Genomic DNA, 121,896 nt, shown 5'->3' with positions numbered 1-121,896 from the left:
GGGGAGGCTCAAGGGAGGGAAGAGCCCCAGAAGAAAAGACCTCTGAATTAATTCAGTAGACATACGGAAGTTAGCCAGTTCAGGGGGTGAGAGTATCAGGAGTAACCACCAGCGCAAGGGGAGGAGGCAACATAGATAAGCTCCAGGAATAGCTGGCAGTTTTACTGGGTAGAAGCATCAGAAATATGAAAGGGGAGGGGCAAAATAGGAGGCTAGGAACGGGGATGGGGGGTGGAGGGTGGCAAGTGAGCTGTCCAATTTATGTAAGAATTTGGATGTCAAGAGAAGAACTTAGGCTATCTTTGGTGCACAAAGGAGAGCCCTGGAAGATTTTCATCCATGAGGACGCCATGACCGGGTCTGCAAGATAGAAAGTGCCCTGTGGCTGCTTTGGGGAGGTTGTCTGGGCCAGCCAGGGGGGTGGGAGTGGGGGCAGACAGAAGGAAGAAAACACTCTATTCTAGATGGTTAGTTCTAAATAGGACTCCCGGAGGAGGCAGGAATTGGGTCTCGGTCTCTACAGGGCTTGGATCACTTCCTCGACTCCGGCGCCACACCACCCCGAGGGTTCAACTTTCATTCGCTTCTCGCGAACTCAAAGTTTGCGCCGAGCAAATAATCCTGCTGGAACCCTAACCCTAGACGAGGGGTCCGAGCAAGAGACTACAACTCCCAAAATGCTTCGCTTTACAACCCCGGCGGGTTGCGCATGCTTTAAGGCGGCCGGCCGGCTCGTCGACGGGTGGGACTCGTCAGCGGGTAAGTGCGGGAAACATAGAGACCGCCATCTTAGCTTGGGGCAAACCAATTGTACGCCTATGGGAGGTTCGTCCTCTCTGCCTCGTCAGTTCTTAATAGGCACTGAAAGAAAATGCGTTTAACCATTGCAAATCTCCTTGTGTGGCTTTCCACTGAGAATTTCTTCCATTCTGAACCCCGTCCGGGACCGCACCTGCACGCAAACAGTAGCACATCCCAGCATGGCCGCGCTCAGCCGGATTCTGCTAGGGGCGGAGTCGGAAGCGGTCCCGCCCCGCCTCCTGGAAGGAAGGGGGTTTCCGCTTCCGGCAGCGGCGGCTGCAGCCTCGCTCTGGTCCCTGCGGCTGGCGGCCGAGCCGTGTGTCTCCTCCTCCGCCGCCGCCATATTGTCTGTGTGAGGAGAGGGGAGCGCGGCCGCCGCCGCTGCCGCTTCCACCACAGGTACGGTGGGAGCCGCTAGGCGAGGTCGTTGGGGTGTGGATATGGGCCCAGGATGGGACAACGGGGCGCGGTCTCCCCTCGCGCTCCCAGCAGACTCCCGAGCGGCCCGTCGCCTTCCCCTGCCCCCCCCCCCCCAACACACACCAGCCGAGGCCCCTGCAGCCCATCGGGAAGGCCTGGGGCCACCCTTCAGGACGGGGAGCGAGACTCGGGGTGCAGAGGCTGATGTGAGGGTGGGAACTGGCTTTCGGGAGTCCCGCTTACTGCGGGGGGAGAGGACTGGACTGGGGCGGGGACTAGGGGGCAACTTGGAGGAGGGGGTCGCGGGAGGGGGAAGGGAGCCTGAGGGGTGGGGCCACAAGGGGATGCTGGGGGAGGGTGCCTAGGGGAGTGGTGCTTGCTGGGTAGGGTGGAGTGAACCCTCCGCGGAGCCGAGCGCTGGAGGGGGGCCTTCTAGGGGTCCCTTTGGGCCAGGCTGGGCTTCCCACCTGCAGACTGGGGTGCAAGGGGGGGGAACCCCGGGCGAGGTCGCTGAGGAGAAAGGGGGAGGGGACCACGAAGTGGGGCAGAATGGGTGGAGTTGGAGTTACGGGTTAGTTGGGAGCCTGGGTGGAAGAGAAGTATGCAGAATGAAAGCTTGGCCCAGCGGTATACGTGTTAAGTTTGTGACCTTTTTGGAAGAGTACGACTTTTATTTTGGTTTTGTTTTTTGTTGTTGTTGTTGTTGTTTGTTATTTTGCAGCGTTGGAACGTTCCTAGTCTAGGCAGGTGATGGGTGGAGCTTCAGTAGTTTGTTTTTGGAAAGCAAAGTCAGGGTCGGAAGAAGTCGCTTCTTGACTATTGCTATCCTAGGAAAGGAAGAGTTCGGAAAAGAAGGTGGTAAATTAATTTGGAAACACTTGATTACCTTTCCACTGCTGAGTTCTAATGAGAATGGGGGCATGGGGAGAGGACATGAAAACTGGAAAGGGAAGATTTTTCTGGGGGTTGGAAGACTGCGTTACATTTAGGGAGTGACGATACAGGCTAGAGGTAAAAAAAAAAAAAAAAAAAAAAAAAAAAAAAGAATGCCTGGGTTCTCAAATATCAGTGCCATTACTACTTAGCTGTGTGCCCTAATCTCTGTAAGCCTTGGTTTTCCTATCTGTAAAGTGGGGGCAAAATTTCCTAAATCGTACATTTATGGTGAGCCGTAAATAAGATAATTTGTGTCACACAGTTAATTTGTTTACCACAGTTCCTGACAGGTAGTGTTTGATAGATGAAGGGGACTAGCTGGTATACTTGGGCGTCCTCTGTTCTAGGTAAAATTTGTTGGTCAAGAATCTAACAGGCAAGACTTCAGAACACTTTCTTCGTAGTACTTGTTGCAGTTTATTTTGTTGTAAGTCAGTTGAATTAATTGGCTTGGTGAACCTTTGACTGAAAGACCAGGACCAATAACTCGATCTTCTTCCTCGTCCTTTAAAAAAAAAAAAAAAAAACTACCTGCTGTTTTATCTGGGCAGGTTTATCCTTCTGTGACTTTGAAATACTCAGCTTTCATGTGCCACTGGGGGAGGGTGCATGACTTTAAGAAAGAATGAAAAGATCTGAAGTTTGCTTAGCTTGATTTATCAACTGATTACAAAGTTAGGTTACCCTGGGGCAACTTTCTTTCCTTTTTTTTTTTTTTAAACAAACACGCACAGTTATGTTCTCTTAATATGGAATAAAATAGAGAAGAGAAGCACACATTTAAGGGGAACATTGAGTTATTTCTGCGAAATGGGTTTATTGCCTTGTTGTTTGGGGATGAAACAAGTGGCATTTTTTCTATAGTGTATTTTTAGTCTCCTGTTGCCTAGCCACTGTTACAGGATGAGTCTTTGATTTTACCCTGAACAGACACCTTTACTTCACATACTCTGGGAGGAAAGAGAAAATTTTTTCAGGAACTGAGTTTAAAGCCCTTCATAGTGTTAGGGTTTGGGTTTGTAATAGAATGCCACCCCTCCCAAAAAAGATGTCCATACTCTAATTCCCGGAATCTGTAAGTATGTGACATGGTAAAAGGAACTTTGCAGATCTAAGTAGGGTTAAGAATCTTAAAATAGGAGGATTATTCTGCATTTCATGGGCAGGCCCAGTCTAATCATGTGAGGCCTTAACAGGAGAAAACTTTCTCCACCTGGGAGTCAAGAGAGCAGAAGGGTGAAATCAGAGATTCCAATCATGAGAGGGACTCCATTTGCTGTTGCTAGCGGGGGCCACATGGAAAGCATGAGAAGGAATATGGGCAGCCTCTAGTAACAAAGACCAGCCCCAGCTGACAACCAGCAAGGAAATGGAGACCTCAGTCCTACAACCACAAGAAACTGAATTTGACCAACAACCTGAATGAACTTGGAAGTGGATTCTTCCCCAGTTTCCAGCAAGAATATACTTTGATTTTGGCCTTGTGAGACCCTAAGCAGAAGACCTAGCCACGCCTACCTAACTTGTGACCTACAGAAACTGTGAGATAATAAATTTCTATTGTTTTAAGCCACTCCTGTTTGTGGTAGTTTCTTAACTGCAGCAGTAGAACACTATAAATTTTTGGTAACAGGAGTGGGGTACTGTTACCTAAAAATGTGAAAGTAGTTGAAGGCCAGAAAAATTTTGAGTATGATAGAAAAGGCCTAGAAACAGATTGTAGAAATATGGATGTTGACTGTTATTTAGGGCTCAAGTGGAAACAAAGTAGGCATTGGAAACTAGAGGAAAGAGGATCATTGTTACATAGTGGCAAATAAGTTTAGAATTGTATCCTATGGTTATGTGGAAAAGAAAACTGATGAATCTGGCTTGGCTATCCAGCAAAGGAGATTTCCAAGCAAGGTGTTGAAGGTGTAGCCTGGCATACTTGTTTGACTAATGGATTGAACCCCTGTGCAATTTATGTAAAGTATGAAGTCCTTTAGGGTTTTGTGCTATCAGAAACAATGTGGGCAGTCCGGGTGGCTCAGTGGTTTAGCACCACCTTCAGCCCAGGGTGTGATCCTGGAGACCCAGGATCTAGTCCCACGTCAGGCTCCTTGCATGGAGCCTGCTTCTCCCTCTACCTATGTCTCTGCCTCTCTCTCTCTCTCTCTCATAAATAAAAGCTTTAAAAACGGGGGGGGGGGGGGGGGAGAGAGTAGGTGGAAAGTGTAACAATGCCAACTTGGATTGAAAGACCCAGTGGAAAGTTAAAGAGGGCTATTAAGACCCCCAAATTCTAGGCAGAAAATGGGCTGGTAAAACTCAAGTGTTGAGTATATTACTTTTCATTAAGAAAAGTGGGTGATTCAGGGTGGAACCAAGAGCCTAGAGAAATGGAGCTGAAGACTACAGAGGATTTTCTGCTGACTTTGAAATGGATTGGAGTTTGCCCAGATTTTGAAACTGCTTTGGACCAATAGATCTGTTTTTTCTTCCATTTTTCTTATTGGAACTGGAATGTCTATAACTATTGTCCTGTTCCTGTCCTACTCTTGTATGTTGGGAGCAGATAACTTTGTTTTCAGGAATTGTGCCCCATGGGTTGTACTTAATGTATTATTCCCCAGAGCTTCATCTATGACCTGGTTTAGATGATGAGGTTTGGGACTTTTTTTTTTTTTTTTTTAAGATTTTATTTATTTATTAATGAGAGACACACACACACACACACACACACAGAGAGAGAGAGAGAGAGGCAGAGACGCAGAGGGAGAAGCAGGCTCCATGCACGGAGCCCAATGTGAGACTTGATCCTGGGACTCCAGGATCATGCCCTGGGCTGAAGGCAGGCACCAAACCGCTGAGCCACCCAGGGATCCCGGTTTGGGACTTTTTAATTGATGAGCTTTATGTGAGATTTTTGGACTTTGAATTGATGCTATAATGGAATGAGACCTTAGGATTGGATGGATGTATTTTGCATTTGGGAGAGATGTGAATCTCTGGAGGTTGGAGTTGGCTATGGTAGATACTCTGCCCCCCCCCCCCCCCAGATGTCTATACCTTAATCCCTGGAATATGAATACGTTAACATTATGTGACAAAAGGGACTTTGCAAATGTAATTATGGTTTAAGTATCTTTTTTTAAGATTTTATTTATTTGAGAGTGAGTATGAGAGGGGTGAGGGGCTCTCGCTGAGCAAGGAACCCAATGTGGGGCTCCATCCTGGAACTCTGGGATCATGACCCGAGTAGAAGGCAGATGCTTAACTGACTGAGCCACCCAGGTTTCCCTTGGTTTAAGTATCTTAAAATAGGAAGGTTATCCTGAATTTTTTGAGTGGGTCCAATCTGACATAACAGTAGAGAACTTTTTTCAGCTAGAGTCAGAGAGATGGGCAGAACAAGCAGAGATTTGAAACATGAGAGGGACTCAACCTGCCGTTACTGGAAGGGACCTCATGGAAGGCATACGGGCAGCCCTGGTTGATAGCCAACAAGGAAATAAGGGCATCAGTCATACAACCAGAAGAAACTAAACTCTGCCAACAATCTACATGAGCTTGGAAATAGATTTCCATTGGAGTTTCCAACAAGGAACAGAACAAGGTGGACACTTTGGTTTGTTTTTTTTTTTTTTTTAAATCTTGCAGGACCCTAAGCAGAAGACCTAGCCAAGGCCACCTAATTTCTGGCCTGTAGAAACTGGTAATTTGTTATAGCAACAATAGAAAACTAATAGAGGGGGTAAGAATTTGGGGGGGCGGATTTTCTAGAGCACAAAAGTAGCAAGGATTATTTTGCAAAGTGATTTGGTCCTATGAGACTTCACAGAATGATTGTGTTGAGTGGGACCTGTCTTTTTTCCTTGGTATTTAACTATCCTGTTACTGTCCTTAAATGCAATTTGAATTGGCTAGATGACTAGCTTGGTAAAATGTAGATTCTAGAGCCCTGAGCCATTTTGGTAGGATTTCTATAAATAGGTGATTTTTCCATGCCGGTAATGTCCTGGATAAATGACATTTCTTCATTAATTTTTATTGATTAAATAAAGCAATGAGTTTATATGACAGCCTCTTAAAAGACTTATTCCAACTTTTTAGAGGAGATGGAAATGTGAATTTTTTGTGAATTGATAACCACCTATATACAGGTGAAATCTGTACTTTTACCACCTCCTACCTCAACTTAGAGTTGTTGTAAGGTCTTTTCTCCCTGTTGTTAATCATTTGAGGTTACAAGTCAGTTTTGGGAATTATAATTGCAGAATGGAGTTCTGGCTTTTAAGAAAGGTTGTTTTTGTTCTGCAGCAGTATCCTATTAGAGTCATACAATGTGGACTCTCAACTTTGGTGAGGGCTTTAGAGGGTGGAGGAAAGGAGTCTAATCCTTTTTGAGTTAGTTACCTGAATAGAAAAATGATGACAAAATTAGAACAGTTCAGGGTATGAAGGACTTTCGAGATTCTGTGTTTGACTTTAGGGGTTAGAATAAAGGAAATTGGGCCACGTGAAGGTTAAGTGGCTCAACCAAGTATCAGCCTTAGAGCTGGCCTAGAATCCTGGTCCAGACAGTGGAGATTATGGCTTTTTTTTTTTTTTTTTTTTTTTGAGATTATGGCTTTTGAAATATATTCCATGTGCACCCCTGCCTTGCCCTTTTTCTATATTTTACCTTGGACAGATTTTCTGTCTGTGCCTCACTTTCCTCATGGAGGCATTCAGAAAATTGCAATAGTGGATATAAGACACTTAGCATGTTACCTACTGTATAAAGTGGCCCAGATAGAGAGGTTAACTGTTAAAAGTTTATGATAATTGTTTTGGCAACTGTATGACGACTTCTACATAATACAGTCAATTTGTATAAGTTTAGAAACTGACAACTGATATGACTTGGCATTGGATTAGGTGTAGTAAGGTAAGGTTTTCTCACACTTTAAGGTAATAAAAATGTTTGTGATATTTGATTTAAAATGAGAAACTGGTTGGGGCACCTGGCTTGCTCAGTCAGTGGAGCATGCAACTCTTGATCTTGGGGTTGTGAGTTTGAGCCCCACATTAGGTGTAGGGATTACTTAAAAATGAAATCTTTTATTTGTTTTTTTTAAAGATTGATTTATTCATGAGAGACACAGAGAGAGGCAGAGACACAGGCAGAAGGAGAAGCAGGCCCCCATCAGAGCTAAAGGCAGCCGCCCAACCTGCGCCACCCAGGCGTCCCAAAAGATGAAATCTTTTAAAAAGAAATGAGAAAGGGATTTGATCCTTGGTCTATCACAATTCATTAGATGGCCTAGGCCAAGTTTGTTTCCCATGAGTATTAGTGTATTTGTACACCTAAATGTCTTTCATCTCCTAAGATAATTTCAAAAGTGGTATATCATTTAGTTTCTTAATAGAAATCTGGGCCAGCTAGCTTTTCAAACAAATTTCTTCAGCGTTGAGGAAAAGAAACTGCTGTCATTATAACAAAGGTATATTTACCTTGGGTTACAGATAATTGGTAATTTTTCTTAAATGTTTGATATATTATGACCTACTTGTTCACCAGACACACTCCCCCCCGCCCCCCCCCACATAGAAATCAAGGATTGAGTCTTTTTTAAAAGTTTAAGGTGAGGGGATCCCTGGGTGGTGCAGCGGTTTAGCGCCTGCCTTTGGCCCAGGGCCCGATCCTGGAGGCCCAGGATCGAATCCCATGTCCGGCTCCCGGTGCATGGAGCCTGCTTCTCCCTCTACCTATGTCTCTGCCTCTCTCTCTCTCTCTCTCTCTGTGACTATCATAAATAAATAAAAATTAAAAAAAAAAAGTTTAAGGTGAAAATTCACAGTATCCTGCTAGGAGTGGTATTTCGTTGGTTTCTGCAAATCCAGTGTCTTTCAGCCTTAGATATGAGAAGCCTACGTAGCAACAGTTGCTATGGTGGGCAAGCTTTTTTTACATTAGCAGTGATAGTGTTTTCTTGCATAGAAAATACTGGGTTATATGAAGTGAGGATTTTAGGGTTCAGTACCAGGGTACACTTAGAATAATCTTTTATAATTTATATGTGTCATATCTTAACTTCCTTTATTTGGGCCACGTTTTTCTTTTTATACTTTCTGGTCTTGTGGATTTTTCTGACAGGTTTTTATTAGCTGAAATGTTTTAATCTGCTTGGAAAAGTGAACACTTGTAATTTTTCTGAAGTTATGACTAATGCACTAATGGGCATTTCTCAATTTAGCTATCTCATTAATGTTCTATAAATTTTAAGAAAGCAACCCTGTTAAAAATGAATGGGTATATTATTTTCCTAAAAAATTGAATCATGTGGTATCAGAAGGTACAGAATAGCCATTTTAGGTTACTGAATTTATAACCAGTCAAAAGATGTTACTGGACCCTAAGTCTGGTAGGTGCTGTGCTAGGGATCTCTATAGACTGTCCCTGTAGCCAAGCTTATAATTGAAAGATGTTTTGTAATAATGTATATATCATTTCATAATTTAGTAGCTTTCTTTTTTTTTCAAGATTTTATTTATTCATGAGAGACAGAGAGAGAGGCAGAGACACAGGCAGAGGGAGAAGCAGGCTCCACACAGAAGCCCCACGTGGGACTCCATCCCATCCTGGGACCCCAGAATCACACCCTGGGCCGAAGGCAGGTGTTAAACCACTGAGCCACCCAGGGATCCCCCAATTTAGTAGCTTTCTGAGATGTTTTCTTAGGAAAACTCCTATTGGCTTTGGATCTTAGGAATAGTTTCTGAAACAGCTACAGAAATCTGGGTTAAAAAAAAAAAAAAAGGGATCCCTGGGTGGCGCAGCGGTTTAGCGCCTGCCTTTGGCCCAGGGCGCGATCCTGGAGAACCGGGATCGAATCCCACGTCGGGCTCCCGGTGCATGGAGCCTGCTTCTCCCTCTGCCTGTGTCTCTGCCTCTCTCTCTCTCTCTCTGTGACTATCATAAATAAATAAATAAATAAATAATTTAAAAAAAAAAAAGAAATCTGGGTTGAGAGATTGAGAATTTCTCATTATTAATGGAATTCTTTAACTGAGATTGCCAAAGGTGAGGGGAGGCAACAGGATAGTTGGGAAGAACTCCAACTTTGGGGTGAGGTGATCAAATTTGGAGGTTACTTAACCTCTCTCAAACCTGGATTTTGCCATCTCTCCAATTGGGATAGCAACTACCATGGACAATTTCTTGACCTTCAGTTTCTTCATCTGTAAAATGGGGATATTGGTAGTATTTGCCTCAGAGTGTTCTTGTGAGGATTCTCTTTTTTTTTAAGATTTTATTTATTTATTCATAGAGACAGAGAGAGAGAGAGAGAGAGAGAGAGAGAGAGAGAGAGAGAGGCGGGGACACAGGCAGAGGGAGAAGCAGGCATCATACAGAGAGCCTGACGTGGGACTCTATCCAGGGTCTCCAGGATCAAGCCCTGGGCTGCAGGCAGCGCTAAGCCGTTGCGCCACCAGGTCTGCCCCTCTTGTGAGGATTAATAACTAAAGCACCAGCTGATGTTTTCTCAGGGTTACTGTGAAGATGAAACGACTTACTTTATAAAATGCTGGGTACCTGACTAATATGAGTTCTTTCTCCTTGCTGTCAGTGGAGACATTGTGTTCATTGCTGTGCTGCTACTCTACTCTGTTTTCATTTTCTGCCAGGAGTTCTTATTTTTTAATGAGGCCTTTTGACCGGTACTTCCTGTTTCCGGTGTGTCCTGCTGGGTGAGGTCCTGAATTGGTGCTGCCTAGGGGTGGGTCGGTATGTAAGTAAGTTACACCCAGTGTAGATTGCCTCAGTTGCTCAAGTACAGTGTATATTGCCAGAGTGGTTATCTAGTCTTGGTGAATCTAGGGTTCTCTTCTAGATAGAGAAGTGAATCTTCTCATCTCAGACTCAGGGAAGGTTCAAAGTTTGCTCACCCTAGAGCCTTGTGGACCTGGATCAGAGGTCTTATTGCCAGCAGTTCTTTGATCATAGTTTATTTGTACTTGGGTATTAGAAATATATTTGGAGAACTTTTTCCTGTATTAACATTCATATGGGGGCACCTGGGTATCTAATTCAGTTAAGTGTTTGCCTTTGGCTCAGATCATGATCCTGGGGTCCTGGGATCAAGCCCCACATAGGGCTCCCCGCTCAAGCAGAGAGCCTGCTTCTCCCACTGCCTTTCCCATTGCTTGTGCTCACTCTCTCTTTCAAATAAGTAAATAAAATCTTTTTAAAAAGTAACAGTAATTCTATGTCCTATTCTCTCAGGTCATCCACTAACTTTCTTGTTTGCTGTGTATTTTTAGTCACTCTGTAGGTAGAGCATGAACCTATCTTTATTAGTACTTTAAAGTGATTAACATGCTATGTATTTATGACTATATAGACCGAATACAAATAACCATCTGCTTTGGAGTTGTTATTGTTTGTTTATTTGTTGATTTATTTATGAGAGCATGAGTAGGGGTGAGGGGGCACAGAGGGAGAAACAGCCCAACACAGGGCTCAATCCCAGGACCCTGAGATGATGACCTGAGCTGAAGGCAGATGCTTCAGCCAGTTGCCCCAGTATTCCGTCTTTTAAAACCCAATTTTTATACCATTGTGGTCTGGTGACCTGCCCATTTAGATAAGAAATTAATGAAGAAGGACGCCTGCCTGGATGGCTCAGTGGTTGAGCGAGTGGGCGCCTTCGGCTCAGGTTGTGATCCTGGGGTTCTGGGATTGAGTCCCACGCCAGACTCCCCATGGGGAACCTGCTTCTGTCTCTGCCTCTCTCCTTTGTGTCTCATGAATAAATAAATAAAATCTTTAAAAAAGGAAAAAAAAAAACTAATGAAGACTCCTGATTGGGACGCCTGGGTGGCTCAGTGGTTGAGCATCTGGCTTTGGCTCAGGTCGTGATCCTGGAGTCCTGGGATCTAGTCCCACATCAGGCTCCCTTCATGGAGCCTGCTTCTCCCTCTGCCTATGTCTCTGCCTCTCTCTCTCTGTGTCTCTCATGAACAAATAAAATAAAATCTTAAAAAAAAAAAAAGACTCCTGATTGTTGAAACTCACATTCCCCGTCCTCCATCTTGCCTCCAGATTTAAATCAGTCCATTTCATTGTAATATTTATGGTAGACTGTTAATAGAATTAGAGGAATAGTGAATTACTGAAAATAACCTATTTAGGCTTTGAATCCTAAACAATCTATAATTCAAATCTAGCCTGTATCTTTTAGTAGTTCTTTGATCTTTGGCAGGTCATTTAACCTCTGAACCTGTTTGTCTGTCTTTCTTTTTAGTGTGCACATGAGTGTGCCCTGCGGGTGGGGGGCAGCAAGAGAGGGAGAATGTAAAGCAGGCTCCACACTGAGTGTGGAGCCCAACATGGGGCTCAGGCACTTAACCCAGCTGAGTCACCCAGGCACCTGTGAACTGTTTATTATTCCTCCTCCTTTGGATTTATTTATTAGGGAGAGTGCGCGCTTGAGTGTGTGGGTGTGGGGGCGGTGATTGGGCAGAGGGAGGAAAGAGAATCTCCAGCAGCTGGATGCATGGCTCGATCTCGTGACCTGAGTGGAAATCAAGAGTCCAACACTTAATGGACTCAGCCACCCAGGTGCCCCTGCATTTATTTCTAAAATGGGAGTTTACATCTTCTTCCATGCCTGGTTTATAAGAGGCATTCAAATGGAAAGCAGTAGTTAGTTATTACATACATAAATGCTGGATTATACTTTAGATCTCAAATGAAATTTTCTGTCTTTGGATTTTAGAGGGTCATGGTCAGTGGAATACAAGTTTCAGGTCGTGAATTTATTTTGATTGTGTTACGTGACTAAATGATACGTGAAGACTTCTTTGCCCATGATTTATTATATTCTGTATTATTGGAGACAATACTGGACTTCAAACTTTTGTCAGGTGGTTGAGGTAGAGCTATGTTAATTCAAGTCATACTGCTTGGGTTTTCTTATAATGCTTTCCTTCATTGGAAGACCTCCCAGTGTTGCTGTTATTTATGTAACATTGACACTTTGATTCCTTTTCTGGCTTAAAGGTAGAGAAATGATATTCACACAGAGAGCCCAAATGCTAGTGTTTTTTGTTATTTCATACTGGCTGGTTTGTTTTATGGAAAAGCTTAAGTGTATCGCCTTTTAAAACAAGAATGTTGTAAATTTTGTAAATGGAAGTAAAGACAGGAGGCCCAGTAATGTGTTAGGGTTTTAATGTCTTAAATATCCTGTAGATTTATGTAAGCAATAGCTTTGTGAGTTAATCACATATTATTGTGAATATCTATATTCCAAATTTGGACCCTTAACAGGACTAGAAGAAACGTACACTTTTGGCTTTGAATAGGTAGTTTTCGGAGCAGCCCCGATGGCCTAGCGGTTTGGCGCCGCCTTCAGCCCGGGGTATGATCCTGGAGACCCGGGATCGAGTCCCACTTCGGGCTCCCTGCATGGAGCCTGCTTCTCCCTCTGCCTGTGTCTCTGCCTCTCTCTCTCTCTCCCTGTGTGTCTGTCATGAATGAATGAATAAAATCTAAAAAAAAAAAAAAAAAGAATAGGTAGTTTTCTTATTCATGTGTACTTGGAGTCTTGGGATTTGAAGGTTGGGGTTGGTTAAAGGGGTCAAGGAGCTAGTTGTTAACCTTTTGACCTGTATATTTTCCCCCAATTTAAAAAATAAAACTCCACTGCTTATATGGCATTAGTTTGATAGGTGAGAGAGTCTGTTGTCCATGACCTTGAGACAAGAAAGTAGAATCATAAAGTGGAAGGGGAAAGAACTTCATTTAATGTTACATTCATGTTTACCATTAACCTGTTTTCTTTTGGTTTATTCTTCCAAGTTAGGGTTGGAAGGTTTAGTTTGTGTTTGTTTTTGTGCCAATGACCTCTGTCCAAACAGATGGTCTCTCAAAAGAAATCGTTGTTCATTAATGGTATATCTGGACTAGAAAGCTGCAAAAGATGAATTATATGCATATCTCTTGAAACAAGGGGAGTTATGAAATAGGTTTTTCAATCTGCGTTTTAGCAATTTCTGCTGTTATTTAAACAAGGATTTTTCAGCCAATGAAACTTTCAGTGAGAGATACAGATGTGCTGAGTTACTGATCCTCTCAACCCTCTGGCCATTCATTCAGGCTACAGGGCATCCAAGCCAAGACCTTAGGTCCAAAAATCTTTGTCGCTCATCCCAATGTGCCTTACAAATACTAATTTCTCTTGGTGCTTTGACTTTTAAAAAGGTAGTAAGCACTGATTTAGAAAGTTTGGTAACTTTTTTTTTTTTAACAGTTTTAAGATACAAAAGGCCACGAATCTTAAAATAATCTTGGCTTTAAGTTTAGAAAAGACTGTTTTAAAGTATCTCTCAGACCCTCAAGTAATTCTTTTTCCACATATTATAATTCAAGATATATACTTTAGGGGCACCTGGCAGGCTTATTTGGTAGAGCATAAGACTTAACTGAGGGTTGTAAGTTCAAGTCCCATGTTGGATATGGAGATTGTTGGAAAATAAAATCCTTTAAAAGAGAAAGAGAGATACTTGAAAAAGTAAGACTCTAGGGTGCATGGGTGGCTCAGTCATGAAGTGTCCAGCTCTTGATTTCAGCTTAGGTCATGATCTCAGGGTTATGAGATGGAGCCCTACATTGGGCGCTGTGCTCAGCGTGGAGTGTGTGCCAGATTCTATTTCCTCCTTCCCCATCCCTCTCCTCAGGCATGCGTGCATTTTCTCTCTCTCAATAAATCTTTTGAAAAAATAAGGCTATAAACTACTCAAGTTTAGATACTTGTGAAGTTCAGGTTCTTATTTTTTTAATACAGTGAGACAAAAACTAAAGTACACTTGCTTAGAACTTGTCTTCACCTGAGTGACTCTGGATGCCACTAGGTCTTTTCTGAAGCTTGACATTTTGTTAATCATTTGTGGAGCTTCCCTCTCATGCTAAAACATAAATTGAAGCCTGGGATACATTGTCCTTTTCTCTTCCTTCAGGAAAGAATGAGATATAATTAGAGAAATTTAATTGTTTAATATTTATGTAAAATATCAAGTTAACCTTTTAAAATGGATATTTTACAATGTTAAAAATGGGCATTACTGTTTGTCTAACTCAGTGATTTTTAATTCAACTGGGATTTACAGATTGCTCTGGTTCTGTAACTGAAGCTACAGACATTTTCTTCAAAAAATGTAACCTGCGTTTGCCATTTTGTATATACTTTCAGGGAGTTTCATGGACCTCTGATCTCACTTATGAATGAACCCCATTTTCACTGCCATAATTTATGTAGCCCAAATAATAGTTCCCCTTTTCATTTTTTTTTTTTTTTAAGATTTTATTATTCATGAGAGACACAGAGGCAGAGACACAGGCAGAGGGAGAAGCAGGCTGGCTCCATGCAGGGAACCTGATGTGGGACTCGATCCTGGGACTCCAGGATCACACCCTGAGCCAAAGGCTGACATTCAACTGCTGAGCCACCCAGGCATCCCCCCTTTTCATTATTTTTAGTACTGTAACATTTGCCTGATTTATCACTTGTCACAGTATTATTCTTTAGACAAACATTTCTGGACCATATGCAGCTTCTGTGATAGACTCCTAAGGATACAGAGACACTATTCTCTGCCCTTGGAGTTTTTTGTTTAGCTAGAAAGATGTATACGTGACAGTACGGTGACTATGCTAGATGGAAGGAGTAAACAAAGAGTGCTGTTGGAGTGCAGAGGAAGGGTCTTAACCATTAGAATTTCTTTTGTAAATCCATATTTGATTCTGCATTGTTTTGTTTTTTAAGATTTTATTCATGAGAGACAGAGGCAGAGACATAGGCAGAGGGAGAAGCAAGCTCCCTTGCAGGGAACTGGATATGGGACTCCATCTCTGGACCCCAGCATCACAACCTGAGCCAAAGGCAGATGCTCAACCACTGAAATCATGACCTGAGCCGAAGGCAGACATTTAACCAACTGAGCCACCAGAATTCTAAGCCTTTAAGTTAAGAACGTAAATGTGCTTGCCACTGCATGTAATAATGCTGGATATTTTCTTTGCCCATATTTCCCACCAGTTACCTTTGTAAAATATGTAGAATTAATTTTCTAGTCTTGTGTATGTATCTAGTACAGAGCAGGCTTTGCTAACCCAAATAACCTATAGGAGTCAGACAAGTAAAAGAATAGAGTTGTCCAAGTTTACCTGTGGCATCTCCATTGGATAAGTTTTAGAGCCCATTGTTGGATAACACAGGTTAGCTGATCCAAGTGATTTTTATCAGTGCAGGAATATAGAATTATTGTATCTGACAGAGCTACTGACCATTTCTTCTTGCTTCTTTTGAGAAATAGAAAGTTAATTTTTTTTGTTTTTAGTGTTGGCAGCTAAGTCAACTTAAATATTTATAATGAAAAATTTTAACATGTAATTCAGCTTGATAGAGCTTAAGAAGCATTACACTTCTTTTTAAAGATTTATTTATTTTAAAGCAAGAGTGCACGTGCACATGTGAGTTGGGGAAAAGGCAGAGGGAGAGGGACGAGCAGACTGTGCTGAGCAGGGAGCCCAACATGGGCTTGATCTCACAACCCTGAGATTGTAACCTGAGCTGAAACCAAGAGTTGGCTGCTGAACTGACAGTGCAACTCAGCACCTTATAGCTATTCACTTTTTTTTTTTTAAGATTTATTTATCTATGATAGACATGGAGAGAGAGAGAGGCAGAGACAGAGACACAGTCAGAGGGAGAAGCAGGCTCCATGCCGGGAGCCCGATGTGGGATTCGATCCCGGGACTCCAAGATCGCGCCCTGGGCCAAAGGCAGGCGCTAAACCGCTGAGCCACCCAGGGATCCCCGCTATACACTTTTTAAAAACACTGTGTGAAAAATTTATATATGAAAGTTCATAGCAGTATTGTTCATAGTGGCCAAAGAAAGGAAACAGCCCAAATGTCTTATAAACTGATGAATGAACAAAATGTAGTATATGCAAACAGTGGATTTAGACATACAAAGGAATGAACGACTATGACAGAAACTACAACATGTCTGAACCTTGAAGACATACTAAATGAAAAGCCAGGGATCCCTGGGTGGCGCAGCGGTTTGGCGCCTGCCTTTGGCCCAGGGCGCGATCCTGGAGACCCGGGATCGAATCCCACATCGGGCTCCCGGTGCATGGAGCCTGCTTCTCCCTCTGCCTGTGTCTCTGCCTCTCTCTCTCTCTCTCTGTGACTATCATAAATAAATAAAAATTAAAAAAAAAAAAAAAAAAGCCAGACAAGGTCACATTGTGTGTTTGATTCCATTTACATGAAATGTCTAGGATAGACAAATCCATAGAGATAGATTGGGTTGGGTGGTGTTAAGAATGACTGCTATGGAGTACTAGGTTTCTTTTTGATGTGATAGAAATGTTCTGGAATAAGATAGTGGTGGCGGTTGCCCATTGTGAATATACTAAAAACCACTGAATTGAGCACTTTAAAACGGTGAGTTTTATGTCATGTGGATTTTATATCAGTTTTTAAAATTGAAAAAAAAATTAGTGCAAGCCAAATGGGAACATTATTTGCTATAGAACAAAATGAGTTGGCTGTGAATCTAGATAATAAATCACCACCTCTCTGTGACCTTATAGAGATTACTCTAATTTGCCTTCTGTAAAATGAGGAAGGTATTACCTACGTCTTGAACTTCTTAGGTTTGAAAGTGATGAATATAAATCCTAAGAAGCAGTAATTGACCCTCCATAGATAGGCATTCACATATCTTTAGAGTTGAAAGCCAGCCAGTGTTTGCTGCCCTGGGTTCCATCTTGTTCTCTATTGTTATTGGTCACCTGTAGGAAGTATGGTTGTCTCCTGTGTAATCTCCATGACCATAAAGGAAAGAGTAGGAGAGGGTATTAATCCTTATATTCTGCAATTTCCTCACTATAATCAGATAAGTTAAATGACAGAGCCAAGGTCATATTTAGTCTCAGTGGTTCCAGCGTTCCCATTCTTTCTATAAGCTCGTGATGCCTTATAAATCCAAGGTTCATGTCTTTCAGTAATAACTTTATGTGGCTCTACTGTGGATTGTCAGGCACTGTGCTGATCACATGGGTAGGTCACATGGACCCATGAAAGCTTGTGGCTCCAGGAGCACCTGGGTGGCCCAGTTGGTTAAGTGCCTTCAACTCAGGTCATGATCTTCAGTCGTGGGATGGAGCCCTGTATTGGGCTCCCTGCTCAATGGGGAGTCTGCTTCTGCCTCTCTGCACCCCCATTCTCTGTCTCTCTGTCTTGCTCTCAAATAAGTAAAATTTTACAAAAAAAAAAAAATCTTGTGGATCCCTAGAAACATCATTCACACATATTGACTGGTTTCATATCATTGGGAAATAATAGTATGACTATTTTTGGTGTTGGTGATAGATATGATTTACATAGAAGACCAAAGAGCATCTTTTTTTTTTTTTAAAGATTTATTTATTCATGAGAGAGAGAGAGAGAGAGAGGCAGAGACACAGGCAGAGGGAGAAGCAGGCTCCATGTTGGGAGCCCAACACGGGGTTCGATCCTGGGACTCCAGGATCACGCCCTGGGCCAAAGGCAGGTGCTAAACCACTGAGCACCCAGGGATCCCCAAAGAGCATCTTTAAAATTAGCTGTAGATCAAAAATATCCATCATACAGCCAAACTGCTTTTCTTAGTTTTGAGCATGAGCATGTCCATGTGCAAGCAAGGTTGATTTTTGCCAAAATACTATATATTACCTCCTTAATATTCAGTCTGTAAAACATTTATGGAACACATCACCAAGCTAGGCACTGTGATAAATACGGGCCATATACCAAGAGAAATAAACTATGGTTTAGGTCCTTGAGTTTATAATCTATTAAGGAGAGAGAATTGCATAAATAAAACAGTAATATAATGAGTATATGGAGGTGCTTTGGTCCTATAGATTAGCACCTGGCTCATTTTGGAGAGGTATAGAAAGGCTTCATTGTGGATGTAGAACGTTGCTGATTCTTGAAGGGTGAGTAGAGTTTCCCCTAGCAAGCATTATTGGAGGTCATAAAATTAAGATCACAGAAAAGAAGGAAAAAGCAAGTTCAGTACTCATTTGGTTAATGTTTTAAAAGTTTGTAACTCTTTAAAAGTGTTAAGTTGGGGATCCCTGGGTGGCTCAGTGGTTTAGCGCCTGCCTTTGGCCCGGGGTGCAATCCTGGAGTCCCGGGATCGAGTCCCACGTCAGGTTCCCGGCATGGAGCCTGCTTCTCCCTCCTCCTGTGTCTCTGCCTCTCCCTCTCTCTCTCTCTCTCTCTCTCTCTCTCATAAATAAATAAATAAATAAATAAATAAATAAATAAATAAATAAATATTAAAAAAGGAAACACCATTAAAAAATAATAAAAATGTTAAGCTGTACAGTATAAAGACATTTAATAGAACAGAGATTGTAAACTGATGTCCAGTTACAGTACTGATTGAACTGGTTATGGGGCTACTCAGGGTTTTCGTTTCTTCTTGTTAGTTTTGCCAAGTCTTTCCTCTAAGAATGTCAAATTTACTGGCATAAAGTTGATTGTGTTACCCTATGTTTATTCTTGTGCTTTAGGATAGCATATGATATGTTCCCCCTTAAAATTTATTGTTTTTAAAATTAAGGAAAGTTGGTTCCTTTTTGTGTGTACAGTTCAGTGGATTTTAACACACACAAACACACACAGATTTGGGTAATCACCATAACAACCAAGACACAGAAATTGTACCCCTCCCTTAGGTACCCTCAATAGTCACATCCAGCCTCCCACCCCTATTCTCTGGTAACTACTATTCTGGTCTCAGTTACTATAGTTTTATCTTTCAGAAATGTTATATAAATGGAATCAAACTATATAATATTTTGAAACTGCCTTTTACACAGCATATTGCTTTTGAGATTCACTAAAGTTGGATCAGTGGTTTGTTCCTTTTTATTGCTGAATAGTAGTCCATTGTATGGATGGAGTGTGCAGTTTATCCATTTAGTTAACATTCCCTGGTGATTATGAATACAGCTGCTGTAAATGTACATGTATAGGCTATCTAGGGTAAATATCTGAGTGGGATTGCTGGGTCATGTGAAAAATGTAATTTTAACTTTATAAGAAACTGCCAAATTGTTTTCCAGAACAGCTGTACCATTTTGCATTCCCATCAGCATGTATGAGGGTATTCAGTTGTTCCACATCCTTTCTAGCACCAAGTATTATCAGTATTTACTTTTAATTTTGAAATAATTTTAGATTTACAGAAGAGTTGTAAAGATAGAGTCCTCAAATGCTCTTTACCAATTTCACATAACCATGACACTTGATTAAAACTGAGAAATAAGGGCACCTGGGTCGCTCAGTCAGTAAAGTGTCTGCTTTCAGCTCTGGGCATGGTCATGGAGTCCTGGGATCGAGCCCCACATTGGGCTCCCTGCTCAGCAGATAGTCTGCTTCTCCTTCTCCCTCTGTTCCTTTCCCCACTTGTGCTCTCTCTCACTCACTTTTTCTCAATAAATAATTTTTTAAAAAACTAAAAAATAAACACTAAAATGGACTTTATTTTACCAGTTATCTGCCTTTTCTGTTCCAAGATCTAATCTAGGATACCACATTACTCTTAATCATCATGACTCCTTAGTCTCCTCCAGTCTGTGACAGTTTTTCAGTCTTTCCTTGATTTTCAAGATACTTTTGGAGAAGACTGTTGAGATTGTAGAATGTCCTTCAACTGAGGTTCGACTGATGTTTTCTCATTATTAGATTGTGGTTATGAATTTTTGAGAAGAATACCACAGAAGTGGCATGTCTTTCTCATCACCTTGCGTCAAGGTTATATGATGTCAATGTAATTCATCTTTAGTGATATTTAGGTTGTGTCTGCCAGGTTTCTCCACTCTAGAATTACTATTTCTCTGTTTATATACTGACTCATTAGAATGGTTTTCCTAAGTCCAACACAACTTCAAGGGGAGGAACGTTAAGTTCCATCTCCTTAAGGGAGACATACCGAATAATTTGTGGACTGTGTTAAAGCCACCAAAGTAATTTATGAGGATTGGAGGAGATTCGTAAAGGCTATGCGGATAATCCTGTTTCTCCTAAAAGTTTTACTCACCAAGTTTGACATTTGTCAGTAGATCTTGGCTACAGCAATTACTGTTCCCAGTCTAATGGTAATTTTCTGTTTTTTCTGCATATATATGTGAGTTCGAATTCTTAACGTAGGAAAGATTTTCAAAATTTAATTATATACTGTGAATTCATGGATATTTATTTTACTCTTTAGGGTCACAATCTAATCCCATCGTTATTACTCAAATTGTTCCAGCTTTTGCAGTTGATGTTCTTTCTGATTGGTTGCCATGTTCCTTTGACTACCAGATTTGCCATGCCATCTTGTATTTTTTCTGCCTCCTTCTAGAATCAGCCAGTTTTCCAAGGAGCTATCCTTCCTTTTTTTGGAGAAAATTATTGAGAAACCAAGATTTGGGCACTAGTTATTGCCATTGCTACTCATTGACACTGTTTCTGGGTGCTCTCAGTGGACAGAGCTAGGAATTTGCATTCAGTAATATTCACTCTTTGTTATATACAGTTCTTTGGGTTTTGACCATGCTTAGAGTAGTAAGTCCACCTCTGCAGTATTACACAGAACAGTTTCATTGCCATGGGGCAATCACTCTCTGTTCTGTCTCTATGGTTTGCCTTTTCTAGAATATTCTACAAATGGAAATATACAATATGTAGCTTGTTTGAATTTTTTAAAGATTTTATTTCTAAGTAATCTCTACATCCAACAGGAGCTTGAACTTAAAACCTCAGGATCAAAAAAAACAAAAAACAAAAAACAAAAAAAACCTCAGGATCAAGAGTTGCATGCTATACCAACTGAGCCAGCCAGGACCCCAGTATGTAGCTTTTTGGATCTGGCTGCTTCACTTAGAGAATATATTAAGATTCATCCATGTTGTTTGTTTAAATCAGCAGTTTGTTTTCCATTATGTGCTTGTACTACCATTTGTGTATCCATTCACCTGTTGGACATCTTGGTTGGTTCAGTTTTTTTGCAATTATGAATAAAGTTGCTGTCAACATTCACATACAGGTTTTTGTGTGAACATTGGTTTTCAGTTCACTTAAATAAATACCTAAAGAGTGGGAACACTGGGTTGTATGGCAAGTGTATGTTTAACTTTATTAGAAACAGCCAAACTTTCCCAAGATATATACCATTGTTGCATTCCAATCAGGAATGAATGAGTTTCTATTACTTTGCATCCTCACCAGCTTTGGTATTCTTAGTTTTTTAGTTTTTAATTTTAATCATTTTAGTGAATCTGTAGTGTATTTCATTTTTATTTTATTTTTTAAAAATATTTATTTATTCATGAGAGACACAGAAAGAGGCAGAGGCACAGGCAGAAGGAGAAGCAGGCTCCATGCCAGGAACCCGATGTGGGACTCGATCCTGAGACTCCAGGATCATGCCCTGGGCCAGAGGGAGGCGCTTAACCACTGAGCCACCCAGGCATCCCTCATTTTTACTTTAATTTGACTTTCCCTACTGACTGGCAATATTGTGCATCTTTTCATAGGCTTATCCATAGATCTTCTTTCGCAAAGCATTGGTTCAGATCTTTTGCCTGTTTATTGTTGAGTTCTTTAAATATATGTATGTTTTTTATTATGTGATTTGCAAATATGTGATTTTCCTTATTTGTTGATTACTTTTTCATTCTCTTAACAATGTTCTTCATAGGGAATTACTTTAATACTTGTTGAAGACGTCCAGTTTATCGATTTTTATTTTTATGGATTGTGCTTTTGGCATTATGTTTTATTTATTTTTTATTTATTTATTTATTTTTTTGGTATTATGTTTTAAAACCTCTGCCTAATCCTAATTCCAGGGTCCCAAATCACAAGATTTCCTTCTACTAAAGGTTTGAAAATGTTAGATTTGGGGATGCCTGGGTGGCTCAGTGGTTGAGCGTCTGCCTTTGACTCAGGGCATGATCCTGGAGTCCAGGGATCAAGTCCCACATCGGGCTTTCTGCATGGAGTCTGCTTCCCCCCCCCCCCCGCTTATGTCTCTGCCCCCCTCTCTGTCTCTCATGAATAAATAAATAAAATCTTAGGAAAAAAAAAGAAAATGTTACATTTTATATTTAGAGCCATCATCCATTATGAATTGTTTTTATGGTGTGTGAGGTGTAGGGTGAACTTCTGTGATTTTGCATATGGATGTTCAAATGTTCCAAAACTTTTTACAGAAAAGATTACCCTTTCTCCATTGAACTGCCTTTTGTACCATTGTCAAAAATCAGTAGGCCAGATGTGTACAGGCATTTTATTCTGTCTATTCCCTGTTCTGTTCCATTGATCTGTGGGGTTTTTTTGATCTGTGTTTTATCCCTTTGCCAATACCATACTGCTTTAATAACTTTAGCTTTGTAATAAGTAACAAAATTAGTGATTCCGCTAGCTTTATTTTTCTTTATCAAAACTGTTTTGGTTATTCTAATTCATTTTTTGGATTTTTTAAAAAATCTAGTCTGACAGTCTTTATCTTTACCTGGATAATTTATTTCATTTATATTAAACATAATCAGTCATATTTCACTTAAACCTTTCTCTCACTGTTTCTTAGCAGTTCTGGAGTTTTTTCTTTTTCTCCTTTTTTTGGGTTCTTTTTTATCATTCCATTTTCCCCCCCTTTCTAGTTTTGAAATCCATGGCATAGGGACGCCTGGGTGGCACAATGGTTAAGCGTCTGCCTTCAGGCCAGGCCGTGATCCTGGAGACCAGGGATCGAGTCCCGCCTTGGGCTCCATACATGGAGCCTGCTTCTCCCTGTGTCTCTGCCTCTCTCTCTGTGTCTCTCATGAATAAATAAATAAAATATTTTAAAAAAATGAAATCCATGGTATATTTGTTCTGTAAGTAGATATCATCATAGGTACTATAACTTGGAGCCATAATTTACCAAAGTCTAATCTATTTTTTTATCTTTCTTTTTTTAAAGATTTATTTATTTATTTATTTATTTATTTATTTATTTATTTATGAGAGAGAGAGAGAGAGAGAGAGAGAGAGGCAGAGACACAGGAGGAAGGAGAAGCAGGCTCCATGCCGGGAGCCTGACACAGGACTTGATCCTGGCAGGAGCTAAACTGTTGAGCCACCCAGGGATTCCCCAAAATCTAATTTAATAGTTAATGTTTGCTTGAACTTTTCCATACTTTTTTTTTCCTTCTCTTTTCTCTTTCAACACAAACCTTCCAAATGAGATTATTGTTCTTTATCTTCTTTATTTAGAGGTATTTCCTGGATATAGAATTCTAATTTAACAGAGTTTTTTTTCCTTAGCACATTGCAGGTATTAAACTGTTTTCAAGCTTCATTGTTGCTTTTGGAAAATCAGCTGTTCCCATATTGCTTCTTTGTTGTTGTTGTTGTCGTTTTTAAGATTTTATTTATTTATTCATGAGAGACAGAGAGGCAGAGACACAGGCAGAGGGAGAAGCAGGCTCCATGCAGGGAGCCTGATGTGGGACTCGATCCAGGCACTCCAGGATCACATCCTGGGCCAAAGGCAGGCACCAAACCGCTGAGCCACCCAGGGATCCCCATATTGCTTCTTTGAGTGTAGTCTGAATTCTCTGCTTTGGTTTCCTGCTGTTTATTATTCTATGTTTAGTTGTGGGTTTCTTTTATCTTTGGAATTTGTTGGCTTCTGGAATGTGGTTGTGTCTGATTACTTCTGGGAAATTTTCAGCTATTACACCTCTTTCAAATATTTCCTTTACTCTGTCCCATTTTCTCATTTTCTTGTAGTCCTGATCAAAAGTATATCAAACCATTTCACAGTTTCTTTTTAAAAGTTTTGTTTTGGGATGCCTGGGTGGCTCAGTGTTTGAGCCTTTGGCTCAGGTCGTGACCCCGGGGTTCTGGGATGAAGTTCCACATTGGGCTCCCTGCTTCTCCCTCTGCCTATCTCTGCCTCTCTCTCTTTGTGTCTCTCATGAATAAATAAATAAAATTTAAAAATAAATAAATAAAAGTTCTGTTTTGGGGACACCTGGGTGGTTCAGTGGTTGAGCCTTTAACTTTGGCTCAGAGTGTGATCCCGAGGTCCTGGGATCTAGCCCCACATCCGGCTCCCTGCTCAGTGGGAGCTTCTCCCTCTGCCCTTCCCCCTCCCCCTGCTTGTGCGCTCTTTCTCTCTCTTTGCCAAAGAAATAAAATCTTTAAATTAAAAAAGAGTTTTAGTTCTTTTCACTTTTTGAAATCTGCAGTATCCTGTTCCCTGCATATATTCTAAAGCTTATCTCCTGCATATATTCTAAAGCTTATCTCTTATTTCTATAAGCATATTCAGCATGGTTGTTTTGAGTTTGTGTTTTGATAAGATCAGGGGCCTATAGGACTTTTCTGCCAGTTCTTACTCTTGTAGTCTTTTCCTTCAGTGTCGTTATCTTTGATCACAGGCTGCATATTGTATTTGAAAAATTATTTGTAGGAATTGTTTGAAGCCCATAATAGCAATGTACTTTTTTTTTCCACAGAGAGCTTAGTCATGTCAGGTATCTGGACATTGCAAGTCCAGGGATCACCTTAAAACAAGCTTCATACATGATACTCTCTCCATAGGGATATAATTCTTTCCTGGATCTTCCATGTCCCATTCACTCTCATCTAAGGTTGTAACCATCTGAAGTCAGTTTATTACGAAGGTCTCCTTTTTAGACTCCTCTCATTGTGAGAGCCCTGTGCTTTGATTTGTCAGGACAAAATGCTAATTTTCAAGGATCAACAAAGACCCTTTGGGCTTCCTTACTTGGTTGCTTCTCTGGGTTCTCATTTTTTCTTCACTGTAGGCTATAAATGTTTATCTGTTTTATTTATTTAAGAGAGAAAATGAGAATGTGTATGTGTGTGAGAGAGACTGTTATGCATGTTAGTCCATTCTCTTAAAGCTGTTCTCAGTGGAAAGATTGACCTAAATAATGTGGCCAGCCGTTACTGAAAACAGGAAAATTACCTGCAAAAATCTTTTTTTCTTACTTTGAAAACTGAGACTCTCTAGTTATATTTCATGGATCTACACCCCCTAGCTCTTTGCCCTTTCTAGGCATTTTGCTGTGTGACCTCTGTGGTAGAACATAATTGTATTAGTGGAGAAAGGAAGAGGATGAGATCTGAATTGCAATGGTTAGGAGCTAATTTTTTTTAAGGCACATGGAAACTGTTGAATAGAGTACTAGTATTCTCCAAATCAGTTATAAAAGGGTTGTTGATCTGATGTACTTACAGGGAATGAAAAGGTGTGCCAGCCTTTGGTTATTTTAGGGTATAATGTTTGTTACAGGTCTTTACAATTCTTATTTAAAATCTTGTGCTTTACAATTTCTTGTTTTACTGTTTTTCATCTGAATAGTTCCTATGCATCCTTCAAAACTAAGCTTAATGTTTTTTTTCCCCCCCTGGCAGCTTTCCCCAAACGTTTCAGGTACTCCATTAATATTTACTGAATGAATGATAATGGGTAGGTGACTTAAATCCCCTTCAGTGCCTGCAGAGCACCCTGACTTAATTCCTTCAAGCACTGATCACTGGATATTGTGATGGTCTATTTTCTTTGTCAAGGGCATAGATGGTTTCTCTTTATTCTCCAGGGCCTAAGGAAAGCATCCCTTCCTGGCAATTGGCACTCATTTCCTGGTACATAGTAATTGTTTAATAAATGCTTACTGAGTGAACATTCTGCTCTTGATTTGAAAGGAAGAATGATGAATTAAGGGCAACTATGAACACATGAAACAAATAATGCAGGTAGTATTAACTGCTGCTTTTTTGTGTTCATTTGGCCTTCTGGGCAATGCCACTATGAAAGGGGAAAAGGTAGGGTGCCTGGCTGGCTCAGTCTCTGGAGCATGTGACTCTTGGGGGTCGAGCCCCATGTTGAGTATAGAGATTATTTAAAAATAAAAAAATCTTTAAATGAAAAAGGGGAAAGAGCAAATTTCTATAATTTGTCTTTGCTTCTATAAGGTGCAGGTATATAGTTCTGTTCTCCCTGAGTTTATTGTACAAATCCTGTTTTTCTTGCCAGTTTATGCTGCCTGATTGCTAGGAAGAATTCATTCTCTGCGGCAGTGCTGAGAAGGTGTTATTTTCCTTATACAACTGCCTTTCCTCTGAACAAGCAGTCTTAAATCATGTGGTTAGTGCAGAGTAAGCACATTCCTCATTCTTTACATAGAAATCTTTCTTTCCCCTGTCTGGATGATTGTGAGAGCTTGTTCATTCACTATGGTTGATCTAGGGATAGGAGTGTGTGTGTGTGTTTAAGATGGAGACTCTAATAAACATTAGAGTTAAAAGAACTAATAAAATTGTATTAACATTTAAAAGCAGGGATCCCTGGGTGGCGCAGAGGTTTAGCGCCTGCCTTTGGCCCAGGGCGCGATCCTGGAGACCCGGGTCCCACGTCGGGCTCCCGGTGCATGGAGCCTGCTTCTCTCTCTGCCTGTCTCTCTCTCTCTCTCTCTCTCTCTCTCTCTCTCTGACTATCATTTAAAAAAAAAAAAAAAAACATTTAAAAGCAGACTTAACTTTTTAAATTTAAAATTCCAGAATAATCTTCTCCAGTTCCACTAGGGAATTCATCTATATAAACACACTTTGGCACAGTCTATATAGTTCACTGGCCCAAATCCAGCATGTAACCTGATTTTGTAAATGAAGTGTTACTGAAACATTAAAAAAAAAATACATTGGCATAAATGATTAATCAGACATGTAGTTTTCTGGTATTGGACCATTTACTAAACCTCTAATTTTCTATTCAGTTGCCAGGTCGAAAAACAAATAGGGAGTAGAAGAGATTAGAGGGAAAGATGGATTCGTTGAGGAGGGCAAGAGGAGTTTTTATTGCAATTTATTATTTCTGTATTCCATTTATATTGATAAACATTTTGGCAGATAAACATATTTTAGCAGATATGATTTTGGTAATACACATTTTAACCTTATTGTTGTGTATATATTTTTTAAGATTTTATTTATTTATCCATGAGAGACACAGAGGGAGTGAGAGGCTGAGACAGAAGCAGGCTCCCTACTGGGAGCTCGATGTGGGACTTAATTCAGTGACCCCTGGATCATGCCCTGAGCCAAAAGCAGAGAGAGGCTCAACCACTGAGCCACCCAGGCATCCCTAACCTTATGATTAGATGGAGTTTTCATTTCCTTGTATTTTATTAAAGAATAGGACAAACAGAGCAGAGCCATATGGCTTTGATTGTAGGTGTGGTCTGACTTTAGTAGGGAAAATTTTGTTTTGTTTTGTTTTGTTTTTTTGGGAAAATTTTGTTAACAAGAAAACTTTTCAGTTGATTAATTGGCTTCTGTTAGGCTAAGCATTAAAGAAACAAAATATAGCCATGTCTTCAGAGACAGACTGAAGGCTTTTTAGGTAGAAGTAGTCCTATGAAATCATTAACCAATAAAGTTACACCTCATTTTATGCAAGTACATGAGAACAGTAAGGATGAAGTTAGATCATTTAAAATGGAAATTATTGGGAAAGTTCATATTTTTCCATAAGTCAGATTTTCTCATGATATGCTTGTATTGTGTACACTAGATAGGAGAATTGACCTTCAGGATATTTAGGACTCAGACACTTGCCCCAGCTTCTATTTTATTTTTTAAAGATTTTATTTATTTATTCATGAGAGAGACACACAGAGAGAGGCAGAGACCTAGGCAGAGGGAGAAGCAGGCTCTATGCAGGGAGCCCAATGTGGGACTTGATCCCGGAACTCGGGGCTCACGCCCTGAGCTGAAGGCCGACACTCAACTGCTGAGCCACCCAGGCATCCCTGCCCCAGCTTCTAAACAAGCTCTGTGTAAAAATTGCTAAAATTAAGTTTCTCCAGTATTCTGTTTTAATTCTTGTGGGGAGAAAAAGACAAATATTAAGTGTGGCCCTGTTATTTAACAGAGGAAGCTATAATTCTAGGAGAGAACACGTGTGCCAAGGGAACAGCTACTCCAGAGCCCTTGAGTTGGTCTTCCCATTCCCCTAGCATACCAGATGGACACAATTTAGCTTTTGGAGGCAGACTTCAAGTTCATTTCATTTTTTGAAAATAAGCCAATCTTGATTTAATCATTAAGTAATATTTAGTGAACATTTTATAAGATGTAGAGCCTTGAACTGTAAAGTCAAAAGACATATCAGACCTGAATCTTGACCTCAGAGAGCTAAGTATCTAATAAGGAAATTAAGATTTGAAGACTATACTACATGAAATTCAAAGTAGTAAGTTCTATAGGAATGAAAGGACTTGAATCTTTTAGGCCAGCCACCTTGGCTTTGAATCCCAAATCTCTCCTGGATATTCATTGCCCTAACTACTGAACTTATTTAGGCTGTTTTCTTTTCTTTCTTTTTTTTTTTTTTAAGATTTTATTTATTCATGAGAGACAGAGAGAGAGAGGCAAGACACAGGCAGAGGGAGAAGCAGGCTCCATGCAGGGAGCCCAACGTGGGACTCAATCCCAGGTCTCCAGGATCATGCCCTGGGCTGAAGGCAGCGCTAAACTGCTGAGCCACCGGAGCTGCCCTTTAGGCTGTTTTCTTACTTGTAGATAAGGGATAGAAATGTCTGCCTCATAGAATTGCTGGGAGGGTTAGATATTTAAAGCTGAGAGACTCTTTTAGCTCCAGACTTAACAATATCTGGTTGCTTATTCAGTATCCTTTTTAATATCTCATCTATTTTAGTATAAATCCAAAACCTGACCTGTGAGCTCTCTTCCAGAATGTTTTCTGTCGGGCAGCCCGGGTGGCTCAGCGGTTTAGCGCCGCCTTGGGTCCAGGGCATGATCCTGGAGACCGGGGATCGAGTCCCACGTCAGGCTCCCTCCATGGAGCCTGCTTCTCCCTCTGCCTGGGTCTCTGCCTCTCTCTCTTTCTCTCTCTCTGTGTGTGTCTCTCATGAATAAATAAATAAACTCTTAAAAAAAAAAAAAAACACAAATTTAAAAAAAAAAAAAAAAGAATGTTTTCTGTCTCCATGAATGGTATCAAAAAGTCTTTCTAGAGGCACCTGCGTGGCTCCATGGCTTTAGTGTTTTGACTCTTGATTTTGGCCTAAGTCATGATCTCAGAGTTGTGGGATTGAGCGCTGCATCAAGCCCTGCCCTCAGCAGGGAGTCTGCTTCTCTCCTCCCTCTACTCCTCCACCCCACCTTTTTCATGTTCTCTCTCTCTAAAATACATTTTTAAAAACATCTCTAGCCAGAAATCTGAAAGTCACTTCCCACTTCTAACCCCATTATCCAGTCTACCCAGAGCTATTGATTTTATACCATAAATTTTCTTCCTCAGATTTGTGCACTGCTCTCCATTGCTAGCACCATAGGTCAAGCTTTCATCATTGCTCTTGCATAAGCTACTGTTAACAGCTTTCTTTCTCCCTAAATCTGTTCCTCTGCTTGTCCCACACCCAGCCAAAGTGAACTTTTCAAAATGTACATATGGGTCACTTTTCTGCTTAAAACTCCTCAGTGAGTATCCATTATCCTTAGTCTTGCAGATAAAACCTTAAAGGCATGTTTGTCTCACCTTTGTTCTGACTTTTATTCCCAAGGTCTGTCATAGTTCATTTTTATAGATGTTCATATATTTAAGAGATGGACAAAGGAAGGAATATATGAAAGAACCAACCAATTATTGAGAAATTTAGGCCATCCTTTTCTTTCATGTTAGTCTGTACACATTTACAGAGGTGGTAAGTGAAATACTCTTTCTGAATAAAATAATGTTTACCTTTGATGACTTACCTTTCCTCCTTTGACATCCCTCCTTTATCCCCAGCCTATCACTCTCCCCCATCCTTCTTTGCACCATTGTATTTATCTGAGGCTACTGAGGTACAGTTCAAGAACTCTCAAATTTCTTCTCCTGGTATAGTTATTAATGAAGGCCAACCATTTGAAATTCATATGAACAACTCTTCCTATAAACACATTATTTGGTATGCATGATAGTAAAGTGAAGCACCTCTTCGGGTGCTGCAAAACCGCTAGTAGTCTTCCCAATGGAGAATCATTGTCCACCAGTTCATAAATTAGGTCCCAGCTGATGAGGCACAAAACTGCAAGGTTCAGTCACAAATAGTTGGAAATCTCAGGAGTTTCATTAGTGAATAGTCTTGCTCTGCTCTTCACAGAGAATGCCAAGGCCTTAAGAAAGCATAGGAACACTGGATGATACGACTGATAGGTACATGAACTAGTAAATGGGAGTTGGGGAATGTTTTCCATGTGACTCAGGTGATTTCCAGGAAAAAATGAAGTCTTGGGCAGCCCGGGTGCCTCAGCAGTTTAGCACCGCCTTCAACCCAGGGCGTGATCCTGGAGACCCGGGATCGAGTCCCACGTTGGGCTCCCTGCATGGAGCCTGCTTCTCCCTGTGCCTGTGGCTCTACCTGTGCGTGTGTGTGTGTGTGTGTGTGTGTGTGTGTGTGTCATGAATAAATAAAAATCTTTTTTAAAAAAATGAAGTCTTGTTTTGTAATGTCACGTCCACCCATGATTTGGCCCTCCAAGGTGGGGAGTTAGCTATAGTTCCTATTATTTTTGTATGTATGTATGTATTTATTTATAAAGATTTTATTTACTCATGAGAGAGACAGAGAGGCAGAGACATAGGCAGAGGGAGAAGCAGGCTCCTCACAGGGAGCCCAATGCAGGACCAGATCCCAGACCCTGGGATCACACTCTGAGCTGAAGGCAGATGCTCAACCTCTGAGCCGCTCAGGTGTCCCTATTTTGTATTTATTTAAAGAAAATATGGTTAAATTGGTAAATTTTATGTATTACTACACTTTTTATAAATAGCATGTTTTGAAAAAATAAGAGTGGTACAAAGAACTTCTGCATCCCCTTTGTTCAGATTCACCTATTGTATTTTTTTCCTAAGATTTCATTAATTTGAGAGAGCAGGAGCTGGGGGAGGGAGAAGCAAACTCCCTCCCCACTAAGCAGGGATCCCAATATGGGGCTTGATTCCAGGACCCCTGAGATCATGACCTGAGCAGACACTTAACCAGCTAAGTCACCCAAGTGCCCCTACCTATTGTGACGTTTTATATTTTTACACCATTTGTTTTATCAGGTGAATGTACACTTTTGTACATCTAATCTACCATCTAAATGTTTTGTCATTTGATCTGATAGTTTTGTGTGTTTGGTTTTTTTGCTTTGGTTTTTGGGTTTTTTGTTTTTTAAAGGGGATAGGTTTTTGTTTTTAAAGATTTCATTTCAGAGACACAGCGTGTGCACATGCATTGGGGGGGTGGGGGCAGGGGGAGAGGGAGGAGCAGAGCAGGGATCCCAACCTGGGGCTCAATCTCAGGACCCTGAGATCATGACCTGAGCTGAATGAAGGCAGACACTTAACCCACTGAGCCACCCAGACACCCCTAAAGAGATAAAAATTTATTGAATACACTGCAAGGGAATGGCAGGCAGGAGAGAAGAGGCTATCTGCCATGGGGTAGTAGGTTTTGATAGTATGATTTTTTTGTATCATTTAACCCACTCCAGTGCGGGATACAGTCTAGGTATAGGACAATATGTATAGTCCCGTCTCTTCTAACTTTCCTTTTATGTTTTATAATATTGACATTTTTTAGTTCAGTGTATACCCCCCTTTTTTATTGAAGCATCCTCGTTTTCTGTTTGTCCAATGTTTCCTTATAATTAAGTTGAGGTTACACAGTCTGGGCCAGAAAACTGAATAGGTGATTTGTTTTCAGGTTATGAAATCTGGAGACTCAATACTTTTTTTTTTTTTTAAGATTTTATTTATTTATTCATGAGAGAGAGAGAGAGAGAGAGAAAGGCATAATAGGCAGAGAAGCAGGCTCCTCCAGGGGAGCCCAACGTGGGACTCAGTCCCAGGACTCCAAGACCATGCCTGAGCCAAAGGCAGATGCTCAACCACAGAGCCACCCAGGCTTCCTTGAGACTCAGTAAAACTTTAATTAAATGCAGAGTAAAGGGAATCAGCAAATGCTGTAGGAATCGCTGAAAGGGGATAAAGAGACTGGAATGGTCTGGGAAGACATCACAGTTTACCTATTAGATAGACTTAGTTTACCAATTTGGTAGAAAGCATGTTTCTAAAATTTCAACACTTTCCCTTCTGTGTCAAATTTCATATTAGTTCAGGCAAATGTATTACTGTCTTCTACCAGTTTTTATTAAGCTTGCTCCTGTATTAAATCAAGAGGAAATTATTTGTTTTTAAATATAATGAAATTGTGTCTTTCAAATGGTAATTAAGGACCTGCTGATTATTGTACAAGGTTCTCCAAATGATTTAGATCAGTATAAAAAATATTAAACTTTGATATATGAGAGAACATGTCTTTATTCCCTTCCTGCTTTCATCAACCATAAGAATCCGTTCAATTATTTGTACCCCCGGCTTTGCCACTATTCTGGAGCCTTTAAACCTTGCTACTTGAGTTATATAGAAAGCTTTTCTTGCCAGTAATTTCTGTGGATTGTATAAATGGTAGTAATGTTGTTGAGTCTATCCTTGATGCCATTTTTCCTTTCCAGGCAATCTTATAAAAAACATCCAGACTTTAGATAAGGAGGTAACAAGCTACTTTGCAGAATAGAATTAGAGCTAGTTTAATTTTAAGTATGTTTCTTGGGTTTTTTATTATTATTTTCTTTCCAAGTTATAGGAAACATTGTGGTTAACACAGTTGGGATCTACTTATTGGTTAACAGGTAGAAGAGCCAGAGGTATATTTGAAGCCGTTGTTATAATTTTTTTCTTCCCATATGTTTTTAAAAATAATTCCATGGCCTTTATGCATTTTGTGTTTGCAGTTTAAAGAAAACAGGTCTGAAACAAAGTCTTACCCCCAGCTGCTTCTGAACACAGTGACCACCAGATCTCCAAACATCAAGTCCACCTTCGTTCGCCAACCTGTCTGACATGTCGGGACCCGTGCCAAGCAGGGCCAGAGTTTACACAGATGTTAATACGCACAGACCCCGAGAGTACTGGGATTATGAGTCACACGTGGTGGAGTGGGGGTAATTGTTTCCTTTTACTTTACTGTCCTTGCTCAAAGGGCTGACTCTTGTGGATTTGTTGAGTAATTTGTGTCATAAATCCTTCCTGGCTGTGCATTTATAATCCTCAAGATTAAGACCTGATTTATTAAAAAAAAAAAAAAAAAGACCTGATTTATGTTTTCTTCTGCTGTGAAGAAGCAAGGTATTGCTTTGGCAAATTAACAGCTCTGATGGGCTTATCATTTAAAAACTATTTCCATCTCTTATTCTTTCCTTGGACTTATATATATTCTGGATAAAAGACTGGTAAAGAGTTACTGTCAGCTTATCTCAACATCTCAACTAAGGGCTTTGCAGTTTGGTGAGAATTAATAATTGAGAGACTTGAAAAACACCCAACTCTTACATAAAGTATTTTTGAGGTCAGAGAATGTTGTCCCATGATACTGAAGGATGAAACGGCTCTCTAGAAAGATGTCCTCTTTCTGATAGAAGCAAAATTAAACCCTTATCAACATTTGCCCTGATCATTAGGCTAGCTATGTGTAGCATGGAATTCCACCCAAATTTCATTTTGAACAGTTGCAGTCTACCTGAATAGCTGTGTTTGCCGCTCATTCTCTGTGCAGTCTCTTTTGGATGTTTGCATCTCTTGTCCCAGCATGCGTATATTTAATTGATCAGGTTGTACTTATTGTGATAAAAGCATTTTGACATCAAATGCAAAAGAAAGCATTATGAAAATGCATAAAGCTACAGTTCCCATATGTTACATTTTATATCTCTTCACACGTGATATACATAACTTGTAAGTGGTTAAAGGTAGTCTTCAAAATTGGCATAAGGGTGTAGTGTAATGCTGATGGTGCCATGATGTTTAACAGTAAGTACATTACGTCTGCACAGAGAAGCACAGTGTGCTTCAAAGATTCATCAAGAACCAGCAATGCAGTATCAATAAATGTCATTATTGATAATCTAACAATTCCCTCCATATAACAAGCTTTAGATTCTAGGAATACCTGTGTTTTGTTAAGAAAATTTCAACCATTCTCTTCAAGTTGAGTGCTTTGCACTTAGTTCTGCTTAAATAACATTAACCACCCTTTCAAGGTTTTGGCATGGTGCTATTATTTGCTTGCTTGCATTTGTTTTCTGAGCCCATCCCACAGGAGAATTGAACCAAAACGAAGAGCTTCCTTGCCCTAGATCTGCCTTAATACATTGTCCATTGTCCTTAGTACCTTTTGCCTTGTCTGTTCATTCCCTTTCTTTTTAGCTGCTTGAGGAAAATGGATGGCTAGTTTGTTACTTGGATTTTCATTGTCTCCAGCAAGAGTAGATAGAATTTAGGCTTTATTAAATGGACCATGTTTGTCATTCTTTAAAGCAAAGTCATGTAAGGTATAATTAGAGGCAGGGAAAAAATGTTGGCATTTCCCCTATTTTTTTTACCTCTGATCTTGCAAGTGGTCAAGGAATATGGGCAAAAGTAAGGAAGGGACCCCTAACTATGGTTTATGATATGTGATGTGATTTGTAAACTCCATTACATGGACTATTCTCAGGGCTTGCCTTAGAGGACAAGTGTGAGGTCAAGCTTATATGTTTGAAAGCCACTTAACTGCAGAAAGGCCCATTAAAAATCAGCTACTTCCAAAGTGTGGCTGAATTGAAATATTCTTACAACACGTATTGACTTCTCCTAGGTGTCAACACTGGGCCAGGCACAAGAGGACAGGAATATATAAAAATTATTATCCAGGGGAAAGTTATCTGTTTTTGGACACAAACACACATAACAAACCCTAGTATAAGCTAGCTATGTGTGGTATGCCAGTAGAAATGAAATAATTTGGGATTTGACAGAATAATTAAAAGGCTTAAATTTCTCTAATTCTAGGATTTGGAACATACATTTTTAATTAATGACCCAGTTTTTAAAATACAAAGAAACCAATTTGGGTATTATTTGAAATACCTTTTATTTCTTTTACTCCTCCTGATAGTAGAGTTTTTAAAGTTAATTAGTGCCTTATAGTTTGAACTTTTTGAACTTTTAAAATCATTGTGACTTGGACTCTTTTTGTTCACAGTAATCAAGATGACTACCAGCTGGTTCGAAAATTAGGCCGGGGTAAATACAGTGAAGTATTTGAAGCCATCAACATCACAAATAATGAAAAAGTTGTTGTTAAAATTCTCAAGGTGAGTATAAGAAGAGAAAGATTATCATTTCAGAGGTGTTTGGAATTTAGATTTTTTTTTTTTAAGTAATCGTACTTAAAAAAATTTTTTTTAATACCTTTTTTTTCAAGTAGCATTTGAAAGGGTTTTTGGAGTGCTTTAACACTTTTATTTATTGTCTGGTGAAGTGGATAGAAGAGTTTCTCTTTATTTGACAGATAGGAAACTGAAGCAAGAGAAGTGATTTGATTCAAGCCATATAGCTAGATTGTGGAGGAAGAAGGGAGTAAAGGTTCGATCTTCTCTCTCCTAGGTCTTACCTAATACTGATTCCCTAGATTTTTAGTTATAATCCATCCTTTTGTTTTCGAGAAATTGTTACCTCTTCTGTGTAAGGATGAGGAGTCAGAAATGCAGACCTTTAAGTGGCAGGCTGGTGCCATCCATGCAGTCAGTACTCATGATTCGGGAATGTGAGTGATGGGTACTTCTGCATGTGCTCTAGCTCTAGCTGATAATTGTTTTGCAGTAGTGCAATTTTAGTATTACTTGATATTCTTTTGCAAAAAGAAAGTAGAAATTTGGGATCCCTGGGTGGCGCAGCGGTTTAGCGCCTGCCTTTGTCCCAGGGCGCGATCCTGGAGACCCGGGATCGAATCCCACGTCGGGCTCCCGGTGCATGGAGCCTGCTTCTCCCTCTGCCCGTGTCTCTGCCTCTCTCTGTCTCTCTCTGTGTGACTATCATAAATAAATAAAAATTAAAAAAAAAAAAAAGTAGAAATTTATATATATATATACACACATAATACATAAATATATATAGTTGAATGTTGGCTCAAGATTGTTGAATTTATTTATTTTAAAATATACGTAATATTTATTATGTATTTATTTGACAGAGAATGAGAGCAAGCACGAGCAAGGGGAGGGGCAGAGGGAGAAGCAGACTGTTGAGCAGGAAGCCTGATGTGAAGCTCAATCCCGACTGAGCCATTGAGGCATCCCAGCTCAAGAGTTTTATTTATTTATTTTTTTAAAGATTTTTTATTTATTTATTAGAGACACAGAGAGAGAGAGACACAGGCAGAGGAAGAAGAAGGCTCCTTGCAGGGAGCCTGACACGGGACTCAATCCCAGGTCTCCAGGATCACGCCCTGGGCTGAAGGCAGTGCTAAACCGCTGAGCCACCAGGGCTGCCCTCAAGAGTTTCTTTAAAAGCTCTACAGGCCAGGTTTGGCCAATGGGCTACCAATATGCAACTTCTAAGTTAGTTATAACTGTACTCTGCACTATCATATGTTAGGAACTTAGCATATAATTCCTTGCCATCGGAACGTATACATATTTGACACTGATAAGCAGAGGTTCCCAGGCTTTCTCAATTTATAGCCACCCATATTGTCTCAGTAACTTTTAAGTAGTTATGTCCAGATAACAAAGTGTTTTGACATGGGTGCCATTTAAAATGTTACATACAAGGATGTCTGGGTGGCTCAGCAGTGAGCATCTGCCTTTGGCTCAGGGTGTGATCCTGGTCCAGGAATTGAATCCTGCATCGGGCTCCCTGAGAGGAGCCTGCTTCTCCCTCTATGTCTCTGTCTCTCTTTGTGTGTCTCTTGTGAGTCTGTGTGTCTGTGTGTTTATTGTGAATAAATAAAACTTAAACAAACATAAAATGTTATATATTAGAGATTTAAAAATTATGTAATACTTTTATCCTTATATAACCATAATTGATTAGTATTGGGATATGTAACCTGTCGATCACTGCACAGCTTCTCAAATGTTGGCATAAATTGGACACCAATAGCTTCATTTCCTTTTCAGCTTTTTTTTTTTTTTTTTTTTTTTTTTATTCATGATAGAGACACAGGCAGAGGGAGAAGCAGGCTCCATGCAGGGAGCCCGACGCGGGACTCGATCCCGGGTCTCCAGGATCACACCCTGGGTGAAAGGCAGGCGCTAAACCGCTGCGCCACCCAGGGATCCCCAACTTTTTTTTTTTTTTTTTTAAGATTTTATTTATTTATTCACAAGAGACTCAGAGAGAGAGAGAGGCAGAGACACAGGCAGAAGGAGAAGCAGGCTCCCTGGGCCGAAGGCAGGCTTTAAACTGCTGAGCCACCCAGGGATCCCTCCTTTTCAACATTGATTTTTGTATAGTGTTTGCTTTTTATCATAGCAACGACTGAAAACCCAGCTTCACAAAAATGTAGTGCAATCTAATGTTGAAACTATGAGCTACCTCAAGCTAATAGTATGCTCTGTTTCTGGTGGATATCGGGTGTTGATTGGTATTTCCTTCAAAAATTGAAAATTTCATAGAGCGTCTATGAACTTGCTGAGGTGCCATGGCACACCTTTTGGGAACCAGAAAGTTTATTGATATTTGTGTTACCACATGTAGAGGATGCTAGGTGGCTTAGTGGTTGAGCATCTGCCTTTGGCTCAGGTAGTGATGCCAGGGTCCTGGGATCGAGTTCCGCATCAGGCTCCCCAGAGGGAGCCTGCTTCCCCCTCTGCCTAGGTCTCTGCCTCTCATGAATAAATAAGTAAGTATTAAAAAGAAAAAAGAATTAGGCTGGAAATCAGAACATGTGGATTCTAATTCAAACTCTAAAAGTAATTAACCTTAACAGTCCTTTTAACCAATCTAAGGTGTTCGCTTATCTGTACAAATGAGATAATCCTGCTTTCCCTGACTTTCTCAGAGTTGATGTGAGGATCAAATAAATTATATATAGAAATGTACTTTGGAGGCTGAAATTCTGTTTAACTGTAGGATATTTATATGGAAAAGGATATGATAAAGTAACAGGTTATTTTATTTTAAAGATTTTATTTGAGAGAGAGAGAGCATGAGTAGGAAGGAGAGGGAGAAGCAATCTTCTCGCTGAGCAGGGAGCCCGATGCAGGGCTTAATCCCAGGACCCTGAGATCATGACCTGAGCCGAAGACAGACACTTAACCAACTGAGCCACCCATGCACTCCTAAAGTGATAGGTTATCTAGAGTCATAAAAAAGGTTTCACAGTTCAGAAGAAGGTGGTAGTTAGGAAAAGCTCCCAGGAGCTATTTTCAGGCCCTGAATGGAAGGAGGATTTGAGTAGGTGTAGGTGGAAGTGGAGAAGGGGGAGGTATGATTTAGAATGCACAAGATAAGGAAATAGGAAGAAACGAGTGAAATGTTTCATGTGGAAGATACTGAGTGATCATACTTGGGAGGTGAGCTTGGAAAGGGAGATTAAATTGGTGGTCACCTGGAAAAGATCATCTCTGCATTTCCTTCCAGTCTTAAAAGTTAATGTATATCTCTTCAAGGTTATTGGGAGTTATTGATGGTTTTGAGTTAGGGACTGACAAGATTGTTTTCAGCTCAGTCTTTTCCTAATTGTAATGTATATTTTACTGTAATTATATAGATGATTATAAGTATAGATGAAATCCATTCATAAACACTTTAAATTTTTTAATTTCTCCCACCTATTTAAGACAGAATAGTTGCATTGATCATATTAAATTTAAGTCACTTGCCTAGTCTATCACAAACCGGTTTGTAAGTTTATAGATTTTAAGGATTCTATAAAAAAAATTTTTTTTTACTTAAACCGGCAGTTGAGAAATAGTGATTTAGTAGAAATCGGGATAGATTGATGGTTAGTTCCCGGAGGGTAGAAAGATCTCCCAGATGCTCCAGCAGATCACAGAGATCTGATAGTTGAAGCGAAAAGAGAAAACTTCTGATCAGCCTGCTTCGCAGTAAGTGTACTGAGTTCTAATAGCAAGGCTAAGAGTTGTGAATTGAATTAGATGTGGACTGTGGTAGTCTCTATTAGCACCAGTTTCCATTTATTGTCCACTTTCAACTGGCCTCCATTTTAACTTGGGTATTTATGTTACAATAGTTCTTCAAAGCAAGCTTAAATTCAGAAACATATAAGTGCTTTTCCCAAAACTGCATAGCTACAAAGCCAGATTTTGAAGATGGTCTGTATCCAAGACCTGCTTGCTTGTGTTCTGTACCAGGTGCTTAGGACTTAAGGAAAGGTTAAAAGATTTTGCGGTATGGTTTGGTAGTTCCTTGACCTGGATTATCAACCTAGGATACTTCCTAGGTTCCTATCTAAGAATAGCTGTCTAGCTCTATTCTCAAGATTCTGATTCAGCAATTCTAGGTGGGACCTGGGAATCTGTATGTTTAAAAATCAAGGTGACTGTTGATCATGAGGTTTAGTAGCCACTTATCTTTTTGATGAAGAGATGATACATACTTACAGCAATTTCTAAGAATCACATGCAGTGTATCAGTAGTCTAAGGTGACTGACACCCTAGGAAAGACCTGCATAGTCTAGGGTAGCAGACATGGGCCATGTGTGGCTATAAGGTTTGGGATATATTTTGTTAAACATACTAATTTTGTGTGTTTCTTTTCACTTTTTTTTTTTTTTAAATTTTTATTTATTTATGATAGTCACAGAGAGAGAGAGAGAGAGAGAGGCAGAGACACAGGCAGAGGGAGAAGCAGGCTCCATGCACCGGGAGCCCGATGTGGGATTCAATCCCGGTTCTCCAGGATCGCGCCCTGGGCCAAAGGCAGGCGCCAAACCGCTGCGCCACCCAGGGATCCCCTCTTTTCACTTTTTTATTTTTAAATATTTTATTTATTTATTCATGAGAGACACAGAGAGCGAGCAAGGCAGAGACACAGGCAGAGGGAGAAGCAGGCTCCGTGCAGGGAGCCTGATATGGGACTTGATCCCAGGACTCCAAGATCACGCCCTGGGCCAAAGGCAGGCGCTAAACTGCTGAGCCACCCAGGGATCTCCATCTTTTCACTTTTTTAATGTGGTTACTAGATCATTTAAAATACACACGTGGCTTGCATTGCATTTCTTTTGGACCAACACTATTTTAGATTATTTAGAAGGAAGGCTTTGTGGAGGAGATAGAGTTGGACCAAAGCCTTCCTCAGAAGAATGAAAAGGATTTCTGTATGAGAACAGATGTAGAAATAATGGTTGTGGACAAAGGAACATGGAAGATCTACTCATGGGACTCTGTAGAGTGGTCTTTTTTAAATGGAGGAAAGGGTTCATTTATAGAAATATTGGTGATGAAACTAGACAGATATTATGGATTATGTCCCAACCGATTCAGAATATATATATTCTTGTTGATTATTTTTACCCATAATGAAAGCCTTAGAGAACTTAATTTGCCCATTGGCACAGAGCCAGCAGGTAATAAATGTGCCATTCATGTTAGGCAGTCTCACTTCAAGGCCACATTTAACCCATAAAGTTACACTGCACAAAGATGGTTTGGGTATCCCTGCTGTTGGTCCTGACTTCTTTCCCCTCTGTAGGGTGGGGACTTTTTTTGATTTTTCGAGATTTTATTATTATCTTTTAGAGGTGGGGAGAGAGAGTATACACAGAGGAGAGGGAGATAATCCCAACAGACTGCAGTGAACACAGAACCTGAGGCAGGGTTCAATCTCCCAACTAAGATCATGACCTGAGCCAAAACCAAGTATTGGACGTTTAACCAATTGAGCCACCTAGGCTCCCCTAGGGTGTTTAGAGGAAGGAATGGAAAGAGCTCATGCTTTATCCTAATTGACAAAGAGATGTTTACAAGATATGTCTCAGTATTACCATATACATTCCTAGTTTTTGTATAGTTTTAAAAAGTTAATATACTAAGATTAACAACTGGAATTAAATGCTGGTTCTGCAGAGGTCTGGTGTTTGGGATGAAAGTCTTTTTTTTCTTTCAATTCAACATTTGCTAAGTACTTACAGAATACCTGGCACAGGGCTAGGAGAAGGGGTTCAGAGATGAGACTGACACATATCCTTCTTTCAAAGAACTCCTAAGTAAGCCATTTATGAATTATACTACATATTGAAATACTTGGAAATCATTTCACTAATACTTTTACCCTTTTAGCCAGTAAAGAAGAAGAAAATCAAGCGTGAAATAAAGATTTTGGAGAATTTACGAGGCGGTCCCAATATCATCACACTGGCAGACATTGTAAAAGACCCTGTGGTGAGTATAGTAGGCGCTGGCAAGGCCCACTAGGGCTGAGGTGGTGTTTGACCCATAGCACAACTGGCCTCTATTTTCCCCCCTCTATCATTAAGTCCTGCTTTAAAAGTGCTTAATCAGTTATACCATTTAACTAGCTTGGGTCTTTCTTTCGAAGAGACCTCCACCCACAGACTATTTCTTATTCTTCTAGGCTAAGAGACTGATAGCACTGGAAACTGAAATGTGTTAATCCATTTTGCAAACTCAGGTCCGATGCCGATGGGCGATGGGCGCATTGTCGGGCTGCCTAGAGCCTGGTGAGACTTCAGCTCCATGTCTTCTGTTTGAAATCCATCCCAAAAATGACCTAAGTGTGGTGGTGATCAGAGTGGGGAGGGCATGTAGCAGTAGAGGGTTTCCTACTACTGAGGCGAGGACTACTAAATTCACCACGTAGTATCTGCAAACATTGCGCCCACTAAAGCTGCCAGGGCTGTTGCTAATGTGTGTTTTCTTTTTCTTTCCCCTAGTCACGAACCCCTGCCTTGGTTTTTGAACACGTAAACAACACAGACTTCAAGGTATAATATATAACCAACCATTTCAAGGTGTTGGGGTTTTAGACCACATAGAAAGCCTCTTAGTGATGTTACCATTAGAAGAGCTTCCTTCTAACTTAATTAAAAACAGCTTTTCATACTTACAGTGCTAAGTTTTCAGGTAGAGAAACTGCTGTACAAGTGGTGTCTGCTTTTAACATCTTGGTATTTTGCTCTTTCATTCATTTGGGGCTCCTTAATTACCAATACATTTACTTTTCACCATGTTTACCATTCATTTGACAGATTATACAGATGTCAAACCTAATAAAAGGCCACAACACATGTTTAGTCAGGCTCTGGCTGTAAGGCATTTCACTTTAAAACAACTATATTCAAGAAGGAATGTATTGTGTATGTACAAGCAAGGACTGCTTATTCCTTGGGATTCCTCAGAAACTCTGGGCTATAGATCTTAAAATGAAGGGGGTGGGGGGAGATGCAAAAGGGTAGTATAAATTCTGGTATAATACAGACCTCTACAACAACAGATCTCTGACTTCCACCCCATCAGTGGCCTGCTTATTTGAAACATTCTCAATTCCAGTATAGCAGAGGAATGTGGGCACTCTCTTGGTTTACAAGCTGTAAAGGTATTATTTGACTTGGCCTTTGTACCAGTCTAGGATTAAGAACGTTATGTATCAATAAATGGGTGAATCCTGTGAATCACTTGCTGAGAGGAGGAAAAAGGGAAAAAACTGTTTTAGAATCAGAATGATAACTTCAAGGAAAACTGTCATAGGCTCTCACTAAACATTTAACAATATGTAGATATTTAAAAATCTGCAACTTTTTGGAACCTGGAAAGGATACATGATAGTCATTTGGAGTTAACTTTCAAATTGGGACAGGAATAGTTCTGTTAAATTGACAGATTTGTCAGCAAGCCATCTTGCATACCCACTAGTGACCCACAGTGCTTATAATGTAAGCCAAAGATGGGTTAATACCTTACTGAGGCCAAAATGCCTTGTATGAAAAGGTCTGGAGATAAATGAAAAGCAGACTAAATTGCAAATGTATAACATTAATGCATGTTGCATATATAAATTGGTATATTCCCAACAGTGCATTATAGCTTGAGCAACACAAGTTTAAATAAGTTCACTTTTACGTATAGGATTAAAAACCCAAAGTATCTCTTTTAAAAAGCATATTTTCTGTTGGAGAAGCAGAGACTGGTGAACAGACAGACCTTGGAACAGTGTCAAATGAGCCAAATCTTAGTTTGAATTACTACAAAGATGAGAATTGCCTTCCCATTAGCATTATTTCATGGCTCAAATGTTGCATTTGTCTTTAACAGCAATTGTACCAGACGTTAACAGACTATGATATTCGATTTTACATGTATGAGATTCTGAAGGTAAGGGAACCTGAAAATACTAAATGTCTTTAGTTTGATCTTCCTTTTGTTAAATAGTCCAATTAACTGGAAAAGCCAGTGAATTACCTTTGAAAGTATGTTAAAAGAAGGAGCCTCTCGGGGGATCCATGGGTGGCTCAGTGGTGTGGCACCTGCCTTCGGCCCAGGGCGTGATCATAATCCTGGAGTTCCGGGATCAAGTCCCACATTGGTCTTTCTGCATGGGGCTGGCTTTTCCCTCTGCTTGTTGTCTCTGCCTTTCTGTCTCTCTCTGTGTCTCTCATGAATAAATAAATCTTGAAAAAAAAAAAAGAAGAAGAAGAAGGAGCCTCTCCATATAAGATTTAGTAAGTTAATAGCATCAGAACCCTTGTGGTTTTATGGAATAGAGTCTAGTAGGAATGTGATTTAGAAACATTTAAAAGTGAGCTGATACTTTAAAAAATATTTGTAATTTCTGTTGTGCTCCTATGAAAGTTACAATTAAATTATGAAAACTTACAAAAATAATTTCTGATATGCTGGTTTCTGGTATATGTTATTTTACTTAAAATTCAACAAGTAAAACAGTAAACTAATGCAGCCCTCAAAGGGTCATTGTCGGGATCCCTGGGTGGCGCAGCGGTTTGGCGCCTGCCTTTGGCCCAGGGCGTGATCCTGGAGACCCGGGATCAAATCCCGCATCGGGCTCCCGGTGCATGGAGCCTGCTTCTCCCTCTGCCTCTGTCTCTCTCTCTCTGTGACTATAATAAATAAATAAAAAAAAAATTTAAAAAAAAAAAAAAAGGGTCATTGTCCTAAGGATTATGTAAATCTCTGCTTAGAGATTGCTTACTTAGAGTGGACTTTGACTTCTAAAGTGGGATCACTATCTTGCTCCTGGTAAGCATTAAGATCAGCATTATAGATGAGAAAATTGCTAAGAGGTGGCTGTAGTTTCTTACCAAATGAGGGTGGCTATAAAGCCTGCATTTGAACCTTAATAGTGCCCTAAAGAGACTATGCTAGAAGAGATATTTGATATTTCCATTGGCTCATGCAATATTGTGGCAAGCAGGACCTCACAAAGTTAGGGATATACTTGTCTAGTCCTGGGAACCATAGGAACCCAAGTTGCCCTTCAAGAAGGACAAAAACTTGGCCTGTAAAAACAAACAAACAAACAAACAAACACAAAAAAACTTGGCTAGTGACATCCGCTGGCTTGAAGGCTGGAATTAGCAAACCCCAAAGGTTATGCTACTCAGTTCACCTTAGTTTGAGATTGGACATAGTTTTCAAATCAGATTTGATGTCATAAATTAGGTAACATGGATAAATTTTTGGCTTTGTGAGCCATAGGGTCTTTCTCACGCTACTCATATCTCCTGTGGTAACACAAAAGCAGCCAGAAACGATATGCAAACAAATAGGTATGGCTGGGCGCCAATAAAACAGTATTCATGAAAATAGGCAGCAGGCCATAGTTGGCCAATGGGCTACGGTTTGCCAACTTCTATTGTGGACTCTTAACTGGTAGAAGATTATTGTTCTTTGAATGAAAGGTTTGTAGTACAGACCAGTTTTCTTCTGAGGGTCCTATGTGAAAATTATCCAGCCTTTGGGTAAGTGGGAGAGATTGGCAGTGATGTGCTGCACACTGGGTGTTTTTTAACAGAAACAATGTTGAAACGACAGGTAGGAACAGAACGTGAAGTTCAGAGACTTGAGTTTGCTTGACTATAGGATCTTGAACAGGTCTCTGAAGAATAACATGGTAGTGATTGTCCTAACTCTGACTCCCATGGGTATTGTGAGGCTAGGAAAACTATAGAGGAAAAAGTTAGAAAGCTTTAAGACTATCACTCCAGTACACTAACTCTTTCTTTCTTACCTATTCCTCCTACAGGCCCTGGATTATTGTCACAGCATGGGAATTATGCATAGAGATGTGAAGCCCCATAATGTCATGATTGATCATGAGCACAGAAAGGTAAAGCGATAGACTGCCAAGTGTTTTTTATTAGTATGATAGAGTTATCACCTCATCTTCAACACTTTATTCCTAGCATCTGTCATGATCACTGGTACCTATTAAGCACTTGATAAATATTTGCTAAGTGAATGAACTCGTTAACAAATCAGAATGTTGAAATCAGTATTCCTATTGCTAAGAATACTGTCAAGAAGGAAACAGATGGGCAGCCCGGGTGGCTTAGCAGTTTAGCGCGGCCTTTGGCCTAGGATGTAATCCTAGAGACCCAGGATCGAGTCCCATGTCAGGCTCCCTGCATGGAGCCTGCTTTCTCCCTCTGCCTGTGTCTGTGCCCCCCCCCCTCTCTGTCTCTCATGAATAAATAAATAAATCTTTAAAAAAATAAAGAAGGAAACAGATTTGGTGTACCTGGCTGGCTCAGTCAGTAGACCATACAATTCTTGATTTTGGGGTTGTGATTTTAAGCCCCATCTTGGTCATAGAGATTACTTTAAAGAAAAAAAAAAAAGAAGGAAGGAAGGAAGGAAACCAATTAGTGGACAAAACATTAGCTTCAGGCAGGAAAGCTGGCTTCTGGTTTCATTTATTAAATAACTAGTCTCTTGGGGAAACTGCTTTCTCCTCATTTGCTTCCTTTTTCTTACTTATACAATGGGTATAATAATATTGCTTTGTGTACCACTAGGTTATTGTGAGAATTAAGTATACCGAATTATACTTTATTAAAATAAAATTTAATTTATTACATAATTGTAATGTAGATAAGATACTCAGAAAATGCTGCTGCTTATTAACAAGTGTCATGAGGCCCCTAAACTCTACAGATGCTTTAATAGACCTGCACTGACCACATGGCTTTATAGTCCATTTTTTAAGGTTACCAAGCCCACCTTTTATAGGCAGTGATGGCTATCCATTATAGACTTTGGGGACATAGCTGATTTATTCATCAGTTAATATTCTTTTAGACTCAAACTATATAATACGTATCGTTCAAGAGACTGGGGATGTATGTGTGAGACAAATAGACAAAAAAATTCTTGTCCATAGCAAGCTTGTATTTGTGGGAGGCTGGTGGGATAGAAAGTTAAGTGATGTGGAAGAGCGGCTCCTGGATGGCTCAGTCTGTTAACCATCTGCCTTCAGCTCAGGTCATAACCTCAGAGTCCTGGGATTAAGCTCTACATCAGGCTCCCTGCTCCGAGGGAAGTCTGCTTCTCTTCTCCCTCTGCCTCTCCCCAATTGATGCACGCGCATGTGCTTGCTCTCAGATTCTTATTTAAAAAAAAAAAAGTCGGGGTGTTTGAGTGGCTCAGTTGGTTGAGCATCTGCCTTCAGCTCAGGTCCTGGGATCAAGCCCTGTAAGGGGCTCCCTACTGAGCAAGGAGCCTGCTTCTCTTCCCTCTGCCAGCTGCTCCCCAGTTTGTGCTCTTTCTGTGTCAAATAAAATCTTTAAAAAAAAAAAAAAGTGATGTGGAAGAAAAGTAAATCGTGAATAGGGAACGGTGGAGGGTGTTGTGGTTTTAAGCAAAGTTGTAAAGGGAAGGTTTCTTTGGGAAGGTAACATTTTTAACGACACTTTGAGGGAACCAGCCATGTAATCTCAAAAACAAATGTGTCCCAGATAGATGAAATCTCAGGTGCAAAGGCCCTAAGGCAAGAAAGTGCATGGCATGTTGGAACAAATAAAATCAACAGGGAGGAGAGGAATGAAATGAGATCTGCAAGGTAAAGAGAACCAGATCATGTAAAACCTAAAGGTCATTGCCAGGCCTTTTTTTCTGAAGGTGCAGAGCTTTTTTATGCAGGGTTTGAACAGAGGGTTGACATTCTCCTATTTTCAAAAATTCCTTACACATTTATTAGAACAATTAAAATAGTGGCAATACCACATGTTGGCAAGGATGCAGAGAAACTCAGTCTCATGCATTGCTGGCAGGAACATGAAGCAGCACAGCCATTTTGAAAAATGTCAGATTGGGGTGCCTGAGTGGCTCAGTCAATTGGGTGTCTGACTTCAGCTCAAGTCATGATCTCAGGGTCCTAGAATCAAGCCCTGCATCAGGCTCTCTGCTCAGTGGGGAGTCATCTTCTCCCTCTGACCCTCCCGAACTTAAGCTGTCTTTCTCTCTTCTCAGATCTTTTTTTTTTTTAATTTTCATTTCATTTTATTTATTTCTTTTTAAGATTTTATTTATTCATGAGAGACAGAGGCACAGACACAGGCAGAGGGAGAAGCAGGCTTTATGCAGGGACCTTGACGTGGGACTCAATCCTGGGTCTCCAGGATCAGGTCCTGGGTTGAAGGTGGCGCTAAGCCACCCAGGCTACCCTCAAATCTTTTTCTTTTTTTTTCTTTTTTAAAAGGCACCTGGGTGGCTCAGTCAGTTAAGCATCTACCTTTGGCTCAGGTCATGATCCCAGGATCCTGGATTGAGTCGTGCATTGGGCTCCCTGCTCTATGGGGAGCCTGCTTCTCCTCCTTTCTCTGCCCGCCACTCCACCTGCGTGTGCTCTCTTTCTGTGTCAAAAAAATAAGTAAAATCTTTTTTAAAGAAAAAAATGCCAGACTGTTGTTTTTTAGTTTGTAGGTTTCTTAAAACGCTATCATGTATACTAAACAATCCCAGGAATATGGCATTTATCCCAGAGAAGCTAAAACTTAGGTCCACACGAAAATCTATACATGAACACAACTTTATTTGTAATAGGTCAAAATTGGGGAAAGCCCAAATGTCCTTCAATGAGCAAATGGTTGAATTGTGGTATAGCTATACCATGTCATTTTATTACTATGTAGTATTCTTCAGCATTAAAAAGGAAAGAACTAGGGGTGCCTGGCTGGCTCAGTCAGTAGAGCATGCAACTCTTGGGCTTGGAGTTGTAAGTTCAAGCCCCGTTTTGAATGTAGAGATTACTTAAAATATTTTGGGGCTCCTAGGTAGCTCAGTTGGTTAAGCATCTGCCTTCAGCTCAAGTCATGATCCCAGGGTCCTGAGTTGGAACCCCGAGTAGAGCTTCCAGCTCAACAAGGAGCCTGCTTCTGCCCCTCCCTCTGCTTGTGCTCTTGCTTGCTCTCTCCTCCAAATAAGTAAGTAAATAATTTTTTTAAAGATTTAAAAAAAATCTTTTAAGAAAAGGAAGAACTGGGGCACCTGGGTGGCTCAGTCAGTTAAGCATCTGATTTGGCTCAGGTCCTGATCTCAGGGTTGTGAGGTTGAACCCCGTGTCAGGCTCCACACTCAGCACCAGTCTGCTTGGATATTCTCTCCCTCTGCTCCTTCTGCTTGCATGCATGCGTGCTCTCTCTCTCTCTCTCTCTCAAATAAATACATAAATCTTTAAAGAGACAAAAAAGGAAAGAGCTAGTGATAATGCACAACTTGATGGATTTCGTGCTGAGTGAAAAAAAGCAGTGATAAAAAGTTCCACCAATGAGTCCATTTTCAAAATGACAAAATTAGGGCAGCCCTGGTGGCTCAGCAGTTTAGCACTGCCTTCAGCCCAGGGTGTGATCCTGGAGACCTAGGATCGAGTCCCACGTCGGGCTCCCTGCATGGAGCCTGCGTCTCCCTCTGCCTCTACTTGTATCTCTCTGTGTGTGTCTCTCATGAGTAAATAAATAAAATCTTAAAAAAATAAAAATAAACAAAATGACAAAATTGGGGCTTGAAAACAGAGAGGTTGCCCCAGGGGTTAGGTTAGGAAGTGAGGGGAGGGGATAGCACAAGGGACATCTCTGGTGATGAAAGAGTTCTGTATCTTCTTGAGTTATAGGAATATATGCATTGATAAAGTTGTAAGAACTACATGCATGCATGTGTGTAAAACTGGAAAATAAGATCTGTAATTATACAAGATGTTACCATTAGGGGAAATTGGGTAAAGGATACACAGAACATCTCCAACTTAGTGTGATTTTATAATCATTTTTAAATGAAAAGCTTTTGATTTGTAGAGAACAGGTAGAGGGCAGAAGTGAAAGCAAAGAGACCAGTTAGGAAAAAAGGCTATTGCGGAAGTCAGATAAGAGGTGGTGATGGCAGTGGATGTGATGCTTATGGTCAGGATAGGGTAGGGCAAATTCACAAATTTGCAGTGGAGTATAAGAGAAATAAGAATCCAGGGTGAAAATTCTTGGCCTGAATGAAAGTATGAATAGAATTATCTTTAGTTGAGAAGGGAGAGGCTGGGTAAAAAGTAGGTTTGCAGGGATAATCAAAGGTTTAGTTTTGGGGCACCCAGGTGGCTCAGTTGGTTGAGTATCTGCCTTTAGCCCAGGTCATGATCCCAGAGTCCTGGCATTGGGCCCCAAGTCAGGCTTCCTTGCTTAGTGGGGAGTCTGCTTCTCCTTCACCCTTCCCTTGCTCATGTTCCTTCTCCTTCTCTTTCTCTCTCAAATAAATAAATAATTTTTAAAAGGTTTAGTTTTGGTCTGTTAGACAATTGCAAGAGTCAGTTGGCAGGAGGCACAGGCTAGAGAGTATAGGTGGAAAAGGCTGAGATGATGGGACACCTGAGTGGCTCAGCAATTGAGCTTCTGTCCTTGCCTCAAGGTGGGATCCCAAAGCTGTAGGATCGAGTCCCGCATCAGACTCTCTGCGTGCAGCCTGCTTCTCCTCCCTCTTCCTGTGTCTCTACCTCTCTGGTGTGTCTCTCATTAATAAATAAATAAAATATTTACCCAAAAAAAAAAAAAAAGGCTGAGATGCTATTTGTGAAGCCACAGACCAGAAATGGTCATCTGGGAGTACCTGTTGATACAAAAAGGTCAAAGAGAACTCTGAAGCACTAATGTTAAAGGGGTAAAAGAAAAAGGATACAACGATTATGTTTTCTTTGTAACTTTTGTTACATTTCCCTTCTGTACTGAAACAAGGAAAACATGTACCTAGTTAACAGTGAACTTATAGAGATGGTGTCAGAGTGGTCAGGCACTACTCAAGCCCTACTGCTCATTCTTCAGATCATGGTCATGCTTTGCACAGTGGGCAAATAAGGTTGCCTCTTGGTCTTGTCTACTTCGTTTTCCATTTTGAGGATACATTTTGATGAGAGCTTTTGGTTTGGCTTTTCCCTTCATTTTGCTCAGCAAATTTTTTTTTCAGCTTTTATTTATCTATCTTTGGGAGAGAGAGATTTGGGGGAGGAGCAGAGGGAGAGGGACATGCAGACTGTCTTCTGAGCACAGAGCCTGACGCAGGGCCTGAGACCAACACCCGAGCCAAAATCATGAGTCAGATGCCCAGCCAACTGAGCCACCCAGGTGCCCCACAAATATTTTCCTTGTATGTACTGGGCATCATGCTGAATTGTAAAAATTGCAGAAGTGAATTAATTATACATTCTTCCCTCAAGGAGCTTATAGTGTATAATTTAAAAAGAAAGGTAGAAAACAAATATAAAGAGTTGTGATTCTGGGGGCAACCCGGGTGGCTCAGCAGTTTAGTGCCACCTTCAGCCCAGGGCCTGATCCTGAAGGCTCCCTGCATGGAGCCTGCTTCTCCCTCTGCCTGTGTCTCTGCTCTCTCTCTCTCTCTCTCTCTCTCTCTCTCTCTCTCTCTCTCTCTCATGAATGAATGAATAAATCTAAAAAAAAAAAAGTTGTGATTCTGTTAAACATATTTGAGGGTCAGGGCTAAAGACAAGAGTTGGTTCTACTTGGATAATTAGAAAAGACTTGAAGGGCTAACTTGAATATCTCAAAAGATGGGGATATGTTTATTTAGGAGTCTAGGTTGGACAATTGAAGACATTCTAGTTAGAGGAGCAGTTCAAGAAATTGTGCAGAAGCGCAAATTGAGATGGTTTTTTTCAGTAACTGTAAGTCTCACTAGAGCACAGGAACTAAATCATGGAGACCCTATATGCCAAGCCAAAAAGTTTGATTTTTTTTTTTTTTTTTTTTTTTTAGGATTTTATGTATTTATTTGAGAGAGATAAAGCTTGAGCACAAGCGAGGGGAGGCAGAGGGAGAAGCAAACTCTCCCCATTCAGCGGGTAGCCTGATGTGAGGCTGGATCCCAGGACCCTGGGATTATGACCTGAGCCAAAGGCAGATGTTTGACTGAGCCACCCAGATGCCCTAAGAAGTCTGGTTTTCATTTTAAATGCACTAGGTAGTCACTGGAAATATTTCCATAAGAGAGCATTATGGCTGCTTTTTTTTTTTTTTTTTTTAAGAGTATTCTGATGGCAGTGTGAGGGGTAGCTTGAAAGATAAAATTGGGGATCCCTGGGTGGCGCAGCGGTTTGGCGCCTGCCTTTGGCCCAGGGCGCGATCCTGGAGACCTGGGATCGAATCCCACGTCGGGCTCCCGGTGCATGGAGCCTGCTTCTCCCTCTGCCTGTGTCTCTGCCTCTCTCTCTTTCTCTCTCTGTGACTATAATAAATAAATAAAAATTAAAAAAAAAAAAAAAGATAAAATTGCTCATGATTCTATTTTTCTTTCAGCTACGACTAATAGACTGGGGTTTGGCTGAGTTTTACCATCCTGGCCAAGAATATAATGTCAGAGTTGCTTCCCGATACTTCAAAGGTCCTGAGCTACTTGTAGACTATCAGGTGAGAAGAGAAGAGCAGATAAAATTTCAGTCCTACGTTTTACACTTGAAAATGTCATTTTTGTGCTTTTGAGTAGGCCATTTATGCACATACATGGCTGGCCCTCTCATAGGAGTATAAAATATGGAACACTTCATCCATCATAACTTGTGTTATTTTTATTGTCATGATGTTGGGAGAATAAGAATAAATCTACATTTGATCTGACTGAAGAGAAAGTACACCAAAGATACTTTTTCTAATCAGAAATTCCAGAGCTAGTTTGAGAATTTTACGCTAGGTTTAACCAACATTAATGTAAACTCAAAAATGTTCTCTTGTGATTTTCTTAAATTGTGTTCTAAAGACCTTCTCCTTACCAAGAAAGGAAAAAAAAACCCTCTTTCTCCTTACAGAAACAAATCCTTGGTATTACCTTTCATTCCTAGTCCTCCCAGGTGTTATTATCCAGATACCTTACAGCATTGGGTCTCTGTCCTAGAAATTGCTTTTCTGGGACCCCAAAGCTATTTAAGCCTGAACTCAAAAAACATTTTGTACATAAAAATATTTTTCACATTATTTATAATGATGATGAAAAACAATACATTATCTTATTATAGGAGGAATTAAAGATTAAATTTTGAAACATTTATGCAATAAAATAATGCTACACATTAAAAGTTTTCCATGTGCTGTAACAATTTGAGACCTTCTTAGGTAAATGGAGAAAGTAAAAAATGGGGTAGAAGTGGGGTGGAAGCATAGAAAAAAAGACTGAAAATACATGAAGGTATTAATGGTTTTTGGATTTTGAGTCAATGGAATGATATATATTTTTTTAATAGTAAAGAACAATTTTTTATTTTGACAGGATATTCATATTTCGTGTATGATAACTGACTTTTTTACTTTAATGCAGATGTACGATTATAGTTTGGATATGTGGAGCTTGGGTTGTATGCTGGCAAGTATGATCTTCCGGAAGGAGCCATTTTTCCATGGACATGACAATTATGATCAGGTGATAAATATTGTTCCCATTAGGGAACTTATTGGTCTAACTTAGTGATGACCAGGTCTGTCTACCCATTAGAAACTACTGTTGATCTTGCTAATTGTACAGGTGACCAGCCCGCCACTTGAGACCTGTTGAATCAGAACCTCTTAGGGTAGGGCCCTAGCATAATTTTCAGTTTATCACTTGTTCAGCCAAGCTGACTGATTTTCCTATTGGTGTTTTGAAATCTACCAGTTCAGCCTTTTGAAATCAGAGTATTTCTCCTAGTCTTTAGTTTGCAGTGCTTGCTTTATTGTGAGGTACATGTGTAAATTACTTTGTAAAACAATATACAATTAAAGGAACAATAGTTTAAGAAATAGGACATTACCTTAGAATCTCCTAGTGGTGAGCTTTCTTTAGAGTTGTTTCCCCCAGCATGGTGGGAATGTTTCCTCCAACATACTGGTTTGTGTGTGGTATTTCTATGATTCATTTTGTCTCTTTTTATGGATTAAGTTGATGTTTGTCTGTAGAAATATAGTTGGTGTTTTTTTATACTAGCTCCACTTCCCCTTGAAGATCAAGGGGCCATTTCATTCAAGAGAACCTGGAATGATTCTAGGACCTTGTGGAAGGTACTGTTGCCTTGTTGGAGCACAATGACCATTTTTATGAGTCAGTGCCACCTGAATTTAGTTAAAATCAGTAAGTCTGTAGTCAGGACCATGCAGGAATGAAGAATACAGAATTAAAAAAAAGAATAGTCCCTTCTCTCAAATAGCTCATACTCTATTCAGTAAGGGAACAGAACATATAAGGAAATAAGTTACAGTCATAAATGTCAGAGTAGAGCTGTAGACCAGGTACAAAAGTCAGTTGTAGTGATAGTAGTGGTCTGAATGTACAAGAGCAGCTTCCCAAAAGAAATGACATTTTCAGTTGGGTTGTGAGGTGGGGGAAATAATGCTTGACCAGAGAGACCTTTTAAGGGGGAAGGAACCAGGTTACAAGACTATTTGCTTTTTTCCTGACACCTTCATATTGAGTAATAATTTAGAGAATTTTGTGTGGAAATTCTTTCCTGCCGTGCACAGAAATTTTAAATAAGTTGTGAGGAGTTCACATTCATACGTCTAACCATAGTGACCCCTTTCTGTTATTCACTTATGGCTGGTTGATTTAATTATGTAATATGTTTGTGGTGTGGGCTTTTGTGTCTTTTCAATCCTAGTTGGTGAGGATAGCCAAGGTTCTGGGGACAGAAGATTTATATGACTATATTGACAAATACAACATTGAATTAGATCCACGTTTCAATGATATCTTGGGCAGGTAAGCCATAAAACAAAATCTGTGCTTCTGTGCTTTAGCACTTGGATGTAAACAGATACTTAGGATCCTCAAAATGGTTACATTCTCTTTGCCAACACTGCAGGTGTGTCAGTGATCTGGTTGATGCAGGGTGTTGCATGGGCAGGCCTGTAGTAAAAGTATTGGACTGAGTGGTCCACTTCCCAGATTCACTTATCAGGAGTCTGAAAGTGGAGAGTATGGTTGGCAAATTCTGTCAAGTGAATTATAGGTTCCAGGAGAATGGTTATAGTTGGTCAAAAATCAGAATCTCTTGATTTAGCTTGTTTCTCCAAATGACAAAACCCTCTTTCTTTAAAAGAATAATAGAAAAAGGAAATGCATGCTTCAAGACTGATTTGCAGACGGTGGACTCTGACAATAGGCACTAGACAAAATATGAATTCATAAACCACTTAACTGGAGGAAGTGGACTTGCCTGATGAAAAGGCTTTTGCTGGCCAAGCAGCAGAGATGCCAGGAATTTATGTGGGGATGGGAAAGAGGTCAGATTAACCCTCCTGACCTTTTTGCTACACAGGAGCACTTAATCCTATAAAGTAACCTGAATTATGTTTTGTAGAATCCTCGGGACTCAGATTTCTCTTTTCTGCGACTTTGCTAATTCCAATCTCCAATTAGTTTTATTGTCTTCCTAGTGGCAGAGTGGTACAAAATCTACTCTCTTGAGTTTTGATCTTTCTTTGTTATTGATTGGGCTTTTATGCCTGTTGGTCCATTTCTCATTCTCCCTTTGGTTCTACAGACACTCCCGTAAGCGATGGGAACGCTTCGTCCACAGTGAAAACCAACACCTTGTCAGCCCTGAGGCCTTGGATTTCTTAGACAAGCTTTTGCGATATGACCACCAGTCACGGCTTACGGCAAGAGAGGCCATGGAGCACCCCTATTTCTGTGAGTCCAACTGTCCAGTCCACAGAGCCTATGCAGGCCCACCCAGCCACCTATACAAGGCATGGGAGAATATGTGTTGTGAAGAAAGCTCTGGGTCCAGCAGAATTGAAATCCCAGCTGTAGTTAGCTTGCAGGAAAGTTAGTAAACCTTGGTTTCTTCACATGGACATAGTGATGGCAGCTGTCTTGCAGAATTATTGGGAGGAGTCGAGTTATCTAACAGATCTACATGATCACTCCTGAGTAAACTGCTTTTCTTCCTATGTGGGTGATGGTTCTCAAGCCTGGAGTGGTTGGATTAGAATAACAGCTCTTTAACTGACTTTGTCTGGTACTCATTCATTGGACAAAGCCAAGGAGGCTTGAACATCTTATCATATGAACACCTTGACCTAAGTTTATGAGCATAGCTCACTGTGCTGTCCTGGGTGAAAATGCCACTTAGTCCCACCTCATCCTCACTGTGATGTTAGCCTCAGTGTTAGATCACTCCTTGGGGAGTGCTGTGGTTGTTTTGTAGTGAACCGATTATAATCTTGCTAGGTCTTCTGTACCTTAAGCAAACTGACAGGCTGATTGAAATGGAGAGTGAAGTCTGCTCATAGCATCAACCTGCACAAACCTGTAGCTTTGGCCACATTGGCTCCATGTTTGACCCGCTGAGCTGTGGACTGCAGTAAAAGCAGTTCACTCTGGTAATATATTACTGTCTTGGCCAGGTTAGATTGTATTATCTCATTAAAACCTAATAAGATTATTTTTGTTTTAAATTAGCTCTACTGGGCAGCCCTCGTGGCTCAGTGGTTTAGCGCTGCCTTCAGCCCAGGGTATGATCCTGGAGACCTGGGATTGAGTCCCACATCAGGTTCCCTGCATGGAGCCTGCTTCTCCCTCTGCCTGTGTCTCTGCCTCTCTCTGTGTGTCTCTCACGAATAAATAAATAAAATCTTAAAAAAAAAATTAGCTCTACTGTAGATGATTATATCTTCCTCCAATTTGGTTTAAGAGTAAGTCTTTACCACAGTTTGACAGGAAAGATAGTCGTATTTTTTTTTTAAGATTTTATTTATTTATTTATTTATTTATTTATTTATTTATTTATTTATTTATTTATTCATTCATTCATTCATTCATTCATTCATGAGAGACACACAGAGAGAGTGGAGACATAGGCATAGGGAGAAGCAAACTCCCCACAGGGTGCCTGATGTGGAGCTTGATCCCAGGACCCAGGGATCACAACCTGAGCCAAAGGCAAGTGCTCAACCACTGAGCCACCCAGGTGTCCTGATAGTCCTATTTTATATTACTGGTCTAATTCATGGTGAAGGCTCTTAACCACCTTATGTTCTTCTGGGAATAACATAGACTCTAAGTAAAATGCAGAGGATGAGGGTGGCTGCTTTAAGGCCCCATACTGTTACCTTCAAGTGTAACAGAACCTAACCCTTTGTCTTTTCTAGATACTGTTGTGAAGGACCAGGCTCGAATGGGCTCATCTAGCATGCCAGGGGGCAGTACGCCTGTCAGCAGCGCCAATATGATGTCAGGTCAGTTCACTGCTAACTTTCCTAGGGGGACAGAAGTAGAAGTCAGTTATTATTCTTAGTTTCCCCCCTCTCTGTGGCCTGATTTCTTACGGCCCTTCTCTTTTCTATAATGATTATCTTCTTGTCAGTACTGACCTGTGTGGTCTCCTTACCAGGTTTCAGCATGGTTTTTGATAACTGGTATACTTTAGTGACACTGAGTATTGTATCAACAGTTCCTTCTAGGCCAGAGTCCCAAAAATTTCTCATAGGGATTTGAATATCCCAACAAACCGTGAAGAGTAAAATAAGATTTTCATCCCACAGTTTAGAGTGACGGTAGTTAAATGATTCTCATAAACAAGATTAAGAAATTGGGAGTGGGGTTAAAGGTAGGGTTTATACATAAGTATATACATGTATAAGAATGGTTCTTCAGAGCATCTATAGTGTGCCTAGTAACTTGCAAAGCCTTGTATGAAATTATTCTTTGTTATTATTGAGTCATCATGAATTAGGTTTTGTACAGAGTACACGCTGTTTGTTTGTTTTTTTTTTTTAAGATTTTATTTATTCATGAGAGAGAGGGGGGCAGAGACACGGGCAGAGGGAGAAGCAGGCTCCATGCAGAGAGCCTGTTGTGGGACTCGATCCTAGGACCCTGGGATCACGCCCTGAGCTGAAGGCAGATGCAGACATTCAACCTCTGAGCCACCCAGGCATCCCCAGAGTACATGGTTTTGTAAAAGAAACTATATGCTCTTCCCCTAAGAATTGTACATGTAGGCAACATTCATGTGGGTGTACTTGTGGTAGTAAGGACATTTACTTAGACATCCTCAGAGAATTGTCACAATTTTTTTTTTTTTTTAAGGACTAGCTACCTTCTAGAACTTATCCTCTAGGTATCTTGCCTATGGGCAAAATGATGTATATCCAAGGCTGCTAATTATGGCCTTATTTGTAAGAGCAAAGCATTGAAAACAGCTCTTAATGGGGAACTGGTTATATGAATTATGGGATATCCATTCAGTAGAAAGCTGTATAGCCAGAAAAAAGAATGAGTAAGTGTTTCATGTACTTTTTTAGCTCCAACTCCAAAATAATAATGTGAAATGAAAAGAACAAGATGCAAAACCATGTCCAGGACCAGGAGTGGACAAGAATATATAATTATATATAATCAACATTCATATATATGATTTTTATATGCACATTCTTAAACATTTATATTCATGTATATGCATGCATAAAATATTTCTGGAGGGCTATACCCCCAAAATGGTACCATAAATTGGCCATGCAGACTTGCAAGAGAAATTTTTTACTATATGCTCTTATGAACCTTTGGTATTTTATATCATGTGAGTCTATTATCTGTTTAAAAAAAAAAATATATATATATATATATATATATATACACACATACATACATATATATATACATACATACATATATATATAGCAATTGAAAATTAACTGGATGACTGAGGAAAGCAATCTAATAAGTAATTTCTGGTCATCTGATGAATAAAAGAAATCAAATGGAAATAAATTCTAAAACTGTTTTAGCATTTCCTCACTGAAAATGACTTGGTAATTTTGAAAGCTGCCAGCTAACTAGGCAGCATGATATAAGAGCTTTGACTCCGGCCTTGTGCTGTTCAGTAGGGCCGTGACTGGTCATGTGTGACAATTTAAATTAATTAAAATTGAGTAAAATTTTAAAATACAGCTCCTTGATTGTACTAGCCTGATTGTAAGTTCTCAGTAGCCATGTGCAGGTAGTGACCACTGTATTAACAGGGTACAGAGCAGAAAGTTTGGTTGGGTAGTGCTGCCCTAGACAGGCCTTATTTTTAATTCAAGCATAGTTTCCACTTACCAGCTGTGTGCTTTGTACAAACTTCCTAGACTTGGATTTCTTTACTTGTCTCCTAAGTTATTTAGAAATTAGTTTTATATATATATAAGGTTTTATTTCTCTATTTTGAGAGAGAAATCAAGTGAACATGGGTTGGGAGTGAGGGGAGAGAAGCAGAGGGAGAGGGAGAGGCAGGCTTCCCACTGAGCAGGGAACCTGATGCAGGGCTTTGATTCCAGGACGCTGGGATCATGACCTGAGCTGAAGGCAGATACTTAACCAGCTGAGCCACTCAGGTGCCCCTAGAACTTAATTTTAATTTGAAATTAGATTTAATTTGTAAAATTCTGGCTGAATAGAGGCCTTCAGAAAAAGAATTACTGGGGTGCCTGGCTGTCTCAATCAGAAGAGCCTGCAGCTCTTAATCCTTGGGATTATAAATTTGAGCCCCATGCTGGTGTAGAGATTACAAAAAGAGAGAGAAAAAAGAACTGTTGTGTCACTTTTGAAATAGGTTCTATGAGAAACTGGTGACTAAGATTTCCAAGGTTGGTGTCTGGCTCACTCTTAGCTGTTTTCTTTTAGGGATTTCTTCAGTGCCAACCCCTTCACCCCTTGGACCTCTGGCAGGCTCACCAGTGATTGCTGCTGCCAACCCCCTTGGGATGCCCGTTCCAGCTGCCGCTGGCGCTCAACAGTAATGGCCCCTTCTGTCTCCTGATGCCTAAGCAGAGGTGGGGGAGTCCACGCTCTCCTTGATGCAGCTTGCGCCTGGCGGGGAGGGGTGAAATACTTCAGAAGCACCGTGTCTGAACCGTTGCTTGTGGATTTATAGTAGTTCAGTCATAAAAAAAAAAATTATAATAGGCTGATTTTCTTTTTTTTTTTCTTTTTTTTTCCTTTTTTTTTTAAACTCGAACTTTTCATAACTCAGGGGATTCCCTGAAAAATTACCTGCAGGTGGAATATTTCACGGACAAAACTTTTCCCCCCCTTTCAAATTCAGTTTCTCATCACTAAAGAACAAAGATGAACCGATGAACCAGCCTCAATCCCGGCTGCTGCATTTGGGTGGAGATATCTTCCCATGTGCACCATTGCTCCCCCACCATCCCACACTTTGGGGGGTTTATATCTCATGCTCTTCTCCAGAGATTACAAAAATGTAGCTTCTTCAAGGGAAGTGGGAAGGAAGGAGGAAGGGAGGACCCAACCTATAAGAGCAGTGTACTGCTGGTCACTTTTCTCACTTTACTTCAAGTGCTTCAGTGGGGTTGTCCTGGTAAATCTAGTGGAAATATGTCTTAGTTTCATTGAGATGCTGAAAATCTACCCAAAGTGCAGAGAGCTCCTGAAAACTTCTGTTCAGTATGAATCATGTCTTACTGACCTAACCCTAAATCCAACTCACTTCTACTTTTAGTTTCAGTTCAGTTTAAAATTCTAATACTTTCCTTCCCAGGCTCCTTATCTGTGTCCCCTCCCCTTTCATCTCCCCACATGCGCTATAGCTGGTGGGAGGGGGAGGAAAAACCTTTTTCCGTTTTCTTTGACTTGGCCATTTTGAATTCAGTTAGTTACTGGGCTTAACTTATTGCTTTTTACAAAAGAAAAACATTGTCTATATAGGTTTCATGCTAGCAACTCTTTAAGAGCTAATGGAAGATGTGGCCACACCGAGTTTCATCTTAAGCTTTCTACCTTCTTTTATTCCTTTCTTCCCCTTCCTTCACATGCCATCCAGTGAGAAGACCTGCCCCTCAGTCTTGTAAATGTATCTGAGAGGTAGGAGCAGAGCCACTATCTCCAGTGGAACTGAAATGGTAGACCTGTAATTGTGGGAAAACTATAAACTCTTGTTACAGCCCTGCCACCCCTTGCTGTGTGTATATATATAATACTTTGTCCTTCATATGTGAAAGATCCAGTGTTGGAATTCTTTGGTGTAAATAAACGTTTGGTTTTATTTATCAAGGTTAGATTTAAGTTCCCTGTGTAAAGGTCTCGCTGGGTGGGTGTCTCACGTTCACATCTGAGGGGCCTGCAGCCCTGTACCGTGGAGGCTTCCCAAGGCCCCCATTTTTATACACCCCTCATTCAACCCATGGTACCGGGCAGGGCAGAGAGGCCTTAAAAAAGCACCACAAGCCAAAGCGTCTCTGGGGATTAAGGATCCTTTGCCATAAAACTCATTTTGTGTCTCAGCAGTGCAGGGATTGGGGATGGAAAAGTTGCCAGTTTTTGTGTGTTTGTGTGTGTGTAAAGTGGATTTTCCACTGTAATCCAACCACCTAAGTTTATCAGGTGCTTCACTGAGGAAGCCTAGTTTTTTAAGCACAATAGCAAAACCATCAGCTCTGTATTTTCTCCTGTTCTTTCATTACAGTAGCTGCTTGTGGGAACTAGGAAAAATTCTTCCAACATATTTGAAGGCCTAAAGTCTTAGTTCCCCTTTCTCCTACCTTTATAGATCATAAGCCTTTCTCGCCTGGGCGCCATAGACAAGCATAATTGTTTCACGAGTTGAATTTAATGAACTTATCTAACTTTATAACCCATCTTGGCTCTAGTAATTTGATCAAGGTGGTAGCTTTCGTGAATATAATGGTAAACTTTACAGGAAGCTAAAGCCTCCTTTTATAATGCTTCTCAACCATAGGGAAAACATTCTGACTGTGTGGCAGGGTGATTTTCTTTCTTGTGGCCACTTACAGTGGGTATTTATTGTTCTTGACCCTTTTATGCCCTAGAATGCTGTGGGGGTGACCATGTTGAATTTGTGCAGAAGCTAAAAGCACCAGATGTGCCAGAGATGCAATTTGTGATTACGTTTGCACTGGATTGTGATTTGAACAGGACACTTATGACTAATGAACTCTTTCTTTTGAGGTGGGGAGGAGGGTTGTAAATCGAGACTTCACATCCCACCCTTATAGCTCAGAGAATCTAGTTGTGGCTGAGGCTGATGTGGGGAGCTGCAGACAGCTGGACCTCCTAAACACGCATCAGACCTTGCAAGAGATGGAAGGTGAATGCAGAGGACTCTGAAATGCCACCCAAGAGCCTTTTAAAATAAATAGAAGTTTTTAAAATGCTACTTAAGGAGTCACTGCAGAAGCATGAAAAAAAAAAAAAAGAAGACCCAGTCGGGCGGGTGGGTGGGGGGCAAGGGTTTACAGAGTAACAACTTCTGTGTTGTTGTAAATTACCTCATCTGTATACCTTGTATTGGGACACTTTATTTCTCAGCACTACCTGTGTCTGCATTGATGAGATGGCAGGAAATGGAATGCCAATGTAAGACAGTTGTGTTGGCAATTACTCTGAAAGGTTTTTTTTTTTTTTTAAGTATTTTTAAACTTTGTTTGAAGTGGCCCCTCCCCCCTTTTTAAGTTTGAAGTCAGAAGTTTCCCCTCGCCCCTTTGATTTATTGGATGTAATTGTATTGTAATTGATATAACTAAAACATAACTGTGCTGGGAAGAAGTTGTGCCATGAAGGTCTTTAATTTTTTTTTTAAATAAAAACATTTAAACAAATGAAATGTCCCTGCAGCCTGAGCAATATGCTTCTCCAACCGACACCGTGTGTGATAGATGGATTAGTTCTCATGTGCTTTGAATTTAATATTGGGTTGATGGAGATGTGAAATGGGATGGATTAAGATTGGTTGAGGAGCACTGAAGTCTGGAACTTTTTGACCTCAAGATTCAGTGAAAAGAGCATGGTGTTGTTGCTAAACAGGATTGGTTTCATTCCTGCCCTCCTACTTACTTGGCTACTTGGCAAGTTACTTGTGAATCTATTTCATCATCTATAAAATGGGGCCACTGCTTTCTTGTGATTGAATGAGGGTAAATGTCAAGTATCTGGCACCTGCTGCGCCCTTGATAAACCTAACTTCCCTGGCCCCCCTTATATGGAGGATTGGTCCTGGGTCCTGACTTTGCAAGTAATTAATTCATAATATGATCCATCTTCTGGACCTCCTTGTCCTCTGTGTGCTCAGTTAGGGTGAGGTGTCTTCTGAGTTCCTTTTCAGCTCTAGCACTGATTTTAGGAAGTTTGAATGGTGCTTAAATAAAACGGTCCATGGAGACAGCAGAAAAGATTGATGTTGAGTGAATGGCAGTAAGCCCTGTGGAAGGTCAGCCTTGGAGATACCTTAGCCCGGAGGCAACTTGGAGTATCTTGGGGCCTGGAATGAAGATGTTCTGGAGAGCTTATAGGAACATATTTGGCAGCTTAAAAAGAAACAATTCAAAAGGCTGGTAAAAGAGGTGAAAAGGTTTATTTGCTTATCAATGCCAAATGAGTAAATTTTGCAAGATTATATACTTGAGTTGCTGTTTCATCTTTCTCTTTAACCACAATTTTTAAAAATTGAAATCAGGAAATGCTGTTATTCCAAACTTCTAGTTTTGTTTAAATGTTCACTGCATACTATTTTATGACATCCACTTGTTATTAATATTGGAAGTTTAGATGGGTGGTTTAAGTTAAGAGGAACTATTGTATAATATGTATCTGAAATGCCTTTCGTGAACTTTATTTCCATTTTATACATTAGACAGGAAGACTAAATTGCTAGAGTGGGCCTGTTAGATACAGAGGAATCTATTTTGTAAAATTCTCTTCGTGGGGGGGTATGGCTAATTACCATAGTCCTAAAATAGTCAAGAAAATTGGAGATTGGTTGGGGAATTTTAATTTCCTTTCAATCTTTAAATTTCATCTTGCCTCACCTGTTGTCAACTGTGGTTATAATTAGAACTGACCATTTGAACATCTCTTGAAAAATCTAGTTTTTCACCATTGCCTACAGATTTCTAACCAGCGGATTCTCTCCCAAGAGTAGGGTTGAGTTGAACAGTTCTTCAGCCATCAGCCCTTGCCCTACCCCCCCCCAACCCACCCCCCAGTCTCCTCCCTTGTGCCTCAGCTCTGGGAACTGTGGCTGATTGTCCTCATGGGACTTGCTTGCTAGAGAGGCTGTCTTCCCCAGGGCCTTTTCCTGCTTGAGAAAAAAGTTCATCAAAAGGCTTTAAAGTAGTCCCCAGTTCCCTGAAAAAACAAGTCTAAAAACCTTGATGCAAGCAGATGTTTACCCTATCTCAAGTCCCCTCGGCCTGCTTTCTCCACTGCTCTCACTACCCCCTTTCCCTTCTGTCTTGTAACACCTGAACTTTTGTTGTATTATTGTTTCTTCCCACCTACATGTGAAGTCCCTGCTAACTAATCTGCATTCTCATAAAAACCTTCTTTAAAAAAAAAGTATGCCAATATCCCTCAGGATTGTAGAGGATTGGATAGAGTAGCACAAGGAGAATGCTTAGCACCATACCAGGCTCATAACAGATGCTCAGTCAATAGTAATTCCATCCTCTGCTCCCACTTCCACCTTCCTACCCCACCCCACCCCAACACATACACACAGTAAGTAATGGAAGGTATTACTGCATAAAGACCATCTCAAGATCAGAAAGACTTGCCCTTAAGTTTGCAGCTGTAATTATAAGCCATGGACCAGGCTGAATTAACATAAGAAAACGTTTATTTGGGCAGCCCTGGTGGCTCAGTGGTTTAGCGCCGCCTTCAGCCCAGGGCCTGATTCTGGAGACTAAGGATCCAGTCCCACGTCAGGCTCCCTGCATGGAGCCTGCTTCTCCCTCTGCCTGTGTCTCTGCCTCTTTCTCTCTCTGTGTCTCTCATGAATAAATAAAATCTTTAAAAAAAAAAAAAAAGTTTATTTAATGAACCCGTGGTGAAATTCTAAGTAGCTGAAGATGAAGCAGTGATCCTTACCAATTTTAGTAGACTAAGATGCTAGCAGCCCTGCTTTCCACCACTAGTATATAATAATAGGAAATTCAGACTATTCTCCAAGTAAAATAGATGCATAGAGATGTATAGACGGTGTCACAAGATAGTCTGGCTCTGGAGTTAATCTTAATGTATTTAGTACTTTGGATTTTATACCTTACTATCATTCTGCACTAAATTGAACCACTTCAGAGAAGTAACCTAGTAGAACTTCAAATGTCCTGGTTCTAAAGAGAGTCTGTCTGGATGTGTGGTTTGGGGTTACTTAACCTCTCTGAATCTTTACAGGTGATTTATTGTAAACATTTTAGACATGCCCTTTTTAAAGAAGCTATAACACACCTGTGAGCCTACTGCTCAGGTTAAGTCTGTGTTAGATGACCCCCCGCCCTTTGCCCTTTATTTCCTGATCATATCCTCTGTCTTATCCCTGCCCCAGAGGTCCTAATATTTTCTTCATCTGTAAAATCAGGGTCTAAATACCTATGTTTCATTAGGTGGTGGTTCTGTTTGAAAATAAGTGTTTAGAAGGTGCCTGGCAAACACTACAGTTGGACTAAATGCTCATTTCCACTCTGAATTTCACAGTTGTGCATATTCATGTGCAGAAAGAGGATGTCACATGTATAGGGATGCCATAGGTTGGTGCCTTCATTCCTACAATTTCACAGATGGTGGTAAGGTGTTGTCTTTTAAAAAAAAAAAAAACATGCATTTAATGTGACAAATTTTCAATGATGTAAGTCAAATTTGTAACTTGCACAAAGGCTGGCCTTGCCTTTTCTGTTCCCACCCCATCTCACTCATTCCAAGATTGTTATTACTCTGTCTCCTTTGAATTTTTAATTCATCTACTGAAACCTAAGTATTCTTGCACTGTAGCAAATTACATTGTGGATTTGCCTCCCTTTGGCCATAATCACCAGGGATTCTTAGTGGTCTCAATGTAATGCCTCCAGATGGGAGTTTATAAAATGGCCAATCCGTTTCTTGGAGAAGTTCCTGAGGGGATTGGGTATTTCTGAGTCAGCTTCATTCTTGCATCACCTGCTTTGACAGAGTTTTCTTGCCTTCTCTAATGAGAAAAAGGAAAAGCAGCAGCAGCAGCAGCAGCTGGTAAGTGGTTTGCTGGTCTCACCCTGTAAGTCAGACTCAGCTCTAAACATTTGTAGACTTACCTAGAAAGGGAGGAGGAGGACCTAGTTTCTTTCTATGTGGGAACTCCACAGTGAATTTCCTATGAAGAAGCTTACATACCTACAGCTTTCCAGAATCTGATGCATACCTTCTCTTCTATTCCCCACTCACCCACTCAGCTCCATCCCCCTCCAACTGAGGGTTCCTCACACACTCACCTTATTGACTAGTCTTTCCAGAGTTTATTTGTTTATATCAGGTGCCCTTCAGCAAACATTAATTGGTATTCATGAACCTGGCCCCATGCTAAACAATGGAGATTGGAAGAGAGGAGACCTAAGCTGAAGGGGAAATTTGTTCTTGTCAAATAGAAAAGTGGGAAACAAAACTATGTATGTGGGCAACTGTCTTTAAAAAAAAAAAGTTTCCAAGAGAAATCGGATTGCCAGTCAACATGGTATATTTAGCCAGCTCAGATAGCCACCTACCTCCTGCTCTAAAACATGAGGATGCTGGCTAAAATAACAGTTATTTAAATAGCCAATTTCAAAGAAAGAAATGGAAGTTCCCAGGTGGCAAAAGACTGAATTCATTCTGAAGGTAAGTGGATTTATCAAAGTCACAGTGACTCCCCCAAACACCGGGCATGGATATAGATGGGCCACAGAGGCTGGGGGTTAGGGTTTGAATGTCCCAGAGAGATAAGAAACAGCCTTAAGACCTTTCAGGGTAGAAACTGAAATATGCTACCTCCAGGGAAAAAAAAAAGAATGGAAAAAAACTATTAGGGCAGCCCGAGTGGCTCAGGTTTAGTGCTGCCTTCAGCCTAGGGCCTGATCCTGGAGACCTAGGATCGAGTCCTGCATTGGGCTCCCTGCAGGGAGCCTACTTCTCCCTCTGCCTGTGTCTCTTTCCCTCTCTCTCTCTCTCTCCCTCTCTCTCTCTCTCTCTCTCATGAGCAAATAAATAAAGTCTTATAAAAAAAAAACCTATTAGCTGTAGTTGCCTCTAGGAGGTGAGGTTAAGATAAATGTCACAGAAAGACATTTGCAGAATGTCCATCTGCAGAGTGGAATCCTGAGCTCTTGGCGCAGAGAGAATGGTCAAAGAAGCCTTTCCAAAGGAAGGGCTGCTGGAGCTGGTTAGGGAAGAGGCCCAGCCTGAGCACATCAGGCCCTGTACCTGGGATCAGAATCCATGTCTCCTGGCTCTGTTCTGCTTCCTGGACTGCCTTTGCAGAACTGTGCTACCAAGAATCTGTCCAGATTTCTAGTCAGTCATTATAGATAAATGTTTTCTTCCTCTCTTTGGCTCTCTGGTCCTTTCACCAAAAACACTTTATGCCTCACACAGATCTAGGTCAAATATAACTAGTTCAGCTGCCTAACCTGGATTCAGCCAAACAGCTCTGCTTTAGGTTGAGGCTGGGCTGGGGTCCTGTGTTGGTTGGATTCCTGTTTGTTCCATATGGTTCCTTCTGGGACCATGCTAAAGTTGGAGCAGCTGCCCAGGGTATACACTTATGATGGGTTGGAACACAAGAAGCCAAATGAAATCACATAAGCAAAGAAATATTTGGAGAAGTAAAGGTTGGGAATTTTCTAAAATTAAGGACAGACATTAAGCCACTGATCCAAGAAGCTCAAACACCAAAAAAATGTATACACATGTTAGGCATATCAAAAATGCTAAAACAATGAAAAAAAGCTAAGACCAATTGGCCCAGAGAAAAAAATGTTATCTGACATATAGAGGAAGCTTAAAATTATCAAATGATGCAAGCCAGAAAACAGTGGAGTAACCAGCACTGAAAGAAGAAAACTTGTCAACCCAGAGTCCCACACCCAGTGAAAATGTCTTTGAAAATGAAGGAGAAATAAAGCGTAAGGAAAAGAAAAACTGAGGGAATACATTGTCAGAAGACCTGTTTCAACTAGAAATACTAAAGTAAGTTCTTCAGGCAGAAGAAACATGAAGCCAGACAAAAACATGGGTCTATGATGAAATTTAAGAATGCTGGAAATGGAATAAATGGAATTAAAATTAAAAAATTTTTAATTTCCTTATGTCTACAGAGGTCAGTAAACCTGTAAAGGGAGCAGATAAGTATTTTAAGATTGCATGTTGTATGATCTCTATTGTAAGCACTCCACTGCTGTGGCACGGAATCAGTCACCGGCAATAGGTAAAATCAGCATGACTATGTTTCAATAAAACTTTATGGACTCTACACTTGAATTTCACAATTTTTTTTTTCTTTTGGTCCTTTCCCCCCATCATTTAAATCTCTTAAAGCCATTCTTGGCCTTTGAGCCATCCCTTAGATTGTGTGTTTATAGCGTACGTAAAAATAAAAAATAATATATACATGAATGGTGGTATATCTACAATGAAATATTGAGCAATAAAAGGAATACACTTGTATATGCATTAATGTGGATTAATTTTAAAATAAATATGTTGAGTGAAAGCCAGACGAAAGATTGCATACTGTTTGAGTCCATCCATATAAAGTTCTAGAAAATGCAAACTAATCTCCAGTGATGGAATGTAGTTCAGTGGTTTTCTACAAGTGCAGGGTGGGAGAAGGGGAAGAGAAGGAAAGGACTTAATAAAGTAATTTTAAAAGTATGACGAGCATGAAGAACAAGAGAGGAAATGGGGAATCTTTTATTGTAAGGTCTTTATACTGTACATGAAGCAGGATGTTCTTTGAAGGCAAACTGGTTAAAGAGGTGTGTTGTGAGTCCTGAGAGAATCCCTAAAATTAGGCTCTCCACCTCTTTCCCACTCTCAGCCCAAGTTTTGTACAGGGTTCTACCCCTGGCTAAATGGTGGACATGAGATTCAAGCCAAACCAATCAGCTGGAAGTGGCCACAATGACTGGTTCAGGCTGAGGCAGGTGACAGAACCAGTGGGACATGTCAAGACTTCTTGGAAATGCCAGGACAAAGACAATTCAGCTGTATTTCAGAGTCAGATGTAAAAAGTACTTTGAGACCTGTCACTGCCAGAGTCCTGTTATGACCCAAGACCTGTAGGTGAACACAGTCAACAGGAAGAGATGGGCAGTCGAGAGATGGGAGAGAGGATGCAGAAGGGCAAGAATTTTTCAGTTATGTGAGCCAATAAAGCTTGTTTGGGCTTGTGTGATTTTCAGTCACTTGCTGTGTAACAAAATACCACAAATTTAGCTTTCCCTGGCTCAGGCATCCAAGTGTAAGTTAGCTTTGCCCTCAGTCTCACCAGTCTAAAATAAAACTGTTGGCCGAATTCAGTTCCTTGTGTGGGACTGAGGCCCTCCACACCTGGAGGTTGCTTCACATTCCCTGCCCTACAGCCCTCTCCACAACGTGGAGCTTTACTTCTTTTTTTTTTTTTTTTTTTTTTAAGATTTTTATTTATTTATTTATTCTTGAGAGATAGAAGGAGAGACAGAGCCGGAGACACAGGCAGAGACAGAGCCAGAGACACAGGCAGAGGGAGAAGCAGGCTCCATGCACCGGGAGCCTGACGTGGGATTCGATCCCAGGTCTCCAGGATCGCGCCCTGGGCCAAAGGCAGGCGCCAAACCGCTGTGCCACCCAGGGATCCCCTGGAGCTTTACTTCTTAAAGGTAGACAGGAGAATGCGCTTCCTTTAAAGGACCTCCCCGATTAAGTCCACCCAAGGCCAATTTCCCTTTTGGCTACTTCAAAAGTCAACTGATAATGGGAAATTCATCATGTCTGCATAACCCCCTTACGTTTGCCATGTATTGTAATCATGCGAGTGAAATCCTATCTTCACAAATTCTGCCTGCACTCAAAGGGATTATACAGCCAAGTACACCAGGGAGTAGAAATCTTGGGGATCCTTTTTAGAATTCTGCCTACCACAGAGACCTGATGCCCTTTGCCTTACACTCAGTCATGAATCAGTTTCTGGAATTTTCCATGTTCTAGACTTCAAGGTGGTCTGACTTGTCACTTGGCTTTACAATTGCCTGGTTGCTGTTGCTCTTAGAAGCTGACACCTGTATAAATATTTGTCATCTCTATCCCAGCTCACAACCTGGCACAGGTTTGGCACTCCACAAATGTTCGTTGTATGAATAAGTGGAGCTGATTCTTAGTTGGTGATGAGGAATCTAGATGACTTCAAAGACGACATTGATTGTGAACATTCTTTAATTCCACCTTGCTGACTGCATCCGGTCCAAACTTGAGTATGATTTAAGAGGCCCTACCTGACCTCCACACACACTTTGCTGCCATCACTACAAAGTCGTCTTTTTTTTTTTTTAAGATTTTTTTTTTTTTTTTTAATTCAGGACCCCTGGATAGCTCAGGGGTTGAGTGTCTGCCTTCAGCTCGGCGTGATCCTGGAGCCCCGGGATCGAGTCCCACATTGGGCTCCCTGCATGGAGCCTGCTTCTCCCTCTGCTTGTGTCTCTGCCTGTCTCTCTGTCTCTCATGAATAAATAAAATCTTTTTGAAAAAGATTTTATTTATTCATGAGAGATGCAGAGACACGGGGATAGGGAGAAGCAGACTCCCTGCTGCGGAGAGCTGGATATGGGACTCAATCCCAGAACCCCCAGATCATGACCTGAGCCAAAGGCAGATTGAGCCACTCGGGCACCCCTCCCACTTTCTCTTTCATACTGTGCTATAAGAAAGAACACTGAAACACTTCATATCTAGACTATGGTTTGCTTTCTTAGTTGCACAACAGTGTCATTTCCTTGGCCTAGAAGGCCCTTTCCTATCTCAACTGACTTAATGCTGCTACACATTTATATAAGCTTAGAAATCACTACCCCAGGAATTTTTTCTTCATCACCCTCCCCTGCTTCTGTATGTGGTCTGTGCCCCTTCTTGGACTTCTCCAATCCTCTAAGCTTCTTCTCCCTCTCCTAGAACTTGTCACCTCTTGTAAATTGAGTCCATCTTCCCTACCAACCTGAACTGTCCTGGAGGGGTTCATTATATTGGGTCCTCTAGCACTGACCTGCCCTGGGTAAGAACCCTGAATAGTTGTTGAACAAACAAATGGGTTCAATAATCTCTGTTCTGTGATTTGGGGGTCTTTCAAGAGATTCATGCTTCCTGGTGTCCTGGGCCCCATGGTAGGCCAGCCTAGTAGGCCCTAGTCACCTATAGGCCCCAAGCCCAAGGCCACAGGGCAACAGGTATTGGTCATCACAATGTTCAAATGACAGGCTGATTTGGGGACGCCTGGGTGGCTCAGCGGTTGAGCATCTTCCTTCAGCCCAGGGCGTGATCCTGGGATCCTGGGATCGAGTCCCACATCGGGCTTCCTGCATGGAGCCGGCTTCTCTCTCTGCCTGTGTTTCTGTCTCTCTCTCTGTCTCTCATGAAAAAATAAAATCTTTTTCAAAAAAATGATACGCTGATTTCTATTGGCCTGGGGAGGCTTTTTAAAAATTCTCATCTGCCACCTAGTGCTTCTTTAAAAGAGAGTGTTAGGCAAAATGACTGGCATTCCTGGGCATGCTGTCACTTAGAGCTTCATGGTGATGAACTGTAGTTAGACGATATGCCATTCAGAGATGGGTACCAGCCTAGGACAAGAACTGGTTATCTCCACTGGGACACCTTGTTCCAAGTTGCTGAGCATTTGACAGTAACTTTTTCCCTTTCCCCTTTCCCTGAAAGTCAGCCATTCCCTTATTTTACAGAGGGTGAGAGCCCAACCCTTACAAGGACCACACTCTATCCCTAGAGTTGTGATGGAGCGAGGCGGGGAGGGGAGTGGGTCACTGTCTCATCGGTACCGCAAGCAAGAATGGAGCTGTGTGTCCCTGTGCTCCACACTCCAGCATGAATCTGTTTCCGGGCTTTTCCAGGCTCAAAGACCTGATAAGATAGGTGCTCATTTTGGATGTGGCCAGTTTTGTACCAATCGAAGTACGTTTCACATCACCGTCTGTATGAACAGCACTTTCTGGCCTTGAGCAGTGCGCCACCGCGGACCTGCATGCGATGGTTCTACTGAACCCTGCAGTCGCCAAGTATGACGAAAGGAGCCCGTGTGGGGATGGCAGATGGAGGTAAAATCCTTGGTAAATAAAAAAATAAAAGCTCCTAATTGTGGGGCAGTTACAATATGCTTCTAAGCACCTTCCCAATAATTCCATGAGTTTAGTACTTTATCGTTTTACAGAGGGGCAAAAGGAACGGCAAAATCTGGTCCTGAACACACTTCCTCAAGGGTGCCACGCTCTGTAATACAACCAGCGCGCTCCCCGAGCGCTCCCTCTCGACGCTTAGGGCGCCTGCGCGCCTGTCCCCGCGACCGCCGTCCGCCCGGCGTAGCGGCCGGTCACGTGCCGGCGCGGGGGCGGGGCCCGCGCGGGGACGCCTGCGCGCCTGCGCGCCGCGGGCTGACCGATTCTACCCTGTCCGGCGTAGCCGACCGTGGGTCCCGCGGCCATAGCCGCGTCTCCTCTTAGCTTTGCCACCAGCCGGGGCTCGGGCCCGGGCCCGGGCCCCCGGGACATGGCCCTCCGGAGTGCGCAGGGCGACGGCCCCACCTCCAGCCGCTGGGACTGTGGCGCGGAGAAGACAGGTACGGAAGCCGGCGGGGGCGCCGAGGAGCGACCTTCGGCGACGGCCCTCGGGGCAGGCGCGGCCCTGCGGGGAGTAGACCGGGGACAGCTGTCGGAGGAGCGGCCCCGAGCGCAGGCGGCGTCCGGGGGGGCCGCGGCTGGGGGGGCCCGAGGGGCCGCGCGAGGTGCGCGCAGCGCCGCGGGTCGGGGTCCGGACGGCGGGAGAGGAGAAGGGTGCTGGGCCCGGTCACGTCTGAAAGGAAAGCGACCCTGGAGTTGGGGAGTCAGCGTTTGCGGAGACCGGAGGAACCCTGCTGGCCGACTCGCGTCCCCAGTGCGAAGGACGGGCCGGGGATCTGGTCCGGCTCCGTCTCGCCTGGGAGAACGGAGCCTCCATCCCCGGCCCGCGGCCGCCCCGCCACGTCCGCACACTCCCGGCGCCTCCTCCCTAGTTGTAAGGCACGTTTCCCAAACTTCATTCATCTCTCGCCGGCTTGATTTATGCGGTGTACGCGTACTACAGACTTAATTGCCATAAAAATCCAGCCTTTTTAAAAATGTACGGTTCACCGGTTCTTAGCACATTTACAGTGTTGTGTGCAGTCACAGCCACTGTCTGATTCCAGAATATTTCTAATTCCAAAAAGAAACCCCCATCACTCCCCGAAGCTCCCGGCAACCACTAATCTACTTTCTGTCTCCATCCTGTGCCGCCTAATTTAACGTTACTTAATTGTATAAAAGATCCCAGATTTTTATAGTTTCATGTTAAGCAGTAATTTCTATGAAATCATGGTTTCGTTGTGCACTGTTTTGGAATATGTTTTACATACGATTAAAACACGGCACTTAAAGTTGTTGTGTACCCTGTACCACGGAGAATAATCTATTTTTTCCTCTCAGATGAAGGTAGCTTTCCCAGTTTTCCATCCTCTGATGGGTGCTGCCCATAATAGAACCAACCACACATTCAACCCACATTTTTGGTGAAGCACCTGGTGTCCACATCTTGTGTCTCTGTGCTCATCTTCTGTTATCTTCCTTTCCTCCTATTCACTCCTCATATTACTTCTGTCGGCCCTTTGGCCTTATAACACTTTGCTGGTGTTTTTGTATGACATCTGTCCTCATGGCCTAATAGTGCCCTGAGTAGTATGAGTTTTGTGACCTGTTGTAGTGTGGCTGGCCTAGGTTGTGAGAATTTAACCCAGTTTCCCCGGTTTTGCTTCTCTGGGAAGAATTTAGAGGTGAGAGTTTTTGTTCTGCTTTTAATCATATTGGAGACTTGTTAGTAAAGTTACTAATACTGGAAGCCTTTCTTCGTAGACTTTATGATCAGATCGGTTTACTCTCTAGAGTATTTTTATTGTTGGGATAAAGCAGTTGTTTTGTTTTGTTTTGTTTTTTTAAGTAGGCTCCCCGGAGCCCAACTGGGGGCTCGAACTCACCACCCTGAGATCAAGACCTGAACTGATAATCAAGAGTCGGATGCTTAACTGACTGAGCCACCCAGGAGCCCCAAGCAGTTTTTCTTAATACATGCTTGTCTTCATGTTTCAGGTAGTTAATGGATCTCTAATTTGGATACTGTTTGTTGAAACTAATTAGGACTTCCAGAAACAGAGGTTACTTTGTTTTATTTTGTTTTTAATAGGAACCTTACTCCAAGTAAGGTAAGGTTTTTCCCACTGTCTTTATCTGGTACAGGTATGAAGTTCAAACATAAAATTTAAAGTTAATCTCCAGTGTCCACATTAGGAGTTCGAGGGATGGGAGAGAGAGTGTTTATTTAGGGGAATCTGTCTCCCCTCTGGCTGGGTCTTCTGTTGTTTTGATTTAGGCTAATATTGCTTGGTTTGAGTTTAACTTCTTTTGAAAGACTATACAGCTTTCTCCGGGCACCTGGCTGGCTCAGTTGGTAGAGCATGCAACTCTTGATTTCAGGGTTGTAAATTCGAAGGGGTAAAATTTACTTAAATAAAATAACAATGATAATAATAAAAGACTGTAAAGCTTTCTTGATATGCAAGCTTAAACCAAATAATAGTATGGAATCTGGTACTCTCACACAAGATTTCATTAATGTGTATATCTAAGTCACTAATATGTATTTTGTTGATATGGAAAGCTTTCTTAATTTTTTATTTATTTATTTATTTTAGCGGGGAGCAGAGGGAGAGACTCTTCAAGCAGACTCTCCACTAAGCATGGAGCCAGATGCAGGGCTCGATCTCACAACCCTGAGATCATGACTGAACCAAAACCAAGGGTTGGACAGTTAACTGCACCACCCAGGCCCCCCTGGAAAACTTTTAACGGAAGCATAGCTAATGCTTATCTTTTCTCATTGTCCTTTCCCTGTATGTTAAGTTCCCCAACCCAGATGTTTTTTGGAGAAACCTCTTGCTGGGAAGATCTTTATCTGGGTTCTATAGACAGAGTTGGGAGAGGTGTGAGACAGTAATGGGCTCAGCCTTCCTTATCTGAACTGTTAAGGACCACTGCTTCAGTTCTTTTAATAAATTGATCGTTTTAATGGAGAACAGGCCAAGTAGTACCTATATTATTTTTTTTCTTTGTTGAGAATTACTTTTCAGACATCAGGCCATCAGGCTTTTTTTTTTTTTTTTCCTTTTTAATAGCAGTGTCTTCTATTTTGCAGCCACCTATAGGATAGTCACTTTATTCTGTCGTGATTATGATAGCCAGCACCTCTACTATAGTGGAGTTTAGAAAGTATCAGCTTTGGAATATCTAATACATCTCTTTTTTTTTTTTTAGAGAGATAGGGTACGCATACAAGCAGGGGGGAAGGGCAGAGGGAGGAGAGAAATCTTTTTTTTTTTTTTTTTAAGATTTATTTATTTGTTTGAGAGAGATTGGGGTGGGGCAGAGGGAGAGGGAGACAGAGAATGTCAAGCAGACTCCCCAGTGAGCATGGAGCCTGACTCAATTTCATGACCCCAAGATCACAACCTGACCTGAGCTGAAATCAAGAATCAATCACTTAACTGACTGAGCCACCCAGGCAGGGTATAATACATCTGTGTTGGTTTTTTTTTTAAGATTTTATTTATTTATTTATGAGAAACACAGAGAAGAGAGAGAGAAAGGCAGAGACACAGGCAGAGGGAGAAGCAGGCTCCATGCGGGGAACCTGATGCGGGACTTGATCCCCGGTCTCCAGGATCACACCCTGGGCTGAAGGTGGCACTAAACTGCTGAGCCACGGGCTGCCCTACATCTGTGTTTTAAGTGGGGCAAATAGAAACTGGAGAAGAAAGGATTCAGGGAGATTTGGATTACATAGATGCCACACCAAAAGAAATATGAGCTTTTATCCTAAGCCCAAATATAGCATTCTTTTTTTTTTTCTTAAAGATTTTATTTATTTATTCATGAGACACATAGAAAGGCAGAGACATAGGAAGAGGGAGGAGAAGCAGGCTCCATGCAGGGAGCCTGATGTGGGACTCAAGCCTGATGTGGGACAGGATCACACCCTGGGCCAAAGGCAGGAGCCAAACCGCTGAGCCCACCAGGAATCCCCCATAAAATTTATCTTAAAGTAAAATAGATAGTGGACATTAATTTTAATGTTTTCCTGAGCATCCCATGAATAGGTCTATGATTTTTCTCTTTCTGAGATGAAACTAGTTGTTTAGCTGAGACTCTGCTAAGCTTTTCTTCCTTGTTCTGTAGCCTAGCAGTTGTCCTTATCACTCTATAATTTATACATCTCCAGCTTATTTTGAGTTTTCTGTTTTCTCTTCCTTTTTAACGTCACAATGAGAGCCTATATATTAGAGGCAATTAATTTTTTGTTGAAGGGACAAGTGGCACATATACGCATGCCTTCCTCATGTGTCACTACCAATTAATTACTCGATTGTGGGGTTGATAGTGGAACCTAAACAGACAGCAGCTAAAGTCCACATTTGAGCCATATCCTACTTTGTGAAATACCAGTAGTTTTAGAAAAAGGCCAGAGTGTCTACATGTATATTTAGAGTTGTGACTGAGCCTATCCCTAACAGTGGTATGGGGGAAGATAATGTCATTTACTATAGGCCACTTTTTTTCCAGGAACGATAGCTAAGCTAAATTATTTATTTTATTTTGCACATATTTGTTGAGTTCCCACAGAGTACCAAAAACAAGATAGTAGTAAATTTTGAAATGCAGAATTAAAAACAGTAGGAGCAGAGTGTTAGGAGAAATAAGTATGGGAGCTGTGGTTTGAGTTCAGAATTAGTTAAAATTCTGGCAGATTATTTGCCAAAGCATAATGGAAATCCAGCTGATTGCAAATAGTGTTATTTCCTCCAAGATACTAGCAATAGCTTTCCTTTCCCCCAGATTGCTGAATAGCTTACTTGGGAAGAAGGGGTGGATATATGGGGTAGGGTGGATATATGTCTAAACAAATTGAGGAAATATTTCCACACTCTTAGCAACTAGGTTAACAAGATTTCTTTTTCTTTTTTTTTTAAGATTTTATTTATTTATTCATGAAAGAAAGACACAGAGACGCAGGCAGAAAGAGAGAAGCAGGCTCCATGCAGGGAGCCCGATGTGGGACTCGATCCCGGGACTCCAAGATCATGCCCTGAGCCAAAGGCAGGTGCTCAACCGCTGAGCCACCCAGGCATCCCAACAATATTTCTAAATGTCAGCTTACCTCAAGCAATATTCAATATTATCATTCTAAGTGTTCTTAATTTGTCATGTGTAGAAAGTGCAAGGACATTCTGAATTTAAAAATAAAAAAATATATAAAATCTTTTGCTTTTTCTTTCTTTGTTGGAAATTAATCCAATTCCTGCCATGTATTATCTTAGCCTATGTCATTATATAAAAAATGTTTTTGGGGCACCTGGGTGGCTCAGTGGTTGAGCCTGTGGCTTGGCTCGGGTTGTGGTCCCGGGGGTCCCGGGATCGAGTCCCGCATTGGGCTCCCCACAGGGAACCTGTTTCTCCCTCTGCCTATGTCTCTGTCTCTCTCTGTGTCTCTCATGAATAAATAAAATCTTTAAAAAAAAACCAACAACTTATTTTCTTCTACATGTCTACAGTCTCTCTCTGAACACATACAGCCTTCTCCTCTAAAGGATGACCCTTGGATCCAAAGTTTGTTTTGTTTTTTTTTTTAAGATTTTATTTATTAGCACATGCACCTGTGCACACGAATGGGGGAGGGGCAGAGGGAGAGAGAGAAACAGACTCCCCATTGAGCAGGGAGCCCAACAATGTTGATCTCAGCTGAGCCAAAGGCAGATACTTAACTAACTGGCTGAGCCCCGATCCAAAGTTTGAAATTCTTTCCTTGTCTTCCTTTCTTTTTTTCATATTTTATTTTTAAGTCATCTCAGCACCCATCGTGAAGCTTGAACCCACAACCCGGAGATCAAGAATCATGGGTTCCACTCTGGCTGACTGAGCCAGCCAGCCTCCTTCCTTGTCTTCCCCTTGAGTGCAGGATAAAACCTAGACTCTTATTTTTTTTTTTTTTTTTTTAAATTTATTTATGATAGTCACACAGGGAGAGGGGGGGGCGGCAGAGACACAGGCAGAGGGAGAAGCAGGCTCCACGCACCGGGAGCCCGAAGTGGGATTCGATCCCCGGTCTCCAGGATCGCGCCCCGGGCCAAAGACAGGCGCCAAACCGCTGCGCCACCCAGGGATCCCAAAACCTAGACTCTTATTACCCACGTTTCCTGCAGTCCTTCCAGGTTCTGTTTTCTCTCTTTATATAACCCTCCCAGCCTCACAGGATTTCTCTCTGCTTCTGGATGCAATGTTTCTTTCACGTGACAAGGCTTTGCACACACTCTCTCCTCTGCCTGGAATGCTCTTCCTTCAGCACAATCTTCCTTGTGCAAAGTTAGCTTTAAGAAAGTGGCAGAGTAGGGGATCCCTGGGTGGCTCAGAGGTTTGGCACCTGCCTTTGGCCTAGGGCGCGATCCTGGAGACCCGGGATCGAATCCCACGTCAGGCTCCCGGTGCATGGAGCCTGCTTCTCCCTCTGCCTGTGTCTCTGCTTCTCTCTCTCTCTGTGTCTATAATGAATAAATAAATCTTTAAAAAATAAAAATCTTAAAAAAAAAAAAAAAAAAGAAAAAGAAAGTGACAGAGTGGGGGCGCCCAGGGGCTCAGTGAGCTAAGTGTCTGCCTTCAGATCAGGTAATGGTCCCAGGGTCCTGGGACAGAGCCTCTTGGGGGAGGGGCCTGCTTCTCCCTCTGCCTCTCCTTCCCTTTCTCTCTCTAATAAATAAAATTTAAAAAGAAGGTGGCGGAATATATTTTCATTGAAGCCTGTCCCAGTTGCTCCAGAAGTAGTCTTTCTTTCCTTTAGATTTTCATAATTCTTTATGATTCTGTCATATAATAATTATGTCCCTCCCTACTGTGAATCTCTCAAAGGCTGAGATGCCATATTCATCTTTCTGTCCCCAGTGTAGCACTTACTACAAGTAGAGACTCATTAAATGGTGGATTGATAAGTGAATGGGTAGGCTAATGAGCAGGTGGGTGGGAGGGAAAGAGGGAGGAAGGAAGGGAGGGAGGAAGGAAGGGAGGGAGGGAAGGAAGGGAGGGACAAACACACTCCAGCCAAGAGCTTGAAGCACCTTGGGGCACCTGGGTGGCTCAGTCAGTTAAGCAACCAACTCGATATGCTGATCGTGATCTCAGGGTTGTGAGAATGAGCCCCACATTGGGCTCCGTGCCCAGTGAGGAGTTGACTTGGGATTCTCTCCCTCTGGGAGCCACCCCCCACCCCACTCATGCACGTGCTCTGAATCAATAAGAAGTTGAAGCACCAGGGCAGCCCGGGTAGCTCGGTGGTTTGGCTCCGCCTTTGGCCCGGGGCCTGATCATGGAGACCCCGATCCAGTCCTGCGTCGGGCTCCCTGCATGGAGCCTGCTTCTCCCTCTGCCTGTGTCCCTGCCTCTCTCTCTCTCTGTGTCTCTCATGAATAAATAAAGTATTAAAAAAAAACAACTTGAAGCACCTTATAAACAAATGTTAGACTTCTTAGGTACTGTGCTAACAGAGGAAGTTGAGACTTGGTTTTTCATGATTTCTAGATAGAGTTACCATTTAATTTAGTATCCAAACTTGGACATTTCTGAGAATGCAGTTAGCAGGAGGGGGTTCTGTGGATAATTATGCCAGGACTATAGACATAAACCAGGAATCTCTCAGACAAACTGGAACAGATGATCATCCTACTAGGCTACCAGGGAAAATAACAGTTTAGCCAGGAGAACAGGTTTACCTGGGTGAAGAGTCACCTGTGTGCTGTTCCTACCTGCACCTCCAGGTGCGCAGGACTCCAAGCCAGTGATCCCTTGTTTGTATGGTTTGTATGTCACAGTTGTCTCATGGGTAGGTAACCAGGACCATTAGTCCCAACTGTCATGGTGTTAATAATGTGTGTCTTTGTCATGGAAACAATTTGTAGACTCAGAATATTACTGAGGAAAGCTGCTTAGTGACCCTTCTGAAGCTTAACCTTCCTTCCACTGATGTTAACTGTAGTGTCTTGCACCTAGTATATACTACATAAATATTTCTTAAATGAGTCTGTGTACTGTTAGATGAAAGGGCCTTGTTTCTTGTCTCCAAGCCTTTCTTCTCTATACCCCACCCCATCTCTTGAAATCCCCCCTTCCTTTTGAAATTGCACTCTTCAGAAAGACCTTCTCAAGTTAGCCTCACCTGACCTTTTTTGGGGGCACTTGTACTACACTGTTTGATAACATCTCTTTGGTATTGTCTTGTTTAACTTTTCTTGTGTTTGCTATTCCTAAAATTAGCTATTCCACATTAAACTGTAAAAGCATATTACTGTTTTTTTCTATAGAAAAATTACAGTATAATACACATCAACCACAGACTCTCAGCCAATTTGCTAAAAAGGAATTTAAACATTTAAACACAGTAAAATGCCAGTGTTATAAATCACAAACTATCATGTAAGGATGTAAGATGCTTAAAGTATTACCTTCTGATCCCCTGTAATTAATGTAGTTGTCATGAAACAATTGCTTTGTGTACACTCTCATGCCTCTCTTACCACCAACCACACTGGAGACCCAGGTATAGTCTTTGATATTCTGCTTTTGAAAATATGTCTGTGTAGGGATGCCTGGCTGGCTCAGTTGAGAGAGCGCGCAACTCATGATCTCTGGGTCACGAGTTCCAGCCCCATGTTGGGCATGAAGCCTACTTTAAAAAAAGAGAGAGAGAAAGAAAGAAAAAAATATCTGTTATTCTGATATGTTACCAGTTGTATTTAGCGTGTAACTGGAGAATTTTTTCTCATGTGGTTTTAAGACTTACTGACTTTTGGTAACATGCATATAAACAACAGAAAAAAATTATTATATGAAGACATATGTATATTCTTTGAAGTTTGGTGTTAAGAAAGAACAAGCATTCGATTCTGTTCTCAAGCATGAAGTGTTAGATATGCCTGAACTCACTGAGCATGTATTATAATCGTAATTCCTTGCTTGTTGCTTACATGGTACATCTCCCTAGTATTTGGCACATTATGCACTAATTACATATCTGTAGGTCAGCTTTAAAAATGCCTACCTGGAAAAAAAAATGCCTACCTGTACCTCAAACCAAATAAGGAGATTGAGCCCTGCACAGAAAATGCATACATGCTGAATATGTGCCTAATACCTTTTCCCCTTTGTTTTGCAGACTTTAACGCCAAAAAGAAAAAGAAAGTGGCAGAGATATACCAGGCTCTGAACAGTGACCCCACTGATGTGGCAGCCCTTAGACGCATGGCTATCAGCGAAGGAGGGCTCCTGACTGATGAGATCAGGCAGGAAGTGTGGCCTAAGCTCCTCAATGTGAACACCAATGACCCACCTCCTGTATCAGGTAACAGTTGGGGGGTGGTTCTAGAGGGAAATTAGTCTAGGATACAAGAACAGAAGAACTCCAGGATCTATGATTTTTTTTTTCTTTTTTTATGATAGTCACACAGAGAGAGAGAGAGAGAGAGGCAAAGACATAGGCAGAGGGAGAAGCAGGCTCCATGCACTGGGAGCCTGACGTGGGATTCAATCCCGGGTCTCCCGAATCGCGCCCTGGGCCAAAGGCAGGCGCTAAACTGCTGCGCCACCCAGGGATCCCAGGATCTATGATTTTTATACTTATTTTAAACCAGTAGTAAATCTAGGGGCACTTGGGTGGCTCGGTCCGTTAGGTGTCTGCCTTCGGCTTGGGTCATGATCCTGGAGTCCTGGAGTCCTGGAGTCCTGGAGTCCTGGGATCCAGCCCTATGTCAGGTTCCCTGCTTAGTAGGGAGCCTACTTCCCCTGCCCCTGCTGATGGTCTCTTGCCATCTCTCAAGTAAGTAAATAAAGTCTTTAAAAAAAAAAAAAAAGAAGAAGAAGAAGATGAGTAAATCTAAAGCATTTTAGGACATGTTTGGACCCACTCTGAAACTGATAAGTAGAATTTTCTTCAAAAATTGGAAGGAAAAAAAAAACTGGAAGGAGCTGTATTAGGTTAATAGGTAGCTTTTACTGGCTAGGTAGGGCAGTTTAGTATTCCAGTTTCTTTATTCACTTAGAGATGTGTTTTAACAATCATCTCAGCTAATTCTGGTGCAGATGAACTACATTTTGAGAAACACTAGGCCATGGGGAGAGAATACCTCTCTGGTCCTTAAGCAAAACAAAACAAAACTTTTTTTTTATTGGAAAATACTCAGATAGTTTAAGATAGTTTTGAATTCTAAAGTTCTATAACTGGGGATCCCTGGGTGGCTCATGAATAAATAAATAAAATCTTAAAAAAATAAATAAAGTTCTATAACTATATGAAAAGCACTTACTGGGGCACCTGAGTGGCTTGGGCATCTGATTCTTGATTTTGGCTCAAGTCCTGATCTTGAGGTCATGGGATCAAGCCAAGCTCCATATGGGACCCCACGCTCAGTGGAGAGTATGCTCGAGATTCTCTCTCTCTCTCTCTCTCTCTCTCTCCCTCCCTCCCTCCCTCCCTCCCTCCCTCCCTCCCTCCTCCCCCCTACCCCTCTTCCCCATGCACTTGTGCGTGCACATCCTCGCTCTCTCTCTAAAATAAATAAATTTTAAAGAGAAAAGAAAATCTGCTACTTAACTAATTTGGAAGGTCCATGCAGCAAAAGGAATTCCTTGGAATGTAATACAAAATACAAAGAAAGTACTGCGGAACAATGAATCCACTTTGTCATTCATTTGCTCAACAAACATTGGTTGCTTTCTTGCTACATATGGCAAAAGTCCAGGTGCTAGAGATTCTTTTATTCATTTGGTAGGTATTAGTTGTGCTCCTGTTGTGTGCCAGGGGCTGGAGGCCATTCATACCACCTCTGCTGTTATAAAGCTCACAGTGCCATGGCACAGCTGAGTAGGTGTTAAGTTGCCACTTGTTATTATCTCTGAAACTGGCTGCCTCAGAGCAGTCAACTTTCGATTGGAAGGAAAAGACATCGCCATTTTCACACTCTAAACCCTGAGATGATGTTCTGTAGATTCCAAACTTCCCAGCTCTTTGTCAGATGAAGTGTATGTGTGGTGAAATATTACACATGCTCCTCTGGGAGCTTCGGATTTGGGTTGTGATGGAAGTGTGTACTCGTTCTATTACAGCCGGTGTGGGTTGAGGGAAATGTATGCCTTTTCATATCCAGCAGCTAGAGACTGCCTCCGTACTTTCACACTGTGCTGGACTTACCAGATGAATGCAAACTCCTGTTTGCAGTGTCTTAGCTTTAAGATGTCAGGGTCAAGAGAGCTGAGGCTCTTTGTATGAGTTTATCCTAATACTCCTTTCCCTATACATCAGTATTCCCTAGGCTGCACAGATGTTCAGATTTTTCCAGTGGTCTGTAGTCTCCACCTCCATGATCTCACTTGATCCATGTGGTGACCCAACAGGTACACATGGAAGGAAACATCCACGTTTTACCAATGTGGACCTTGAAATTCAGAGCAGTCCCCCAGAGGCACATAGGAGTGGCCTTCAGTAGGCCCTGGATTCCCAATTTCTCTGCTACAGCTTCTGCCTCAACAGCATGTATCCCTCCTCTCATGGTCACTGTAACTCAAATGAAACAGCATGTTTGGAACTAAATGGGGACTCCTCTCCAAAGGTTTTCTTGTGTCATGTCCTCTTCAGAAAAAAGCTGAAGTAGGTCCTCTGGGCCTGTGGTGTCAAACCAGAATGTTTTTGCCCCAGTCTGGCTTCCCAGGTGTTCCTGCAATAACACGTGCCTTTTTGTCCCACAGAGGAGAACCTGCGGCAGGTGAGCAAGGACTACCAGCAAGTGCTGCTGGATGTCAGGCGATCTTTAAGGCGGTTCCCACCTGGTGAGACGCTTCCCTGGCCCTGTCCCTTGGGAGTTCCTGTCCCAGCTGCGCTTGCCTTCCCATGCTAGTGCCTCTGTCCCAACACCTGCTGTGACTTGGCACAGGACCCTGCCTCCCTCAGGGACCCCTTGTACTCTCAGGCTGCTGGGACTTTCTCTTGGCCTAGAGGTGGTGAATGAAAAACCAAGAGGCTTTTCCCAAAAACCTTCAGAGCCACAGAAGAGATTTTGTGGGGACAGCTAGAGCCATCACCTGGCTTTAAAAAGCAGATGGCTTTGCAAGTGCACACTAACAGGAATTTTCGTGTTTTCATTTGATTAGATTTATGGAGATATTTTATGTAGGCCTCTGTTGGTCCCTGGAATGGAATGGAGGCCGTTCCCTGCATGTTTAAGTGGTCTGTTAGAAAAATTGTTTCCCATTCCAGAAAACCTAAGAGGAAGGACCAACTATGGTCTCTGTGTTCACAACGAAGGAAGCTGGGCAATAAACCTCGTGTTAATGATCCATTTCTCTTCCTTTGACAGCCTTGCCCTTGTTTAGATCCACGAAGAAGGGAGAATTGCTTCTAAACCCATTGCTTCGCTCTTCCAAAACCATGCCCCGGCTTGGATTTTTGCCTCTTAAATCTTGCTTATGCCCTTGCTCCCTGGAGACACTTATGATTCTGGTATAGCCGGTAGCCTGCCCCCTTGCTTTTGACAAAAATGTCTGCCCAGTCCCCTTCCCTGTCCTGCTGGTTTGGATGAGACCACACAGGCAGGTGCCCTTGTTTCTCCCTAGGCAGCCTGCTTCTCCTCTGAACCTTTTCTGCCTCTTCCACTTAGGGAATGTCGCTCTGTGAGGCTCTTTGTGTGAGCTGCACTTTCCATGTGGTTTCTCCAAGTCCTTCTGAGCTCAGCTGACCTGTCTTACTCTGAAAATTCAGAGTTAATCTTATTCTCTCACCACTTTTTTTTTTTTTTTTTAATTTTTTTATTTATTTATGATAGTCACAGAGAGAGAGAGAGAGGCAGAGACACAGGCGGAGGGAGAAGCAGGCTCCATGCACCGGGAGCCCGACGTGGGACTCGATCCCGGGTCTCCAGGATCGCGCCCTGGGCCAAAGGCAGGCGCCAAACCGCTGCGCCACCCAGGGATCCCTTCTCTCACCACTTTGATTACGTTCCCTAACCATAGTAGTTACTCCATTTTCTTTTTTTTTTTTTTTTTCAAATTTTTATTTATTTATGATAGTCACAGAGAGATAGAGAGAGAGGCAGAGACACAGGCAGAGGGAGAAGCAGGCTGCATGCACCGGGAGCCCGATGTGGGATTCGATCCCGGATCTCCAGGATCGCGCCCTGGGCCAAAGGCAGGCGCCAAACTGCTGCGCCACCCAGGGATCCCCTCCATTTTCTTTTTATTGGGTCTTTTAGAGAATGCCTTTTTGAGAAGGGGTTTCTAGATACATCTTGGATCAAGATATATTCCTGTGATACTTAGTTGGGTTTAGAGGAGAACATGCAACTCTTAAATTGTTTATTTTTATATAATTTCATGGCTATAGAAAAGTTGCAAAATGGGACAAAGAATTCCTCAGATGCCTTTTTTGCAGATTTCCTTACATTTTACTGTATTTGCTTTAGTATTGCTTTGTCTCTCTCCTACACATACAAACACACCCTTTTTTTTCCTGAACTATTTAAGAATCAATTACAGACATGGTGTCCCCTTACCCCTAAATATTTCAGGGTGTGGTTCCTAAAATAAGGCTCTTGCATAACCATACTGCACTTATTAAAGTCAGCAATACACTGAAAAATACTGCTGCTAATGTATAGATGTTATTCAGGTCTAACCCTTTTCTGCAGTCATGTCCTTTAAAGGAAAAGGAAACACAAACAGTGCAGGCATTTCCCATTCAGTCATCCTATCCTTAGCCTCCTTGACCCTGGAGTAGTTCCTTTGTATTTTATGACTCAGCTATTTTTATAAAATCTCCCTCAGTTTGGGTTGTCTAGTGTTTAGACTAAGGTGGATGTGCTCCTATAGGCATTCCAGAGAAGCAATCCTGAGTTCCTTCCCGGGTGGCACAGCAGGAGGCTCATGCCATTGGGTAGTCATGGCCCTGGCAGGGTCAGCTGTGACGGCCTGGTTAAGATGACATCTGCAGTCTCCCCCACTGTAAAGTTGCTATTCCGTGGCTCTTTCCTATGTGCCAAATAGTATCGACGGTATGTGGATTTTAATATGCGTTGCCAAATTGCTCATGATTCATTTTTTTATTAAACATTTTGCAAGTCCTTTGCTGTCTTCCTCTCCTCATTACCAGGCTGCTCAGTGTATTCCAGTGCATCCCCTTTTCCCCTCCCCAGGCATGCCAGAGAAGCAGAGAGAGGGCCTCCAGGAAGAGCTGATCGACATCATCCTCCTCATCTTGGAGCGCAACCCTCAGCTGCACTACTACCAGGGGTACCATGACATTGTGGTCACATTTCTGCTGGTGGTAGGCGAGAGGCTGACAACATCCCTGGTAGAAAAATTGTCTACCCACCACCTCAGGTACCAGTGCAGAGGAATATAAGAGGATGGGTATCATTCCCCAAGCCCCCCCGGGGATAACTCCTTGGCCCATTTTCTAGTCAGTGTTTCCAGTGGTTTGAACCCCACTGGCCCTTGTGTGGTTTGAGTGGTTAAAACCCCTTCGGCCCTCATCTGAGTGTTTAGTCTGACCAAGCTATTGAATTATCTCCATCCAGGGATTTCATGGATCCAACAATGGACAACACCAAGCATATATTAAACTATCTGATGCCCATCATTGACCAGGTGAATCCAGAGCTCCATGACTTCATGCAGAGGTATATATGCATCTCCACTTATGTACACACATGTGCACGCTAATACACCCCCCTTTGTCTTTCTCCTGGCCCTCGTCTCTTCCTCACAAGTCCAGCTCAATCTCACCACCATCATATGTTGATTAGCGTTGAGTTCTTCCAGGTTGTCCTTTCTGTTTGTCAGCAATCTGGATAATTTAGTTCTGTACAGTCTGGGAGCACTTTTTAGATACTGTGCTCTTGTGGGGATACAAGATGTATCACCGTGCATGCCTTGAGGTTACATCTGGTGGGGAGTGGTGGGGAAGGTGAGTATGCTGAGGTGGACTTTGAGGTTATTGCTACAAGAAAAGTACATATACACACTACTGTAGGGTCACGAGTTGAGAAGGACACGGCCATCCATGGGTTTTATTCACCAGGTTCCAAGGAGAAGAAACATTGCTTTACAAATCTCACGATTTTTTTTTTTCTCTTCCCTGTAATTGGAAATGTGTCCTTGGCCAATGCCTCACTCTTTTTTCTTTTCTTTTAATAATGGCTATGTCTTAAGATGTTTCGATCATCTTATGTTAACTGAACAATTAATACAGTTGTGTGTTTAAGCCTAAGAATATGTGCCTGTGTCCACCAAAAATGTATAGGACTTTCTCAGAAAGAAAATGATAGTATAGGGCAGCCCCGGTGGCACAGTGGTTTAGCGCCGCCTGCAGCCCAGGGCGTGATCCTGGAGACCCTGGATTGAGTCCCACGTCAGGCTCCCGACATGGAGCCTGCTTCTCCCCCTCTGCCTGTGTCTCTGCCTCTCTATGAATAAATAAATAAATAATCTTTAAAAAAAAAGAAAAAAAGAAAATGATAGTATAGTTCTGTGAACAGAGCTACTCTTCCTCCTGTAATTGATACTGGTTAACCATTAGGAAAGCAGCCAGCGAAATAAGGCAACCAGGACCCCATCGTAGTATTAGTGTCACGATGGTGGGTATGTTTTAAGGACTTTGTATTCTGTGAGAAGATGCTGAATTCCAAGGTGGCTGAATTTTCCAGAGAATATATTTCCCAAATTCTTCCTTCTCATAAGCACTGAGGACAAGGATGCCCCAGAGAGCAGGAAGGGACAGCCCATCAGGGAAAAACCTAACATGTGGATTTCTTTGCTCCTAGCGCTGAGGTAGGAACCATCTTTGCCCTCAGCTGGCTCATCACCTGGTTTGGGCACGTCCTGTCTGACTTCAGGCACGTTGTGCGGTTATATGACTTCTTCCTGGCCTGCCACCCACTGATGCCCATTTACTTTGCAGCTGTGGTAGGTATAGGCCTCAAGGCAATAATTAAGTTCACCATCACCCACTCCATCGTTATCATTTTCCCTCCAGGGAAACCTGGTGATTATGGAAAGATGAGAAAAAGCATTTCCCAAACTGATGCCCCTGGACACCGTTCTGTGTAGTGTTAATGGGAGTGTCATAGGGAAAGAAAAGTTCCGTGTAAAAAATAGGTTTGGGAAATGCTTGGTTAAACCAAGTTATAAAGAGATCTGTTTACTGCATGAGTCTTCTGAACCTTTAAAATGCTCGTATGTGTTATGAATTGTCTGTGTTCCTATTGACATGTTTTGGAACTAGTACAGACTGCCATCTCCAGGCTGGAGAGGGAAGAAGTGTGGTATTTCAGGGGAATACTAACGGGGTTTGGTGGGGCTCCTTATCTTAGGAGGGCCTGAATTGTGGAGGTCAGGGTGGAGATGGGAGCACAAGGACACCCTTCACTGCTCTTGAAAGGGGAGCAAGACTGTTCTTCGACTGCTTTGAACCATTTCTTCTGTACTGGAGCTCCAAGAGTCTGTCCTCCATCCCTTTCCTTTTCTTCCTCCTAAAAGAACCTCCTTCATTTCATTGATTGGCCTTCCACATCCTGGGGTGGAAGTTTGCCTGTAGCAGGAAGGGCCAGCCCCCTGGGAAAAGCACTCATGTACATTATCCCTTCCCGGATGGATACAAGAGTTTGCTGTCTGCTACCAATTTAAATTCATCTCTAAGGAGAATGACATGCAAGCGGTGAAGGCCGTGTGTGTCCTGGTCTCTGATACAAGGCCTTGCTCTCCACAGATCGTGTTGTATCGAGAGCAGGAAGTCCTGGATTGTGACTGTGACATGGCCTCGGTCCACCACCTCTTGTCCCAGATCCCTCAGGACCTGCCCTATGAGACACTGATCAGTAGAGCCGGAGACCTGTTTGTTCAGTTTCCCCCATCAGAACTTGCCCGGAAGGCAGCTGCCCAACAGCAGGCTGAGAAGTGAGTGAGGCCAAGGCTCTGGTTGAACTGGGTGTCTGTAAGTGAGCAGAAATGGTGGAAGATTGTGTCTGCTGGGGACAGGGCTGGGGGATGTTTGCAGAGATCTGAGCTCAGGCCAGCAGACTCCCTCCTTCAGCTTTCCTGGGTCTTGATCAAGAAGAGCCTTCTGAGCAGTGGATGGCTCTGCCCTCAGCCTCTGTAATAATCCAGTTTTAATTTCCTTCTCTTTTTTCATATTTTTTCCTTCTTCTGTCTCCTTCCCTGCTGCAGGACGGCCGCCTCTACCTTCAAAGACTTTGAGCTGGCATCAGCCCAGCAGAGGCCTGACATGGTGCTGCGACAGCGGTTTCGGGGGCTCCTGCGCTCTGAGGAGCGAACGAAAGATGTCCTGACCAAACCAAGGACCAACCGCTTTGTGAAACTGGCGGTGATGGGGCTGACAGTGGCACTTGGAGCGGCTGCCCTGGCTGTGGTGAAAAGTGCCCTGGAGTGGGCTCCTAAGTTTCAACTGCAGCTCTTCCCCTAAATGCCGGAGAGGAAGCTTCCTCTTCCAGTACGTTGAGGTCTCACCCTTCCATGGAAGGATTGGGAGGGGGTGGAATTTCCTTTATTAAAAGGGTTTCTGTCAAGGGTTTTCTATTCCTGCCAGCCCCGCCCGCCCAGGGTTTGCCTTTGCTTCAGAGGCAGTGGCGAGCAGAGGCCGCTGAGCAGTCAGCCGCTGAGCAGTCTGCCGCTGGTGCTTGAAGGCCCAGCCTCGGCTCCGTCCCAGCAGGCTTCCCAGCGCACGCCACTGCTGCCTCACTCAGCAGACAGAATGGGCTTCTTGACCTGTCAGTGGCCGCAGGTATCTGCTGGGCTTGGTTACTGGGGACCATCTTGGCTGCCCAGTAGTAAGTCAGCTGGGCCACCAAGTGCCCTCCTGGCGGCTCCTCCTGTTCCATCTGTTGCCGCTGGTCCAAGAAGGAGGGAGCTGCCGCCAAGGAAGTCGGGCCGAAGGTGAGGGATACAGGCTGCTAGCCAGGAACAAGATGGGCCCCTCTCGAGAGCAGCTCTGTTAGCTGGTCAGAAATCAGACAGATGTGAACTAGGTTACTGGGTAAATCCTACCTATTTTCAGCCTAGAAATCACTTGGGCATTTCCAGTCAAACAGGAAGGCTATAGGGCCCAGGTGTGAACTGGTTTTGCCTGTCTTCTTTCTTTTTCCTCCCTATTCTCTTCCATAAGCCACATTATGTTGCTTTTAAAGGACACTTTTATTACTATTTTTAGAATCACATATACCCAACATGTAAAGTACCCTCACTTGAAAACAATAGTTCCTTTACGGGAAAAATAGTCCTCATCACCAAGATAGGCTTCTGAGACCCTGAAGTCTCCTTTCTTCTTAGCTGTTTAACATCTCACTTGAGCTAGAGCTGCTGTGTGTTCACAGCCCCACACTTCCAGAACTCTCCTTCCCTTCTGTTTCCTTCTGACCACTTTTCTCCTCCCAAGTAGGTACCCACTCACTACCTTGGCTTCATTTTTGGGAACCAGTTTATCTCAACTGCTGGTCTCTCCTTCCTGGTTGAAAACATCATTGGACCTTGTTGGCAACCAGAAGGGACACACTGCAGTCTGAAGGGTGTGGTGGAAACCTAGAACAGCCAGCTCCTGCCCCGGGCTTCTTGGGGGCTCTCCAGGCCTCAGGGGACAAGACCGACCGTTCAGTCCTTCTGGATAGCTTTCCTGTAAGCGAAACCAAGTTTGTTTGAGATTAACTCTGGCTTGAAAAAAAGTGCCTTTTGCTGCTTTTAAAGAATTGATGTGTATAGTATGAAGCAGCCACATGCTCTCATTTTCTTGGTCTCTTGGGCACTGTTCTCTTGGCAGGTGTTTTCTTAAAGTGAACATGCCAGAAGTCCTCTCCCGTAGCACACCCAGACCACATAGTGGAGGGCATTTAGTGTGCCAGGCAGCCGCAGGCCCTGAGCAGTGAGATCAGAGAGGCGGCTTCACCGAGTCACTTGACGTGACACTAAGCACTTTAAACCAGAAGGTTAGAGTGGTGGGTTATTCTCCACAGCAGGAGTCCCACTTGGGGTAAGTGTAATGTGGATGGATTAATCTGGATAGTGGTGGATTTGTAAAGACCAAGGAAATTCTTCCAGGACCCAGAGGTGGTGATATGACAGATGGTCCCAGTCTTCTCCCCTGGCAAGTTTGCCCCCTTGTCACCTCTACAGGTAGATAGCAGCTTTGGTGCCTCCTGCCACAGCACTGGGGCCTGTCTATAAATACTGAAGGAATTGATGGGGAAGAGGGAAGGAGGGGCATGGGATCAGGGTCCCGGGGCCACAGCCTTTGGATCCCAGAAAGCAAGTGGCACATGGGTCTGTTGTGGCCTAAAGAGGGGGTTCACTTGTTTTGTAGCTTTGCTGATGTCAAGATTCTCCCTGCCAGTGAGAAGAAAGCATTATCCTTTTACCTTCCGGTGGTTTACTATTCTGTAAAGAATACATGTAAATATTTTGTACAGAGCCCTGTATAAAATAAATAGCCTTATGTGGTTACTAATCACTCCTGACACTCTGTCCTTGTGCACCAATTCTGAGGGGTGGACTCTGGCCATGGACCTCTGGCCTTGACTTACCCCAAGAGCTTGGGGAACACCTGCAGTCCTGTTTCTGTTTCGCTTGCAAGAGGTATGACCTACATACTCCAGGTGCTGCCCGGAGGCACTAGCCACAGTGTAGGTGATGTGGGACATTCGTCCAAGTGATCTTGCCTCTTTTCCACATACTTCTAGATGCCTTCAGCTCTAAAAGTGGACATTTGGTTTGGGAACCTAATCACAGTCTGATGTGAATGCAGCTTTATCTCCACATGTAATTTCCATCCACAGAGGAGCTGTCGAGAGCAGTTCTTGCCAAGCTCTTCTGACACCTCTCAACACTTCCAGCTGTTGGTTAGCGAGAGCCTAGAGCAGTGCCCAGTTGCCTCCACCTTGAGGATGGTGCCATCTTGGAGGCAAGAATCAGTGTTGTCTGGGATGTTTACTAATGTTTCCTTGGCCCAGAGGGGAGGTGTGATGGCACATAAGCTGAAACAGGCATCATTCAGCTCTTGGCCAGCTGCCCCTGCTGCCCCTTGGCCTGACACTCCTGGAGTCTACAGGGCTGGCCAGGGCACTCCCCTGACTCTGGGAGCTCACACGCCAGAGAGTTGCACTGAATGAGCTTTGTCAGATGGTTGAATATGAAGAGTAGAATTTTGGTAATTAGAACGTTGAAGGAAGTGAATGTGTGCTAAGATAAATACTTGGGTTTTGTCCCCAGTTCCTCTAAAAGCTTTGGAATTTCCTGATAGTGTCTTTTTTTTTTTTTTTTTAAGATTTTATTTATTTATTCATGAGAGAGACAGACTGAGAGAGAGAGGCAGAGACACAGGTAGAGGGAGAAGCAGGCTCCACGATGTGGGGCTCTCAATCCTGGAACCCCAGGATCACGCCTTGGGTCAAAAGCAGGCACTAAACTGCTGAGCCTCCCAGGGATCCCGATAGGAGTGTCTTTTGTTGTTCACAAGGATTCCCTTTTGATACCCTGTGAGATTATGCTAATGAAGTGGCAGTTAGGGCCCCCCAGGGGAGAGGGGGGAGCTGCTAAGGGCCCGTCCCTACACAACAGAAACGAAGGATTCAGCTTCTCCGAAAGCTGAGTGAACACCACAAGGTGCTAGGAGGGCAATGCACCTACAGAGGGCTGGGGGGGCACCGCACCTCCCTCCCCCATGCCTCGTCCTATGCATCTCTTCCATTTTACTGTTTGTGGGGTTGTATCCTTAAGTGTTTTGAGTTCTGCAAGCCCTTCTAGCAAAATATTGAACCTGACGGGCGTGTGGTGTAAATCCCTAAATTTGTAGTTGGCCGGGCAGAAATGTGGGCAGCATGGGCACCCCGTTTGCAGCTAGCACCTGAAGTGGGGCAGTCTCATGGAATTGAGCCCTTTCACCTGTGGGATTTATGCTACTTCCAGGTAGTTAGTGTTGGAATGGAACTGAATGATTGGGCAGGTTGGCGTTGTAGAGTTGGAGCCGTGGGGATAGGAAACGCCACATGATATGCCAGGTGGAGGGGAAATCATGTGAAAGCAGCTGAATAAAATGTGTGTGTTTTGTAGAAAATAGAGTGGGTCATGCCAGCACAAGGGTGCCCAAGTTCAGGCCAGGGACAGCCTGGAGCCCTGGAGATGGGACTCTGGGGGCGGTTTGGGGAGTATGGATGTGTCACTTCCCGGGGTGTCAGCTCTGAGACTGCAGACTGGGTGTGAGGAACAGTGAGATCAGGCTCGTCCCCTCCCATGTGGGCAGCTTAATGAGATGTTTGTGGGAGTGCCCTACAACCGTGAGGTGGTGCAAGTGCTTTATTTCCATTTCGGTGAACAGTTTATTGATGAGTAAGTGCCTCTAGCCAGTCCTGCGCCAGGCTCCCCCTGCTCCTGCAGGGATTGAGTGGGGATTGCAGGGAAGAACAGGCCAGAGGCTTTTTGCCAAAGGCAACCAAGAGGTGTTGGGGCCCAAGACTCAGCTCTATCTTCCTTCCCCTGCCCTGCATCCCCTCAACCCCTCACCCCCTCCTATCTTCTGCTGTGTCTTCTGCTGTGTCCCTGCTTTTTTCCTGTTCTGGCGAATGCCCTCTACTTGCTAGTCGTCTTCCCCAGATTTACAGATGGTTGGAATTTGCCCAGAGCCTTTGTGAGCCAGCAAGGCTGCGGGCTTGTCTCCAACTTCCTGCTTTTTAAGTGAGCGGCTTTCGTGCCAGTCCCAGACACTAGAGGATGAAGGCCAGCTTCGGCAGGGGCTGGGAAGCCAGCCTATCCTCCGCTTCCTGCCCACACTGGCAGCAGCTGCTCTGATCTGAGCAGTGGGCTCCCACTGGTACCCCCTGCCCCAGGAGAAAAAGGCTGTCACACATGGGGACATCTCGCTTTTTCCTCAGGTAGGTGGCTTGAGTTCAAAGCCAGTGGGGTTTGGTTTCAAGTCTGCCCCGGTGAATTGGAACTGGGGTCTCAGTGGTCTGGGCCCCCGGAAATGGGCTGACCCCTTGGGAAGCGGAAGCACCTCCACTTGACCCACAGTAGGGAGCACTTGAGGCCCACCCATCATGGATCCTTCACCAGCTGGCATGTGAGCATGGTGCTGGAGGCCAGACGGTGGGACTGCCCCGCACCCCTCCATTTGTACTCTGGACCCTCTGCCTGGCCGCCACACACTCAAACTCTCTGCCTGTCCTTGTGGCTAGACTGGCCAAGTGAGCATAGCCACCCAGCCCCATCTCACTCTCCTGCAGCCTCGCTCTCCTTAGCTTGTTCCGTTTCCTCCCCGGCAGGGGCTGTTCTGACCCATTCTCCCAGGGCAGGGAGGCTGGCAGGGCACTCATGTTCTCAGACATCTCTGCTCCCAGTGCCAGGAGGCAGCTCTTGAGTCTTGTCATTCAGAGAGAGGATGGCAATGCCTATCCAGGGACCAGAACAAGCCCTGCCCCATCCCTCACCCCCAGCCAAAGCCACATGCCCCACCTCCTAGAGTCTAGAATCCAGCCAGGCCTTAAAGAACAGAGACACCCTCCACCTATTGGGATGATCATCCACATCGAAGCTCAGATGATGTGTTCACCATCAAATACCAGATCTCAACAAGGGGGTGCTGGTCTGAGAAGGCAGCAAAACTTCCAGAATGGATACCCAGAACCATATTTTATTCATCTCTGACCAGCACAGAGTGATGACTAATACTGACGCACCAGTACTGTGCCATCTTGCCTGAGATGTTAAAACGAGGACAGTCAATGTGCCATTCAGCTGCAGCAGCTTCATGTGTTCCTGAAGGATCTCTGTCCTTCCACCCCCGATGGCCACTGAGGGGCCACAAGTGTGCAGCAAGGCTGGCCTAGTGGTCTGTAGCTGCTGCCTTGGCCCCGCCCTCCCCCTGTGGCCCAGGCCGATCTGCAGACCCTGCTTCCTAGACCCTTGACATACTGCGAACTGCCTGTCCAGGGGACTGCTGCCCCTCAGATGGGCACAGAGGTGTCTAGGCCCAGCCAAGGATCCCAGGGGTCAGGCACACCCTTGCTCCACTGTTCCCAGAGGAGGCTTGCTATCCTGCCTGCATGCATGGTCCTAGCCCACGACGCTTGCACTCCCTCTCATGACATCACACTCATCCCTTCCTGGAAAGCCATTTTAATTAGCTTACACAGGCAGCAAAGAGGGAGACATGGAAGCTGACCTGATGGGCTGTGCTTCAGACACTGCCAGGTCTCCCTTCTCCTGGATCCCAACAGGATTAGCAGCAGCTCTCTAAGAGGCCCCAGGCCTCCGACAGCAAAGACAGAGGACAGTCAGCCCCAGAAAGCTGATGGGGAAGTCGTGGGTTATGGGTGCTCAACGTTAAGCGGACGAGGGTGGTAGAAGGAGTGAGTGTGGACTCACACAGGGCTCTCTGAGGCTCCATCCAGCAGGGCTGTGTTTAAGTCTGGGTCAGGCAGAGGAAAGAGCCACAGAGAAAAGCTGAGAGCCCCAGAGGAGGGGCAAAGGCCCTGGGGCAGACAGAGCCATGGACAACACCCACCGCAAGCTTAGGCAAGGCCCCTGCAACACCCCTTGCAAACAAAGCCATCCACACAGTTCAGGGGCCTTGGTCTCTACAAGGCCTGTATCAGCCAAGCGCAAAGGCATCCCCCCAGGCCAGAAATCCAAGCCAAAGCACCAGCCCTGTTCCACAGCAACATGGGGATGTGGGGCTGAGTCAGCCTGGGGACCAGGCCATCCTCAGCTAGTGGCAGTTCTGACAGCTAGGGTGACAAGGAATCCCATTCACCCGGCAACGGCAGCCCCCAGTGGTGTCTCCTGGACCCTAGAGGATGGAGAGAAGAGAAGGTCACGGCAGTGAAGACAGTGCCCTCCCCGTGCTGCTCCATCACACCCTCAAAGGGCTGCACGCCCCACTCCGGGCGAGCCTCGGGCAGCTCCTCCTGCTATGAACGGCCTTCGTGGCCTCAGCTACCTGATGGAGGCAGTCAGTAAGACCTTCTGGACTCCCACGGCACCCTCAACTACATGGTCTGCCTACGCTCCCCCTAGACTCAGAGCTGGCAAAGGATGTGCCATCCTGGCACCGAGAGGGCAGCTCCCTCTGCCTCTGTCTGTCCTGGTGTCTACCTGGATGAACGATGAGCCCCCGTCTCCGGGAACACGCTCCTAATGAAGACAGCTACCTCTGTGCAGCGCCCACTGACAGGCCCCCGCTGAGCACTGCTGAGCAGTCACGTTTTCACGTGACTCTGGGGAGAAGGCTGCCAGAGGCCAGGCTACCATCTCCACCTTACACATGGAGGCTCCGCGGCTCCCAACAGCCCGACCACGCGGCCAGGGGGCGCCAGTCCCAGAGCCCTCTGCCTCTGACCCCAGCGCGAATCCCTGGCTGCCTCTAGGGTGGGGGTCGGCAAGCTTCTCCTGTAAAGGGCCAGTCACTTCAGGGTTCTGGGCTCATCTGGTCTCGGCCCACACGGCGCAAAAGCAGCCAGAGACGGTACACGACGAGTGTACGGGGTTGTGCTCCCAGAACACGCTACTTATGGACAGGATGCTTGGATTGCATAGAATTTTCACAGGTCACAAAATATTCTTTTCTTGGTACTTTTCAACCATTTATAAGAAATGTAAAAAAGCGTTCTTACTTTTACAAGCTGGATGAATACGGGCAGTGGTTGGCCTCGCCCCAGGGGCTGTCCCCCACTCTCGGGCAAGGCCCCCGGGCAGTTCCCCCAGCTCCCGCAGGCCTCTGCTCTCCAGAGGACTCACCCCGGGTCCCCAGCGTGGCCCCTTGGTCACCCAGCAGATCTCGGTGTGGCAGACGGTGCAGCGGATCCAGTCACAGCCGTCCTTCTTCTGCACCACGATCCGGCACTGCGGGCAGTGCATGGCCTCACCCTGCTGCAGCATGGACTGGGGACAGAGCAGGAGCCAGCCTTCAGCCAAGCTGAGGCAGCTCCACCAGGCAACCTCTCCCTGGTCCCCGCGGAGTTCATGGGGGAGTCCTGGGGGTCACTCCCCTACGCTGCTCCACCCAGGCCAGGCTGTGTCCAGCCTCATCTTTGTGGACACTCTCCCTGCTGCTCGCCACCCGACCACTTGTCCTACCTAAGTGCTGTTTCTGGATGGCAAGGATGCCAGAAGGGGGTGAGAGCCTTCAGGGCTATGTGAATCACAGCCCTTTCCGAGAAGCCCCCACCCGCGGACAGTTCCCAGATCTCCAATCCCCAGGCCCTCAGTCCCCACCCTGCCTCACCCTGAGCATCTCGGTTGTCTGTCGGGCGGCCACATCATTCTGAGCCCTCAGGGCCAGGTCATCCTGGTACTCCTTGCAGTTCATCTGCTCGTGGATGGCCTGCAGAGGGGCGAGGGGCTCAAGGTGAGTTCCTCAAGGGGTTAAGAAGCATGAGGGACACTTACTGCTTCTAGATGATGTCATGGGCAGGGCATGGCTTTATAAACCAAGTACCCACTTTATGGAAGGGGACACTGAGGCCGGGGTGGTCCCATATGATAATAATAGCCATGTATGCTAAGTCCTAAGGGCAGAAAAATCCCCACACCACCTCTTCCCCATGGCTATCCCCACCCCCCCATCCCTGGCTAGGCTCTGCCCTGATCACAGCCCCGGTTCTCAGAGACTGAGCTTGCTTGGGCTGTGACGAGGCTCAGACCTATCTCCTCGAGACCAATCTCTTCAGTGCTGAGACGATGAGAGGAGGGAGTGGCCTGAGGTCAGGGCCCGGCAAGCCTCCATCTAGGTTTGGGGTCAGGGACAGGGGTTGAGACTCAGTCTGGGGCCAGCTTTGGGGTCAGTTTGTGACTGGGATCGGGGTTCTGTGAGAGGCCAGGGTCAGGGCTCGGTACTGGGCTGAGGCTCAGTCTAGGTTGAGGTTCCATCGAGGGCCAGGGCTTGGTCCAAGGCTTAGGCTCAGATTGGGGCCTGGGCCAGACACTGTCACTGACATGCAGCTGTCTGGCATGACAGGCTAGTGTCACAGCTCCCATCCCAGGGGAACAAGCACCAGATGGCAGTGAGTTGCTGGCAGGACTAGGGGAACTGGGCAGCATGGGTCCCCGTCCCCACCTTACAGAGCAGGCAGTTGACGTGGAAGCACACCGGGCAGGTGAACTCATTGACATCATCCTCAAAGAAACACCATCCCTTGCAGTCTGGGGTCTTGCAGTGGTAGCTGAAGGCACTGCGGTTTTCCGCGATGGAGACGCCCAGGTCCAGAAATCGCTGGTAATCCTCGGGAGGCAGCAGCTGCCAAGAGGCCACAACTCACAATCTGGTTTTCTTGGGGTTCAGAACAGCTGACAAGGGCTCTCCTTGCCACCAAATATCCTCCAGGAAGCCCCCAACCCATGAAGTCCAACCTAGCCCCGGCTCTTTGCTTCACACCATCATCCTCAGTGTTTAAAAACTCCATTCAGGGGATCCCTGGGTGGCACAGCGATTTAGCGCCTGCCTTTGGCCCAGGGCGCGATCCTGGAGACCCGGGATCGAATCCCACGTCGGGCTCCCGGTGCATGGAGCCTGCTTCTCCCTCTGCCTGTGTCTCTGCCTGTGTCTCTGGCTCTGTCTCTCCTTCTCTCTCTCAAGAATAAATAAATAAAATCTTAAAAAAAAACAAAACAAAACAAAAACTCCATTCAAGGGGATCCCTGGGTGGCTCGGCGGTTTAGCACCTGACATTGGCTCAGGGTGTGATCCTGGGGTCCCAGGATCGAGTCCCACATCGGGCTCCCTGCATGGAGCCTGCTTCTCCCTCTGCCTGTGTCTCTGCTTCTCTCTCTCTCTCTCTCTCTGTCTCTCATGAATAAATAAATAAAATCTTAAAAAAAAAAAAAAACTCCATTCAGAAAGTAGATTAAGGGACACCTGGGTGGCTCAGCAGTTGAGCGTCTGCCTTCAGCTCAGGAAGTGATCCCGGAATCCTGGGATTGAGTCCTGCATTGGGTTCCCCACAGGGAGCCTGCTTCTCCCTCTGCCTGTGTCTCTGCCTCTCTCTGGGTCTCTCATAAATAAATAAAATCTTTAAAAAAAAAAAGTGTATTAAAACTTCTAGAGATGGGTGGTGGTGCTGCTCTCAAAACAACATGAGTATACTTAATGCTACAGAGCTGTATACTTAAAAATAGTAAAAAACAAAAAAAAGAAAAATGGTAAAAATTTTAAGTTTTGTTATGTATAGTCTACAATTTTTTTTTAAAAAGAGAAAATATGAACAAAAGTAATAACTGGCAATACTGGTGAAGAACTAGTAACTGGTATTTCACACTCTGAGAAGGCAACGTGACAGTTGTTTCAACAAAACTTCTCTGACCCTTTGGGACTCACTCCACTTCTACAAGTCTACCCTAAACAAATAATATGTAAGAAGAGACACCACGCAAAAAGTTCCTTGAAGCATTTGTTACAAACTGAGAAACTGGAATTATTATGAGAAGAGGTATAAGCAGCATAGATGCCATCTACAGAGACTTATGATAATTCTTAAAATCAAGGCTAAAATCCTAAAATCTAAACGGTGGTGGTTACAAGAATGAGTTTTATCAAAACTCACCCAACTGCATGCTTACAATGGGTGCATCCTATCGCGTGCCAAGTTTGCCTTAGTAAACTTGATTTAAAAAGGAGTAAAATCATGTCTGCCCGCAGACCCAAGGGAACAGGAGAAAATGCAGTCAGGGATCCCCTGGGATGGCAGGGTTGTGTGGGTGACTTGTCTTTTTGATTTCTCTTCTAGTTCTACGTGGTTTAGGCATGTGTTTTGTAAAGATAACCTCCAGGGCACTACTCCACTGATCCCTGCCCCTTTCTCCCTCTGCCACACCCGACTTTCTCAGGGTCTTGGGGCAATTCCTGGGGGCTCTGAGGAAGCATGGGCCCTGTGGCCCCTTAGCAGGAACTCTGGTCCCATCAGTGCCCTTGGCAGGGGTGAGCCTCAAGGGAAAACCTGTGGGTGATGACCATGAGAGCCAGGGCATATGGAATGAGTGACTATGTCTGGGGACTTTCCAAGCCACAGCAAGAAGGCCTCTGCAGCCGCCCAGAGCAGCTCCTCCGGTGTAGGAGGGAGTTCCCAAGCTCTACCCTTCCTGCCTCCCCCTTCTCAGCTGAAGTAGACCCCCAGGGCTCTGGAAATCCTAGGTGCAGTCAGGCAGGTTCACAGAAGCAGGATCCTAAGGGAGAGGCAGGGGGAACAGAGGTCTTGGTGTGCCTGTGGGGGTCCTCCCACTTGGACCTCAGCCACCTGTGACACTGCCTCATGTTTTGGCCTGGCAATCCCAAGATGCCCAATTGTGAGAAGGCCCTTCCCCAGCAGTTTAAAAACCATGAATCAAGCCCAACGGTCAATTTTCCAGGTGGGGGAATGGAGACTCAGGGAAGAGGAGAACTTGGTAACGATGTTAATAACAGTAACAGCGAACACGCATGCAGACCCATACAGCCCTGGAGGACTGCTGGAGCGATGGCCCCGATTTCTTCACATCTCCCTGCCTCCATCTGTGAGTGGTCCCCTCTCCCAGGGACTTGGCTTGGGCAACACGGGCAGGGCAGCAAGTGACAGAAGAGCAGAGACTGGGCAAGCTCTCTTGCGCTGGAGCTCCCCGCTGGCTGCTCCTGGAATCTAGGGACCACGGCAGGTGAGCAGGCCTGGCCAGCCTGCCCCGGGGCTGGCGAGCAAAGTGGAAAGAGGCCCAGCTGCCAGCTGCAACTAAGGCCGGTGTCATAGCCCGGGCCAGCCGACCCACCACCTAAACCCACCTGGGAGCAGCCAGACCCAGCAAGAGCTAGAAGAATCAGGAGCTACGAGAATCATCTGGCTAAGCTCAACCCCAATGACTAACTTGCAGATTCATGAGCTAAACAAACAGTGGTTGTTTGAAGACACCGTGTCCAGACTACTTTGTTACGCAGCATAAGCAAACTGGCACAAGGGCTTACCCACCATGCATCACCCACTACTCTAAAATCTTTACACACGCCCTCTACGATATTCTTCACAACCTTTCAAAAAACTAACTTCAACCCTAACTGATGTGAGAAAAGCAAGGCACGGGTTGAATATCTGACTTGGGGTCACCGAGGCCAGTGGCCTCAGAGTTGCCCCCACTCTTAAGGGCTCTGCTATCTTTCCTTCACAACAGTGGTTTCTATACCAGCTACTTCCCCCGAGTCCCATCCTCTTCACTGCTCGGCCCCCAGCATTCCCCGCAGAAGGCTCCAGATAAATGTGTGCTGAGACCCAGTCCCAAGCCCATGCCCACCTGCTGGTGCAGGGTGGCCCCTCCCTCCCCCAGGCCTTACCGCCCGGATCTCCCTCTCCAGCAGCTTGCCCGAGCATGAGTAGGTGTTGTCAATGAAGGGGCAGGAGACCTCGGCCTCCTGGCTGTTGCGGATGGTGCCCTGCAGGCACTCCCTGGAGGGGGAGAGGGACGGAGGCTGGAGGTTAGCGCCACCTGAACCCCATCCACCCAGACTACCCCTTTCACATGGTGGGGCCTGACCCCAGGCAGGCTTTTCTTCAACACCCCCCTTTCTTCCCTCCTGTCCCTCCCACAAACCCATCACCAAGGCCTCCACTTCTATCCACCCCACTGCCACCTCCACTGCTCTGGTCCAGGCCCCCGTCACCCCTCCCCTGGAGGACCACAACACATCTTCACTGGGGTCCCTGCATCCACTTTGCTCCTAGAGTCCACTCTCAACACAGTGGCTGCTCCTCCCCAGCAGCCTCCCCTCCGGACCTGCCCAGAACAAACCTGCAGCCCTCACTACGGCTCCCGAGAACCCCGGTGGCCCATCCTCGCTAAGACCTCTGTCCACCCTTCTGCTCTGGCCACACTGACACCTGCACCAGACCTTCTGGTCCCTGTTCCTGTGCTACCTCCCTAGGGGCTTCCCTGACCACCCCCTCCTGAGGCAGGGCTCCTGGTTTGTTGTTTTCCCTCACAATTCACTGGAACTTAGCATTTGACACAATTTACAGTGACGCCAGTAATTATTTGATTAACATCAGCCTCTCCACTGGAATGTAAGGTCCGGGAGGCAGGAACTGAGCTGCTCTGCTCACTCCTGGATCTCCAGGACCAGCACAGCCTCCTGGCACCCAGGGGCCACTCAACCAATGTCTGCCGTGGGAAAGGAGGACACGGTCTCCACAGCCCAGGACTGGCCGCCGGCCCGCCAGCCAGCTAGAGCAGGCTTGGCTCAGTCCGCCAGGGATGGGGTCTCCATAGGCTTGGACGCCCCTGCGCAGGTAGCGGCAAGGGGCGCAGGCGCTGCAACCTGAACGCCTGAGCGAGTCGCTGGCCTCTGCACCTCACACTCCTGGACAAAAACGGGGCGACAGCGCCTACCTCGCAGGTTTTTGCGGGCATCCAATGAGATGTAAGAGCACGGGCCCACCCACTCTCAGCCCTCCGGTAATTGGCGGCTGCGAGAATCGGGGCATTGCTGGGGGTGGGGGTGGGGGCCGCACCTGCAGAAGGTGTGCAGACACTCACGCAGCACCACGGCATCGCCGGGCGCCAGCACCAAGTAGCACACGGGGCACTCGGTGGGCTCGGTGTTCAGCACCAGGCTCCTCTGATCCAGCTGGACGTGCTGCAGGTAGTTCCCCTCCTGCTGCTGCTGCTTCCGCTGGGCACACGGGGCGGGGCCGCGGGGCAGGTCAGGGTCTCAGGGGAGGGGCCGACCGGGAAGGGGGCAGGACCAGGGGACCGGGGCGGACTCCGGAGGCGGGGCAGGGGGGGGGAGAGTCAGGATCCCTGGGTGGGGGTGGGGGTGGCCTGGCGGTGGGCAGGAGACGAGATGGCGAGAAGCGTGGGGGCCAGAGTGGGGCCAGGGGGGGAGGCGGGGTAGCCCTGGGCAGGAGGCGGGCCAGGCTGGGGCTGCAACCGGGGGCAAGCCACGCGAGGGAGTGATGGCGGCAGGGAAAGGAAGGAGGTGAAGTCTAGGGTAACAGGGCTCACGTCTCTGTCAAGAAGCAGGGCGGGGTTGGGCAGGGGGTGGGGTCGGAGCCGGTCAAGGTCACAGAGTGGGTCAGGGGTATGGAGACGGTGATAAAGCTAGGGAGCAATGCGGGACGGGAAAGAGGACGGGGTCTGGGCCAAGGCTGGAGGTAAGACCACGAATGAGGTCATGGCTGGGATGGGGCAGGGATAGCACTGGATCCAAGGGGAATGCAGGTGGGGGGTGGGGGGCATCCGATCAGAATGGGGAACACTCAGGATCTGGTATCTGTGTAATCAGGGCTTGTGTCAGAATCGGGGGCAGAGCTATGGGAGGGGCAGGACAGAGGGCGGGGTCAATTTCGCAGGGAGGGTTGAGGGGCTGGGTCCAGCCTCTTAGAAAGTCCGGGGTGAATCACAACGGGGAGGGAGGTCAGGAATTTTAGGGTCCAGGATGAGGCGATGTCTAAGTGGAGCAAGAGCTAAGTCATAGGCAGATAAGGAGGAGGTATGAGGAGGTGGCCAAAAGCATGGTCGGAGCTAGGGTAGTGGAGTCATAGCCTGGGGCGGTTGTATGAACAGTGGGTGTGTAAGTCAAAGCGGGGTGGGGAGCCACAGCCCAAGTTGGGGCGGGGCATGTGACCACAGCCAGGGAGCAGAGTCTCAGCACCTGAGGCCTCCAGGGGAGGGCGAGTCACAGTCTAGTGCAGGGTCACCACCAGCAGTGGGGTCAGGAGCGGGCAAAGCAGCAACGGGGGAGGAGCGGCAATGCAGAGGCGCCTCCATTTCCGTCCTACGCCCCCCCCCGCCCCGAGGGTGTCTGCCCCGGCACTTCCGTGCCCACCTGCTGGTACTGGCGCAGCGCCTCCTCCTCGCCCGCCAGGCGCGCTCTCTCCTCCTCGTCTGGCTGGTAGGAGGCGGGGACCTGGTAGGCCTCCGGCCGCGCCCGGCAACACATCTCGCAGCCGGGCCTCGTGGGCTTGTTAATGAAGGTGCAGCCGGGGCACTGCCAGCCCACCTGGGGGCAGAGTCGGGGGGCGGGGACTGGAACACGGCGCGAGGCGGCGGGGGTCCCCGCGCGGGGAGTCAGGGGGCGGGGCCCGGGAGCGCGGGGCGGGGTCGGGGGCGGGGCTGCGGTCCCGGGCACGCGGAGGGGGGAGCGGCTTACCGGCGGGGGTTCGGGCGCGGCGTCGGGCTGGCCCCGCCCGGGCTCCTGGGGGACTCCCGGCCTCGTGAGAGCTGGCTCCAGGGGGCCCCGGGGCTGCAGCGTGAGGTCCTTGAAGCCCAGATCTAGGGGGGAGGGTTTCGGGGTGGCAGAGCCATGCAGCGCACTTCGTGCACGCGCCGCGCCAGCCAGGCGCCCTGCGCCCCGCACCGGTTCCTCCTCCCTCGGGGAGTCTCCGGCTCGGGTCCCCAGGTGAGCAGAGGCCTGGCCGAGTGTCCGGCTCCCACAGGGTCAGAGTTCCTCCTCCACCCGTGATTGCTCCTGCTTCCCGACCTAAAAACCGGCTTCCTATGCTCCCGAAGTCCTGCACCTAGAGGCACAATCACTTCTGAGATGCTCGTGCCAAATACTGAATGTGCATCCATTCATGAGGGCCCATGGGGCAGAAAAGCAAAAACAAAACTGGCTGGACTCTTCGAATATCAGGAACGTCAAAGGAAGACTGTGGATACCAAATACCAAAGGACCCTGAGAGACATTATGTCACTGCCAGGTCTCTCTTGCTGTAAAGGATATGCATGTGACAACTGGTAAAATTTGGGTAAAATCTGTGGATTAAATAATCATTGTTGATTTCCTAAGTTTGGTAGTTGCATGTGGACATGTTAAGAAAATGAAACCTTTTTAAAGAAAATGGACACTGAAATATTTAGGTGAGAAGGGATGTCATGTCTGCACCTTCACAACGGTTCAGGAAAAAGTATTTAGACAAAAATAAATAATTTTATATAGAGAATGACAAAGCAAAACAATTGTGATGAAATGTTAGGGAATCCATGTAAAAGGTACTTGGAATTTGTTATACAATTTTTTGTACGATTTTGCAACTTTTCTGTAAGTCTGAAATATTTCCAGATAATAAGCCAAAAATGTAGACACTATTATTATCATCACAGCCAATTTACAGATTTAGAAACAGAGGACCAGAGACGAAGGGACTTGCATGAGGTCCAGATAAATGCTGGAGCCAGGACTGAACTCAGCCCCCCTCCTCCCCCAGACCACCTGCTCTCAGTGGCTTGGAAATGGCTCCCTAGGGGGTGGGGGGCTGTCCTCTTTTGCCCACTGGGAAGAATGTCGTCCTCCCTGGCGAGAGCTCCTGATGGAAAGCCCAAGGGCTCTGCTCCCTCTTGCCCTGTGACCTCAGGTGAGTCCCAAGTCGCTCAGAGGCAGAGCCTCACCTTCCAGCATCCGCAACTGCCTCTCCCGCTGCAGCTCCTGAGGGTTGAGCGAGGTGTTGCAGGCTGACAGCAAGTAGAGGTAGGCACTGTCCCCATTCCGCCGCACCCCATGGGAGTGCAGGGTCTCCTGGTCCCGGGCCAGCCGCTGCCCGATCACCCACTGCTGCAGCACAGGCGGAAAGCCGTAGTCCAGGAACACCTGACACAGAGAGAGGCAGCGTGCAAAGGGAACAGTAGAGGAAAGAGAGGCAGAAGCAAAATGGGAAGCAACCACCCCCTTCCCCCGGCCAACTCACCATATCCTTGAGGGAAGCCACTGTCATGTCAGGGCGCACTGTGAGCCAGATGGTGACTGTGTGCATCTGAGCATCCTCCACGCTTACCCATAGCCTGTGGAGAAGGTCACAGGTCCAACCTCAGCACCAGCTATCAGCTCGTATAGGTCTGCACACTGTGGTTGCACATGCATGTCTACGGACACACGGGCACATGCCCACAGCCCCCCAGTCTGGGTTAGGGGCCTTTCCTGGATTCCCACAGGCTCATGCTTCCTTCTTGATCAGAACCTGATGCTTAAGCCCCTGCAGTGGCCCCACACTGCTCTGAGAATCAAATCCCTGCCCATTCTCCGGCCTCCTCTATCATCCTGTCCTTTGCTCCTTAGCCTCGCCACCAACACTTACTATTTATTATATGCCAAGACACTTCAAAGCACTTATGTTTTAGTTCATTTAATCCTCTCCACAAATGCATGAGGCAGATTGTGTTGTCACCACTATTATACAGATGAAACCACGAGGCACAGCCAGGTCACACAGACTAAATAGACTCTACCCAGCAAGTGCTGAATGTCCATGAGAGGCAGGATTTCAACCCAGTCTATCATTTCAGAGAAATGATCAGAGAAAGGGTCCTCCTCAAGGACCCTTCAGCATTTCTGGAAGATCAAAAGCATGAAAAGGAAGGGCTAAGATTAAAAAAACGAAAACAAAAAACAGAACTGATCCCAACAGAAACAGAAAACTCCGAGTAGAGAACAAGAATGGAAAGCAGTAATCAATAAATGAGGATGAGCTCCTGGGAACGTAAAAAGATTCTTCTGACTAATCTAACCTTCATATTCAACTACCAAGAAAACCTGGAGGTCCTAAATGACATCCCAAGACAGCAATTAATAAATCCAGAATGTGGGAAAATCCTGGAGGTCGGAGACCAGTTTCCTTAAATTAATAGCAGAAAAAGAGAAAGGATTAAAATATATATATATTAAGAAATGCTATGTGTAGATCGCCTTTGGCTTTGACAGGAACAAACTCACTATAAAAACTGTTAATTAGATAATCAGGGAAATTTTAACAAACAGTATTAGAGGATTTTAAGGAATTATTAATAATTATTAGGTGTGATAACAGTACTGAGGTTCATAAACAAACCATGGAGAGGTAATGTACAGCATGGTGACTACAGTTAATGATACTATGTTATATATTTGAATGTTGCTGAGAATGAATTTTAAAAGCTCTGATTGCAAGAAAAAATAGGGGTGCCTGGCTGGCTAAGTCAGTAGAGCATGAGACCCTTGATCTCAGGGTGGTGAGTTTGAGTCCCATGTTGAGTGTAGAGATTACTTAAAAATAATAATAATATGTAAATACATGAGGCGATGGATATTAACTTATTGTGGCCATCGCTGCACAATACACACATCTACTAAATCATTATGTTGTACATTTAAAAGGATTCTGAGACTCCATTTTCAACCTGTGGACAGGAAGAGGGGGGCTCCTCACCTAACCCCCAACAATTCTCGGGCACCAGCAGGGCATCCTATATTGCAACCAGAGATAGCAGCAGCGTCTGCAGGTCGAGGGCTCAGACCCAGACTGCCCACCCCCCCAGTGCCCATCACAAGCCCGGGCTGTCACCTGTGCTGACTCACTGGCTATAGAACTAGGGGTTCCAGGGACGCCTGGGTGGCTCAGTGGTTGAGTGTCTCTGCCTTTGGCTCAGGGCATGATCCTTGGGTCCAGGATTGAGTCCCATATCAGGCTCTTTGTGGGGGTCCTGCTTCTCCCTCTGCCTGTGACTCTGCCTCTCTCTCTCTCTCTCTCTCTCTCATGAATAAAATCTTAAAAAAAAAAAAAAAAGAACTGGGGGAATCCAAGAGCCCATTCCTTGGGTTCAATTAATTTGCTAGAGCAGTTCACAAACATTTTACTAACTAGATCACTGGTTTATTATAAAAGGATATAATTCAGGAAAAGCCAGATGAAAGCAATGCATAGAGCAAGGTATGGGGAAGGGGTGAGGAGCTTCCATGCCCTCTTGGACTCTACCATTCTCCCCAAATCTCCATGTGGTCACCAACCCAGAAGCTCTCTTGAACCCTGTCCTTTTCAGTTGTTGTGAAGATTTCATGATGTAGGCATGGCTGATTAAACCACCAACACTGGGGACTCACTCAACCTCCAGCCCCTGTCCCCTCCCAGGAGGTCAAGTAGATGGCACTGGAAAGCTCCAACCCTCTAATCACAGGGATGGTTCCTCTGGTGGTGGCCAGCCGCTATACTTAGGTCATCTAGGGACATTCCAGAAGTCACCTCATTCGCCTAGCAAAAGACACCTTTACCACTCTCGTCACTTAAGAAGTTCCAAGGAGCTCTGTGGCAGGGAAGGACAAAGACCAAATATATATTCCTTATTATAAATCACACTATCACATCACTCAAACTAATACAATGTTATATGTCAATGATCCCTCAGTAAAACTGGGAGAAAAGATATGTCCATATGAAAAGCTGGGCACATAGGGACGCCTGGGTGGCTCAGCAGTTGAGGGTCTGCCTTTGGCTCAGGGCATGATCCCAGATCCCGGGATCGAGTCCCACATCAGGCTCCCTGCATGGAGCCTGCTTCTCCCTCTGCCTGTGTCTCTGTCTCTCTCTCTCTGTGTCTCTCATGAATAAATAAATAAAATCTTAAAAAAAAAAAAAAAAAGAAAGAAAAGCTGGACACAAATGTTCATAGCAGCAATATTCACATTAGCCAAAAAGTGGAAAAAACTCCATGTTCATCAAATGATTAACAGATAGGGAAAATGGTATTTTCATACAATGGATTATTATTCAGCAACAAAAAAGAATAGAGTTCTGGGGTGCCTGGGTGGCTTAGTTCGTTAAGCATCCAACTTTTGATCTCAGCTCAAGTCTTTTTTTTTTTTAACATTTTATTTATTTACTCATGAGAAACAGAGAGAGGGGCAGAGACATAGGCAGAGGGAGAAGCAGGCTTCCTGCTTCGGGAAGCCTGCTGCGGGACTCGATCCCAGGACCTTGAGATTACAACCTGAGCCAGAGGCAGATGCTCAACCACTGAGTCACCCAGGTGCTCCTCAGCTCAGGTCTTGATCTCAGGGTCATGAGTTCAAGCCCCACACTGCACTCCATGCTTAGGGAAGCCTACTTAAAAATAATAATAATAAATAAAAATAAAAGGAATACAGTTCTGATACACACTACTTAACGGATGAATCGAGAAAACATGATGCTAGGTGAAAGAAGCCAGATACAAAAAACCGCATATTGTACGAATCCATTTAAATGGAATGTCCAGACCAGGCACATCCCTGGAGATAACGATTAGTGGCTGCCCAAGGCTGGTGTTAAGCAAAGGCAAGGAGATGAGTAGTGACTACTAGTAAGCGCAGACCAGGGTTTTGTACAAAGCGATAAAAACATTCTATAATTGATGGTGATGATGGTTGCATAGCCCTGAATATACTAAAAGCCTTGAGCCATACACTTTAAATTGTTGAGTTGTATGGTATGTCAACTATATCTCAATAAAACCATTTAAAAAATCAAATGGAATCCACCAGGATCATTGAAAAATCAGGGCAGCCCCGGTGGCTCAGCGGTTTAGCGCCGCCTTCAGGCCAGGGCGTGATCCTGGAGACCTGGGATCGAGTCCCATGTCAGGCTCCCTGCATGGAGCCTGCTTCTCCCTTTGCCTGTGTGTCTGCCTCTCTCTGTGTCTCTAATAAATAAAATCTTAAAAAAAAAAAAAAAGAAAGAAAGAAAGAAAGAAAGAAAAGAAAAATCAAACTGAAAGTACAGTTTTACTATGCAGCAGGAAAAAAAAAAAAACAGATCAACACCACCGTTTATTGAGTGATTAACATGTGTGAGGCACTGTGCTAAGCATCACAACGTCAAGTTTAAGTCTCTTGGGAAAGACTAACCAGTATCCATTCTCCCTTGCTTTTCTGGCTAACAGAGCCCCTGAATTCTACTTGGATGTCTGGTCACATTCCACAGCCTCCCTTCAAACTGAGCTCTGGTCCACAGGAATTCCGTGGAAGAGGTGTGCAAATTTCTGGGCTGTGTGCTCCTAAGTGTGGGAGGGGGTGTCCCCTTCCCTTTTGTAGAGGCTGCTCCTGGGCAGCAAGCTTGAGCAGAGGAGCTGAGATCAAGGCAAAAGGACCCACAGTGACCATCAAAGCTGAATGCAAACATTAAGTGACCCACCTCAGAATACCCAAAGCCCCAGCTGGCCAATGGGTTACTTACACCAAGCACAGTTACCAAAGAAAGGGAAATTCTATCCATTCCACTGTGCCCTTTAACTACAGTCCCCCACCTCACCGCAGACAGTCTTGCTCCCTTGCCATGTATTCAATAAACTTTTGGGTGAATTCTTTCACCACCTGGGGCCACCAGCTAGGGTGTCCCCACATTTGCCCCTCACCCCCATTTGATTGGGAGAGACACATCTTTCTCCTTCCAGCTGACAAGAATGCTGATGTGATGGCTGGAGCTGGAACAGCCACTTTTGACCAAGAAGCAAACCTCAGAATGGAGTCCATGAACAGCAGAATAACAAGACAGAAGCAGGAGTCTCTGAGGACTGCAGGAAGCACAGCCTCCACATGTAGACTACTGGCCACCAAACTCGTTTTTTTTTTTTAATTTTTTTTTAAATTTATTTATTTATGATAGTCACAGAGAGAGAGATAGAGAGAGAGAGAGACAGAGAGAGAGGCAGAGACGGCAGAGGGAGAAGCAGGCTCCATGCACCGGGAGCCCGACATGGGATTCGATCTTGGGTCTCCAGGATCGCGCCCTGGGCCAAAGGCAGGCGCCAAACCGCTGCACCACCCAGGGATCCCGGCCACCAAACTTGTTTATGCCACAGTTATGTTTTTTCCCTGTCATGTGAGGACTAACTTTCTCATATGCCTTCTAACAACCCTATGAGATAGCTTACTATTATTGCCCCATTTTTTAAATTAAAAAAAAAAAAAAAAAAAAAAAAACCTGAAACTAAGAAGTGAAGTGACTTGTCATATATCTCACAGTTGATTAGTGACAGAGCTCAGGTTCGAAACTAGGTCTCCTGACACCAGAACCTGCCATTAAGCGTAACTGTTCTATAGGCAAGATTATATTGTGGTCCACTGGGGTTCACAGGAAACACTAAGTCTTTAGCCAATCACGCACTCCTCACCTGATGTCCTGTGTTGGGGAGACCTCAGGCTTTAGTTGCACATTCAGGGGCACCCGTTGCTCTGCCAGCCAGATGGCACACTGCACTGCCACCTGTTCATCCCCGCCTGCCACTGCTCGGGTGAGCTTCAGGGCCATCTCCTCGGCTGAAATCCAGCAAGGTGGAAGCAGGTTAGCACAGGGTTTTGTTTGTTTTTTGTTTTTTTTTTTCAGGAGGTAGGGGTAAGGGAGGTGGTGATCCCTTGTACATGCCGTTTCCTCTGTCTTCCTGGTGAACTCCTACATATCCTTCAGTACTCGGCTTAAAAGTCCCTTTCTCTGAAGGGTCTCTGATGCTCCCTATTCCCCCTCCCTGTTCATTTGGTTCTATTTTTCCTTCATACTCCCAGGCCCCCTTACTTCCATTCATTTATCTGACAAGCATTTACTGAGCTCCTACCGTGCACCAAACACTGTTCCAGAAACTGGGATTCAGCAGTGAATAAGATAAACATTGTCCCTCTCCTCATGGACCTCCCAGCCCAGTAAGGAGACAAACAATAGGAAAAAAAATTGAGATCGTGATCCATGCTGGCAAGGAAATAAACAGGGTAAGGAGATCAGGGAAGACCTCCAGGAGGAGGTGGTGCTGAAGCTGAGACCAGAAGAAGTTACATAAGCCCAGACCCAGTTAGGGAAGAGTATTCCAGGTGGAGAGAAATGTAAGGGGTTGGCCTTGAGCAAGAAATGGTTGGGTGAGAACAGAAAGAAGCCAGTGGAGTGTCACTGGAATGCACAAGGGGGTGAATGGGGTAAGACTATGAGGTCAATGATGCCCGAAGGGCCTTGTGGGCTAAGTAAGGACTCTGGCCTTTAAGAACACAGAGGAGCACAGGAGGGTCTTTAAGCAGAGTGATGACAGGACTTGGCATGCTGTATAATGCTGGGGGAAAGAGGAAGAGGGGAGGCATGGACCCCTGGTATTCAGGTCAAGATCCATGTCTCCCCACCAGCCTGGGAGCTCCCCACGCCCTTGGCAGCAGAGCTGGCTTGCGGTGGCCTCAGAGGTATCCCATAGTTGAATGACAAGCCTCTGGAAGCAACCAGGCCCCAAGGAAGGAAACTGCTGGGCAGGTGGGTAGAGGGAGGACCGGTCAAGCTCCCTCGTCCAGGACCTCGGGTTAGGGGAGGCCGGGTCCTGCCTGGGCCCACCTCCTAACGGAAGTCTCCCGGCGCCTCCAGGGGGTGCCCACCTTTCTTGGTCTTCTCGTCCATCCGGCGGGGTTGCGCCCATCCCCCCAGGCGGGGGCAGCAGCTCCGGAGAAACGCTATCCCTGGGTCACCTGGCAGAGGGCGGACGGCCACAGCAACTCAGCCCCGGCCAGAGGCGGCCTCAGGCGCGGCCCGCGCCCTCTTTGTGCCTTGGTGTCCCCAGCGGCAATCGGGTAACATCACCAGCCCCGGGCACCGGCTGTAGGAAGGAGCTGGGACCCCGCGGGGGGGCGGGGGGGTGAAAGGGCAGGCGGCACCGAGCCAAGCCCTCGATGGGCGACAGAGGAAGCGAGACGGGCCTGGTGCGGGGAGGAGAGTGACGCCGACCGCCGGGCGCTGCTGGCCCCCGGGGAGGGCCCTCTTCTCGGTGCAGGGAGCGCCCCCCGGCGTCCGGGACGGCAGCCACACTCCCTCCCGGGTGGCCCCAGACCGAGGTGGGGAGGAGAGCCGCTACAGCGGAACGGAAAGTGAAAGTGGAGGCCCCGGAAGTAGGGCAGCAGAGCGTCGAGACATCCGGACGCCGCCCCCCCACCGCCTGCGCGGTCCCCGGCGGTCCCCGCCCCGCTCCGGATCCCGGCGGCCCGGGTGCGCAATGACCTTGGCCGGAGTGGCCCCTGTGGGGCTGGCCCGGGTCTCCCCGACCCTCACTCACCCGCCCAGCCGCGCCCGCAGCGCCGCGGGAAGGGGTGGGGGCGGGGCCCGGACGGGAGGGGCGGGGCGCGGGAGAGGGGGCGGGGCCCGGGCGGGGAGGGGGCGGGGCCCGGGCTGGAGGGGCGGGGGCGGGGCCCGGACGGGAGGGGCGGGGCGCGGGAGAGGGGGCGGGGCCCGGGCGGAATTGGAGTGGGGCGCAGTTTCCCCGCTCCGCCTCCGCAGACCCACTCCCACGCCTGAGGGTCAGCCCCATCCTCGGCTCGGTTTGCGGCAGACTAACGGAGGTTCTGTCCTCCCTCGGCTCCTTGCTTCTCCTTTTGGCCCGGACAGTCCCATTTTCCACCTGCTACCAGAGGGTCCCTAGAATGTAAATCAAATCATGTCAATCCTTAAAACACTCCCAGACTTCCCAACACTCTCACGGCAAAGTAAAAGCCTTGGTCCTCCCCACGCCCTGAAAACTGCCTCCCCTCCTTCTCGGACTACTGTTAAAACTAAAAAATAAAACGGCCAGTTATTTTTCCAGCAAAATGGGTTCATTCAGAAATAGCCAAGAATTGGAATTTGGGACATTCGAGCTCTGAAAAACCACGGGCAAGACTAACAAACAAAGGAAAGGAACACAATTTTACTAAGGAGGAAATTGGGAGGGGTGTTTTGAGCAAAAGTCCATTGCAGAAAAGCAAGAGTTCAGGGTGATAACAGTTTCTCATTGGCGGATTTACAGAGGTAGTGGATTTCTTGTAGGAGATGCAATGCACATCTTTCCCTGTTGGGGCCCATAGTTGATTCCTTCCCCTTGAGGACTCTTTGTTGGGGTGTGTAATGGACAAGTCTTCCTGTACCTGTCAGAGCTCCAGTGGTACCTGTCGGAGCTCCCCTTCCTGGCCTCCCCATTCAATTTTAGTGAGGCCTCCCTTGGTCACTTGGCTCACCCCCACTCAAGCCCATTGGCGTCCTAGGTCTTGGAACAAGGCGGACACACTCCCCCTCAGTGTCTTTGCAATTGCCATAACCCAAATATTTTTATGGCTTGCTCTCTCCCTTTAGTTTGGTCTTTACCCAAAAGTCTTCCTGGTCCACTCTATCTGAAATTTCACACACCCACATACAGCCAACATTTCATGTTCTCCTTCCTGGCTTCTTCTTCTTCTTCTTCTTCTTTTTTTTTTTTTTTTTTTTTAAGATTTTTATTTATTCAGGGCAGCCTGGGTGGCTCAGCGGTTTAGTGCTGCCTTCAGCCCAGGGCCTGATCCTGGAGACCCGGGATTGAGTCCCACGTCGGCTCCCTGCATGGAGCCTGCTTCTCCCTCTGCCTGTGTCTCTGCCTCTCTCTCTCTCTCTCTCTCTCCCTCTCTCATGAATAAATAAATAAAATCTTTAAAAAAAAAAGATTTTATTTATTCATAAGAGACACAGAGAGAGAGAGAGAGAGAGAGTAGCAGAGATACAGGCAGAGGGAGAAGCAGGCTCCATGCAAGAAGCCCGATGTGGAATTCAATCCCAGGATCACGCCCTGGGTTGAAGGCAGGCACTAAACCGCTGAGCCACCCAGGGATCCCATTTTTTTTTCCTTCTAAAGAATGTATTACTATCTAATGGCATATTTTAATTATTTATTTTGGGTTTTTTGTCTGTTTCCCTTTTCCAGAGGCCAGGACTCTGGTCTATTTTGCTAACTGTATAATAGGTGCCCAAGGATTACATCTTAAAATGGATGAAGGCATTTCTGACTTCATCTAGGATCACTTATATTTGTCCGAAATGCATCCCTTAACACAGAGGTTCTCAATCTGGGCTATGCTTTCAAATCGCCTGCAGAGCTTTTAAAAATAGTGCTGTCCAGGCCACATCTTAGATCAGCTGATTCAGAATCTTGGGCCAGGCCCAGGCATCAGGAACTTACAACACTCTCTACCCTTCTAAGAAGTCAAGTTTGAGAGCCACTATTTTAACATTCCCTATAGGAGTTTTCTTAGTCTTTGTTTGAAGTCTTTAAAAAAAAAAGATTTTATTTATTTATTCATGAGAGACTCACAGAGAGAGGTAGAGACACAGGCAGAAGGAGAAGCAGGCTCCCTGTGGGGAGCCTGATGTGGCACTCGATCCCAGGAGCCCCAGATCACACCCTGAGCCTAAGGCAGATGCTCCAGCACTGAGCCACCGAGGCCCTGTTTGAAGTCTTAATTAGACCTCAGTCTTGATAGATATTTTCTTTTTTAAAAATATTTTATTTATTTATTCATGAGAGACACAGAGACACAGGCAGAGACACAGGCAGTGGGAGAAGCAGGCTCCATGCATGAAGCCCGATGTGGGACTCGATCCTAAGACCCTGGGATCATGCCCTGAGCCAAAGGTGTCCCATTGATAGACATTTTCACTGGGAGAATTCCAGCTGGCATCTCAGCACCTTGACAATAGCCCTCCATTGTCTTCTGGCTTCCATGGCTGCTACTGAAACGTCACCACCTGTCATTCTAACAGCTGTTCTTTCTTTCAACAGCCTTATTGACATACACTTGATATGCTATAAGAGCCACCTATTTAAAGTGTACACTTTAATGGTTTTTAGTACATTTACAGACTTCTATATACAACCATGGCCAAAATCTAATTTTAGAACATTTAATCACCCCTAGAGAAACCTTGTACCCATTAGCAGACACCCTGCCACCTGGTATCCTCCAACCCCTCAGCATTAATCTACTTTTGATCTCTGTAGGTTTTCCTATTCCTATATTAATTAAATCTTACAATGTGTGGTCCTTAGTAACTGGCTTCTTTGATGTGGCATTATGTTTTTGAGCTTCATCCATGTACTACTGTTCTTTAGAAAGTAATCTGGTTTTTTTTTTTCCTCTGAGTACTTCTAAGATTTTTTTTTTTGTCTTTTTGCATTTTCACTACGATATGTTTATGTGTGAAAATTTATAGAGTCTCTCTCTCTCTAAGTAATCTCTATGCCCAATGTGGGGCTCAAACTCATGACTCTGATATCAAGAGTTGCATGCTCTATCAACTGAGCCAGCCAGGCACCCCTAGAGAGTCTGTTGGATGTGTGGTTGATGTTAAATTTCTTTTTTTTTTTTTAAAGATTTTTATTTATTTGGGAATCCCTGGGTGGCTCAGTGGCTTAGTGCCTGCCTTTGGCCCAGAGCATGATCCTGGAGTCCCAGGATCGAGTCCCATGTCGGGCTTCTGTGTGGAGCCTGCTTCTCCCTCTGCCTGTGTCTCTGCCTCTCTCTCTCTGTCTCTTATAAGAGACAGGCAGAGGGAGAAGGAGACTCCTCGCAGGGAGCCCTATGCGGGACTCAATCCCTGGACCTGGAATCATGCCCTGAGCCCAAGGCAGATGCTCAACCGCTGAACCACCCAGGCGTCCCTGATGTTAGATTTCTAGCTCACTATTCTGTCTTTTGTCACATCTAGTCTGCAGTTTAAGCCAGCTTTTGAATCTGTTTTAATGTTTATTTTTAAAGAGATTTTATTTATGTATTTGAGAGAGTGAGAACAAGAGAGATCACAGAGGGAAAGGGAGAAGAAGACTCCCCAATGAGCAGAGAGCCTGATGCAGGGCTCGATCCCAGGACCCCAAGACCACCACCCAAGCAGAAGGCAGACAACCAACTGAGCCACCCAGGCACCCCTTAGCTTTTGAATTTTAAATTTTTGTTATTGTATTTTTTGCTTTAGAAGTTCTGTTGGGTTTTCAAATCTGTGGTCACTTGATATAAGTTCCTATACTTTGGCCACAGTTTCAAGCTTGTTATTTATTTCAGGGCAGTACACATTTTTCTTTTATAATCTGTGTCTGATAATATTGCCATCCGAACTCTGAGTGTTTCTGCTGGTTTTCTCTTCTGTTGCCTTGTTTTCCTCTGGTGGCCCTGCCGGTTTATGATGGTCATGGTCCCGTCAGCCCTGAGGTTACCTGCACAAATGTGTATTGAGGGCAGATTTTTTTTTTCAGGTGTTCTGGTTCTGTCCTTAGCCCTTCAAGGGCAGAGCTGGCACTCACTTCGGACATCCTTCATCCCAGTGGGTAGACTCTTCAGGCATCCAAACCCAGGTTCAGTCCCACTGTTCACTATCTGTGTGCCCTGGACAAGATTCCCCCTCTCTGGACGTTAGCTTCCCCTTCTGTACAATGGTAATCATGATGGTCCCTCCCTCCTGGGGCTCTTTTGAGGATCTGTGTCAGTTATTGCTTATTGATATCTACTGAGTTACCTTAAAATTTAACGGCTTAGAACAATAAATATGTAGATCTCACACAGTTTCTGGGGGTTAGGAATTTGGGAGCAGCTTCTGAAGTGGTTTTGGCTCAAAGTCTCAGAGGTTGTGGTGAAGATGTTGGCTGAGGCTTCAGTCATCTGAAGGCTTGACTGGGGTGGAGGATCCACTTTCAAGAAAGCTGCTCAGGGCGGCCCCGGTGGCGCAGCGGTTTAGCGCCGCCTGCAGCCCAGGGTGTGATCCTGGAGACCCGGGGTCGAGTCCCACATCAGGCTCTCTGCATGGAGCCTGCTTCTCCCTCTGCCTATGTCTCTGCCGCTCTCTCTCTCTGTGTGTCTCTCATGAATAAATAAAATCTTTAAAAAAAAAAAAAAAGAAAGCTGCTCATACACATGGTTGGTGCTGGTTTGCAGGATGTCTAAGTTCCTTGTCACATGTATCTGTCCATAGGTCTACTTGAGTGTCCTTGAAACATGGCAGCTAGCTTTCCCAAGAGCAGATGATCCAGGTGAGCAAGGCAGGAGCCATGATCTATTTTATGGCCAAGCCTTACTCCTTCCAATGGGCAGCAGTTCCCATGACTGTGGAGGGCAAGGTGACCCCTGTATGGGAGGGAGGCACTACCACAACCCTGGGCCATGAGCTTCAGAATCTAACATGGATGCAACATGGGACCACATACAGCTTTGTGGTCCTTCGAGCATCGCACCTTCCTGCACACTACAGCAAGGGCATCCCCAGTGTACAGTGCCACACTGGGGTGTGCATCTTTGGCATTGTGCCACCAATTGCAGTGTTTTATCTTATCTATACATGGAGGGCCTAGGGGTTCAAGAAATCCAAGAGGAAGAATCCAGCTACTTATGAAAATAACAAATGAGCCACTCATCTGGGTAATGGCTCCCTGGGTCTGAAAGATCCTTCTCTGGGAGAAGAGTCAATATTATTGTGTCTTAAAGACATAATACACTTCTTATGGACTGCAAAAAAAAAAAGTCATATTCTTTCATTTTCACAATATCCTATTTGTCTTACGCATCAACCCAGCTCAGGATGAGAGGAACTACACAAGGCCATGAATGCCTCATGTCAAGGATGGGTGGGGGGGAGGGGGTCATCTTAGAGGCTGGCTATCACATGTGAAATGAGATAGGGCATATAAAGTACTCAGAACCATGCCTGGCATGTGATGTATCCTCAGTAAACATTAACCATCCCTAACAAGTGTCCTGCTTTATTCTAGCCATGTAGGATCTGCATAGCAACCACTTTCATTTAATCATTTGACAGATATTTAATTGAGGAGCTCAGTGTGCCAAGCACTGTTCTAGGAGCTGGAGAGACAGTTACGAACAAAGTATAGCCCCTGGCCTTATGTAACTCACACAAACAACAGAGATAGAATGTCACTCCTTGGTGACTCAGATGTGACCCCTGATAGAGCCCTCTCATACCTGTGAGCCCATCCTGGCATCATAGGCAGGTGGAACTTAGACCCATTTTATTCCTGGGTTGGGGTCAAACAAGCTGAAATGAGCTCTGAGTCCCCAAGGAGTCACGATTTCTCCAAATACAGAAGTTCTCCAAATCAGATGCTCAGTAGCATCACCCAGGGAGCTTGTTAAAATACACAACCCAAGGTGGCCTGACTCACAGGTCAGGAGAGTTTAGAGATCTGCCTTGTAAACAAGCACCCAAGCCTTGCAAACTGGCCAACCCCATCTGAGACTCTGTTCTGCAGGCTTCAGAGGTACAGGGGAGGGCTGGCCCACTCTTACAAAGTCTCCAAGTCCAGTCTCAAAGGCAAGGCAAGGCTTAGTTACATGGAGAGGAGAGGAACAGGCTGGGGCCCAGAGACACCAAGCAATTTGTCCAGGAACACACAACCTACAGGGTCAGTTTTATGTACACAGTGGTCAACTTCTTTAATCAAGTATATCTCGTGTTGTCTATTAAAATAAATAAGTAAATAAAAAGTCATAAATCATTTTCAGCTCCTTCCATCAAGAGGGAGAATCAGTTTTCCCACCCCCTGAATCTGGCTGTGTGACATGCTTTGGCCAATGGGACATTTGGTGGTGTAACACCAGCACAGCTCGCACATTGGCATCTGTCCTCTCTTGTGGCTTTTTGAAAAAAAAAAAAGACCAAGACCCAAGACCACCCAAGACCACCATGTGAAGGGGTAGGAGTTAAGCCTCTTGGAGGCCGAGACCTTTTGGAACAGAGCTGAGGCCCTGAGCCCATCCTTAGAGCCTGCTGCCTGACAGACGACACACAGCCGGCAGCAAGCCTGGGCACCGACCTAGCTGCGGCTGCCCGCGACCCTGGGAGTGAGCCCACGGCACCCAGCCCACTTGGCCCACCCCAAGAATCAGGGACCATGAAGTTTTGGTGTTTGTCATGCAGCAAAGACTGCTACAGCCTCGTCACCAGAAGAGAGAAGTTTCCTCCTCTCACTTGGGGCAAATTTTCCTAAGTCGTGGTAATTAACACTACCTGCCCAACAGGACAAACTCCAAATTGCAAAAACCTCACCCAGGGAGCTTCACGTCTTGCTCAGTAAAATCCAGTGTGGAGGGCACCTGGGTGGCTCCGTAGTTGATCATCTCCCTTTGGCTCAGGGTGTGATCCTGGGGTCCTGGGATCGAGTCTTGCATCAGGCTCCCCGCAGAAAGCCTGCTTCTCCCTCTGCCTATGTCTCTGCCTCTCTCTGTGTGTCTCTCATGAATAAATAAATAAAATCTTAAAAAAAAAAAAAAAAAAACAGTGTGAATCTGTCGGTCCTCCTCTATCTCATAGCTAAGGCTCCTAGCTAAAGGAACCAGGGCCTCAAGGTGGCTGTGTTAGGGCTGAGAGGGGTGGAGGGTCCCCAGGTCTCCAAGGCCCCAGCCCAGAAGGGATCTCCCGCAGAGGACACTCCTGCACACACTCCATTGGTCAGAACTACTCCTGTGACTGTACAGGAGGGCCGAGCAGGTAGGGGAGGACCTGGAATATTTGATGACGCCCACTTTAGCCTTGAAGAACCTACCACAGATGTAATTAGTTTCTTCAATTGTGTGGTTACCTGTTCAACGTCTGTGCTCAGCATTGGACTGAGACCTTGAGCAGAGGCATCATGTCTGTGTCCATCTGGCACGATGCCCAGCCCGCAGCCGTCATTCATAAAAGGAGTAGAATTGCTAAAATAAGTAAATAATTGGGCAGGCCACAATATTATCTTTTGTGTTTAGGACCCAGTTATACAGAAAACCGCCAATTAAATCTCCTATAGTCCCTCACTTGCAGTAATATGTTTTACATTTAATATTGTAAAACTTTTATGATGATCATTATATGAATATAAAGAGAACATGAAAGGTCCCACTAATTGCATCAGGGATGTGGCCACAGGCATTACTTGGTCCAGAGTGGATTTTACATTTTTATGTGCCAGTTTTCATCTTTTTAAAGATTTTATTTATTATTTATTGATTTATTTGCAAGCGCAAGCAGAGTGAGTGGCAGAGGGAGAGGGAGAAGCAGATTCCTTGCCGGGCAGGGAACCCAATTCGGGGCTCCATCCCAGGACCCTGGGATCATAACCTGAGCCAAAGGCAGCAACTTATCAGACTGAGCCACCCAGGTGCCCCTTATGTGCCAGTTTTCATGAGGCAGCCTCTGAGCAGCCCTATCAAAAGTCCCCACTTCAAGGCAAAACCAGGTGAGTCTTTTTCTCTGTTGTGTGGTCTTGGATGAGCCTTCTCTCTAAACCACATTTTTCTTACCTGTAAAATGACAACCGAATTCATAGGGTTAGTGTCAGAATTAAATGCGTTCCTCTGTGTAATGTAGATAAAAGGTTGGCACAGTACCTGCCACTTGGCACCCCCATTTTTTAAGATTTTATTTATTTATTCATGAGAGAAACAGAGAGAGAGAGAGGCAGAGACACAGGCAGAGGGAGAAGCAGGCTCCATGCAGAGAGCCTGATGTGGGACTCGATCCCGGGTCTCCAGGATCACACCCTGGGCTGAAGGCGGTGCTAAACCGCTGAGCCACTTGGGCTGCCCGGCACCCCCATTTTATATGAGTTTGTCTCCCTTCCCTGTACTCTGCTGGTACTGGGGAGGACACTCAGCTTGTGAGGAATGGGACCTGTTAATTTGTGTGGTTCCAACTGTCTGTTGGAAGCTGAGAGGGAAAAGAAGAAAACTTGAGGCCCTGTCCCCGGCAATCTTGGGTGCATAGAGAGAAGGCTGACTTGTCCCTGTCTATCAGTTAGCTTTTGCTGTGTAACAAAACACCCCAAAACTCACTGGCTTAAAACAAGATCACTTTACTTAGCTCATGGTCCTGTGTCAAGTCTTCTGGTTGTGGCCAGCCTGACTGATCTGTGCATTTGCAGACTGGTGGCTGGATGGTCTAGCATGGTCTCCCTCATGTGTCTGCAGCCAGCAGGCTATTGATCAGGACACTTCAGTCCTTCTTGGGCTTTCTACCACTGCCTCCTCCCAGAATTTGACTTTGCTCAGGTGACTGCCCCTTCCACATGGAGCATGAGCCTCAGGAGGGCCACACCCACCTGCGGCTGGAGGGTTGGCATGGCTAATTAGGGTTTCGGTTACTTGCAGCCAAAAAGGACCCTAACAGAAACACTACTGCCTCCAGAAGGAACAGAGGGAGCACGCAAGACCCCCCGGGCTGCAGGGAATCTGTTCTCGCGAACTACTCAGCGGAGGTGGAGACATAAGCCTCTGGCCTCACCACGGGGCAGGGAAAACTAAGAAGAGATGGGGAGGAGAGACTAGAAGAAATGTCCAAGAGACATTAAAATATCTCGTAATTCCTTTATTAGGCACAAGGTAAAAATATATTCTTATGGCAAAAAAAAAAAACCTATAGTGTTGATCCAAAACCCAGAATAGAGCTTGGGACTTTCCAGGAGGTCAGGGGGAAGACCCTGCCTCCTCTGTCCCCCAACTCTGGTGCTCAGGCTAGAGGTGGAGAGCCATGGAGCCTCCTTCCAAATCACTCCTTGAGTTAGATGAGGACCAGCCTCATAGTTTGAACTGGTGAGCTGCCAGCCTGAATCCTTGGCTTGGGCCTGAACAGAGAAGACAGAGCTGCTGGGAGCACGATTCC

The 121,896-nt window shown here is 44.4% G+C and overlaps 4 protein-coding genes across 8 annotated transcripts in view; 2 read left to right on the top strand and 2 right to left on the bottom strand.

Annotated features, from left to right (window-relative positions):
• The first annotated feature begins 1,012 nt into the window (after positions 1–1,012).
• Positions 1,013–62,209, top strand: CSNK2A1 (casein kinase 2 alpha 1). Of its 2 annotated transcripts, none has more exons than XM_025986067.2 (13): positions 1,013–1,200; positions 33,107–33,316; positions 35,395–35,506; positions 41,439–41,540; positions 42,053–42,103; positions 43,431–43,490; positions 45,379–45,462; positions 51,920–52,030; positions 52,932–53,033; positions 54,244–54,344; positions 55,129–55,277; positions 56,741–56,827; positions 59,256–62,209. In XM_025986067.2, exons 2-13 carry the CDS (start codon positions 33,216–33,218, stop codon positions 59,369–59,371), a joined length of 1,176 nt encoding a protein of 391 aa, XP_025841852.1. In that variant the 5' UTR covers positions 1,013–1,200; positions 33,107–33,215; the 3' UTR covers positions 59,372–62,209. The 2 variants fall into 2 exon arrangements, with proteins under 2 accessions (XP_025841852.1, XP_072592275.1); XM_072736174.1 differs by having other exon boundaries at positions 1,115–1,200; positions 41,439–41,839.
• A 9,747-nt stretch (positions 62,210–71,956) lies between these two features.
• On the top strand, positions 71,957–91,247 carry TBC1D20 (TBC1 domain family member 20). Of its 3 annotated transcripts, none has more exons than XM_072736172.1 (9): positions 71,963–72,204; positions 73,596–73,744; positions 80,904–81,089; positions 83,489–83,569; positions 85,927–86,113; positions 86,311–86,412; positions 87,556–87,697; positions 88,500–88,687; positions 88,958–91,247. In XM_072736172.1, exons 3-9 carry the CDS (start codon positions 80,990–80,992, stop codon positions 89,211–89,213), a joined length of 1,056 nt encoding a protein of 351 aa, XP_072592273.1. In that variant the 5' UTR covers positions 71,963–72,204; positions 73,596–73,744; positions 80,904–80,989; the 3' UTR covers positions 89,214–91,247. The 3 variants fall into 3 exon arrangements, with proteins under 3 accessions (XP_025841922.2, XP_072592273.1, XP_072592274.1); XM_072736173.1 differs by having other exon boundaries at positions 71,973–72,204; positions 73,599–73,744; XM_025986137.2 differs by lacking the exon at positions 73,596–73,744 and having other exon boundaries at positions 71,957–72,204.
• Positions 91,248–94,401: 3,154 nt separating this feature from the next.
• Positions 94,402–112,571, bottom strand: RBCK1 (RANBP2-type and C3HC4-type zinc finger containing 1). 2 transcript variants are annotated; one of them, XM_072736170.1, is made up of 13 exons: positions 112,535–112,571; positions 111,864–111,953; positions 110,633–110,777; positions 105,424–105,517; positions 105,128–105,326; positions 103,890–104,011; positions 103,566–103,739; positions 102,250–102,410; positions 101,076–101,187; positions 97,845–98,024; positions 97,014–97,112; positions 96,527–96,670; positions 94,402–95,579 (listed from the first exon to the last, which is right to left on the bottom strand). In XM_072736170.1, exons 2-13 carry the CDS (start codon positions 111,883–111,885, stop codon positions 95,499–95,501), a joined length of 1,533 nt encoding a protein of 510 aa, XP_072592271.1. In that variant the 5' UTR covers positions 111,886–111,953; positions 112,535–112,571; the 3' UTR covers positions 94,402–95,498. The 2 variants fall into 2 exon arrangements, with proteins under 2 accessions (XP_072592271.1, XP_072592272.1); XM_072736171.1 differs by lacking the exon at positions 102,250–102,410 and having other exon boundaries at positions 112,535–112,568.
• A 9,016-nt stretch (positions 112,572–121,587) lies between these two features.
• The window catches only part of TRIB3 (tribbles pseudokinase 3), a 13,067-nt gene continuing 12,758 nt past the window's right edge, over positions 121,588–121,896 (bottom strand). The window contains exon 4 of the mRNA XM_072736168.1: positions 121,588–121,896. This exon is cut by the window's right edge and continues 908 nt beyond it. The gene's annotated coding sequence lies outside the window, so the exon portion shown is untranslated.

This window comes from Vulpes vulpes, chromosome 14 (genome assembly GCF_048418805.1).
Source record: "Vulpes vulpes isolate BD-2025 chromosome 14, VulVul3, whole genome shotgun sequence".
Lineage (NCBI taxonomy): Eukaryota > Metazoa > Chordata > Mammalia > Carnivora > Canidae > Vulpes > Vulpes vulpes.
This window is presented reverse-complemented; position numbering and strand designations above follow the sequence as displayed.

What these genes read in the sequence shown, in the direction of transcription:
- CSNK2A1 (XM_025986067.2), top strand. Translation starts at nt 33,216, where the DNA reads ATGTCGGGACCCGTGCCAAGCAGGGCCAGAGTTTACACAGATGTTAAT. An exon ending in ACATGTATGAGATTCTGAAG is followed by an intron (nt 43,491 to 45,378) that starts GTAAGGGAACCT and finishes TTCCTCCTACAG; the next exon opens with GCCCTGGATTATTGTCACAG. An exon ending in TTCAATGATATCTTGGGCAG is followed by an intron (nt 54,345 to 55,128) that starts GTAAGCCATAAA and finishes TTGGTTCTACAG; the next exon opens with ACACTCCCGTAAGCGATGGG.
- TBC1D20 (XM_025986137.2), top strand. Translation starts at nt 72,135, where the DNA reads ATGGCCCTCCGGAGTGCGCAGGGCGACGGCCCCACCTCCAGCCGCTGG. An exon ending in TGACCCACCTCCTGTATCAG is followed by an intron (nt 81,090 to 83,488) that starts GTAACAGTTGGG and finishes TTTGTCCCACAG; the next exon opens with AGGAGAACCTGCGGCAGGTG. An exon ending in CCATTTACTTTGCAGCTGTG is followed by an intron (nt 87,698 to 88,499) that starts GTAGGTATAGGC and finishes TGCTCTCCACAG; the next exon opens with ATCGTGTTGTATCGAGAGCA.
- RBCK1 (XM_072736170.1), bottom strand. Translation starts at nt 111,885, where the DNA reads ATGGACGAGAAGACCAAGAAAG. An exon ending in TCCCCAACACAGGACATCAG is followed by an intron (nt 105,518 to 110,632) that starts GTGAGGAGTGCG and finishes CCTTCTCCACAG; the next exon opens with GCTATGGGTAAGCGTGGAGG. An exon ending in AGACAACCGAGATGCTCAGG is followed by an intron (nt 96,671 to 97,013) that starts GTGAGGCAGGGT and finishes CTCTGTCCCCAG; the next exon opens with TCCATGCTGCAGCAGGGTGA.